This window comes from Balaenoptera musculus, chromosome 9, assembly GCF_009873245.2.
Source record: "Balaenoptera musculus isolate JJ_BM4_2016_0621 chromosome 9, mBalMus1.pri.v3, whole genome shotgun sequence".
NCBI classification, from domain to species: domain Eukaryota; kingdom Metazoa; phylum Chordata; class Mammalia; order Artiodactyla; family Balaenopteridae; genus Balaenoptera; species Balaenoptera musculus.
In genome coordinates, this window is record NC_045793.1 from 76,588,675 (window position 1) to 76,732,853 (window position 144,179).

At 37.1% G+C, this 144,179-nt stretch overlaps 1 protein-coding gene and 1 pseudogene across 3 annotated transcripts; one reads left to right on the forward strand and one right to left on the reverse strand.

Annotated features, from left to right (window-relative positions):
- Positions 1 to 8,114: 8,114 nt before the first annotated feature.
- FAM126A (family with sequence similarity 126 member A) lies at positions 8,115 to 99,748 on the reverse strand. 3 transcript variants are annotated; one of them, XM_036863106.1, is made up of 12 exons: positions 99,491 to 99,748; positions 54,549 to 54,627; positions 49,139 to 49,240; positions 43,131 to 43,310; positions 42,202 to 42,282; positions 41,587 to 41,702; positions 41,118 to 41,213; positions 32,597 to 32,713; positions 29,526 to 29,613; positions 28,669 to 28,828; positions 13,842 to 14,137; positions 8,115 to 13,042 (listed from the first exon to the last, which is right to left on the reverse strand). In XM_036863106.1, the coding sequence occupies exons 2-11, from the start codon at positions 54,597 to 54,599 to the stop codon at positions 13,869 to 13,871; spliced, it is 1,260 nt and encodes a 419-aa protein (XP_036719001.1). In that variant the 5' UTR covers positions 54,600 to 54,627; positions 99,491 to 99,748; the 3' UTR covers positions 8,115 to 13,042; positions 13,842 to 13,868. The 3 variants fall into 3 exon arrangements, with proteins under 3 accessions (XP_036719001.1, XP_036718999.1, XP_036719000.1); XM_036863104.1 differs by lacking the exon at positions 13,842 to 14,137 and having other exon boundaries at positions 99,491 to 99,744; XM_036863105.1 differs by lacking the exons at positions 13,842 to 14,137; positions 41,118 to 41,213 and having other exon boundaries at positions 99,491 to 99,747.
- A 28,504-nt stretch (positions 99,749 to 128,252) lies between these two features.
- Positions 128,253 to 128,886, forward strand: LOC118901119 (annotated as a pseudogene).
- Positions 128,887 to 144,179: the final 15,293 nt, after the last annotated feature.

Genomic DNA, 144,179 nt, shown 5'->3' on the forward strand with positions numbered 1-144,179 from the left:
CAGATCACATTAATCCAATCCATAATTCAGTGGATGTGAAACTAGGTTGTAATTTTTTTTTTTTTTATCATTGGAGAATCCTGCTTTACTTTTTTTTTTTAAATCAGTCATCAATTTTATACACATCAGTGTATATATGTCAATCCCAATCGCCCAATTCAGCACACCACCATCCCCACCCCACCGCGGTTTTCCCCCCTTGATGTCCATACGTTTGTTCTCTACATCTGTGTCTCAACTTCTGCCCTGCAAACCAGTTCATCTGTACCATTTTTCTAGGTTCCACATACATGCATTAATATACGATATTTGTTTTTCTCTTTCTGACTTACTTCACTCTGTATGACAGTCTCTAGATCCATCCACGTCTCAACAAATGACTCAATTTCATTCCTTTTTATGGCTGAGTAATATTCCATTGTATATATGTACCACAACTTCTTTAGCCATTCGTCTGTCAATGGGCATTTAGGTTGCTTCCATGACCTGGCTATTGTAAATAGTGCTGCAATGAACATTGGGGTTGTAATTTTTATAAGGTTGTAATTTTTATAAGCTTTACTCTCTCTCCTGTTCCAATTTTTGTTTCTTAAATACAATGATGAGATAGGTAGATAGATAGATAGATAGATAGAGAGATAGATAGAGAGATAGATAGATAGATAGATAGATAGACAGACAGATAGATAGAAAGAAAGAAAAGATAGACAAATAGATATCTTTGCTTTGGCTTTCAGGTTTCTGCTTTTTTTTTTTTTTTTTAATCTTTCTGCTCTTATCAGTCCCAGAATTCAGCAAATACTCAAGGGGAAAACCAGCAGAGTATCAGGCTCACTTCTCTGAAACTTTCTGCCTTATTGGGACCTTAGGTCTTTCAAGTGTTGGTTGGCTTGATGACCCTAAGCTTTTTGTCTCTCTAGTTCTTTGGAGTTGCTGTAATTTGTTTGCTTCTCTGATTCTTAGCAGAAGTTCTCTTCCTGGGCCTTCTACCCAGATTTGTGTCCCAAACTGGCAAATTCTATAAAGGAAAAAGTAGCTGCACAAGGTTTGCTCACAAGTTCTCGGGTTACCTTCTGTGTTGAGAGTCCACAAGAAAACCCTCAAATTCAGTGATTTAGTAGAACGGCTCACAGGACTCAGCATACAGTCATACTCATGGCTATGATGTACTACAGCAAAACAACGCAAAGCAATATCAGCCAAGGGAAAAAGTGCATGGGGTGAAATCCATAGGAAACCAGGCACAAGCTTCCAAGAATTTTCCCCTGTGGAATCACACAAGATGTGCTTAATTCCACCAGTATTGAATTGTGACAACTTATGTGATATGTTATCTGCCAGGGACACTCTTTAGAGATCTACTGCCCAGGGTTTGTATTAGAAGCTGTTCATGTAGGCACCTTCTGCCTACCATGTATCATAATTACAGATGCCCAGAGGAAAGTAGATGTTCAGCATAAACCATGTTGTTTGTATAATCAGTTTATACATAGTAAACTACCTTATCAGTTAGGAAATGGTGGGAACATTCCTATAATCCAAATTCCCAGGTGCCAGCCAAAGGCCAACATTGCAAGCAGGGCTTTCTAAGGATAGTATGTCAGGCCTGCTCTGTAAACTCTTCCCTGCACACCTTCTTTCTAGGATTTTGGCTCTTGGAGTCCTGTTTGCCTAAAACTTCTTCAATGGTTTCAAACAGAGGTTTTAGATTATTTTATCCAATGTCACTAGTTGTCCTCAGTGAGGGCTGCCCTGCTGTAGTAGTGTCTGGTTATTTCTTCTTCGCTGCTGAACATTTAATTTGAAAAATTATGGAACTTGACACTTGAGATGTTTTTTCTTTCCTCCACAGAGTGTTTGTTACCAGGCACCTAAGGGATTACTTCAGTTCAGTTTCAGGAATTGAGATGATTTGATGCTGTGCTAAATTCCCCGTGAATTTGGAGGGGTGGGGGAGTGTACCTTCAATTCACTTTTCCTTCACTGGTGGAGTTTTTTGGGACCCCAAACCAAAGCATGGGAGTTTTCTAAGCCCCTTCCCATGAGTTGGCATGCACTAGTATCCAATTTTTGTCCTCCTAGCCTTCTGGGGGTAGTAAAAGCACGGCTCATCCCCTTAAGCGCTTCTTCTAGAATCAGCCAATACCTCCAGGTAAGAAGTGGCCGCAATGCTGGGTTTGTCTCTCTAGATTTTTGTGTTTTAAAAAGAATTCGTTCAGATTATCTAGATGTCCATGGAAATCTTGATGTTATTACCCAGTCTGCCATTAATGGAAGTGGAATTCCCCCTCTACCTTGCTTCTTACACTGTAAAGCAAGTTCCTTAGATGCAATATTTTGAGGAAAATCATGATGGTCAATAGGGCACTTAGTGTTGCACACAGAAGCATGACAGGGAAGGCAAATCTAAATCCAGATTAACAGTGTCTACTCTATGAACAAATAGCTGCTTCTCCATGAGAAAAGAGATTTGATATAATTGTTCTGCCACTAGGCAACTATTTGGTTGCCCTACGGCATGAAATCTTAGGGTTTGTCACTCCTGCCGGCAGACTGGGCTCTTAGCAGTGGCAGTAATAAGGGAAGCCTTGACGAAAGGAGGGCCATATTGTTTGTTTGTTATTTTATAAGTTTTTAAAAAATATATTTATTTATTTTTGGCTGCATTCGGTCTTCACCGCTGCACGCGGGCTTTCTCTAGTTGCGGCGAGTGGAGGCTACTCTTCGTTGTGGTGCGTGGGCTTCTCATAGCGGTGGCTTCTCTTGTTGCGGAGCACAGGCTCTAGGCATGCGGGCTTCAGTAGTTGTGGGACGTGGGCTCAGTAGTTGTGGCTCGCGGGCTCCAGAGCACAGGCTCAGTATTTGCGGCGCACAGCTTAGTGCTCCGCAGCATGTGGGATCTTACCAGACCAGGGATTGAACTCGTGTCCCCTGCATTGGCAGGCGGATTCTTTTTTTTTTTTTTTTTAGCATCTTTATCGGAGTGTAATTGCTTTACAATGGTGTATTAGTTTCTGCTCTATAACAAAGTGAATCAGCTATACATGTACATATATCCCCATATCTCCTCCCTCTTGCGTCTCCCGCCCACCCTCCCTATCCCACCCCTCTAGGTGGCCACAAAACACTGAGCTGATCTCCCTGCGCTATGCGGCTGGCAGGAGGATTCTTAACCACTGCGCCACCAGGGAAGTCCAGGAGGGCCATATTGTTGAAGTCCATGTATAGCCCTTCTGCTTCCAGTATTGCCACTTTGTTCATTAGTTGATTGAACAAGAACTGGGATATGAAAGAAAGAGCTACTGACATCCTCAGAATCATCTTGACCATCTGAGTACTTAGCATCTCCTTCAAATGGGGTCTTTGTTTAGTATTTATGTAGAAAACAATTATTCTTACAATCTGAGCCCATTTTGAGAAGTCCAACCATACATTTAGTGTCTGAATTTTATCGCTCATCCTCCAACCTTGTTACTTCCATGTCCTCTACCACCTGGCCAACTATGAGTTATAAAATGGGGCAGATCTGTACCTTGGGATATCTTTACCTTCTGTGCAGAGCAGACAAGAAATACTGCTCAGATTTATTCTCACTGTAAAGAGTTCTTCTCCTAAGTGTCCTCCACCACCATTGCTGAGTGGGGTTGTAGTGCCACAGTTTTTACCTCTAACTACTACCAGCATACTGTGCGGCAGTGCATGTATAACCCAGCTCAATTTTTTCCTGCTTGGCAAACTGTAATATTCTCTCCTATTATAAGTATAGTTCATGGGTTTGCTTGCTTGCTTGTTTTCTCCTTTCAAACATACCTTGCCTCATTAAATTCAACTTGGTGGATGTAAATGAATTGAAACGAGATTCCACACTAGAGTAGAATTAGAATAGAAGAGGAAGTGGTGACATGTTGTTCCAGAGGGTACAAATTAGTAAAAATTAGTAAAAATTATATAGCACAGGGGCAAGACAGAAGTAGAAGCATCTTGGCTAAGTGAAGAGAACACAAGTTTTAAGATAAATGCACTATAGGCCTTCATTAGGTAGTAACGGACCTGGGATACAAAAGTTAAACATACTTGTAGCTTCTATAAAAGGAAGCAAGTGGAGCAAGAAGTGAGAATTTGTAGTGTTGAAGTTAAGTCTTTCCTACTTTATTTTCTAAAGAGTCTAGATATCACTTATGTGTGCCACAGAAATATTGAAGAGAATATGATAGAAAAAAAAAGTCAAACTTAAGCCCAGAAAAATCTTCATGCTATTCATTAGTTTAAGTAAAAAGAAACATGATGTATCATAATTTACTTCTCAAAAAACTTTTATGTAGATACTCGTTAAAGAACCAAAGTGGTAAAGTTTTACAACCTTCACCTTCATCTCTGTACAGATGTACATTAGAGAGTCAAATGAGTTTCACAGACTTCTCTTGAGTGGAAGAGGAAGCGACACAGTGTCCCTATGTTGCCACTTATTTCCTGGATTGGATTTACATTCTATCTAGTAAAACAAATCTTTATTCACTATCATGTATTAGGTATTATACTAAACTCCCATAGGGCAACGGTCTAGTGCGGGAGACAGACATGTGAAAAGAAAATCACAGAACAATGTGATGAGGATTATTATATTACAGCACTTTACAAGTATAAATCAAGTGTGATAAGGGTCAAGAAGCTTCAGAAGAAATCTCTGAGATCTTCTGTAGAACCCTAATAAGTCATTAACGATGTATCAATATGCTGTATTTATAGTATTGACTTATAATCTTTGAATGGGGAGAGATAAACAGACTTGAAACTATCAGTGTCAATATGGCTTAGATAAGACTGTAGGCCCTCTACGTCAATATGAGATAGTTGTTCATTCCAGTAAACCTTTGCCCAGGAAAGATAAGATGGTAAACAAAACAAAACACAAACAGGAACAATCTCTAATTTTTTGTTTTCATAAGGAAGTTCCTATAGGATAGAGACAATGACCTGCTGACCTGGGCAAACAACTGGCTTATCAAGTAACAGTTTACTTATCAAGATTCTTCAAGGTCCTTATTTGCTGTGTCCACCAATCCTAAACCATTTCTTAACTTTGCCAAATCCAATCAGTTCCCTGTCTTGACAGAGATGCCTTAAACCATTTGGGCACAGGTCTCAAAACTCAACAAATAGCTAATTTTCTAGTTCTGAGAGACAGGTAAGCATATCAAGGTGGTGCACTGTCTTACTGCAGTTAACTTTTAGTACTTAATTTTGTTTTATTAGCAGGTCACCAGATGATATTTGAGAGTTAAACAACAGCAAAGGTTTTTTTTTTTTAAGGATTGCTCATTTAATTGGCATGTACTATACAGTAGAATCATTTTTGTGTGTCAGGTCAATTTACCTTTCACTAACAGGTCTATGTTGATGATGTTAATCAATGTTAATTGGCTTTATCTTAGGGGGAGCCCCATTTAGAACACAAGATCTGGTCCAGAAATTTGTCCTTTCTGAAACAACGTTAAGTGTCCATCAATACATGAATGGATAAAGAAAATGTGGTACACACACACACACAGGAATATTATACAGCCATAAAAAAGAAGAAAATCTTGCCATTTGTGATAACATGGATGGACGTTGGGGGCATGATGCTAAGTGAAATAAGTCAGAGGCAGGGGTGGAAAGGTGAGCAAAATAGGTGAAGGGAGTCAAAAGGTACAAACTTCCAGTTATAAAATACATAAGTCATGAGGATTAATATACAGCATGATCACTACAGTTAATAATACTGTATTGCTTATCTGAAAATGGCTAAGAGAGTAAATCTTAAAAGTTACATCATTTTATAACTCTGTATGGTGATGGATATTAACTAGACTTACTGTGGTCATCATTTTGCAATATATGCAAATATTGAACCATTATGTTGTACACCTGAAACTAATATAACATTATGTGTCAACTATACCTCAGTTTAACAATTAATTTTAAAACACATTTGTCTTTCCTAACTACAAACCACTACCAGAGACATAGAGAAAACCAATTCATTGCTGTCCGCTGCTAAACCAAATGTTAAGTTTGTGTAAGAATCAACTGAGAAACTTGTTAGAAATAAAGGTTTCCATGCTTCACTCAGTGATTCTGATTTAGAGGGATCAGCACAAGGCCTAGGAATCTCTATTTTAAAAAGCACCATTTTTTCCCTAATGCAGGCTGTCTTTAGATCATACTTAGAGAAATAATGCTCTCCTCCCCGCATACCAGCAAGCATACATGTGCTGTACATATGTACATAGATGAATATATAAACATATATAAACACATATACACCCATATTAAATGTTCTACCCAAGTCTTGTAAAAATGGGATTGCTCTATGACATGTTTTTTTCAGGGAACATTCTATTAAATAATCTCTCTGAATCACCACATACACATCTGCGTTGTTTTTCACAGCTACATCATATTCCACTATATGTGTGCACCATAATTTATCCAGTCCTCTATTAACGGTCATTTAGATTGTTGCTTTTTTTTTTTTGCTATTACAAGCAATGCTTCAATGAATGCCTTTATACATTATGCTAAAATTTCTGTACAATATAGAGAGTGGAATAAACATGGAAGAGCAGGACTGCTAGGTCAGAAGGTATATGCACTTTAAAGTTTGACAGATCCTGCTGAACTGCTCATCAGTTTAGTTGTACCCATTTAAGTCCTGCCAGTGGCCTCTTAAACTAATGATTTCCCCACACCTGTACTAATACTAGTATCAATCTTTTTAATCCTTATCTATCTGACAGGTAAAAAAATAAACAAAATCTTAATTTATATTTTACTATGCTTTTAATATCAGAATAACTAGCATTCAGTTTACCACTGAAACACAATTACCTAAAGCTCTACAAAATGTACCATAATTTATTTTTGGAAAACTTTTATTTTGACCTTAAAACTTAACTCTGTCACCTATAAGACAGATGGAATGAGTGAATATCAAACACATGTCTGTTATGTAGTATTCACTTAGTATCTTCTTTTACCAAGTGATAGAAAAGTGAGAGTCACAAGACCTATGTTTAAGCTCTAGCTTTCCACCCAGCAGCTAAGTGACCTTGGGCAAGTCACCTGACCTTTTGAGAGCTTCAGTTTCCTTTTTTGTAAAATGGGAATTCTAATCATTTTATAGGACTGTTCTGAAGATTAAATGAGATCATAATTTTAACTACAAATATTAGCTATCTACCACCACAATAACAATGCAAGGGAAATTACCAAGTGACTAGAATTATTTGTAAAAGCCTTTCTTAATAATTATAAAATAATTATATGCTGGTATTACAGATTCTATGAAGTGAGTCAACTATTTATTGGGATTGCTAAAGTCACTAGAAGACTTTGTATTCCATAGGGCTAACATACTGCCTACAAAATCACTTCTCTTGTTTTCTATGAATGCTCCTCTAATAGCAGTCAGAAAATATTTCCTACATTACTTACTTCTTCGGATGAAATGGAATTATCCAAATATATAATCAACTATACAACAGGATTTTTTTTCAAGCTTCTAAGAGGGTTTTGTTTCTAAGCACACACAATAATCCTATTCAAGTAATGTCATGGAGATTTCCTAGAGTCAGTAAATGAAATTTTAAAATTTTACCGTAATACAATACGTTGGAGACCTTATCCTTGATTCTTTCCCAAAACTAACGTCAACCTAACTCACACATTCATTGAATGTCTCAATACCTACCATGCACAAAGTCCTATGCTAGGAACTAGGGGCATATAGTCTCTGCACTCAAGAGATAAAGACCCATATGAAAGATAAAAGGGCAAAGCACTGTTATCTAAATTTGCCTGTACTTCTGGTATGACAAATAATCAGTCACTGGTGCATGACCCATGGAGCTCATCTTCTTCTGGATGGATACTAATGAACTTGTCACACTTCTCATCCTTAGCCATGTAAAACGTAAAGCCAGGAATGAGATGTCACTGTCCTATGGCTTACTCCCAAAAGCTCTCAATGGCTCAACTCACCTAAGTCTTCCTCCTTTAATTTCTTCCTCCACATTGTGACTTTTGCAAAATTTTATGACGATTTTTAAATTAGTAAAGTGATCTGGAAAAAATATTTTTTCAGTTTTTATTTCATTAAAACAAGAGGCAACACTGCTGTATAAAGTATTGCATATGGAGAACATTTACACAAATACACAAATCTTCAAAAAACTAAACTCCAGTTTATTTCCATAGCCTTAAAAAGGTAGAGAGCACATAAAAATATCCAAAGTTGTAATTTATTCTTTAGGAATGTAAACTCTAGGAACACAATTAGAAACAAGTCAATTTACTATGAAAAGATTAGTATCACTACGTGATTAGAAATAAAGATAAGAGGTACACAATAAACTCCACATAAGAGAAAATAACAGTATGTGAAATAGGACCTTGAGTTTACTAGTAGAAACTTCATATCAAGACATAAGTACTCTAGAACTCTATTAAAAAACACAAAAGCATCTTCTAAAACGTTCACTGCTAATCTCTTTAGGTATGCACAAGTTACAAAATACAGAAGACAACATATTTCTGTTCTCTGATGAAGAATTTAACAATATTAAATATAAATGTGAATAACTCAAAGTATTGGGTATAATTTTACTAAGCAATTAATCTAAAAGTATAAATTCATGCTAATTAAAGGACTAGAGAGTTTATTTTTTATCCAAAGATTGGGAAGACACTATTATACATTAACTTCTATCTACAATGATTAATTTAAGTACCCATCAAATTATTTTTTTAAATGGCTTTTTAAAAAATATTTTTTCAGTTACATTATTTAACATATATATTTCCTTGATGTGCTTCCCTTTAATAAAGTGTAGACTTACTGTGCCTATAGACTCAAACGTTAAATAGCCTTACTTTAAATACCTGCTGAAAATTAGGTCTCAGGGTGTATTTTTCTTTACAATTTAAAGGTTTCAACACTTTAATTTTATTCTTCCAAAATAGACAAAATCCCTTAAAAATGGGATCATTTTTCATCTATTTTGGTTTAAAAATTTTATTTCCCTTTATTTTAACTTTCTGTCTTTAAAAGTTAATAATAATTTTTATAATTATTATTGAATAATGTTTGCTAAGCAGTTACTTCATAATTGAAAAGAGCAATGAAATATTGCTTTTTCAAAACACACTGAAATCATTTAAGGACTGAGAATTTCTACTCTTCAAATCTACAGAGCTGCCTTTAAAAGTTCCATGGTGGTATAATAAGGGATTCCAGGGTGCTCACCTGCCCTGGGACACTCCCCTGAAGTCTTTGTTTCTCTCTCCACTTGGATTCTAAAACGGAAAAGCTGGCACTCAGCTTCACTAGAATATCCCAGGTAGTCGGGTATCTGAAGAGTGAGAAGTTGGGTAATTTCAAGAATCTTTTAGAGGTTTAAAATGTGGAATGGGACTACAATGTCTGCGCAGATCCTCTGAGCTATGGGGTGCAAGGCCCCAGTTTTGTGCAGAATCCTTCTTGTGGTAAAAGGTATTACTCTGGATATACAGAAGTTCTGTGACCAAATGGTCACATCAGCATCTTCATAAGAAAATGACCTACAAAAGCCACTCCAACTTTCAAATTTGGGAAAGTGAGTGGGACAAGAAGAGTAGGGATAACTACCATTGTTACCACAGTTAGCATTACCCAGTATTAATAACTGCTATAAAAATTTTCAAGTGTATAATCTTTATTTGAAATAGTATCAAAGGTACTACGAAAGAATTTTACTGTTAACGTAACTCCACATTCCAGAAAATCAACTGGGACAAATTACTTGGAGCAAAAATTCAGAACCACTCCTTTGAGTAAGCCTTCAGGGTTTTTAAAAGAAAAAACACATGCAGATTTGTTGTGCATTGTGTAAAAGGGTGGTACCCCTTTCATACTTAAAATTGTAGGCATCTACAGCTCTGATTCCACTTTCAAATAATAGAAGAATATAAAATGTTAACATTTTTATTGTAAAAATAAATGAGATTCATTAAAAATTTAGAATTAGGGGACTTAAGTCAGTTGACACTCTTAAAAAATTAATTAGCTTTAAAAACAATGAAGATTATAATGATCCAGTATCCAACATATTTGATCTAGGGTTGTGAGACCACTGAGAATTCTAAATATTAGATAAGTGATTTATTTGCACTTTGATACTGTCTTCTCAAACTTTAATGTACATAATAATCACCTGAGATCTTATTAAACGGCAGATTATGATTCAGTAGATCTAAGGTGGCTCTGAAATTCTGCGTTTTTAACAAGATGGCAGGTAATGCCAATGTTCCTTACTGGTCCTCAGACCACAATGATTTATAATAGCAATGATCTAGAATAGTAACAAAATGAGGTTCCATTACAACAGCTGAACATTAAAATCTGATCTCTGATTTGTGCCAGCTAATGTTTCCTCAGACTTATTCTACAATGTTTCCTAAGCACCTTAACTTGCCTCCAATGCCAATCTTTTAAATTAGTTCTTAAGACTATTATTAATATTGTTAGTAGCTATGCCTAGGGGAAATTCTTTGTTAAAGAATTACAAAAAGACAATAGGAAATTCACAGTAATTGTACACAGGATTTAAATTGTACACAGGATTTCTATTAAATTAATACTTTATCAACTTTCACTGTCTGGTTGCTTTGCTTTTTTTTTTTTTCCTACAATGTATGCCAATAGATCTTATTCCATTTCTATCACTGGCACTAAAAAAATCAAATTCACTTATGTTAAAAACCATATTTTATTCAGGGTTACTGAATAAAAACTAGTTCTTGCTTTTTGAAGAACTGGATTTAAAACGATAGCCAAAGCAGTTATGGTCAAAACTCCATTCATAGTGAAAATGCTTTAGCAGTCTTCAAGACATAACAAATTTTTCACATATTTGAGCTCTGCATAAGCAGGTACAAGAGGAAAACTAGCATTTTCTCTGTGTGACCACAGCTAAAGACTGTGAATAAGGAAACCACTGTGTACTAACCACTAACAAGGGGACAGCTCCCTACATCTTCCTCTCCAGTCAACTTACTCTCTCATCCTCAACCCTGCTTTCTCTCTCTTACCCTAGATTATTACTTAAGTATACTTGATTTATAAGGAACCTCAACCATAGCTGAAATGACCACCACTAGCAAACATCAAATTTTTACATCCATCTGGAGGTCACCTGATTCTCTATAGCTACATACAAGTTTGTTTAGCTTCTGCCATATTGCCTTTTTATTTTTATTTTTTGGTTGGGAGCAACTACATTGATTATTCTTTCTATCATAACAAGAACATTTCAAATAGGCCTGTTCACAAAACAAGAAACACACTTAATATTTTTCATACTTAAAATTTTAAATTTAAGAACACAAACATATATAACCCTAAATTAGTCAATATATAAATGTCCTTTGTCCATATTTCACTATTTTTATTTTCTTTCAATGATATTTTATAGATGAAAAATTTACCTAATTTCCTTCATTTGTAGACAAACAATTCAATATGGTAAACACTGGTATCTTGAGAGATGGGTTGCAAAATTCAGTGATTTCCAGGAAGTCTTCAATGATGTGTGCTCTGAATTGTGGGAATCCAAACTAAGTAGGATTTCCGAAGTCCAGCAGCAGGGTAAGTCACTTTTATGGCCTATTACATCTTAGGAACCGAAAGGGATTTTCACCTGCTAAATCCAGATCAAACACTTCAAAACAACACATGTACTAGCAGTCTGATTTCTGATATAAACATGTTCCAAAGATAACAATGGAAACCCCTCTTCCCATCCCCTGGAATCATATAATATTTTAGGTTACAGAGTTACCAGGCATTTTCCAGTGCTTTATATAAACTGTTCTACTAATCTTAAAGATGGTCTGGTTACAAACATTTTTAGCAGGCACTTTTCTTACATATCAGTTTTGTTTTTTCCCATGCCTGTTTTTCAGACTGGCTTGCTGAACAGCCAGCTGTAGAATTCCTGGAGTTGTACCACAGCCTCATCCTTGAAAAAACTGTTCTCATGCAAGGAGATTCCCTCTTACACTGAAGGCCAAACATACAGCTACCAAAATAGGAGTTATTAAAGAAAAAGACCCATAACCTCTCATTAGCTGTAACCAATCTGATCAGACAGCCTGCCAAAATGTATTGTCACACTGACAATCTCAGGGCAACAGAAACAAATAAGAAAGTAAGAAAAAAAAAAAAGACTCAAGCCAAGGGGAAAACAACCAACCAAGAAATAACAAAACCATATTTCAACTTACTGCAACCTAGACATTATTCCCTTCATAAAGTCAAGGTAGCCTTCAGAATTTAAGACATCAGGGCTCCTGTCAGGAACAGGGATGAAAGACGACCCTGGGAACTTTCATGAAGAAGCAAAGTCGTATTTTCTGATTCACTGGTTACGTGAGAAAACCCTTACAAATTAATCTGTGGACAAAGTAATGCTAATACTAGGAGGTCTCTGCTGACCTGTTTGATGCTTCATTGGAAGTTCAGTCCTTTCAGAAACGTAAATAAGCGTTTCTTCTTGCAGACTGCAAGCAGAAAACCTATTGCTATCTGACCCAGTCCCACAGCCAACAGCAGATGATGGGTTATATGGGACTGTGACACCACTAACTTGTTCAAAGGATTTACTGAATACGGTCGCAGCGGTCTTAGCCAAACCATGACTACTAGGTTTAGGCAGAGATTGGCTGGTTGTTAATGTAAGTCTCTTCAAGGAGAGAAGCTCGAGATTCTCACTTTGGGCTCTCTGAGTTTGTTTTCGAGCAAAGTGATCTTTGCAAGACTCCCCTGCAGTTTCTTTTTCTTTTCCTCCAGTTTTGTTTCCTCCTGACCGTCTCTGAGTCTTTCCTACACTTGCCTTGTTACTACAATTTTGACTACTGTTTGATAAACCCGACTGGCTGATACTAGACGCAGCCCTGGAATAAAATCCCTCGTCAACTTCAGATATCTCCATCAGTTCTTCTTGACCTGTTAATTCTGTATTTCCTAAACAAAGAAATAACAAAAATTAATTAACATGAAGCATTTTAAGTAATTGTTTTTTCATGATTCATACCAAATCAAGTATACTTTAAATACATTAAATTTTAGCATAATATGTAAGGCAACAGATTATAGACCAAAATCAAAGGATAATCAAAACATTCTATAAAATGTCAACAATAGTTCATTATAATTAAATAAGAGTAATTTAGAGTGTATTAAACAAAAAGCATGCCATAAACCACACCCCACTGTGTTTTTAGAAAAAGTTCTCTTACTATTCATGCAAAAGATCAGAAACAATTAGGAAAAATACCACACAGTAAAACTAGAGGTAAACTCTCCCCCAGTAGCAAAGCAGTGTAAAATCAAAGATCATACCAAGGAACTTTTTAAAAAATGGTATTAAAATATTTCAAAGATTTTTTTAAAGGTTGCACTCCACATTCTAGATTATTTTACTAAGAGAAAAAGATACAGACCATAAGTATCACAAGCTCAAACTTGTTAAAATTCTTTATACATTCTCCTTCGTATCAAAGATGGCAAAAATACACAGATAAAAAAGTAATTTTAGATCTCAAAACATAAGCAGAAAATTATTTTGGAAGCAGTTTTCTGCCTCATTTTCATAACTATTTACTCAGAGACAGCAGAGCTACGACCATTCCAAAGAGCATTAAGAGTCATTGAGAAACTGTGGTACATAATTCATGCATTTTGATTAGGTGACATGCAAAATTTTTGTGACTGTGCAACTGTTGCTTAAAACATGCAGCAGTGACCCTTTGCCATGAGATACCTTGGAGTGCAGCTATAAAGTGCTCTGCTAAAACTGCACTCTGCCAGGTGAGTTTATTCCATCCTCCATCATTTTTCTTACAGATTTTTGCCTCCTGATCTCTGGCAAGCCTTTGCTCTCAGTTCTAGGATCTGTGGTTGTTTCCTGTACACCCTGTATATGCTGAGCATCAATCTCTCCTAGTGTTCTGCCTTTTTCCCCATTCCCGGTCCTCTCTCCGGCCACATTTGTGACACTAATCTCAGGAATGACAAGGATGCCCAATTCAGTAGTATCATTATTGTTGTCAGGTTGCTCTAGAATTGAAGATGATAAGACAAAATGATGGCTGAAAACAAAACAAAATAAAAATGCAAAACAAGAAAAGCAAAAAGATCCAAAACAAAAATTGGACGAGTGAATGTTAGGTGTTAAGCCAAATATTTGCACTGTAGAAATTCCCATAATTTACCATACTCTGACAGCACTGGAGACAATGGGGTCATGTTCTTTAATTTCAAATGACAATGACAAAACTCAGAGCATCAGTTAATGTTCTGTATTTTTTCACACACATATTTGACATGGACTATGAAACAGAAATTTTTTTATAGTTTAAAATAGAATTTCTATTATTTTTAAGATAATATTGTGACCACTTGAACTTATGTCAAGCTTTAGGCAAATTTTCAAGGATTTACAGCCAAAACTCTAGCTCTTCTTAACATGAGGAACCAAGCCACTTAGGAATTCCCCTTGCACAAGTTTTTTATTAGATTACACTGAGACTGCCTTAATAAACCATGATATTTGAAAAATGCTTATGCACTTATATCATGGTTAGTAATGCTACAGGTATAGTTTTTGTTTCACACACCAATCATCTTGTATATTAGTAAATATTAATGCAGCTGTGACATAATTAAACAGTCTATTCCTTCAGACTCATACTAATTCCATAAATTTAGGCTAATTTGTAACCATTCATTACTAAACTGGAGAAAAATAAAAATGGATTTGGAAAAACAAATTGGCTGTTTGTCCTTTATTCTGAAAATGGTCATTTGGAATTGAAACAAACGAATGAAACTCCTAACGAGTTAATACTTGTAGACATTTTATTGCTTCTCAAATCACAAAGCCATGGTTTATTTAAAGTTGTCAAGGAAATATCCGTAACAGATGGGAAAAAATAACATGAATATGTCTACCATGGACCAGTAATGAAAGTTAAAGTTCAAAACACCATAAGACTATGTAAAACAGTATATACTCTTTTAAAATGTAGAACACAAATCTGTGTGAGGGACATTACTAATCCACTACTTTCAAATATTTTTCATTTCAAGGTCTCCTGAATGGTGCTACAGCATGTGAAACAGTAACAGGTAAAAGATTGGCGGCCAGAACCATATATTTCTGTGGGTGCCCACTTTGCTGTGCATCTTTAAGTACTACGAATGCCTGGCTCTCACCGTATACATTCTGATTTAAATAGTATGAGCTATGACCTGGGCACTGGGATTTTTAAAAGTTCCCACATGACCAATGTGCAGCAAAGTTTACGAACCACTGCTCTATTCTGATTCTTTCAAATTTTGAAAACTTAAAATGAAAGGTATTATGGATGCCCTGGGTACTCCATACCCAGCAGCAATATGCACCTCCAAAGGTCCTCAAAGCTTCATATTGCCCTGCGCTGGTAGGCCAATGTGCTGGTATATTAATTTCCCAATTACCTAGTGCTTCATAAACTTTTTTTTTTTTAATTGGGGTACAGTTGCTTTACAATGTTGTGTTAGTTTCTGCTGTACAACAAAGTGAATCAGCTATATGTATACATATATCCCCTCCCTCTTGGACCTCCCTCCCACCACACACCCCCCCATCCCACCCACCTAGGTCAAAACAGAGCACGGAGCTGAGCTCCCTGCACTATACAGCAGGCTCCCACTAGCTATCTGTTTTACACACGGTAGTGTGTATATGTCAATCCCAATCCCCCAATTCATCCCACACCACCTCCCACACCGCAGGTCCACACGTCCGTTCTCTACATCTGTGTCTCTATTCCTGCCCTGCAAATAGGTTCATCTGTACCATTTTTCTAGATTCCACATATATGCATTAATATACAATATTTGTTTTTCTCTGACTTACTTCACTCTGTACGACAGACTCTAGGTCCATCCACGTCTTTTGACTGAATATACTCTAAATGAAATTTTTATTTCCTAGAGAGACCAAAGCATGTTGATGAGGTAGTATCACATTGCTGCTTCTGCTTCCCTAATAGAGGTTTAATGAGACTAAGAAGTTCCAAACAAGCCCATTCCCCATTGCTAATAGTTGTCTTCAATGTGAGGGCAAGTAACACAACATCGTAAAGCAACTATACTCCAATAAAAATTAATTTTAAAAAAACAAAAAACAAAAACAAAGTGAGGGCAAGTAAAATCTAACTGAGGTAAATGCCAGAGGCCACTGCAACTGAGAGTAAAATCAGCATGGCACAATTGTTGGTGACAACCAAGAATTGTCCATTTACACTGTAGAAGCAGCTTCACAAAAGATCTATTAATGGGGTCTATTAGTCCAAAATAATTATAAACTGTTGAAATTATCCAGACATAACAAAGCCAATGATAACTAAAATTTAACAAAATTTTAAAAGATAAGCATAAGTAGCCTAGCAGAATAGAAAACAATCTACTACATTGATTGGCACTAAATAGTCTTCTTGAGAGTGTTCACATATATTATTCAATTATATTCTCAGAATAATGTGCTGGTGCACCTCTGAAGCAGGCAATTTGACTCCCATTTACAGACAAGGAAACTGAAGTTCAGAAAGAGCTAAAACAACTATTGTATAGGGGATCTAAACAGTATAACATACTATAAATTCTAACTCTTCAATTCATTAAAGTCAACTTGAGTTAAATATTCTCTGATAGACATTTTTCAATTACATTTAACTTACTTGCTTAGATTCCTGGTCATTTCATAGAAAGCAAATGAATTACTTTGGCTGAACACAGAGCAAGAGCAAATAAATCTCTAAGAAAACCTAAGTAAGTCATAACTCTCAAGGTTAATTAATTAATTAATTAATTTTTTTAACATCTTTATTGGAGTATAATTGCTTTACAATGGTGTGCCGGTTTCTGCTTTATAACAAAGTAAATCAGCTACACATACACATATGTTCCCATATCTCTTCCCTCTTTCATCTCCCTCCCTCCCACCCTCCCTATCCCACACCTCTAGGTGGTCACAAAGCACAGAGCTGATCTCCCTGTGCTATGCGGTTGCTTCCCACCAGCTATCTATTTTACGTTTGGTAGTGTATATATGTCAGTGCTATATCACACTTTGTCACATCTTACCCTTTGTCACATCTTACCCTTCCCCCTCCCCATATCTTCAAGTCCATTCTCTAGTAGGTCTGTGTCTTTATTCCCGTCTTGCCACTAGGTTCTTCATGACTTTTTTTTTTTTTTTCCTTAGATTCCATATATATGTGTTAGCATACTGTATTTGTTCTTCTCTTTCTGACTTACTTCAATTTATTTTTTTAATTGGGTTTATTTTTTAAAAGATGTCAATGAAAATTAAAATGGTGCTGCAATGTGAAAATTTAGAATTTTGCAGGAAAACTAGAAAATGACAAGAATATTATATAAAATAGCAATAGGCAATTGGATTGCTAATCACATTCACTGGGATAACGGTAAAGATCTGCAGCCCAAGAAACAATAACATTAATTTTTTTAAATCATGAAATTACCTGGCATGTGGAAAAACAAGATATGTTTTTCCACAAGCAAAAATCTTTAATTCATTTATGTATGTTATCACTCAAAAATGGTAAAAACCACAAAACTTTTAAACTGCTTATTAAAGTAAATTCATAGAAAGAAAAACATGTAATTCTGCACAGAGCTAGAAAGAAAAGAAATATAACTCTCAGGAAAATTACAGGATAAAGAAAGATAATTACATAACAAATATCTGTTATGTTATCTTGCTCTCTTATTATTTCTCCAACTTCTTCCCCTATATAATTCTGTGACCCAATCCCCCTACACACAACTTCTTATTGGTCTTGCTATTCTCTAGGCCTGGAATGCTCTTCCCCACATAGCTACATGGCTCACCTCCTTACTTCCTTCAGGTCTTTTCTCAAAACCTTCTCAGTGAAGTCTTCCCTGATCATCCCATCAAGTTTCAATATTCCCCATATTTCATATGCCCTCTTCCCTACTTTGTTTCTTTTTCTTCTTAGCACTTCATTACTTTCTAACCTACAATTATTTATCTTGTCTACCAGATGTAAGTTCCATGAGGCCAGGGATTTTTATCTGGTCACTGCTGTATACCTAGTTCCTAGGAAAGAAGATTGCATTAAGTACGTGCCTAATAAACATTTGTTTGATAAATTGAATGAATCTCCAGTTATGAGGTGAAATTTTTAAAATAAATGAAGTTGAAAGAACATAAAGAAGGAATGAGAAAGGTAAGCTGGGAATGTGTTACCTGACTTGATAAAATGAAAAAATAATGTATAGCATAAAAGAATTTTTAGGGACTTCCCTGGTGGTCGAGTGGTTAAAACTCTGCACTTCCAATGCAGGGGGTGCGGGTTCAACCCCTGGTAGGGAAACTAAGATCCCACATGCTGCGTTGCGTGGCCAAAAAAAAAAAAGAATTTTTAGATGGCGAAGGAAAGCAAAGGCTTTTTGTTTTAGAGAAGTGTAGTAGCTGCCTCTAAATGTAGGTTTAGTAAAATGCTTATTAACATCAGAAAGACTTTATTTTTAAATCTATAGTTCTTTTATTATGTTATCTAGAGGATAAGAAGAGAAAGTTATTCTTTCTTTAAAAAGACCATAAAGGAGATGTTTTAAGGGAATATAAATGCATAAGAAAATAGAATCTGCTTAAAAGCCCAGAGCTTAAAATTTTATGCAAAATGTGTTATGATTGTTCTATACCTATAAAAAAACAGTACTTACATTTGACTTCAAATAATATGAAAAGTTCAAAAAAGATGCAAAGAGAAACTTCTCAGAGAATATTTTATTTGTATAACCTCTATAAATAGGTAACATTCTCTCCATGTATAGATATGAGGAGAGTTAAAGAATACTTTTAATAGACATTTCCAAATTGGTTCTCAAAGGCACTCAAATCATTTCTCCCTACAAAATTTCTTCTGGCTTTGAGGAAAAAAAAAAAAAAGGTGAAACAAATTGCAAATATCATTAAAACTGATCATGAAAAGTTGTGATTTCTCTCATATGTAATTTTATAATCCCAAATATCTATTCCATTATGTCACTCATGAAACTCTTTATCTTAGCTTTAGCTTCTATTTTTTCACAGCTGCCCTACTTACTAAAAGTGACAATTTAAATAAAGGAACAATTTATTATTCACAGAATTTATACAACTCTGTACTCAGACTGATTCATAAGTCTAAAGGAATCTGGAAAAAAAAAAAGACAATCAAGGTGAATCAAAAAAAAAAAAAAAAAAAGAAAGGAACCTGGTTATGACCTAAGGCACTTGCAAATTCATTTGCAAAATCAATAAAATAAGCTGACATTAAAAAAAATTAATCTGTATTATACAATTTTGACATTAATTATGAAAAGCATTTTAGAGTAGACCCCAGAAGAAAGTCATACATATTCCTTTACAATTTATAAGATATATTTTAAATGTCATAAAATACCTGAACAATTTCATATTACCCAGTTTAATGTTTACAATTCATTCTATTCAATGGAAGACAAATGTTTATATTCATTAAGCTATTCATTGCAGTGTTATCCATAACAGCAAAAAGTTAGAAACAAATTATTTAGCATATTAAGGAAATGGTTAAGTAAATGCTGGAATATAAACTCAATGTGGTATTATATAGCCGTTAAAATAATGGGACTTACTAGGAGAACTTGGGAAAATGTTTGACAGTGTTAACTCAACAAAAGCACAGTATGTAAAAAAAAATTAATTAGAGCATAACTATGAAAAATACATATACATATGGAAAAAAAAAACTGTAAAATGGTAACTCTTTAAGTACCGGGATTATAAGTGAATATTCCTCTACCCAGTTTACTATCATGTTGTTGCACTGTTTTTCAATAAAATAAGGGAAAAAGAAGCAAATTGCTCAGTCTATATTATAAATTTATCATTTATTCACTTATTCATGCATTCAACTATTTCTTGAGCACCTATTACGTGCTAGACATTGTTTTAGACTCTGGGGATACAATGGCCAACCAGACAGACAAAGACACTGCCCTCACAGAACTTAGATTGTAGTATGGTAATTAAGTAAACAAGAGAATTTTAGATAGTGGAAAATGCAATGAAGAAAAGAATAATGGGAAAGAGTAAGCAGGGTAGTGGGGAGAAAGTCTACTTTAGATGGGTGGTCTGGGAAGACCTCTTTGAAGAAAGGATATTTGAACTGAGATCTGAATGATGAAAAAGCACTGGCTACACAACAGTGTGGAGGAAGAGAGTTCAAGCTGGCACTTATTAATAATTCATATCTCAGCTCAAATATCCCCAATTCCTAGTACAAAGTCCCTAAGGCAGAAATGGCTTAGAACGTTGAAGGGTTAGAAGGAAAGGTAAGAGTGGTCTTCAGATGACGTCAAAGTGGTAGGTAAGACATCACCAGGGCCACCTATGCCATAGTACAGAGCTTAGACTTTGTTCTGATTGCAATGGGCAGCCACTGACAAGTACACAGATAAATTATTTGGGTACTTTATTAGCATTCTTTATCGATAGAAGTCACATCTGTATAACACAAAATATTGAGCACAAAGTGTGTCCTGGGTTAGAAAGAACAGCACTGTAACAGTCCACAGCCTGGGTCAGTAATTTGCAAGGCAGATTAGAGTAAAGTAAAGCTGCCATAGAAACACAGAATAAGGTCCTGGCAGTTAAGGGGCTGCACTCTGAGCAAGAACATGAATTACTAAGATTTAGTAATATTAATCCTGAAGCCAGAAGCAGAATCTCCAGGTAAGAAAAGAGCAGCCTGGGTCACAAAGAAAAAACACAGTCTGGACAAGAACAATTTATTTACGGACACACTGGTTAGGAAATATTACCAGATTCCTTAAGTAAGAACAGTCAAGTCTTTAACTTGTGTATATAGTAAATGACACAATTCTCCTTATCGAGGTAAATTCAATTACTTGCAATAACTTCTGTCATCTTTATTAAGTCTCAAGTATAAAAAAAATCTCTTTGAGAACTGCCAACACTGTTGCTGGATCAGGTGAATCCTCCATGATTAAAGATCCTCATGACCAGAGAGACCAAAAACAGGTAAGCAATATCTACTAAAAAACTATCTATAAAAGCTTATTTCTTCCTCCGTGCGCATTGTGCAACAAATGCTCCTTAAAAGGTTGGGGGAAGGGTAAAGCTCAATAATAAATAACAATAAATAATAAGTTCCTTAACTACAGCCAGAATTATATAAGGCATCCTTAGTAAAAAAAAAAAAAAAAATGTAGAACACAGGCATTTACAAACAACTGTTTTTGCCTCATAAAACCAATAATTTTAACTATCTTGCTTCTCTGTAGAGAAAATTACTTTACTTTATTTTACCTAGAAATAAACTAAGATTTTTTTGTTTGCTTCTAAAGTTGGCCAGGAGTCTTAAGACTACTGTCTTCCTCTTTAAGCCTAATGTTCACATGTGTCAATTGTATTTTAGCTCTCTGGTCAATATGTCCTTTTTCTTTGTGTCACCCAATATTTTCTAATATATTATTTTATCTTCCATGAGTAAAAGATCAATATAAAAAATGTCAGTTAAAATTCATGCAATGCTAAGTTTGGTCAGAAGGAAATGCTTATTTTTGGTTCCGATGTTTTATCATCTATATAGGGAAAAGAAAATTTGTTCCTCAAACAGCATTTTAGAATCTAAAAATAATGGAGCTTCTCAAAATGATTTTTTCTAAATTTCTTTAAAAAGCATAAACAACTTTTAAAATAAAAACATAAGCATTATAAATTTCTAATTGCACATGTAGAATTCCAATAGCCAATTCTTTAAAGTTTGCTACTTTTGCGTTTAAAATTACCATTTCTTCATTTTTCAAAACGCTTTTATAACTATCAGCAATTTTGTTTTTCCTCAAATGCTTTACTTACAAAGTCATAAAATCTGATTCACAAAATAAATGTTCCGTGTCAAGATTTACAGCATTTACCTTCTGCAGTATTTAGAAAGACTAGCTTAAACGTTTTGAAATATTTACAAATAATCATTTTTTTAATATTTAACTAAAATATACCTCTTATAATTATTCCGATTTGTTCAACAGTTACAAAGTTATTAATGTCCTATTTTATCAATATGTTATTATATGATAGAAATTTATTAACATTTTCTAAATCAACATCTGTTTTTTTAAATAATCAGTTTTAAATAAACTATTTTCCAACATGAATTGCATCTTTTTATTGTTCCATTTCTTATCTCATCTAATAAGCTAGTCCTAAATCACTGGGCAAACTGAAACAAATCACATTTTTTGTCATTTTTTAAAAACATAATCACAGGTATCTTTGAATTTTATTACAATCATTTAAATTTATTTAACTACCTTGGCATCCTTTAAATAGGAACTTAATGCTGAAAATGCAATAAACAGCTGTAACAACATGAAACTTCACTTTCTTTAGATTCACTCCATGTAAACTATATTTTGTTTCATTTTTCACTTAAACATTCCATATAATTAATTAAATACTCTAAAATTCTCAGGGTACTGATTTGGCATTACTAAGTTAGAAGACTTAAAATATATATAGTACTTATTTTCCATTCTTTTTCACTACTTAAAACTCTGTACTCTTGGATCTCCTAAGTCAAAATAATGAAATGCAATATTATAAAAATAAACCATTTAACATATGCCAGGACCAAAAGCAGGGCAAAATTCAAAGAATCTAGATTACAAATATTGCTTCTATTGTTACACCTACCTGTTGCAAACAGTTGTAACCGTACATAAATGAGAATACAAGTTCAATCTATTCTAGTTACATGTCAATTTGGGATTGAGACAACAAGTATTAAAACAACATTCTAAAAAATCCTGACTGTAATGGTGTTATACATGTCAGATAATAGAGTACTATACCTCAGGGCTTTAGAAATTACAAAAAAATCATTAAACTGATCATTACTATTATATCACATATGTATACTTTTTTGTTTGATATTACACTCAAACTAAACATGTTTGTCTCAAATTGAGGAAAGCCAATGAAAGGGTTAATCAATCACAGGACGATTTGAATAGCAAGCTGGCTAATAAAAGCTTATCAAGAATACAATTATTGAGCAGTTAATAAAACAAAGTAAATAGTTTTAAATTAATAAAAGTCAGCCTTTACATAGTGCTTTAAAGCATACCGAAATGCTTTTCACTGACTTGTCTCATTATCTCACAAATACACAAGTGGAAAAATGGTGGGCAGTAATAAAGAATTAGGATTTCACTAGATAAGACTTTTATCAGATAACTAGTTGGCAAAAATTATAAGCACTCATTATTTGCAACCATAACTTAATTAGGGGACTTTTATGGAATGGGTATTTCAACAACCATTTTAAAAGAAAGGAGGAAAGTTGTTACATTGTTCCAAGTATAGATAATTTTTTAAAAAGTGGAAGAAGAGTGAGTCATAATGGTGGTGGTGGTGAGGAAACAGACAAAGAAAAAAAAATAGCAATTAAATTTGCTCTGGGAGAGGAGAAGGAATGGAAAAGTACAAGGAAATAAATAAGTATAGATTATATAACAGAATCTTGTAGAGAATCATTCAGGGATTTAAGAAAAAGGGCTCTTATAGCTGAAATGGTAGATAATGAAAATGGCTTTAGAAGCAACATTTAAGAATAACTATAGAACAGAAGCATAATTATAAAGAAATACCTTCTGTTTTCCTTTTAGCTCTGTTTATTTTTTAAACGTAATAAATATTTAAGAAAAAAACCCTGCATTTTTATTATTAATTTTAAAAATTGATTATTTCACTGTTTTATTTTTCTTATTGGAATTTTCATTTTGATTCTTGTGACGGTCATCATCTACTCACATTCTTCTCTTAACTTACTTAATGCTTTTTAAAATCTTTATTCAATTATTATCTTTCTCTAATTGCATTTTACTTTCAAATTATGCCTTCTAAATGGCCCTCAATCTGTAGGTGGCTCAAAAATCTAGGTTTAAAAAATACACACTAAGTGAAATACAATATGCTTAAAATAATTAACAAATATATATAAACAAATCTATATAAATATATATAAAGCTATTAATTCTGAAACTATGACCCTTGAAAGTCAAAAGCAGCAACTCTACATTGTAATTTTACTTTCCAAACATATGTATTGACATGGAATTATGAATTCATTAAAACTTTCTCAAAAATTTACACACAAAGTTTAAAAAGTCTGAAAACACAACATTAAGTTAAGCCACGCCACTATAATATTAAAATAATTAATTGAAAAGTGGGGAAAATCAGGCAAACACACTAGTTCTCAAACATGTCTCTCCAAAATAATACTTCAGCTGAAACCAACCTTTCTTTAAAAATCACCCTATTTAGTCACTGTCTGATCAAAATTAAAATTACAGGGCCTTGCGACATCTCCCTGGCTTGGGATGTTGATAGTCAGGGTGGATAAAGCATGTTGATAGAGGGCAGTGGTCAGAGGGTGTATGGGAACTCTGTACTTTCCACTCAATTTTGTTGTGAGCCTAAAACTGCTCTTAAAAATAACTTTTATTAATAATAATAATTTTAAAATTGAACCGTCCAAAATATAATTCTAGAAATTTGGGTTGTTATTTCACAATAATAAGATGATGGCAAGGGATATATGTTCTGAAATGTGTGGAAATGCTAAAGCTAAAGTAATTTTTTACCTTCCAAAAGAACGTTTTCCATTAAAATATAAACTATAGATAAATTGTTAACTTTAAGAATGGCAGATCTGTGAAGCTTCAGAGAATCCTGAAATATTGATACATTCTAAAAGAGCTCAGAAAAAAATTTTTGAATGCAAATGATTAAAATTGTTCAAAATTAATTTCTGAAGGACTAAAACATGAATTGGTTTTGGCTGTAAAAACAAAGAGATTTTTTCAGTTACAAATAAGAAAAAGAATACATGTGATTAACTGCTCCAATTTAATGTATTTATTTGCGTGTGCAATTTTTGGTGACTCAGATGTGCAAACACACTAATGGCTCAATTATCTATATTCCTTAATGAAAAAGGGAGATGGAAAGAAAAAAAGAAAGTTCTGCTTGGCTGCTTCTGTGGGACAACCTCATTTACTCCTGCCCCTCTTCTCTCCAGCTAGGATGGAAAACGGAGAAAACAGGAGAGAGGCAATAAATAAAGACATAAATATGGAAGCAACCTAAATGTCCATTGAGAAATGAATGAACAAGGAAAATGTGGTATATATACAATGGAATATCATTTATCCATAAAAGAAGGAACTCCTGTCACTTGTAACAACATGGATGGACCTTGAGGGCATTATGCTAAGAAATAAGTCAGACAGAGAAAGACAAATACCATATGAGATTCCTTATATGTGGAATCTAAAAAACTCTTAAATACAGAGATCAGAGGTGGGAAGTGGGAGTGGGTGAAATGGGTGAAAGTGATTAACAGGTACAAACTTCCAGTTATAAAAACATAAGTCTTGCGAATGTAATGTACAGCATGGTGACTGTAGTTAATAATAATACTGTATGATGTATTTGAAAGTTGCTTAGAGAGATCTTACAAGTTTTCATCATGAGGGGAAAAAAGGGTAACTATGTGTGGAAATGCATGTTAACTAGACTTATTGTGATCACATTTCACAATATATCCATATATTGAATCATTATGTTGTACACCTGAAACTAATGTTATATGTCAATTATATATCAATTTTTTAAAAAGACACAAATAAAAGAAAAAAGAGAAGAGAAAGGGAAGAGATTCAAGAAAAGAAAAAAAAAGGGCCAATTGCTTTCTTCTTTCCCAGCACTAGCAATAACAAGGAAAAAGACAAGGAGTAAAAAAAAAGAGTATTCCTTAAAGTTCATGTTTCCTGTCCCTTCTCCTTCCCCAACCCTCATCATCACTGCCTTAAAGTTGCATATTCCATATTCCTACCGTATGATACAGTTCAGGGTCTGGGAAGAAATCTCTCCTCCTGGGAGGGTTGGTGTGCGAAGGGAATGGTAGGGATAGAGGTGGAACACAAAACACATTTAGCATTCCATCAAACAAAGAAACTCTAAATGTGTTTTCACACAGTCATAAACTAAGCTTATATTCTACAGTGCTGTGCTTCAGAAACATTATAAGATGATAAGGCTTTTGGTGGACCACCCTGGAATCCACATGCCCTTTAACATTGTTTCTGCAAAAATTAATGTAAAAATAAAATTGTTATAATTTATATATATATAATTCATATGTGAATGTAATATAATAAACATAATTTATATAAACAAATTTAATTTAAAAATCCATTTACAACTTGAGAATGATCTATATATTTAAGAACTATAGTAAAGATACCTATCTTCCCCACAAGAAGCCAGTGTCAGCTAGAGCCCAGAACAATGATAAGGTGTTCAAATAGGAATCAGGACCATGGAGATGGAAAACAGAAAAGCTTTCAATTCAGCAAAACAGGGTAACAATGAAAAATACTGCTCTAGGAAGGAAAGCCAAGACTACTCTAAAAAGGGAGAATGCAACCTACCTGTAGACATAAATAAGGACCTTGGACTAGGAATATTTTAGAGTCCACTGGATAAAGAGAATTCACACTGCAGAAGAGTGGTAAACAAGACTAAGCTACATTCTACATGCGCCTGACTTGCTTTTCATAGTTCACTCTCTTTAAATCCTCATCCTTGACTTTTTTGTTATCATAAACAGGAGTTGCCCAAGTGTTAGAGTTGTTAAGATTGAATAAGTGTAGGGAGACAGGTGACAAGTAAGGTTAAGGCTGTAGCCTTAAGACACTGTGCCAACCCTTCAAGTGGTAGCCAATATAAAATCTGGAAGATATGTAAGAATCTAGTATATATAATATATTCAAGTAGTCTTTTCTCATTTTGGTAATTTACTGCTATACAATATTTCTGGAAAATGATTTCTATTTTACTGCACGGTACACATCTTATTCCATTAAATGCACTTATGGACACATACACAAATCTCTTTCACACATACATACGTGCAAATACAATTAAACTACAATATTTCACATTTTTAACTGCAGGACCTATATTTTTCCCCTAGTTCCCAATATGTCCACCTAAATAGAAAGAAGGGAAAGTGAAAAAGGAATTAAAATTCATTCTTACGTTTCCTGTAGTGGTAATTTTGGAGCAATTATGGCCACAGTGGACTCATATGATCTGGTTCATTGCCTCTGTGTATATTTTCACTTGCTAATGCTTAAACAGAAAACGGATCTCTAGGGTAACATGGTGATATCTAGTTAAATGACTTTCTACCTGTAATCTAGTCCCAAACTGTAGCATAATTTTCACTGAAGAAACTGATGTATGTTTAGACTCTGACTATATGTTTTAAACAGTAGCATAATTTGCCTCGATAATGGCAAATATTTACCACCTCTTTTGTGCCTTCCTAAAGGACTTTTGAGAATTGGTCACATTACTTTAAAAAAGGAAAAGATTGAAAATGATCATTGGTTAAGCTGGAAAATTTCATCATCATTTTTTTTTGGACATACTGTCTCCTAGATTCCCTGAGTAGAAACAATGGCAACTGTTCTCATCATCAACTTTCTATTTCGTAGTGAATAATCTCACTCTTCTCACTTTTGCATTTTCTCTATAGATATCATAGAGACAACTGGAACTATCAAATATACCAAAAGGAGCTACCATTTTCATTGCAGTTTGTAGGGAGGAGAAAACAGACAATCGATTTTGTTTTACTCCAATATATATGTTTGCTTGGAGCAAAGAAATGGCTTTTTGCTTCCCATTCTATGGTTAACTTCTAGGAAGGTGATAGTAATCTCCTTACACTGATTCTTGCCCACTACAACAACTTCTAGGTAGGAGGCGAGTTATAAAAAGAATAAGAAATTAAATAAAAAATAATAAGTTATAAGAGAACGGAGAGAGATGGAAAGCATTAAGAAGGTCATGGTAAATAAAATTCACTTCCAGTAGAATTTTTAAATAATAAAATGAAGCAGTCAAGAAGGGATACTAAAACAAACAATCTTACAAGAAAATTAACTTCTAGAAAATAGAAATGCCTAGAGTTGTATCAATACCATGGGATTCTTTACCAAGACGTCCAGAAGAAAATGTTAAAGTCCCTACTGGTTGTTCCATTTCAATATGCAAGTTTACCTGCTAAAGAGTTGAAAAATCAGAAACATTAAGGAATATTTGCAAATAGTTGTGAATAGAAACCCAAAATGTATTAATAATTGAAAAATGCATTTCCTACTCTCCTACTGTGTTGAAACAAAATTTAAAAGCCAATACAATGTTTAAGTAAATTTTCATCCATATATGTAACACAAGGGGCTCTGTATTCTTATTGCCTGCCATTCATGGATAACAAATGAAATGTTAAAGGTGATCCAACAGCTCTTTATTCCATGCCACTATGATATTATTTACTAAATTTAGAAGTTACAGCACCTTAAGTACAGAGAAGAAGGGGACAGCAATAACAATCCTCTAATTTGAGGAGTGTTTTATTTCTTACCGTGTCTTTTCCACCTATGACCTCTAATTGACATGCTGGTTACTGCATTTCTCGATATTCTGGAAGAAGTTGGTGTGATTTCAACTTGAATACACCTTGTACCCTCCTTACTAGATTTCATGGCACCATGAGGTAACGAAGCCTGTATTGCATTGGCAACCTAAGAAGGAAAAATACAGTTCAAGATTGGCATTAAACAGATGTATTATTATACCCTTAGATAAAACAAGATGCTGAATTCTTTTTTCAATTTTGTTTATTGAAGTAGAGCTGATTGACAATGTTGTGCCAACCTCTGCTGTGCAGCAAACTCGCTCAGTTATCCACAGACAGACACATTCTTTATTTATAGTCTCTTCCATTATGGTTTATCCCAGGATATTGAGTATGTTCCCTGTGCAAGACATTCCTTGTTGTTTATCCCAAGATGCTAAATTTTAACAGATTTTTAAAAAGAATAATTTCTTCAAGATCTTTCATAAGATCCTCTAAAATGAGGAGTAAGAATGCAGAAGGAAACATGGTTAAAAATATATGTGATGAAATTTAAAATTCTAAAATACTAAATTATATTTCCAAATGCCTAATGCTAATTAATAAATGCAGCTTGAGCATGTTAATGAGAATATTCTTAGAAGTGAAAAATGACTATTCATATCAGGCTAAGACGTTAGCCTAATGAAATTTTCAAATTATATATGCTTTTTTCGAGTAACAATTTTTCTACTATAACAGGAACATGAATCACTGAGTATTAATAATGTATTAATGCACTACAAATGGCTACTTCTCAATTTATAGTTCTAAATTGAGAAATTTTAAATTACAAAATTTACATAAATAAGTGAGACACCTACCAGCAATGGCTCTGGATATAATTCTAGCTGGGCTCTGTATATAATATCATCCAATGCTTTCTGAGCTAGATCCCATTCTCCATTATAACTATAAAATTAAATGAAGTACAATTATTTTAAATTAATTCTATATAACTGAACAAGATATAATAAGAAATTGTTTATCTTTAATAAGGAAAATAATAGATCATATTAGCACATTGCTTAGCATTCCACCCTCATTAAATATATATTTCTAAATCTTTGAATTCCTTTCAACTGTATCTGAAAGCCTATTAATAGCAAAGAAAATTGTACAGATGTACATTTCTTCTCTAAAGAACATTTCTATTTATAGAACAGAAGCCAAAAAGCTAGGCAATCTCAAAGCACTTTACGCTTTCAAAACAAGTCAGAGCATAATAAATTATATACCTTAGAATAATGTTCAGAACACTTTATGGTCAAACTACTCTGTAACTCCCATGGTTTTTAATGAAAATCTACAACTACTGTGGCTTGCAGCATCCTAAGTAGTTACTTCTTTGCATTCACATAGTCATTTAGAAGTGTACGTGATATATGCTGCAAATATCACAGAGATAGTGGGAAAAAAGTACATGTGTATATTAATTTTCAAAGATATGGCCAAACTCTTCCTAAAAATTGGCTAAATGATGGAATGGACAGAGAAATAATGGCTTGCTCATCTGACAACAAAATAAAGAAGTGTGAATTACATCAAGCGTGCAAGTGAGGCCTAAAAAATGGAAGCAGCATTGCTCTCACCCTAAAAATATCCAAGATCAAGCCAGGTAATCTACAAAATCATAACTTCTCATGAATCCAACAAGGAGCTAAGGTCACAGGGCAACCAAGTAGCCTGAAACCCAACGGCAGCCAGGTGCCCCTGAAGAGAGTGAGACCACAGTGCAGGTGGGTAAAAAGAATTCAGCTAAACTTTTCAACAAATTTCTAAAAGCCAGGTGTGGGCCAGTACAAGAGTACAAAAACTCCGGAAGCAGATACAAGGGGACGTCACACCCACTCATAAGCTCTTCTCCACAAACCACCTTTAGGCACTCATAAGAAAAACTAAGCGCAAGGCGGGGGACCAGAGAAAGCTGCTCTTGGTAGTGCAGGCCTGAAGGAGGAGAGTGGCCACCAGAGCAGGCAAGGCACCAAGATCCAGCCAGACACTTTCAGTGGAACAAAAGTTTAAAGCCTTTGGGGAAAGAGCAGCAAACCCTTTCACCCCAAGGGCAGAGGTGAAGACCAACTCACTCTCGCTGTGAGGGAGAGAAAAAGAAAAAAAGCCTCTACATGTAGGGGAGGATCAGGAAATCATCCTATGCTGAGAAGAAGGAAGGCCAGAGGTCTCTTACCACTGGAGGAGGGGCAGGACCACAGAGGAACTCCCACCCAGATAAGCAGGGACATAGGGCCTGCTCAGAACTGAGGCCAGACCAGGACAACAGAAAACAACACTTCTCCTCCCTCCCACCCCCAGCCAGGCTAGTACACATCTAGACACATGCAGAAGCACTCTACGGCTGGAGGAGGGGCAAGAACACGGAGAGAGACCCTCTCTGAGGTATAGACACACTGGGAAAGCTAAAAGCTGAGGATGGAGCAAGAGTATTGAGGAAAAACCCTCCAGCAATAAGTACCAGGTAACATAAAAGGAATTTGAAGTAGGTGGTGCAGTATAGGTAATCACAGCAACAACGAATCCAGTCCCAGCTCACTCCTGCCTACACTAACTCTACTGGCATCCTAAAAAAGAGGCATATCCATTTCCAGGCATAAATAATATTTATCTCAATCTTTACTGTCCTACCCATGAACAAAATAATGATCAATCAAATATTACAAAGCACACAAAAAGCAAGAAGAAAACAACCCACTATCAAGAGACAAAAAACAACCGAACCAAATTCAGAGATGACTCAGATGTTGTACTTCTCCAGGAAATTAAAATAACTGAGATTAATATATTAAATGCTCTAGTGGAAAAGAGGGACAACATGTATGAACAGATGGGTAGTTTAGCAGAGAGACAGGAACTATAAGAAAAGCCAAATGAAAAGGCTAAAAATAAACACAGTAACAGAGGTGAAGAACCCCCTCAGTGGGCTCATTAGTAGACTCAGCATAGTCAAGGAAAGAATCAATGAACATGAAGATAGATCAACAGAACTTAATCAGAGACACAAAGCAAAAAGGAGAGAAAATAAAATAGATCAGAGCATCTAAGAGCTGTGGGACAATACTAATGGCCTAACACAGGGGTCAAGAAACTTTTTCTTAAAATGCCAGATAATAAATATTTTGGCTCGTGGGCCATACAGTCTCCACTGCAACTAGTCAACTCTGTCACTGTAGCACAAAAGCAGCCACAGACAATACATAAACAAACAGATAACACTGCTTTTCAATAAAACTTTTTAAAAACCAGGGAGCATGCCAGATTTGGCCCAAAGATCATAAATTCTGCCTTCAGTTAAGAAGCTTATAATCTACTGGGGAAAATTAAGGTATCAAGTGAATATAATATAAAGTATAGTAAGATACGTATAGTAAGAGAAGTACAAAGTAGTAAAAGATAGGGTGCAAAGAAAAATACTAATATCTCAAGTATCAAGTAAGACTGAGCATCAATATTAGAAATGAATAGCAAATTCATAATAAACTTTGATGAAAGAGGCTCTAAGATGTTTCTCAAGAATTAAAATTTCTGGAAATGGAGAAGAGATATTCATTAAGGGAAAAATGCTACTTGGAAATTACAGCAAAAAAAAAAAAAAATGGAGTAATGAAGAAAGAAACTGTAAGTGTATTTAGGTGTCACTAATTTTCATTCTGTCCCTGAATTAAAGAAAGATGATGAAGTGTTTTAGTTGGTTAAAAATTCTTTGGAATATTAAAAGATATGTTTTAAATAATAAAACTGTTATCAAGATATTGATTCATATTTTTTTCACAAAAATATGCTGATTGTTTATTGAGATTATAATATAGTAACAATAAAATAACAGACTATAATTTTCCAAAGAGATCAAAGGTTAACTTTGTATATGAAATAAACTTACAAGGCAAAATAAATTCCTGTTAACATTTGCACCATGAATCCTGAAGAAACCGGTACCCTGCTACTTATACCTTTGTATTTTCTTACATGTTGTCGAGGATATCCACAAACACAGATTCTAGAAAGACCAAAATAAATATATTTGTAAAACTAGCAAAAATTAAGGTAATTTATTTTTTAACATTTATAAGCCAACAATGTACAAGGTATGCTCTCATAACAAACCAAACAGCAATGAAACAAAGAATCTTTCAAAACAGAACACTTGTCTGTAACATTTTACTGAGTAAGTTAGACTGGGAAAAAATGTAGAAAACTGGGGGTATGTTAATATATAGTAAGTGAACCAGATTCTCAGAGTTGGTTCACTAATTTTGATCAGTCATTATTATTGACCAAATTATTAATGATTTTTGGTTATCATAAAACCATAAAACATGAAACTCAGCACTATTCATCATGAATAGATCAGTGGTATGATCCTCCATTCCCAATAAAGTTCTTGACACAAACTGCAGGCTCCAAAAAAGTATTCTAAAATCAGACTCAAACTTCATACAGTATATCTTAATAAATTTCAGATAGACTGAAAATTTTAATGTTAAAATATCATAAGAGGGGACTTCCCTGGTGGCGCAGTGGTTAAGAATCCGGCTGCCAGTGCAGGGGACATGGGTTCGATCCCTGGTCCAGGAAGATCCCACGGCCACGGAGCAACTAAGCCCATGTGCCACAACTACTGAGCCTGCGCTCTAGAGCACGTGAACCACAACTACTGAGCCCATGTGCCACAACTACTGAAGCCCGCGCGCCTGGAGCCCGTGCTCTGCAATGAGAAGCCCACGCACCGCAACAAAGAGTAGCCCCCCGCTAGCCGCAACTAGAGAAAGCCCGCATGCAGCAATGAAGACCCAATGCAGCCAAAAAAAAAAAAAAAGTATCATACTATCATCAGGGAGTGAAAAGGAAAGACTAAGAGGAATGTATAATTATCCCCACATTTATTGGGGGGTTTGGATAGCTGGCTGGCTGGTAGTGCCACTAAATCAATTAGGACAAGTAACACATACTGTTTTGGAAGGTGCTAAGTTTCAGATATGTTTATTTTTAGGTATACAATATAGGGGTCAGTTTTGTCTGTCATGTCCTCTCTCCCACCCCAATGTCTTCCATTAATAGTACCTCTATCCCTCTTACCTTTAGGAACTAGTCTCCCCCTATAAAATTAAGTATAACCATGTGATTATGGTGAGGCTGACAATAAAACTGCCTGTGACAAGAGATCGCTATTCTAAGATCTATTTTTCCCTTCTTCCTTTTAATAACATATATAAAGGTACACTCCCCTCCACACTCCCCAACCAATTTTAACTAGAACTATGGCCACCTGCTAGAGACCATATTTCCTAGGCTTCCTTGCATCTAAGTGTGACCATGTGACTAGTTCTGGACAGTGGTCTGTTAACTGAAGTCGTACGACTTCTAGGCTGTACCCTTAAAAGGCAGCTGCTTGCCTTCCACTCTCTCTTTCTCCCTGCTTTCAAGACAGAAGGCGGATGTAATAGTAGTGATCCATCACCATACAGACAAGAGTAACACCATAGGGAATGGTAGAATCCCAAGAAAGAAGGAGCCTGAATACTTTAGAAACAGAGCCAATCTGCCCTCAGACCATCTATCAGCTTGGACTTTTATGTGAAAGAAAAATAAATAGCCACTTTATTTAAGTTACCGTTATTTCTGTTAGAACAGCCAAACCAATATTTAACCTGATATAGTACTCTTCCAATAATACTACTACGCAACTTGGCCCTACAGGGGTTTGTATAAGCTTCGGACGGCACAATCGAAACTTTTGCTGGATTGTTTTTATAGTGAACCTGGGAGAGATGTTCTTTTTCCTGCGTTCACTGAAAGTAGACAACGTAAGCTTTTAGCTGCCTGTGGTCACTGCTCTTACCACATAGAAGAAGCCTATCTTCAGTAAAAAAAAAAGTACAATGCCAACAGATGAAAATGAGGTAAGAGAGAGAGAGGAGAGAATAGCCTGGTAACAGTTGAGCCTCTGCATCTAGTTGACCCTGAGGCCAGTTCCATCCCTGCTCTTCCCAAGTACTAACAGCCAAAAACTTTCCCTTTGATATTAGGTAGTTTTACGTAGGTATCAGTCAGTTGCAACAGAAAGAGTTCTAACTCTTACAAGGTATCTATGGGACATCTTGATGAAGATGTTTACTGAATTAGATACACAGGTTTAGAAATCAGGAAAGAAGTACAGGGTTTAAGAAAGAGAATATGGTCAGAAAAATGAGTTATTGCTGTTATTACACAATTTTTAAAAAACAACATTGCCATAGCTCTAGGATGGTCAATCAACTTTTAAATTTACTTTAGGTGAGAACTAGAGAGATAGTTCTCTCAATTCACAAAAGAAACAGGATTCCAGGTTCTCTTGTTTTCTCTACTAGCTACCTATAAGGAAATAAGGAGTTATCTGTTAGAGGCTGTATTTACTTCTTTATTCAGAAGTGCAAAGGGTTAGTGTCTTAGTCCGTCTGGGCTGTTATAACAAAATACAACAGACTGAGTAGTTTATAAACAACAGAAATTTATTTCTCATAGTTCTAGACGCTGGAATCACAAGATCATGGTCGGGCGAGGGCCCTCTTCAAGGTTGGAGAGTTCTTGTTATATCTTCACATGGCAGAAGGGGAGAGGGAGATCTGTGGTGTCTCTTGGCTAAGAACACTAATCCCATTCTCAAAGGCCCCACCTCCTAATACCATCACATTGGGCATTAATATTTCAACATAAGAATCTGGGGATGGGGGGAACACGAACATTCAGATCATAGCAGTTAGGGGGGTTTTGTTTGTTTGTTTTTTAGCAGTTAGTTTTTAATAACTACTAAAACTTTACCCAAACTGTAGCAAGTGACTTCAGGAATTTTGCATTTATCAATGAAAGATTTTTAAAAAATAAAAACTTAATTATTTCCTTTAATCATAATTGTACTTAATGGATCACAAATCTGAAGTGGAAGAGATCATCTATCATTCATTCATTGAACAAATAGTTATTAAGTTTTTACTGTATGCCAGGCATTTCTCTTGAACTCTAAGGAGACAGAACTGAAAAAAACACCAAAGTTCCTGACCTCATGATATTCCAGCAGTTGACAGGCTATACCAAGTGAACAAACAAGGTAATAACAGTGTTATAAGTGCTAAAAGGAAATAAACTGGGGTGAGAAGGTGCTACTATAGAAAAGATGATAATGGAAGATCCCTCCAAGGAGGTAACATTGAGCTGAGACCCAAGATAATCTAGTGCTAGCCAGCTGCAGCATAACTCATAATGGCAACTCTTTACCCTCTTTTCTCCAGTCCTTTTTGTTTTTTTTAATTAATTAATTTTTGGCTGCTTTGGTTCTTCGTTGCTGTGCGCGGCTTTCTCTAGTTGCGGTGAGCGGGGGCTACTCTTCGTTGCGGTGCATGGGCTTCTCATTGCGGTGGCTTCTCTTGTTGTGGAGCACGGGCTCTAGGCGCACGGGCTTCAGTAGTTGTGGCACATGGGCTCAGCAGTTATGGCTCGCGGGCTCTAGAGCACAGGCTCAGTAGTTGTGGCACACAGGCTTAGTTGCTCCGTGGCATGTGGGATCTTCCCGGTCCAGGGATCGAACCTGTGTCCCCTGCATTGGCAGGCAGATTCTTAACCACTGCGCCACCAGGGAAGCCCTCTCCAGTCCTTGCTTTTAATAATTAAGAATTCTGATTTACTCATCAGTACTCTGAATGCTCTCTTCAAAGATATTCTTTTCGCATAGATCCTTCACTGAATTTACATGAAATGCAGAACAAAGCAAAAACAATCAACAAAGCTACATGTCACATGAATGCCTGACTCCTCTGTTCATCAGAGGGTATCCTGAAGTTGCCTGACTTCCCTTTACAAATCCAAAACATAAGGACTCGACCTTACGAAAGAGCAGCTGAGTGGCCTAACCTCCTCTGCTGTATTAAACTTACTCTGCGGTCACGTATAGATATCTCTCAAATTCACAAACCATGATAAAATAAAATTCCTTTTAGAAGGCATATTTGTCAGTACATTTCTGGAAGAAGTTCTAAGCATCAATTTGTAAGTGAGGGAAACTACTGCCATGATTCTCATTCTCTGTTGAGAGATACTCTTTCTTAGACTGAGAGAAAACCTGTGAGATTGTTCTCAATATACTGAATTACAAACCACAAAATGATTAGAAAGCCCAATTCCAGTGGGGCTGACTGAAGAGAGTATTTATTTAGAACTTAAAGTAGAAAAGAAAATAGATTAACTACTATCATTAGATCATCAGACCAGTGAGTAGAAACTAGCTAGAAAAAAAGGGAAACAATGATTTTTCTATCTTTTAACTTGAGAAATATCTAAAATTTGGTCCAGTTCTATTTCCTATCCATCTGGATAAAATACATAGACTATGAAATAAAACTAACCAATTTCAAAACCTCTTCCTTTTCTGCTCTGCTTTTTGAATAGTGAGGAGAGGGGAGGTGAGAAGGCCAGGAGAGCAGAAAAAGTGGGGGAATAAGGGAGAAAAGAGAAAATGGAAGAAATTCCTATACAGTAATGAGCACTTTTCTGTTCTCATGCTTCTGCTCTTTGAAATTAGGAGCCTAATAAAGGCTGCATCTTCTATCACTTTCCTCAAGAGAATACCATATACAAATATAGTGCTCGAGTTGCTGGAGAAGAGATTATTTCAGATGGGTTGTAAAGGAAGGATGGAGAAGATTTACAACGGTGGAAAGGTGTACAAAGTAAATAATAAGCAATGAAAAGTCAACTGTAGGTTCTTTCAACAAGGAATTTCCTAGTATAAGATATGCTCTAGAACGGCTGGCAACTGCAAACAGGTGGTAAAAAAGAAAGAGCGGCTGTGGATCTATAGTGAACATGTGTGTTCATCATTGGGGTACTAGCTGTCATTTATTAAATGATAACAAAGTGGCATACACTGTGCTAAGAGCTTGTTCTCTCTCTCTCTCTCTCTCTCTCTCTCTATCATTTTATCAGTCAGGAAAATTAATCCACAAGATGGTTTATTTGCACAAAGCTGTCCCTAATAGACAGAAAACAAGAAGAAATCTGTTCAGTGGTCAGGAAGGCTGATTTAGGAATCAGGAGTGGGTCAGGGTTTCATTACAGATTCACAGGGACAAATACACTGATCAAGAATCCCTAGCAGTACATATTCAAGTCAGTCACCGAGGTGACTCACCAAGTGAACAAAATCAGGACAGTCCCTTAGACAATGGGGGAAAATTTAATTTACAGCTTAGTACAGTTTCATCTTTAATATTTATATTCTACATCAAAAGGCAAGATAAGCCATTTCTTAAACACAATTGTATTAAAAGAGATGCTCAACAGTAAAAAAAAGAAAAAATATTTTCCCAAATTTAGAGGACTTAGGAATATACTAATAAAACTTATTTGTAGTATTGGTGGGTATGTTGCTTTTAGAAGGGCCATACGTAATATTTAGTACTAGCAGAAAATAAAAACTTGTTAACTAAAACTCAGTCTAGCTCTTGCCTCCTTTCAGATCTCTCTTCAAGTGGTCCATGCACAGATGTAGGAGGAAAATACAGGCTATCAAGCTGGCCAGCTATCAAGCTGGCCATCAGTCTGCTTACAGTTAACTGAAGCAAAGCTTATAGTTAACTGAACAGATTTTTGCCCAGTAGAATAGATTTGTATGTATGCGTGGAGGGTGGGAAGTGTCCAGGATTGTTTTCATTCCACAACTCATTACAATCAGAAGGTTAAAAAAAGAACAGAACACATTTGTCACTGAACCTAGCTCAGGTATTCCACGAAATTTTTCTGGTTGTATTTATGTGTCCTTCCTCCTAGATAACCCAGTCAATCATTTTGGCATAATTATCATCAACATCCAAACTAATCAGCAATCTGAAACAACTGCCACGTGGCCAAAACAACTTGATTAGCCATAACACTGTGTGATCACTTTATTTTATTCTTCAGGAAAACCTGCACCAGGACTAAGATCATCAGGCATCTCTTGTACTTTATCATAATCATTTATAACTTACTTATCACCATAGTTCTATAACTAATTTTCCTTCCATAGCTCTGGACTAGGCTTTGCTTGATGAGATACTCGTGCTTTCTAGTTCTTTGCTATACATCTTTAAAGTGTACACCTTAATTAGAATATTTGATAAATGATTAAGGGAATCCAGAGTTAAGAGAAATAACTAGATTTTAAACCATTGAGAATACAGTAATAGGGAATCTAAAACAAAAACAAAAGCAAACTAAAAAAGATGGGAACGATAAATTTGATGGAGTTCCTATTACATCATGTTTTGCGGCTTAAGAGTTAGCATTATTAAATAGTTTAAGTTTTTTGAATTACATAGATCTCTTTCCTCCCTCATTTTCTTATAGCTAGTGGGTATACATGAGTTTTTCTTGTGGCATAGAATTAATGTAATATGTTTCTACTAAAATCTTCCTCGGCCAAAATCCTACAGCTAGTTTTTAAGTAATCGGTGTTTCTATTTGTTTTCAAAACCAGCTCTTACTTGCGTTCTTAAAGGATTATCCAATTCCCTGGTTAGGTAAAATTGATATGTTAGCAATTTTCTACCCAGAACATAAAAGTAATTATATTGAAGATAGTGCACTGGAGTTACACAGGACAGAAACCAGCGACACATGTTCTTTCCTAACTTTGCCATCAGTCATTTCAGGAAAACATCAACAGTGGTTCTTATTTAGGAGGTTGTATTAGAACATCTGTATGTATTAGAACGTTAGAGCTTCAAGCATATTAGAATATTCCTGGGTCCTACCATTTAAAATATTGCTTTAAAGTAGTGTGTTTTAAGTTCTACAGGTGAAAAGTTCCTGCATCGAACTACTCCTTAAGCCAATGTTTCTGAAGTGTTGGTTCTTACACTCATTTTAGTGCATAACAACATGTTCACTGGACCATACTGAAATGAGAAACAAGGAATGCTAAACATCTCACTTTTGACTTATAAACTGTTGTCCTTCCCTTCCATTGTACCCCTTTTGGGTGTTAAAATACTCTCCCCTTTCATTAAATAATGTTGACGGTAGATATTTATAATACAATGACTTGACAAAAGACAAAGTCAGCAACGCCATGTGAATACCCACTTCAGCTTCTTTGAAATTTTACAGATCTGTGAAATTCAAAAACTCTGGGCACCTCTGCCTTTAAAATATTTAAAACAAGAAACATATTAGAAAGAGTAAGTGAGAGAGATGGCAGACTGGTACCATCTTCTAAGGTGCAGCAAATGTACTTATGCTCCAATTCAGGAAATATCTGAATGACTCTCCACTTCTCTATCTTCTCGAATAAGCCCCTTGCCTTGTTACCTCCCTCTCCCTCTGGTCCTGCGTGGTTTTCTATCTTATTCAATAGAATCAATTTAGGTTTTTTGTTTGTTTTGTTTTGACTTGATTTCTAAGTATTGGTCTATGCACCCTCCCTCTTACTAACTCTCCAAAGCTACATTTTCTAAATAAGTTTCCCAAATCTAAATTATTTTATAAGTTCCTTAGTTCTATATTTTCCCTTATTTACTTGAATTACCAAAGGCATTTTCTCTGCCTTGTTTTTTTTTTGTTTTTGTTTTTTTAAAAAAAGGTAACAGGGACTTCCCTGGTGGTCCAGTGGTTAGGACTCCTCGCTTTCACTGCTGAGGGTGCGGGTTCAGTCCCTGGTTGGGGAACTAAGATCCTGCAAGCCATGCAGTGTGGCAAAAAAAAAAAAAAAAAAGGTAACATCTTCAACATAGAAAATGTAGAGAATGACAGAAAATCACACAGGAAAAAAATTAAAATAAACTATAATTCCACCAACTAGACATAACTATTGTTAATATTCTGGTCATATTCAGTCAACGCTGGAATCACACCATATATACTATATCATTAAGTACTCTTTTAAATCAGAATTCTTAAATATTTGCATAGTATACCCAAGGATTACCATAATTTACTTAACCAAGCTCTTGGCTAAATTTTTTTTAACATGAAACGCTTAAAAACCAGTATCTCTTACTTACTTCTTGGTACCAAATTAGAGCACAATAAAAATAACTACCTAGATAGATAGATAGATAGACAGATAAAAAAGCAAACAAAACAGAAACCAACCACATGCCAAAAACTGAAAGGTCATAATAGTTCCATTCTTTTAACTATATAGTATGATCCTTTTCTAATTAAATATTCTATTGAAATGTTATTCAGCTTTACCCGCTTCACTGTGTTTTTTGTGACTTCATTGTGTTTTTAGGGAGCTTTCTGTATGTCGACTAGGTGGAGCTTTATATTAACCTATTTAGTGTTTCAAGCAAATGATTAAACAAAACAAAAATAACTTAGATATGTAACAAACTAGCAATCCTAGATTCATATATTTCAATACTAAAAACATTTGAATTTTAATTTACCTTGAACAAATTTGACACAGTGATTGAAGAGAAACACGGGGCATATAAGTTAGGGCAGCATTGTAACACAACAAAAGGAATGTCAACACTTCAAACCTAAAGATAAACCAAAAGAGTATTTACAAATCTTGAGAATTCTAAGAAGTCAACTGTAATTAAGCAAGCATTGGGGAGGGATATTATGTTACAGAACAGACCTGTACAATATAATCACACCAATAAGAATACAAAACTGAAAGGAAAAAGTAACAGTCATATGAAAATTATCTTAAAAATTCAATGTTCCAGATGACATCTGAAGCAAAGTGTAAGTGACAAATCGGGAAGATGTGTTTTTCTCTTGTACAAAATGACTCAACATTTTAAAAATTGTTACATACAACTCATTAAACATTATTTATAAATCTACTGAAATAATTTCTTAAAAAATCAGCACGGTACAATAGCAGGTTATGTCTCCACAGTATACCTATTCTGTGCTGTCAGCATCTCCCTTTGGGGGTGAGGTCCGCTGTACACAACTTTTGACAAGCCATGCTGGGATAGGGCGCTCTCGGTCAGAGCCATGGACCCAATGCTGGAAGGCTAAAGAAAAGACATGTGAATAAAGAAAAAACTGTTCTGTTGAAGATGTGGTATTTAGAATATATACACCAGTAAGAATGACTGCCATGAACATCATACATCTTAGAAATATTCAGATTGCCTACTAAGTATTCTGCTCAAAGATTAACAAATAATTAAAAACAAACCACAAATAGAAATACAAAATAGTTTAATTTTAAAAATTCTACCCCAGAAAAACATAATTGCCACACATAAAAAATCTAATCTTATCTGTCAGGAGAAGGGGAGAATATTTCAAAATGAATACTTTTAATAGATCTTTTACAGTCAGGTTTTAGTTTTATGATTTTGATTGCCCATTTTTACTTTGGGAATAGCCAATACTTTGTGTGGTGTTTTATACTTTTTAAGGCACTAATAAACTGATCAAATTTTTTGTCTCAATAACCAGACCCTAATTTATAGCAACTTCAAATCTTAGGACCAGTAAACTTACTTTGATAAAAATGTCACTTACCTCATGATATACAGATGGTTTGGATAAAGATGGAATCGTAAAACTCAATACTTTGCTATGTCCCTGTTTGTCAACTATTTCCTACAAAAGTGAAAGAAAATATCTTACAATATTTATTTTTTACACATAAATTTAAAAGCTGAATTTAAACTGTTAGTCTAAAAAAAAAAAAAGAGATGAGAAGAAAGGAATTTTAAATTCAACTAAAATCTTAAACTATGATAATCGATTATTCACAAATACTAGGAGTTAACCTTCTCCTTAAAATATAAATAACACAGTTTTAAGGATGAAATACAGATGTAATGTGGTAATAATCATTGATTTTTTCTCATGTAAAAAGTTCTACTTTCTAAACCAATTAACATAGTTATGAAATACATTATGAAATGACCCTTAATTTTTTTTTCCACTTTAAAAACCTTACGTATGTATCTAGAATATTGTACTATTTAATATACAAACACTATTAGTAATGCAAACTATATATTTTAAATCAATGGTGTGAAGTCTGGAGACAGTCCAGATTTTACAGAATTATTAGTGGTAGATATTAGACTAGATCTTTTCTCCCAAACTTTCTGTGAAGGTCACAACAGACAATTTATAGACAGTGGATTTTAAGTTTAAAAAATTTAAAACTCAACACTGATATTTTCAGATACCTCCATAAAATTATTTAAATGGACTGATTTTTAGTCTCCAATCAAAAAATGTATATTTACATAATTGTATGTATGCCCATATAGCCTTCAACCTCCAGAAAGTTATTTTTGGGAGAATGAGCTATGAGTCATTTGATGTATTAAAAACAAATATTAGCTTTACTAAAATGAAAAATAGTTGCCATTATGTATTCATTTTTGTTGAAAGGGTTATATGCTTGGCTTTTGTCAGAAAACATTTTGTTAACTACATTAAATACAAACCAAATTGTAAACCCCTAGGAGAAGAGCTTCAATGCATCCACTGCTATGCACATTTCTGCTGGCTGAGACGGCAAGGTAGCACCAAATCAGTTCTGGAAGAAACTGCAGTGTAAATCGAAGCAACTGTTCCTCTCCGCTACGATAGAATTCAAAGAGCTGGTGACAGACAGGTTCTAGCAACTGGAAGAAAGACAAAATATTCATTCAAGGACTGGACTGTATTTGAATGACACTGATATATGAAATATAAAAGGTTTTCCCTGATTGGTAATTACTGAAATATACAAATGTTTCCATTTTTTGGAAGCACAAAACTATTCACAGCTAAGCTATTTAGTAATAAACTCCAGTGGAAGGCCAAACTGCAAACTAAGTGTATACGGAAGCACTTTATAAACTCTAAAACATTCTGTAGCTCGAAGGTAGTATTGTTATTAAAACCATATCTTCTAAAATTCCTAAAATAGATAGGTTGTGAGAAGTTTCTTCCTGAATATCCTTGCTTCCAGATAAAACATGTCAATATAAATGACTGGCTACAGGGTTGGAGAAATTGAAAGGAGAGTCCTAGGGAGTTACTGTCTCATTGCCTTCCTGAGTTATAACTAGGCAGCATCGGACAGCAATGACCACTATGTGGAGGGAGAAGCTGAATAATATAAAGCTCCTAGGTCTAGTTTCTTACTGTAACCATGGTTAATTGCCCCTGGATGATCTAAACGTTGCTATCATTTTATTTTAAACGTGATTTGGACTTACTGATAGCCTTTTTTTCCCCCCACCACACTCCCCCAGTTACCCAGTTAACAGAGCTGACTGTATCTTTATAACAGACCTTTTTTTAAAAAATCAGAAAGTCAAGATAAGAGACTCTTATAGGTAAGTATTATCTTAAAGCATATATAATCATCACACACAAGTCATTAACGAATATGTCAGGGCTACTTTTCAAACAAGCAGGCTACTATTATATTTTCAGCGAACAGGAGTTCATTCACTTCACTAACTTAGGCAATAGATTGACGTCAATTTACGAAACAGATTTTCTACTACCAATAATTGGAATGAACAGGAACTAAAGTGGATGTTTTGATTTCAAAAAAGTTCAATATGTAAAGCAAACCGGGTATAATTAAAGTCAGTATTACAGAAAAAGTTATACTTTAATAAATATTGACTAAATCAAACTGGTCTTTCCTATTGAAAAACTATCTTCTGACAGTTAAGGAACATTTTTCCACTCTCAGAATGGTCATCAGAGTGCAACAGGTGTCCACTGTGGCATGGCAAAGGCAACAGGAAACTGGAGGGTCAGAGGCAAAGTAATCCCATTCACAGATAGCAAGAAAAGTTTTTAGGGTAGGAATTTGGAAGAATGGAGAGGGGGATGGTGGAAGAAAGGCTGGTAGGGGAATGTTTAGCTTTCAGGGTGGACTTTTAAAAATTTCTTTGTGGACCAGGGTCGATAATCTTGTATTGTGGTGTAATATCGCTCATCTCTAAATACCAGGGAAAGCTTTGATTAAATCAATTAATATAGTCTAAAAAATATTTGCAAAGTTGTGAAACTTTATGCTGAAAATTTATTCAATAGGCTGCATGAACACATAATCAATTTTAATCAAAACACTCCAAAAGGCCTTTTAAACTGGTTTAAAGTCTAAAATTAAATGGAGTTTTGGTTTATGAAAGCAGAACCAAATGAAGACAGATTCAAAAGGGATGTAGAAGTTATATATTGCAATGAGATTAGATGAAATTATGCATATCAAACCACTAGAGGTAAATACCAGTATCTGTGCAGGATTTTACAGCTTGCAAAGTACGTTCACATTTATGAACCCATTTAATTCCCACAATATTATATGGTACAATGTCATTACCCTCATGTATACTTTCTACACGAGGACATTGAGACAAAGAAGCTATCAACTAAAACCAAAAAAATCACACAGCTCACGAAAGTCAGACTGAAGCCAAGGCTTTCTAACTCCTTTATAAACATACCTGAAAAATGTCGGAAAAGAATAAAACAATACACAATGTGGGAAACACAATCAATGTTTGACTTATCTAACCTGAATATATTTGAGGCAAGCAATGGAGCATTAGAACATGCTGTATTCCTAGTGTCTTGCTTGAATTTTTGAAATATTTTCTCATGAAAACATTGTTATACTTGGTGGGTAGGTTTCATAATACTATTAAGAGAGAACTGCACCTCAAGTACATTTTGATGTGTTAAATGGCCTTTTTATGGTCTAATCATAATGTACCTTCTTTCCATTCTAAAATACAATCTGAATTCTAAAACAACTGAGTTACAAATGAACTTTTACAACAATCTATTCATAAGTAAGAAGCTGTATCTTAAGAGAGAATTTTAATGGTAAAAAATGTATCATAAAAATGCCTTTAAATGACTAAAGCAGGGATAAAAGATGGAAAAGAGCTAAGTTTGGGTAAATTCACAAGAGAATCTTCCAAACCTTTTTTGCATTGAACAATTACTGAGAATACAGGTAGGAAACAGATACAGAAAAGTTGGAGGGCACTACTCTTCAGGTGCCAGTAGCCAATGAACTGACCTCCTCTCACTCTGGGCTTGCTATGCCTAGAACACCAAAAAGATTTTATGTGGCTTCTTCAAAAAAAAACAGCTGGTTTCATAACAGACTTGAGCATTGTTAGCCTCTAATCCTATGCCTATCTTAGTCAATTAAAAGCACTGATTAAGGAAATTTCATTGTATCCATAAACTTCCTCTTTACAGTTTCTTGAGCCTGCCACACACACCACACCTGCCTCAGGGCGTTTGCATTTACTATTCCCTCTCTGGAAAGCTCTTGCCCCAGTTTTATTTTCTTCCTCTAATTCATTCAGACCTTAATTCAACCATCACCTCCACAGTCCCAACACATACTTCCCCTACTCTGCTTTATTTATCGTCACAGTTTTATCACTGACATTTTATTATACATTTAGGTATTTGTTTAATGTTTCTTTCACCTACCAGAATACAAGTTCTAATCTATAAGATAAAGAATTTGTTCTATTTTGTTCACTGCTACATTTCTAAGTGATTTCTGGCACACTATATGTGTTCAATAAATATTTATTAAATGAATTTAACTAAACAATGAAAAAGTACTACTTGTAAAATCCGAATACCAAATTTCCCAGACTTCAAATAACAGCAGAATCAACGTTCCAAATTTCAAAAATGCCAAAAGACAATGACGTCAACTTTTCGGGAATATCTCCACTTTAAGACACAAAATGTTCTAAAGAGCAAAAGGAAGGTTATGATGTTAAAGTAGACACTGCTATATTTTAGAAGCACTTCTAAGTACATTTTTTTTTTTTAATTTTTATTTATGGCTGTGTTGGGTCTTCGTTTCTGTGCGAGGGCTTTCTCTAGTTGTGGCAAGTGGGGGCCACTCTTCATCGCGGTGCGCGGGCCTTTCACTATTGGCCTCTCTTGTTGCGGAGCACAGGCTCCAGACGCGCAGGCTCAGCAATTGTGGCTCACGGGCCTAGTCGCTCCGCGGCATGTGGGATCTTCCCAGACCAGGGCTCGAACCCGTGTCCCCTGCATTGGCAGGCAGATTCTCAACCACTGCGCCACCAGGGAAGCCCCTAAGTACATTTTTAAAGACTGAGTTGTCTTTTCAAGAATACAGAATACACAGTCTTTACCACATTCATCAGGCTAAAAACATAGAACAAACTTACATGCAAAACCTCCTAAACCAGTGCTTCTGAAAGTGTGGTCCATGGACTGAAGACCATCTACAAACTATTACCAGTCCTCAACAATATAAATACAGAAATTGAGAGGAAATATTTTAAAACTTTTATAGCAACTTGATATGGCTGCAATAACCAAGAGGGTGATCAGCAGACTTATTGAACAGAGTATGGATCAGTTAGGGGTTATCAAATTTATGTGGTACCTCGCATGTGGTGTGAGTTGCATCCTTGTCATGCACATTAGGTACACATATTGGTCTGTGAGAGATTGGAAAAAAATTTTAAACTGGTACTTCACCACAAATAGTTTGAGATATACTGCTCTGAGCCATTAGAGCTCACTGTCATCTGAATGAAAGAAATGCTATGAACCAAAGTAGCCTATCAGAAATTTACCTCTATCCAAAGCAGCCTGGTTAAAACACACTGCATTAGAGACATAATTTTTAAGTCTTTCAAAATACTGAGCAGTAAATGATAAATAAGACTTAATTTGTTTAAAAAAAATACTAAAGCACACAGCTATACTTGCTCCATTTGGTAAAATAATTCTCAAATAAACATGGAAAACTGTAAAACAGCTTCTACCCAAATACTTCAAAAACTAAAACCCTTCAAGAAAACAAGCTACTATACAAATTAAGAAGCTTTGGGAAGGAGGAAGGGACAAGCAAAATATGATTGCTCTATTTAGTTATTCCAGTTAAAGTTTCTGTCTTGTCAATATAATCCCTAATCTTTTTTTCAGCACCTAAAATTCATAATCTTTATAATCTTCTTTATGGAATAATCAGTAGAAGCTGGGTTATTCTAGACCCCCTCCAAAAGAGGTTACCTACTCAAATAACAAAAGACTCTAGTTTTGATAGTTTCATCCCAAAGGCATATAGGTCCACATAGGACTAGACGCCAGGGTGTAAGTTGTTTTACCCCTAGATAATAGGATTAGTGGTCTTAGAGCCTATTGTTTCACCTACGAAACTCAAGTATAAAAAGAATGTATACCTCATACTCCTCCTCTCTACTCCACCTCTTTCCATTCCCACTGACACTGCCCTAGTTCAGGTTCTCAACAGCCCTCCTACACTGTTGTCATAGCCTCCTAGTCTTCTTGCTTTCATTTTTTCCATTCTCCAATCTGTCCTCCACATAGCCACCTTCCTAAAACAATCTGGTCAAGTCATCAGCGGGGGGGGGGGGGGGGGGGGGGGGGGGCGTAGTCTAAACTGCTTATGATGGAACTCTAGGCCCGCCATGGTTACAACCTAAACCTATCTTTCCAGCTTCAGTTCCCAACAGTCTTTCATCTCTTGTTAACTACTGCATTAGCCTATTTGCTTTTATCTGAATGCCATGCCTTTTGATTTTCCTCACTATTTCCAATCCTTACCTATTATATTTCTCCTATGAATGGTGGGATTTATAAGCACCAGAATCTGGAGCATAGATCATTTTGTCACCTTCAAACTAAATTTGCTATCTAAAAAAGAAAAGGAAATGCAGGGTGGGGTGGAGGGGCGGGCAGAGAAAAGAAGAAAGGACTGGGAAAAACACCAGCAGGACCAAACTACTTGCTACTCCTCAAATTCCTCACATTTTCTCAGGCCTCCATATACTATCCCTACAGCTTGGAATGTCCTTTTACTTTCCACACCTGGAAAACATGTGCAAATCCATCTAGACTCAGTTAGGCATTACCTTGAAACCATGTATTTACATATTTCCTCCCTTTCCTCTTACGGGATAAAGACCATGTGCTATTATTCATCTTTGATTTTCTGTTGCCTAGAACTGTAGCTGGCTCATAATGGGCACACAAATATTTGCTGAATGAATGAATGAATGCAGTGACCCAGACTTTCCAAGGCTATCTCCAGCAAGACAGATAGATATATAGATAGGTAGACAGACAGATACCTACATACGTAATACATAGGTAGATGAGCAGGAACATGTTCAGAGGTGGCTTTGGAATATGGTAACAATTCTATTTCTTGGCCTGGGTGATGGTACACTGGAGCTCATTTTATTATAATTTTTTTTATTCTGCCATTTTTCTGCACATAAAGTATTCTCCTCTTATCCCTCTATCCACTTCTCAAAAGTAATCAGTTAAACACTCCAGAATATATATTACAATTCTTTAAACTATACTTTTCTTACCCTTTTTAATATATGTGTTATTTTTCACAGTAACAAATTAAAAAATCAATCAAATGAATACTACTAGCACAATAAACTGTTCGAGTACTTACCTCACTTTGTGGCTCCTGGATAACTTTATAGAGAGATGAAACTAAAGAACTCTTGTCTTTCAAATTTGTAGCATAATTTGGTAAAGATGTTTCTGGTAGTGTCTAAACAAATTTTAAAAAATACATTTTATTTTTATGAAATGTCCAGAATAGACAAATCCAAATACAGAAAGCAGATTAGTTGTTGCCAGAGATTGGGGGACGGGGAATTGGGAGAAGAATTGGGAGTGACTAACGAGGTATGGAGTTTCTTTTGGAGGTGATGGAAATGTCCTAGGATTAGATGCTTGTGTTAGTGGCACAACATTGTGAAACCACTAAAAACCACTGTATTTTCACCTTAAAATAGTGAATTTTTCATTATGTGAATTATATCTCAACAAAAAAATTGTAAAAATAAAATAAAAGATATATTTAAACCTCAACATCAACAGGGACATAAATTAACATCAACACTTCATCTTTGATCACAGTTTGGGGTTAGAAATAAGAATACAAATCATTTGTAAAGCCAGAGATACATTTTTTTGTAGCATTATACAGGTTACCAATCTTATTAGCAGTATTTTATCCTGTTTCTTAATAAACATGTTATATAAGGATCTAATGTTTCAAACCTTAAAGCCACAGATCATCTATCAAAGTAACTCCTGAGTTACATGTTGTGACTGTTAAGTAAGACTGTTCTACTTTACAGAATTGGGGGGAAATTTTTTACTCTCAGAACTGGAGAAAAAGATAGCCACACTACCAACAAACTAGTGTTCTTAATGCCATTTAAAATATCAGCAACTAATCACAGAGCCACCCTTTCAGAAAGGACACTATGACCAGAGAGGAATGGGAAGAGATAAAACTCCAGTAGTAAGTCAGACGGTTTAGGATAAAAGTAGTAGGGAAATCTGAAGAAAAACAAAAAACAAAAACCCACTTCATTATAACAAACGATAAAAACCTATCCTTCTAGAGTATACACCTTCCTTAACAACTTCTGTCTCCCAAGTCATTATTTTTTCCTATGAAAATTATTTCTATCAATCAACCAATTAATCAACAATGTTAATCCTGCAGTAGATATAATATCTCAAGATATTGCTAACAGTCATTCCAAGATATACACTATTTCTCACATGTCCCACATCCTAGTATTTCGTGATTTAAAATGGGTTATGGTTAGTGTATATAGGTGTGTGTGTGCATAAATAGACATAGAAAATTAAACAGCATTAATTTTTATAATAAGGACATTTGGTTCATTTTTACCCTACTGTGAACTCCTTGAGGGCAAGAACTATCTTATCTTTCCATCCACAGCATTCAGCACAAAGCCTCGTACTCAAATCTTTGAAGACATTTATATAGATGAACAAAATAAGAAATAAATACTGTCACTGTTTACTCTTCAGTAGATTCTTTAAAAATAGGTCACATTTCACCTTAGGATATATAAGTGAATAGCTTCTTTTTTTAATTTATTAAGATAGTTTTGTTTACCAGAATGGTAAGTAAATGTGAACTATCTGGGAACCTTCCACAATTCTTCCAGGGCGGGGCGGGGGGTGGGGGAAGCGGGGAGTTTCACTGCAGCTGCTTACACAAAGAGGAGATTAGGGCTTTCTTCAGTATTTCAAAAGCATGTAGCAAAAGATTTCCAGGCAACATTCCATTTCCGTTATTTGATCAAGAGTAACCTAATATTGGTGGAACTTATATAAAAGGGAATAATAGTCAAATAAGCAACAGATTTCCAATCACCTGAATGATAACGAACCTAAGTATACATGTAAAACACATTAATATATGTGTGTGTATGTGTACACGTGCACATGCGTGTCTAAACATAAAATTTTAAACCAACTGAATTGAAAAATAAATCTCAAAAAATGATTAGTGAATAGAAAGATTATTACATACACTATCTAGGCTAAAACTGGAAGAGTCATTAAAAATGTGAACTACAATTTTCAGTTTATGTATCAATTAACCCTCATGAGGTAAAATATTTTTTGCGAAACCGCCAAAAGCAAAAGGACAGCTCTTTTCTGAAAAGACAAGTTCTAGAAAATATCCTGGGCCTAGGCTACTACTACTAAATGAGAGGAAGGATCTCCTAAAAATTAGTGTAGTGGACTATTGTATTTTATCACAATTCTGTCATTATTTCATTTTGTGAATGTGGGAAAAGTTACTTTTGTCTATAGAAGGAGAGAAAATACAATTGCTGTGTTTATGAACAGTGCTTTGAAAACCTTAAGATCTAAAAGAGCCTATGGATTTAAATACCATGACAGCAAACCTTTAAATTTTCTTACACTGTACTAGTTCAAAGGTACTGGCCTTCTTAAATACCAGCTAAGCTTTCTCACTTTTCAGAAGGCAGAACTGGAGACAAAAGAAGTTATAATGGGAAATTATGGTAGGAAGTTAGTCTTGGCAAAATTTGAAGAAGACAGATGCTTCATACTAAAGTATCATTTGGCAGATGGCTTTTATAAAATGTAAGGAAGTGATATGGGTTGGGTGGAAGAGAATTAATGAAGATGGACAGATGGGTGGAGAACCAATAAATAAAACAACTCAGACCAACAACATTACACATAAGACTAGATTTTGAGTCACATATTGTGATTCAGTGACTACCAGAAAATCAAAAATCTGGCAGATAAATCTACGTATAACATTAAGAAAAACACAATACAATCTGAAAGATAATATTTTACAAATAAATATTTGAAAAGACAGAGATTGAACTAACTATTCATGAAACCTTAAAATAATGAAGTCTGAGTCTAATTCTCTTTGTTGGTATACTAAGAGAATATTAATGAGGGCCCATAGCTAGAGTAAATACTAGTTTTTCAAAAGGCAAAAAAGAAAAAAGAAAAAAAAATTGCACAAAGCAAACTGCATTGTCTTTGTGCATTTGAGAGAATGTAGAGTGAGGTTATGAGGTTGGGAGTTCAGACTGTACCCATGGAACAGTGCAGAGCTAAAATCATCTTCACAGACCACCTATTTCAGTTTTTCTGGTGAGGATACTGAGACCCAAAGAAGTTATGTGATTTGTCCAACATCATAAAACCACCTAGAGGAACAATTATGATTAGACCAAAGGGTGTCTGACTTCTCAGCCCCATGTACTCTGTACCACTTACTTTATTAATCATGATGACCTTGGCCTTATTAGCACCACAGTTATTAGATTAAACAACCAAGCAGAGGCATAGATAGATAGATAGATAGATGATCCCTAAACTTTATTTCTTAAATATTTTCACCAAAATATACAATTAACATCACAAATCATTTCAAAAGACAAGATATTCAATTTTAAAAGTATACTTGGGAGATTTGTTCTCATGCACTTTCCTATCTTCTGTCACTTTTACTATGCTGCTGATTTTGTCTGGTAACCTTAATCTCTTCATCAAACATAAAACAGAGCTGAATTCAACACACATTAACACAATTCAAAATAGTTTTTAGAAATGCCTACCAAATTAACCAAGGAATAGGAAATATCTTCCCTTATACTTGACAATAATTTAAATCATTTGTTATGTCAAATTGATTGAAAATTGGGTAAATTTAATTTTGGCGGGTTAGGGTAAAGTTAAATAACTTTTTATTTCATGGGGCCCAGGATTTTACTCCCCTCCTCTCAAGGAAAAGTTTCCTTCCCAGGAAGGGAAGGAAATAAACAAAAAGATGGGAAGGGAAGAGAATTAGTCATGATTTTCAGTTATTTGCCTTAATAGTTGATCCTCCCCTAAGCCCCACATCCTTTATCGAGCCCTCTTGACACAACTCCCATAGTAAAGAACGGCTAACTGGCTCTATTTGCTTTTGCAAATTTTACTTCATCATTAATATAAGAATGCCCTAGAAGTGGTATTCAACTGTTAAACTTGACAATTTTAATCAACTTGCCAAAAAAAAAAATCATGGTAATGAACCATATTAAGCACTCTTGAAGCAGGAAAAAAGCTTAAAAACACAAAGACAACATATGTAGGAAAAAAAGGCACACACCAGATTTAATCAAACTATTAAAATATGTATGCTATATACAGTGACCTTTTATAAGTGCATGTATAACTACATCACTTTATGATGAGTTAGGGGATCCACAGAAAGATATTCAATTCATCACTATAAAAGCTGAGAAAATGAAAACCTTTGTCATTCATCAGGATGAGATAATGACAGGTAAGGCCAGCTACAAAATTAACAGGAAACATTGCTTCTCTCAAGGACATACTGCAGCTAAAAAGTGTCATAACAACCTCCATTTTTGAATGACTACTGTATTCTTACTCAGTGAGAAGCCTTGTAATCTAAAATCATAGATATCAAGAACTTTGCCATTTAAACATATATAGGTAAGAATGAAACATCCCACTCTTGGCGGGAGGATCTAAGTCACCTAGACACAGAGAAGCAGGCTTCAGATAAGGGGTTTCTGAACCCAACATTCCACAAAGATGTTAACTTTGTAGTTCCCAAGACAACGTGACCCTGGGTCCACTTCACAGTCCAGGCCAGATTTTAACCCCATTACACATAGCTCTGCTTTGTTTTGAGTCTATCAAAATACTGTTTCATTTAAATTTCACCTCAACTCCACCTTTCCTGAAAATCCTATAACAATTTTATTTTTTCCTTTGTTTGGTGAGATGCCTACAGGGTACCTATTGTATAGTGTCCCTCACTGAAACAAGCCAATAAGTCTGACTTCTGTCCAAGGCCTTGGGCTAACTTGGCTGGAAAAAAAATGACAATTTCAGCCCAAACCCTTCCTTCCTGTGGTTCATGATCAGGAAGCTCACATAATTATGTGTAACAGCAAGACCCAGAGGACAAAAAGAAGTTAGTTAACTGGTTAAAGGAACACTATTTTAACTATCATAAAGAAGAGTTCATGAGACAAGAAAACAGAGTTACATTTTTCTTCATCAACTAACCAAAATTTATAAACCGCTTATACAGGCACTGGGTTAGCCAACCAGAGAAAGATGCACTGATAGAAAGCTGGGCAAATATCTTCCCATCTTCTCCTTATCGTTTATCTGCCCACTCCCAGTGCCCCCCAAATTGGGAGAAACATTTCAACAGTGAATCTTTCATGGTGGTTGGAGAGAGTGACATCAACTTTGAGACTTTAACCATTCTTTGTGGTGCTGCCATAAAAGGGAGAAAACAAACTAAACTACTTGTTGAAAACAGGAGTCAATTTCCTAGGAAAGATTACTATGTGTAAATAATTCCCTAATAAGAGTTTTTGGAAAATTCTTTTGCTTCCACAGATATTTAGCTTTTTAGTCATTAAAAAAAAAAAAGTCACTGGAATTTAAACCCCAGACACAACTTCTTTGGAATATAACTATTATATTAAAACAGTAAATATTACCTTAAACTCTGACAACCATTCCTCCACAACCCCTTTCTCTGAAGTGAACATCTTTCCACATCTGTTCTAAACCTTCAACCTGAAAATTAACATAGAAAAATGTTAAAATTTTGAATATATTTTCTTTATAGTCAGATTACCAAGAATAGAAGTAATCCTATAAAATTTAGCTACTTTGTTACTTGTGAAACTAAAGCAGTTTCAAACATAAATTACTGGGTTCATTTCAAAACCAATGTGCACAAACAAGCATTAAAATGCAAGAATTTTGACAAAAGTATAAATATCATAACATGATGAAATTGGCTCTGCAATTTTTCATTTAGCTTTTAGTAATACCAGCTGCAAAACATACTGGACTTTTTTCCCTAGTTTCAATTAAATAATTCCAAATAGATAATGCATCTTAAGAAAACTGCAGAGGGACTTCCCTCGTGGCGCAGTGGTTAAGAATCTGCTTGCCAATGCAGGGGACACGGGTTCCATCCCTGGTCCAGGAAGATCCCACATGCCGCGGAGCGACTAAGCCCGTGTGCCACAACTACCGCGTGCTCCAACTACTGAAGCCCCCGCGGCTAGAGCTCCTGCTCCGCAATGAGAGAAGCCACCGCAATGAGAAGCCTGCGCACCGCAATGAAGAGTAGCCCCCACTCGCCGCAACCAGAGAAAGCCTGCACACAGCAGCGAAGACCCAACACAGCCAAAAATAAATAAATTAATACATAAATTAAAAAAAAAAAAACTGCAGAAAACATTTTAAAACTGTGAAAATATAAAAAGACATGCATCCAAAACTAACTTTATAGAAAGCATTAATTTAATTTGTTTATATTTCAGTTCTTTACTACAGTAACAATCTATCTAGGTTAAGTTACTTGGTTCCCTGAAAGCTTAATATTCATAAAACAAAGTAAAAGTGGTAATATCCAAGATAATGACCTTAGTCTTAACAACAGATATTCATAAGATTGGAATTTACTTAAGTATAAATAAGAAAAAAGGAAGCTAAAGGAAATGCAAAACAGATTTATCTCAAGCAAAACTTTTGTCAAAGTACAATGTAGTTTTCTTCACCCATCCACCTATAGGAGAATGAACTTAAAAACTGTTTCTTGAGGGGAAACTTTATTAGCTCTAGCTGAATTTCCTAACCTCCTAAGTCAGGCACAAACCCTGCATTATCCTTCTTAATTTTAATCAGCATTATCATGTAGTAGAAACCGGGACAGAATTGACAGAAACTGAATCCTGATTCTATTCTTATTTATAGTATAACCTTGGGCAGGTTATTTGCCTTACTTTTTTCATTCACGAAATAGGGATAACCACAGTACCTACTTTCAATGGATTATTGTGAGGATTAAATGGAAAAATGTAAATAAAAGCACTTATTACAGTACCTTGCAATAAAAGTGTTATTACTGTGCAATATTATTATCGAAGAATATCAACTTGTATAGCCTCTACTCGGCTGTCTATCAAAGTATACAGATACTTCTTAATGAACAACACAGGTTCTTACAAAGAATACATTCTAATGTTTCTGTTGTCTAATTTCCATTAAAAAAAATGGTTAAGAAAAATATATATATTCATTAATTCATTTATTCATACATGAAGAATTACTTGAGAGATATGCATTTTATTTTTTCAGGATAAAAAATAGCCCTTTTTTATTCTAAATTTTATCCTTGGATCAAGCCAGACAATTAGAAAACCACATATTTGTACCATATTATTGATTTTATAGAACTGTCCATTCAAATAAACTGGGCTTTGGAATTATGCCCAAAATGTTACTGAAAACCCTGTTAGATCACGTTCTTCCCTTTAAAATCCAAAGGAGAAAAATCACATCTTCATTTTTCAATACCAGGAAAAACTCTCCTTTAGAGTAAGTGGTTTACTTTTTCTTTTTTTTTTTTAAATTGTAGTAGCTGATTTTTGTTAATTTATTTATTTTTATTTTTATTTTTGGCTGCGTTGGGTCTTCGTTGCCGTGCACGGGCTTTCTCTAGTTGCGGTGAGCAGGGGCTGCTCTTGTTGCAGTGTGCGGGCTTGTCATGGCGGTGGCTTCTCTTGTTGCGGAGCACGGTCTCTAGGTGCACAGGTTTCAGTAGTTGTGGCACGTGGGCTCTGTAGTTGTGGCTCACAGGCTCTAGAGTGCAGGCTCAGTAGCTGTGGCGCACGGGCTCAGTTGCTCCGCGGCATGTGGGATCTTCCTGGACCAGGACTCAAACCCGTGTCCCCTGCATTGGCAGGTGGATTCTTAACCACTGTGCCACCAGGGAAGTCCTGGTTTGCTTTTATATTATGGATACTGTGAATCTCATTACAGATTCTCTTTGCTTTGATTTTAATAAAGTGGGAGTCAAAGTTTCTGCCCTAACTCTGTAAGCAGGCCAAGATTAATTTTATTTATCATTTTATATTATACACTTACCTTTATTTTCTTTCTACCTAGATCTACCTATTTTTATCCTGTTATACATGTTTGTTTGTTTGAAGCAAAATGAAGCAAGGTAAATATAAATGCACATGAGTTTTCTTTTGTATTTATCCACTGTTTATCTAGTAAATTAGGACAGAAAGCAATCACAAATAGAACGACACTACATCAAGTTACACAGAATTGGGGAGGTAAAATTTTTACAAAAATTCAAAATAATTCTCTACTTAAAATTAATTTTTAAAAGGTTAAAAGGAATCAAGAGGCATATGCAAATGGATCAAGAATAGTCAAAGCAATCTTGAAGAACAACAGAGTTGGAGGACTTGGATTTCTAAATATCAAGGCTTACTATAAAACTTACCAAAACCATAGTAATTAAGCCAGTGTGGTATTACTATAAAGTATTATCATATTATCATCATATTATTACCAAAAAAGAAAATGGAACAGTTTAGAGTGACCAGAAACAGACCTACACATACATGATCACCTGATTTATGACCGAAGTGACACTGTAATTCAGTAGGGAAAGGGTAGTCTTTATAAAAAAATGGAACTAGGTCAACTGGACAGCTACATGGGGTACGGGGTGGGGAGAGAATCATAACCTATAGCTCATGCCATATGGAAAAGTCAGTTGCAGCTGGATCACAGATCTAATTTTAAAAAGTAAAACAAAAATTTTAGGAGAAAACATAAGAGAATACTTTCATAACCTTGAGGTAGGCAAACAATTTTTAAATAAGAGGCACAAAAGTACTAATCATAAAGGGGTTTTTATAAATTGAATTCATTAAAAGTAAGAACTTCTGTCTGCCAACAAATGAATGGATAAGAAAATGTGATACACATACACACAAACACACACACAATGGAATATTATTCAGCCTTAAAAAGAAGAAAATCCTGCCATTTGCAACAAGATGGATGAACCTGGGGGACCGTATGCTCAGTTAAATAAGCCAGACAAAAAACACAAACACTGCAAGATCTCACTTGTACGTGGAATCTAAAAAAGTCAAACTCATGGTAACAGAGAGTAAAATGGTGGTTTCCAGGGTGGTGGGGGAAATGGGGAGATGTTGGCCAAAGGGTACAAACTTTCAGTTATAAGATGAATAAGTTCTGGTAACCTAATGTGCAGCATGGTAACCATAGTTAGTAATAATGTATCCTTGAAATTTGCTAACAGAGCAGATCTTAAGTGTTCTCACCACACGCACACACAAAAAAATGGTAACTATGTGAGGTGATAGACTTGTTAATTAGCTTGATTGCCGTATATCAAAACACCACGTACACCTTAAATGTATATAATTTTTATTTGCCAATGATACCTCAATAAAGCTGGGGGTGGGGGGGAAGAGAAGAACTTCTATTCATCAAAAGATACTACTGTGAGAATGAAAAGGCAAAACCAGAGATTGGGAGAAGATACTTACAATTGACATACCTGACTAAAGTCCCATATCCAGAACATATAAAGAACTCATAAATTATTACGAAAAAGGCAGAAAATTCAATAGGAAAAGCAAGCATGTCACTTATCCAAATGGAAACTTAATATAAAAGGTGCTTAAATTTGTTAGTCATCAGGGAACTATCACACACAAACACACACACACACACACACACACACACTTACAAGTATGGATAGAATGAAAGAGATAGTACCAAGTGCTGAAAAAGATATGAAGCAACCAGAATATTTATACACAGCTAGCATGGATGTAAATTAGTACAGTATCTCGGAAAACACTTTGGCAATATCCTCTAGTTGAACACACGCATACTCTATAACAACTCCACACATAAAAATATACCTTACAAGGACTTCCCTGGTGGCCCGGTGGTTAAGAACCCGTCTGCCAATGTAGGGGACACAGGTTCGAGCCCTGGTCCAGGAAGATCCCACATGCCAATGAGCAATAAGCCCGTGTGCCACAACTACTGAGCCTGTGCTCTAAAGCCCGTGAGCCACAACTACAGAGCCCACGTGCCACAACTACTAAAGCCCGTGAGCCTAGAGCCCGTGCTCCGCAACAAAGAGAAGCCACTGCAACGAAAAGTAGCCCCCACTTGCTGCAACTAGAGAAAACCCACGCGCAGCAACGAAGACCCAACACGGCAGAAAATAAATTAATTCATTTTAAATATATATATATATATATATATATATATATATATATATATACACCTTACAGAAATGTAAATATATGTCTCTGAAAGATATGTTCAGGAACATTCACAGCAGCAGTTTTTGTAAACAGTCAAAAACTAGAAAGAGACCAAGTGTCCATCAAGAGTAGGATGGATAAATTATAGTATATCATACATGGAGTTCTACACAACGACAATAAGCAAACTATAACTACATCAATGTCACAATATTGGGAAAAGGAAGGCAAACAAGAGCACTGCTATGCAATTGCATTTATATAAACTTCCAGAACAGGCAAAATTAATCAATTTTGTTAAAAATCAGAAGAGTGGTTGCTCTTGAGGCAGTTAATTCTTGGGTTCTGGTAATATTCTGTTTCTTGATCTAAGTGCTGGTTACACAGGTGTGTTCATTTAGTGAAAATTCATCAAGCTGAACACTTATGTTTTGTGCAGTTTTCTGTATATATATTATACATGAGTAACACCAGACAGCTCCAGGCCTCTTATCATTCACTTGATAGAGATCAAATGGGAGCCCTCAATTGCATAACTGAGTTCACATGAATACTCAGTAAAATTGTCCCTCTCCATACTTCTTTGCCTTCCTCTGCAGAGCTCAAAAGGGAGACCTCAAAACAGCTCCCCCCAGAAACTTTCACAGCCTCGCCACCACTACCTGCCTCCACCAGGACTAAAGTCATTTTCCCTTCCCCCCTGTTGATGTCAGGAACCACAAGAAACTACAGCTCCCAGGTTACACTCAGCCCTTGCACACTGATCTTCGTAACTCTTTGTGGGCCCTCTATTTTACCTTCATCTCCTTTTCCACCCTAATTCTGGAAGGAGGTTCTCTTTCACTGTGCCTTCCGGAATTGACAATCTGTTACCAGCAAAATCCTCTATATCTTCACCAGTTCTCTCACTGTCACTTTCTTCTTGTTCTAACAAGAAGCCTGGCTCTCCTCTGAAGACACTGCTTTCCCTGCAATCTTCTCAAAGAGGACTGCTTTTCCTCTCATAGCCCTGGAAGAAACCACTGGCCCTAGAGGTAATATTACCATTTCAGATCATTCTCCCTCTCTCCCCTCGAACCATCCACCCAACGCTGTTCCGAAACTCAAAGCTGTCATCTATCATTCAATCCCTCCCTTTCGTTTCTAGATGATTTTAGCTCTGGCTCACTGTCATGCTTTGAAACTACTCTGCCTTCTCACTCCCTGAACTCTTAATTCCTAAAAATCTCCTACAACAATACTGTCTTCTTCTCTGCCTCAGGAACTCAATCCTATGATCATAAACTAGACCAAACATTTATACTTTTAAATATTGAGCCAACCTGAAAGAACACCCAGTGGTCAAAGTTGGAACAATTTGAGCAACAGAACAAATAACGTAGTAGTGAATTATTACCCAACGTATAAAATAAATATACATGAGTCCATATTGATATAAATAAATTACTAAATAAATAAATAAATATTAGAGAATAAGAGACAAATCTTTTTTTCAGAAGAATTCCAAATAATATATATAGGTATTTCCCCCTCTAGGAGGAGTTTAGTCTCTGCCTCCCCAGTGAGAATGGGCTGGACATAGTGATTTCCTTCCAAAGAAGAGAGTATGGAAAGAGGAAAACAGTAACTTTATAGTGGAGAAATCTGATAAAAACTACCTTGATCAAGGTTAACATCACCCATGATGTCATGTGAATATCATGTACCCTTGATATGATGAGAAGGGCACCTTACCTCTAAAAAGCCATAAACCCAGTATAATCATGATACAAACATTAGAAGAAACTCAATTTGAGGGATGTTTTACAAAATATCTGACCTATATTCCTCAAAACTAAAAAGTCATGAAAAATAAAAAATGCTGAGACTCACAGACCAGAGAGACTAAGGTGACATAACAACTACATGCAATATGGTCTCCTGGATTGGCTCCTAGAAAAGAAAAGAGAGAGTAATAAAAAAAAAAAAAGTCTGAAATTTAGTTAATAGCAAAGTAATAGTAATGACAAATGTACAATGGCAATATAAGATGACATTAGGAGAAACTGAAACTGGGTTTGGGGTATACAGGAATTCTCTGTACTATCTTTGAAACTTTTCTATAAATCTAAAATTGTTTAAAACATTATTGAGGCTCTGATGCATTTCCGTTCTAGGATCCAATCCAATTGACATTTACTGTATTCAAAAACAAAACAAAATTTAAAAGCACAAGAACACATGAGCACATATTTCATTAGTCATCACTTATCATGTAGCCACTGTCTACTCATAAATGGGAGTGAAAAAGACAAAAGTCCAAGTATTATTATGAAAATAGTTTTGAGCTTGCAGACACCATGAAAGGGTCTTCAGGACCCCGAGAGGTCTCAAGATGATACTTGGAGAACCATTACCCTAGTCCTTGTCATTACCCACTCTGATCGCTCCTCTTATCTTTTCGGCACACACTTTTATGTACTCAGACCCCAAAACGTTTTGACCATACCTGAATCTAATGTCACCTTCCAACCTTCTCCTTTCTCTCCTTACCCATTACAAATTCTTTAGTCAATTATAATCACCATTTTGAATATGCTCCCTCAACTCCTTTGCTCTTACTAGTTTTACTCCTTTAGCAAAAATATAATTTTGGTAAAATCCAACTCTCCACCTAGTCCATGTGAGCACCCATGCAGCTGAACAAGGTGGAGAAAACAACTAAAACAACACCTGAAGCTTATGACCAAGAACCTGACTCGAGCTCTTACTGCTGCCTGGCAATCATGCAGTGTCCTCCTCCCCATAGCCCATTCACTTTGCTACTGTCCCATTTAATTGTTTCGTGCATTCTACCTGATCCTCAAAACCCCAAAACCATCTCCCCATTCCTACTCTCAGCTGATGATTTTAATTCCTACTTCACTGACCAATCAGAAGAGAACTTCCACAAACCTCCAAATGTCTACCAATCTTAAAGCATCTGTATCTTTATACTCCATCTCCCCTTCTGTTAACTATAAATGAACTGTCCATGATCCTATCTGCGGCCAATCCTTTGAATTACACACCACAACCATCCTTTCTTGTCTACCTAAAGAAATTGCTCCGAGTCTCCTTCTTTCCCTAATTAAATTTCTCCCTCTCTACTAACTCACTCCCCCTAAAAAACTCTCAACCTTATTTCCTCTTCAGCTATTTTCACATTTCTCTGCTTCTGTTTTATACTCAAACTTCTCAAAAGAGTTGTATGCTTGTTTTTAATTCCTACCTCCCCTCACAACATTTTTTTTTTTAGTTTTTAGAAATCAACTTTGAGGTATAATTTATACACAATAAAATGTACACATTTTAAGTGTACAGTTCTATGCATACATCCTTTCCTGTCAATCCTTCAACCCCCTATCCCAGTCAACTACTGATTTGATTTCTACCACTATAGATTACTTCAGTCTGTTCAAGAACTTCATATAAATGGAATCATACATTATGTATACTTGCGTCTGGCTTCATTTTCTCAGCATAATGTTTTTGAGATTTATTCATGCTGTTGAGTATAGCAATAGTTTATTCTTTTTTTATTGTATGAATATACCACAATATGTTTACCTATTCACCTGTTGATGGGCACATGGATTACTTCCAGTTTGGAGCTATCATGAACCAAGCTGCTATAAATATTCATGTGGCAGACTATATTGTCTGAGGATGACCACAACATAGTCTTCTTACAAGATGACTTGGACACACCTTTCTTCAAGAAGTAGAATCAATGTAACCTCTCCTTGAATCTAGGCAAGCTTGTTACTATGGCTAGATCATATAAGGTGATATAGCTTCTACCTGATTTTCTGTGGGACCATCATTCTTGGAACCTATCCACTGTATTACGAAAATGCCCAAAGAGTAATATGGGAAGACCACATGTAGGTGTTCTCCAGTGACAATCCTACTGAGTCCCAGCTAACAGTCAGTATCAACCATCAGACTTGGGAGTGAGGGAGTCTTCAGATAATTCTAGCCCCCAGCTGTCAGATTACCCCTAGCCTTTGACACTGCTCAGCTGAGGCCACATTGTGAAAGAGAGAAAAGTCATCTTCATGTGCCTTTTCTGAAAGCCTGACCTACAGAATCCAAGAGCATAATAAAATGACTTTAATTTACGCTATTAAATTTGGGATGGGTATGCAGCAACAGTAACTGGAACGATTTGTATACAAACCTTTTTATTTACCTTGGTAAAACACCTAGGAGTAGAGTTACTAAGTCATATAATAACTACATATTTTAACTTTATACACACACACACACAACAACAGCCAAACTGTTTCCAAAATGGCTACACTATTTTACATTTCCAGCAACAATTTATAAGATTTTCAGTTCCTCTAACCCTCATCAACATTTGTTTGATATTAACACCTTTAAAAATTTTAGTCATTCTAGGGACTTCCCTGGTGGCGCAGTGGTTAAGAATCCACCTGCCAATGAAGGGGACACGGGTGTGAGCCCTGGTCCGGGAAGATCCCACATGCTGTGGAGCAACTAAGCCCGTGCGCCACAGCTACTGAGCCTGTGCTCTAGAGCCCGCGAGCCACAACTACTAAAGCCTGCACACGAGAGCCCGAGCTCTGCAACAAGAGAAGCCACCGCAATGAGAAGCCCGCACACCACAACGAAGAGTAGCCCCCGTTCACCGCAACCAGAGAAAGCCCACGTGCAGCAATGAGGACCCAGTGCAGCCAAAAAATATATTAATTAATTAATTAAAATTTTAGCCATTCTAGTGAGTATATAGTGGCATTTCATCATTTCAATTTACATTTCTATCATAACTAATGTTGAATATCTTTCCATGAACCTATTGGTCATTAACATATCTTCTTTTGTGAAGTGATTCTACAAGTTGTTTGCCCATTTATAATCAGGTTATACGTCTTACTGAGTTTTAAGTGTTTTTATTATATTTTGGATTTAGATTTGTTTTGCAAATATTTTCTCCTGCTTTGTGACGTGCCCCTTTCTTTTCTTTTTTTTTTTTCTTTTTTTTTTTTATACAACGGGTTCTTATTAGTCATCAATTTTATACACATCAGTGTATACATGTCAATCCCAATCTCCAATTCACCACACCACCACCACCACCCCCACCCGCCGCTTTCCCCGCTTGGTGTCCATACATTTGTTCTCTACATCTGTGTCTCTATTTCTGTCCTGCAAACTGGTTCATCTGTACCATTTTTCTAGGTTACACATAAATGCGTTAATATACGATATTTGTTTTTCTCTTTCTGACTCACTTCACTCTGTATGACAGTCTCTAGATCCAACCACATCTCAACAAATGACCCAATTTCGTTCCTTTTTATGGCTGAGTAATATTCCATTGTATATATGTACCACCTCTTCTTTATCCATTCGTCTGTCGATGGGCATTTAGGTTGCTTCCATGACCTGGCTATTGTAAAGAGTGCTGCAATGAACATTAGGGTGCATGTGTCTTTTTGAATTATGGTTTGCTCTGGGTATATGCCCAGTAGTGGGATTGCTGGATCATACGGTAATTTTACTTTTAGTTTTTTAAGGAACCTCCATACTGTTCTCCATAGTGGTTGTATCACTTTACATTCCCACCAACAGTGCAAGAGGGTTCCGTTTTCTCCACATCTTCTCCAGCATTTGTTTGTAGATTTTCTGATGATGCCCATTCTAACTGGTGTGAGGTGATACCTCATTGTAGTTTTGATTTGCATTTGTCTAATAATTAGTGATGCTGAGCAGCTTTTCATGTGCTTCGTGGCCATCTGTAGATCTTCTTTGGAGAAATGTCTATTTAGGTCTTCTGCCCATTTTTGGATTGGGTTGTTTGTTTCTTTAATATTGAGCTGCATGAGCTGTTTATACATTTTGGACATTAATCCTTTGTCTGTTGATTCGAGAGCAAATATTTTCTCCCATTCTGAGGGTTGTCGTTTCGTCTTGTTTATGGTTTCCTTTGCTGTGCAAAAAGCTTTGAAGTTTCATTAGGTCCCATTTGTTTATTTTTGTTTTTATTTCCATTACTCTAGGAGGTGGATCAAAAAAGATCTTGCTGTGATTTATGTCAAAGAGTGTTCCTCCTATGTTTTCTTTTCCTCTAAGAGTTTTATAGTGTCCGGTCTTACATTTAGGTCTCTAATCCATTTTGAGTTTATTTTTGTGTGTGGTGTTAGGGAGTGTTCTAATTTCATTCTTTTACATGTAGCTGTCCAATTCTCCCAGCACCACTTACTGAAGAGACTGTCTTTTCTCCATTGTATATCCTTGCCTCCTTTGTCATAGATTAGTTGACCATAGGTGTGTGGGTTTATCTCTGGGCTTTCTATCTTGTTTCATGGATCTATGTTTCTGTTTTTGTGCCAGTACCATATTGTCTTGATTACTGTAGCTTTGTAGTATAGTCTGAAGTCAGGGAGTCTGATTCCTCCAGCTCCGTTTTTTTCCCTCAAGAGTGCTTTGGCTATTCGGGGTCTTTTGTGTCTCCATACAAATTTTAAGATTTTTTGTTCTAGTTCTGTAAAAAAAGCCATTGGTAATTTGATAGGGATTGCACTGAATCTGTAGATTGCTTTGGGTAGTACAGTCATTTTCACAATATTGATTCTTCCAATCCGAGAACATGGTATATCTCTCCATCTGTTCGTATCCTCTTTAATTTCTTTAAGCAGTCTCTTATAGTTTTCTGCATACAGGTCTTTTGTCTCCCTAGGTAGGTTTATTCCTAGGTATTTTATTCTTTTTGTTGCAATGGTAAATGGAAGTGTTTCCTTCTCTTTCAGATATTTCATCATTAGTGTATAGGAATGCAAGAGATTTCTATGCATTAATTTTGTATCCTGCAACTTTACCAAATTCATTGACTAGCTCTAGTAGTTTTCTGGTGGCATCTTTAGGATTCTCTATGTATAGGATCATGTCATCTGCAAACAGTGACAGTTTTACTTCTTCTTTTCCAATTTGTATTCCTTTTATTTCTTTTTCTTCTCTGATTGCCGTGGCTAGGACTTCCAAAACTATGTTGAATAATAGTGGCGAGAGTGGACATGTTGTCTTGTTCCTGATCTTAGAGAAAATGCTCTCAGTTTTTCACCATTGAGAATGATGTTTGCTGTGGGTTTATCATATATGGCCTTTATTATGTTGAGGTAGGTTCCCTCTATGCCCACTTTCTGGAGAGTTTTTATCAGAAATGGGTGTTGAATTTTGTCAAAAGCTTTTTCTGCCTCTATTGAGATGATCATATGGTTTTTCTTCTTAAATTTGTTAATATGGTGTATCACATTGATTGATTTGCATATATTGAAGAATCCTTTTATCCCTGGGATAAATCCCACTTGATCAAGGTGTATGATCTTTTTAGTGTGCTGTTGGATTCTGTTTGCTAGAATTCTGTTGAAGATTTTTGCATCATATTCATCAGTGATATTGGTCTGTAATTTTCTTTTTTTGTAGTATCTTTGTCTGGTTTTGGTATCAGGGTGATGGTGGCCTCATAGAATGAGTTTGGGAGTGTTCCTTCCTCCACAATTTTTTGGAAGAGTTTGAGAAGGATGGATGTTAGCTCTTCTCTAAATGTTTGATAGAATTCACCTGTGAAGCCATCGGGTCCTGGACTTTTGTTTGTTGGAAGATTTTTAATCACAGTTTCAATTGCATTACTTGTGATTGGTCTGTTCATATTTTCTATTTCTTTCTGGTTCAGTCTTGGAAGATTATACCTAAGAATTTGTCCATTTCTTCCAGGTTGTCCATTTTATTTGCACAGAGTTGATTGTAGTAGTCTCTTAGGATGCTTTGTATTTCTCTGTTGTCTGTTGTAACTTCTTTTTCATTTCTAATTTTATTGATTTGAGTCCTCTCCCTCTTTTTCTTGATGAGTCTGGTTAATGGTTTATCAATTCTGTTTATCTTCTCAAAGAACCAGCTTTTAGTTTTATTGATCTTTGCTATTGTTTTCTTTGTTTCTATTTCATTTATTTCTGCTCTGATCTTTATGATTTCTTTCCTTCTGCTAACTTTGGGTTTTGTTTGTTCTTCTTTCTCTAGTTCCTTCAGGTGTAAGGTTAGATTGTTTATTTGAGATTTTTCTTGTTTCTTGAAGTAGGCTTGTATAGCTATAAACTTCCCTCTTAGAACTAATTTTGCTGCATCCCATAGGTTTTGGATCGTCGTGTTTTCATTGTCATTTGTCTCTAGGTATTTTTGATTTCCTTTTTGATTTCTTCAGTGATCTCTTGGTTATTTAGTAACGTATTGTTTAGCCTCCATGTGTTTGTGTTTTTTATGTTTTTTTCCCTGTAATTCATTTCTAATCTCATAGCATTGTGGTCAGAAAAGATGCTTGATATGATTTCAATCTTCTTAAATTTACTGAGGCTTGATTTGTGACCCAAGATGTGATCTATCCTGGAGAATGTTCCCTGCGCACTTGAGAAGAAAGTGTAATCTGCTTTTTTGGATGGAATGTCCTATAAATATCAATTAAATCTATCTGGTCTATTGTGTCATTTAAAGCTTCTGTTTCCTTATTTATTTTCATTTTGGATGATCTGTCCATTGGTGTAAGTGAGGTGTTAAAGTCCCCCACTATGATTGTGTTACTGTCAATTTCCTCTTTCATAGCTGTTAGCAGTTGCCCTAGGTATTGAGGTGCTCCTATGTTGGGTGCATATATAATTATAATTGTTATATCTTCTTCTTGGATTGATCCCTTGATCATTATGTAGTGTCCTTCCTTGTCTCCTGTAACATTCTTTATTTTAAAGTCTATTTTATCTGATATGAGTATTGCTACTCCAGCTTTCTTTTGATTTCCATTTGCATGGAATATCTTTTTCCATCCCCTCACTTTCAGTCTGTATGTGTCCCTAGGTCTGAAGTGGGTCTCTTGTAAACAGCATATATATGGGTCTTGTTTTTGTATCCATACAGCAAGCCTGTGTCTTTTGTTTGGAACATTTAATCCATTCACGTTTAAGGTAATTATTGATATGTATGTTCCTATGACCATTTTCTTAATTGTTTTGGGTTTGTTTTTGTAGGTCCTTTTCTTCTCTTGTGTTTCCCACTTAGAGAAGTTCCTTTAGCATTTGTTGTAGAGCTGGTTTGGTGGTGCTGAATTCTCTTAGCTTTTGCTTGTCTGTAAAGCTTTTGATTTCTCCATCAAATCTGAATGAGATCCTTGCCGGGTAGAATAATCTTGGTTGTAGGTTCTCCCCTTTCATCACTTTAAGTATATCATGCCACTCCCTTCTGGCTTGTAGAGTTTCTGCTGAGAAATCAGCTGTTAACCTTATGGGAGTTCCCTTGTATGGTATTTGTTGTTTTTCCCTTGCTGCTTTCAATAGTTCTTCTTTGTCTTTTTAATTTTTGCCAATTTGATTACTACGTGTCTCGGCATGTATCTCCTTGGGTTTATCCTGCCTGGGACTCTCTGCGTTTCCTGGACTTGGGTGGCTATTTCCTTTCCCATGTTAGGGAAGTTTTCAACTATAATCTCTTCAAATATTTTCTCGGGTCCTTTCTCTCTCTCTTCTCCTTCTGGGACCCCTATAATGCGAATGTTGTTGCGTTTAATGTTGTCCCAGAGGTCTCTTAGGCTGTCTACATTTCTTTTCATTCTTTTTTCTTTATTCCGTTCCGCAGCAGTGAATTCCACCATTCTGTCTTCCAGGTCACTTATCCATTCTTCTGCCTCAGTTATTCTGCTCTTGATCCCTTCTATTGTGTTTTTCATTTCAGTTATTGTATTGTTCATCTGTTTGTTTGTTCTTTAATTCTCCTAGGTCTTTGTTAAACATTTCTTGCATCTTCTCAATCTTTGCCTTCATTCTTTTTCCAAGGTCCTGGATCATCTTCACTATCATTATTCTGAATTCTTTTTCTGGAAGGTTGCCTATCTCCACTTCATTTAGTTGTTTTTCTGGGGTTTTATCTTGTTCCTTCATCCGGTACATAGCTCTCTGCCTTTTCATCTTGTCTATCTTTCTGTGAATGTGGTTTTTGTTCCACAGGCTGCAGGACTGTAGTTCTTCTTGCTTCTGCTGTCTGCCCTATGGTGGATGTGGCTATCTAAGAGGCTTGTGCAAGTTTCCTGATGGCAGGGACTGGTGGTGGGTAGAGCTGACTGTTGCTCTGTTGGGCACAGCTCAGTGAAACTTTAATCCGCTTGACTGCTCATGGGTGGGGCTGCGTTCCCTCCCTGTTGTTTGGCCCAAGGCAACCCAACACTGGAGCCTACCTGGCCTCTTTGGTGGGGCTAATGGCGGACTCTGGGAGGGCTCACACAGCAAGGAGTACTTCCCGGAACTTCTGCTGCCAGTGTTTTTGTCCCCACGGTGAGTCACAGCTGTCCCCCACCTCTGCAGGAGACCCTCTAACACTAGCAGGTAGGTCTGGTTCAGTCTCCTATGGGGTCACTGCTCCTTCCCCTAGGTCCCGATGCACACACTACTTTGTGTGTGCCCTCCAAGAGTGGAGTCTCTGTTCCCCCAGTCCTGTCGAAGTCCTGCAATCAAATCCCGCTAGCCTTCAAAGTCTGATTCTCCAGGAATTCCTCCTCCCGTTGCTGGACCTCCAGGTTGGGAAGCCTGACGTGGGGCTCAGAACCTTCACTCCAGTGGGTGGACTTCTGTGGTATAAGTGTTCTCCAGTCTGTGAGTCATCCACCCAGCAGTTATGGGATTTGATTTTACTATGATTGCGCCCCTCCTACCGTCTCATTGTGGCTTCTCCTTTGTCTTTGGATGGGGGGTATCTTTTTTGGTGAGTTCCAGTGTCCTCCTGTCGATGATTGTCCAGCAGCTAGTTGTGATTCTGGTGTTCTCGCAAGAGGGAGTGAGAGCACATCCTTCTACTCTGCCATCTTGGTTCCTTAATGGTATTTTTTAAATAACAGAAGGTTTTAATTTTGATGAAGTCCAATTTATCATTTTTTCTTTCATGAGTAGTATTTTCTGTGCCCCATTTAAGAAATTATTGCCTACCCAAAGAATTCAATTTCTCTAACAGATGTAGAGCTATTAAAATTCTTCTATTTCTTTTCACGTCAGCTTTAGTGAGTTGGTCAGTAATACTTTGCGTGTGTTGCTGCAGTTCACTGCAGGAGAAAAAGTGTGTCCCATGTGATCACTATGAGGGAGGACTTTGAAAGCTTGTGTCTGGTTTCCTCCTGACTCTACCTGATGCATCTTTTTCCTTTACTGATTCAGCTTTATATGCTTTCACTGTAATAAAGCATCTGAGTATAACTGCCTGAATCCTGTGAGTTCTTCTAGTGAATCATCTAAGGTATGCGTGCCATGAGATATCTGAAATAAGCTTATATGAAGCCTAAATTTTCTTATATGAAGTTTTCTCTTCATTTTTGGTTTTCAGCAGCCTATGATAAATCTAGGTGTGTTTTTCTTTGAATTTATCCTGCTTAGGGTTAGTTGAGCTTCTTGTATCAGTAAATCAAGTCTCACAGAAAGAGCTCATATTATGCTTGGAGTCAGCTAAATCCAAACACTTATCTCATACAAACTGCTTCCAAACCAGGTTACTCCTATCTTGTACTTATTATCTAATTTATTATTTAAAATCTAAGTTACAATTTAGCCCTTTAAAATTGACTCACACATAATAGATACACAAACATTTGCCCAGTGAATGAGTAAGTGAACAAACCTTGGAATCTTTGCTAGTTTGGGCCCTGAATTCCATTCTGTGTTTTTAATATAACATTCGCCTTATTAATTAGCCCTCCATGGTAGCTGACATCATAGCATGCAATAAAAGTGATCCTGAAAGCAAGGAATTTTGTACTAGAGAAAAAGTAAGGAATCAGAACTAGAGATACGTTGTAAAACTATCCATGAATAAGCAGTAATGTAGAAAGACACCAGCCACTGTGGACAGCAGATCCGAAATGAAATTAGTACAAACATTTCTAATTTTTAAAGGTAAATTTATTTTACCGTATATAAAGTAATGTAGTATATTATCTGACACAAGTGTAATCTGAAAGCACCTTCCAACAGTGGGATTAAGATCACTTCAAAGATATTCATGTCTTCTGATAACATTCTATACCATTCTTCATTAAAGCTTCGATTTCAGTAACTTTCATAATACTTGGTTACACAAGGGCTTCTTAACCCTAAGGGGCAAATTCTTTTCCATTATAACTTATTCTCTGCACTAACTGAGGTGACAAAGAGACTAATTTCTAAAGAGATTTCTTATCTAGTTGTTTTAAGTTAAAAAAGGAAAATAATTACAGTACTGAATTATAAACATGAATGAAAATTCAAATCATTAGTTGACTTATCATTAGTTGTGTTTTCTTTAGGAACAGTAATATACTCAAGCATTTTAGTTGTCTTTACATGGAGTCAAAAATCTTCACTACAATGTAGAAATATTTTTAATTAAATGTATAATTTCAGAGAAATATTAAACTATACCATAAAATTATGAAGTGAAAATTTCAACTGGCATTCATGTAATTTTAAATTACCAAGTCAAGCCAGTTCAAAACAAACCTAAATATGGTAAAACTTTAAAATTCTCTCAGATGACAAGTTTTTATAAACTTCAAAAAAGGAAAAGTATCTTAAGAGAAATAGAAAGTGTATAAAGATTAAAAATGGGACCTGATATATTAATGCATTATATGAGAAAGAGGTTAATGGAATTTTATAAAATGTAGTACAAGTAGCTAGAGAAATAGAAGATGAAAAACCAATAGTGTGTGTCAGTTTACAGAAGTTTTTCTTTGTCCTTACCACACATTGTGACACTGTAAAAAAATTTTCTTTCCATTAGACCTGGCTTCCATGGTAAGTTATGACTATAGGTACCACTAAAGACTAGGGAGGACAAGAAGCAAAATGACCACAAAATTGAAACAGCGATTTAAAACCTTTCTCTCTCCACCAGTACGCAGCAAGAGGTTCTCTACAGTTGCTATCCCACCCCCACATTTCATATCTAATATGTAATCTTTTAACATTTATGGCAATGTCTTGATTACATAACTTTAAAGCTTTATAAACTTAATTAGATCTCTCAAGCAATATTCAACATATACTCTCACATTAAAAAAATCTTTATTCTTCTCAAAGGCAAAAGGAACAAAATTAAAATAGGTATTTCCTGCTGTGTATCTAACTTCCTATTTTTCTCAAATATATCTTGGAACAGAGTACTTAAAATTATATTAGAAAGCTCGCTAGGATTCTATGCAGTATTTCACAAGCAGAGTTAGTAATGTGTGAAATTAATTTTTTATATTTTCAGTATGCAATAAAACCTTTCTAAATCTAATGTCTTTTTCTTCAATCCCCCACATTATATTTTAATTTTAACACTAATAATGATTACTGAATTCCTCAAGGAGCTTTCCAGAAAGCATATCATAAAAATGTTGTCACAAAAGACATATAACTTATTATAAATGTTTTACTCTTATCCAATAGGAAGAACATAAAAAGAAAAAAAATGTACTTATAACTTTCACAGTAAAACTCTAAAAAATATTTTTACTATTATTTCACATCATCCCTTGCATCATGAAGTATTAACTATAAATTACTACTGAATCTTTTAAAACCATTTGCTTTATATGTCATGAAAATCAAGTTTCTATAAGTCTAAAGAACAAATTTCTATAAATGGATTGTGACACATCACAAAGTTTTAAACTTCTGTCCTACAAAATGGGGCCATTGCAGTAAATTAAGTGCCACCAGAAGATTATCAAGATTTCTAGCTGAGTTTCAGGAAAACAGAGCAGAAGGAAATGTTCAGATTATGTTACAGAATAAAATTAATTTAAAATAGTGATTTTACTGCTTAGAAAATGACCAGTCAACTGGAGAGCCCTATGAAACAGGAGGGTACCTGTGCTGGTGCTTCAAAAGAAGTGCTGCTGATTGCCTCATTGCCTACTCGACTCCTCAAGTGAATAAAGTTTCCTCTCAGGGCACAGGGAGAAGGAATATAATTTATAGGCCAGTAGAAGAGGTGTGAGAAGTCTTTCCAAAGACCCATAACTTGGGCCTATTTTCCCCATAATCACAGACAAGTATCTGGTTATTAAAAATAGAGCAGAGATTTTTACTACATGAAATGTTTTTTGCATTCAACATCTTTTGCCTACCCCAAGGACAAATAAAATCATGTTGGGATACCAATGTATTATGGCAACCAGGCCAGTGTGTTTCTTTTGGAAAAGGGAGGACAATTCGAAGAAAGGTAGCAATCCCTCTTCTCATTTCTCATTTCTATCTTTCTATTCTTTTCAAATCCTCCAGGACTTCAGAAGAACCTTTTGTCCAGGGAACGGATATCTGATTTGAATTTAAATAATAGAAGTGAGGAAAAAAAACACTTTGCTATCTGGACTAGCCCCATGTGCTGCTTTCACCAAAAGAATGCAGTGAACACAGTGCTGTGAAACTTCTGAGGCCAGGCCTTAGGAAATCTGCAGCTTCCACTTTCATGTGTTTAGAATCCAAACACCATACTGTAAGAAGCCCACACCATCATGAAAGGTTGCATGGAAAAGAACTGAGGCCCCGGCTGAGCTACCAACTGAGAGTCAGTACCAAGTACCAGCCACGAGACTGAGCCATTTTGGATATTCTAACCAAGCCAAGCCTCCAGATGACTGTAGCTTCAGCTGACAACATGAAGCAGATCTGCCATTCTAAATCTAGTCAGCCTCAGATCTGTGAGAGATCAAAAATATTTGCTGTTTGAAGCCACTAAGTTTGGGAATGGTTTGTTAGGCATCAATAGATAACCAGAACACCTATCTTTTTTTTTTTTTTTTTTTAAACTAAGCTTATTTATTTATTTATTTTTATTTTTGGCTGTGTTGGGTCTTCGTTTCTGTGCGAGGGCTCTCTCTAGTTGTGGCAACCGGGGGTCACTCTTCATCGCAGTGCGCGGGCCTCTCACTATCGCGGCCTCTTTGTTGCGGAGCATAGGCTCCAGACGCGCAGGCTCAGCAGTTGTGGCTCACGGGCCTAGCTGCTCCGTGGCATGTGGGATCTTCCCAGACCAGGGCCCGAACCCGTGTCCCCTGCATTAGCAGGCAGATTCTCAACCACTGCGCCACCAGGGAAGCCCAGAACACCTATCTTAATCAAACATGTAGGACATAACTTTTTAGTGCAAGGCACTGTGCTAACTCCTATCAGAGAATATTAGATTTTTCAAGACATGATCCCTGCCATCAAGGAATTAGATTTTTCTCTGAAAACTTGTAGTTAAACCTATTATAAATAGGATATAATCTATGAATGTCTAATAAATGTGTTTACATTCTGCTGATGTATATATAGTTTTTGCCTGATCCTACTGTTAATAACGGCAGACATTGTGATACGGTTGGCTAGAATTCAAAGTCTGGAGAAGTCCATAGCCACAAAGCAAAACAAAACTCACTGACTAATAATCATCCTATCTTAAATGCTATGTTTAATCAACGGAGCCAACTTATCACAGTAACCGTCACAGTTCTCACTATATTATATAAAAGTTGCTTTTAATAGCACAGGGAGATCAGCTCGTGCTTTGTGACCACCTAGAGGGGTGGGACAGAGAGGGTGGGAGACGCAAGAGGGAGGGGATATGGAGATGTATGTATACATATAGCTGATTCACTTTGTTATATAGCAGCAACTAACACAACAATGTAAACAATTATACTCCAATAAAGATGTTTAAAAAAAAAAGTTGTTTTTATTCATTAGGTATAAACAATCTTAGTTTGTACATATCCTGAGGCCAGCACCTCAGAATTTTCCTGAGATGTCAAATGATTTCATTTAAATTTTCAGTTTAAAAAAATTTCACCTTGATATTCTTCTTTATAGTATAGATCTTTGCAATTTTGAAACTAATAAAAAATTTTAATTTAAATGATACAATAAGGGATTCAGGTTTGATAAAATAATTAATAACCCTTATTATTGGAAACCTCAATATAAAATAGGCTACTGAGAGAAAACATACAATTTCCAAAATTCTTTAAGATTATGATAGATTTTTCATCTGTCCAGGATTTTATAAGTAAAATCTCATGAAAATTGAGAGATAATCTAGAAAACTCTTAAAATCCCTGCTCATCCTACATCCATATATAAAAATTAATTATTCAAAAGAAAGTTTAGTAAACTGTTACAACAATGTACCATCTTAATGTTACAGAAAGGGATATATGCAGAAGACCACAAAAGCCGTATGTCCAGTTCCCACATCTCAAAGCATAGGATGAATATATGTTGCTTTCATAGTGTTGATGTTCCATTCTTCATTTGCTGAATGGCTTTCTAACTTACTCATCCTGCCTATGTCCCATTATGGCTATTCTAGTCCTAATTATCACGACCTTTCTGCTCCAGACACACACTCTCCTCTGCATCAAATCTGCATTTCTCAATTTCCCAAACCTAAATTCTTCAAATAAATCTGATTGTACCAGTTCCTTATTTTGATCATGACCACAACTCAACTAGCCACTCTGGAAATTGGCCAGCCTGAAGACTGCCCATCCTTGGACAGATATCTCCCCTTGGTCCTACAGTTGAAATCAAAGATACAGACGAATATAGATGCAGGTTTATTTCGAAGGGGCTTTGCGTGAGCAGGAATGGTAAACGATCTACGATCTACTATAGATATAATATCCTAGGAGAAATCTAACAAGCTGAATACAAGGACACAACATTTCAATCAGGGAAACCTAAATTTTTTTTTTACTTTCCTTTGTAATCAAGTCTCACAGAAAGAGATGATATTATGCTTGCAGTAAGCTAAACCCCAAGACTTTTTTCGTACAAACTGCTTCCAAACTAGGTCACTCCTATCTTATACTTATCTAATCAATTCTTAAAAATCTAAGTTACAATTTAGCCTTTTTAAACTGACTCACACATAATAGATACATAAACATTTGCTCAGTGAATGAAAAAGTGAGCAAACCTTTGAACCTTTGCTAGCTTGGGCCCTGAATTCCATTCTGTGTTTTTAATATAACATTTACCTTGTTAATTAGCCCTCCATGGTAGCTGACATCATAGCATGCAATAAAAAGTGATCCTGAAAGCAAGGAATTTTGTACTAGAGAAAAAGTAAGGAAACAAAGCTAGAGATGTGTCGTAAGCTATCCATGTATAAGCAATTATTAGTGCAATGACAATAAATGACTTTTCCCAAAGTGGACACAGGTTAAGTACAGGAGGCCCCAAACTAAGTAAGTATCCATGATAAAAATCCATTTTCAATGTTTATTTTTTTAACATCTTTATTGGAGTATAATTGCTTTACAATGTTGTGTTAGTTTCTGCTGTATAACAAAGTGAATCAGCTATATGTATACATATATCCCCATATCCCCTCCCTCTTGCGCCTCCCTCCCACCCTCCCTATCCCACCCCTCTAGGTGGTCACAAAGCACAGAGCTGATCTCCCTGTGCCATGCAGCTGCTTCCCACTAGCTATCTATTTTACACATGGTAGTGTATGTATGTCAATGCTATTCTCTCACTTCGTCCCAGCTTACCCTTCCCCGCCCCCATGTCCTCAAGTCCATTCTCTACGTCTGCGTCTTTATTCCTGTCCTGCCCCTAGGTTCTTCAGAACCATTTTTTTTTAGATTCCATATATATGTGTTAGCATACGGTATTTGTTTTTCTCTTTCTGACTTACTTCACTCTGTATGACAGACTCTAGGTCCATCCACCTCACTACAAATAACTCAATTTTGTTTCTTTTTATGGCTGAGTAATATTTAATTGTATATATGTGCCACATCTTCTTTATCCATTCATCTGTCGATGGACACTTAGGTTGCTTCCATGTCCTGGCTATTGTAAACAGTGCGTTGCAATGAACATTGTGGTACATGTCTCTTTCTGAATTATGGTTTTCTCAGGGTATATGCCCAGTAGTTGTATTGCTGGGCATTTTCAATGTTTAGAATGAAGAAAGAATAGGGGCCTATGCTGAGGAAGGTTCCAGATCAGCCAATGAAATAGAAATCTCTGAAATAGATAACAGGAGAAATATCAAGGAAAAAATTAATAAAAGTATACAAGAATTACAACAATGAATCTTATGACTGTCCAGGAAGACAACACAGAAAACAAAATATTAGTTCCAACAGAATGAAAGCATTAAAAGCCAGGGCTTTCATTGGGATCTAATAGGGAAAAAAAAAAAGCAATGCTATAGGCAGTATATTTACAGTTATGACAGTAAGAAGAAAAAATTACTTTTGCTTGTTGTCAATGAAGACAATACCATTAAAATTGAAATTTTCCAGTCTTTCTCATCAACACACTAAGGTATAAATTATTTATAACATGAAGATTTACCTCCATTGCCTCACTCTGCCCTCATACTTATATTCCAACATGCAAATTATTATGTGTTATCAACATTACTTAAGGAAAATCTTTATCTTGTAAGAATGATTAATGTGGCTTTTTGAGTGGATTCATACCTACTTTTGTTATTGGCTTTAACCAGAGAAAATGACCATGAAATTAAAGTACTTTTCAGTTTGTTTTAAACCAACAACCTATTTTAAGCATTGCTTGATGTAGAAATCATACTAACAAGATGCTAAAAGTATGGCACAAAGTGATAGTTGGCATTATAAGACTGTAATGAAAAGACTTTTTTATGCACTAGAACATCCTTTTTTGGGGGGCGCGGGGGGGCCGCACTGCTTGGCTTGTGGGATCTTAGTTCCCCGACCAGGAACTGAACCCCTTGAACCCGGGCCCTCAACAGTGAAAGCTCGGTGTCCTAACCACTGGACCACCAGGGAATTCCATGCGCTATAACATTCTTAATCGTTCACAAATATAAATGCAAGCTTTCTTAAAAAATAAAGCCCTCTGTTTAAGAACTTCCATTTGCTTGCCAGAGGATTTCTTATATGTATAATTAAGTAGCTGGTTTCAATTTGTTAATCAAATAAAGTTCAAATTATTTTGGAAGATTAAGAAGTGTTTGCTCTTCATTTTAGAAAGGTCTAGAAGATTAACTATTTTTAAAATTACAAATCACCAGAAAAGAGAATAGTAAAAACTTCACCACCGGTGTACATAATTTTAAAGTTTAAAATTGTATTGTAATTATAGGCAAAGTTCAGTCCAGATATTAGAAGCATAAATATATACAGTCAAGTATTTAATAAATATTTGTTGAGTAAAGGAATAAATTTCATTCTTCATAATGCCTGTCAAATTTGCCAACTGCTCTCCATCTCTACAGCTACACCCTCATTCTGGGTCTTTATTGCCTCTGCAGGCTCAGTTCACACAGCCTTCCTGCTTCTGTTTCTTCTCCAGGACACCATATGCATTACTGCCAAACTAATCTTCCTGAAACACTGCTTTTCTCCTGAAACATACTATGACACTTTTCCACATCATACCTATCAGATCTTCTACCTCAAGCTCCCCTTATAATACAGCCATAATTTACCTATCTAAATTTTACTTACTGCTATTCTCCAAAATGCATCATGCCACTCCAACCTCCAAGTCTGTATGCTTTTCTTCTCTACTATATCTTCCTTTTACTCCTGTTTTTTACAACCTACCCAAGAAAAACTCAGAGCCTAGGCTGATGAAGTATATGGGTGGCAAGGAAAACTGTCAGCAGAGAACTATGGCACTGCATCTATCAGCCACAACAGCATCACCTGATTGACTGGTTTAAAGACTGATTGATTGACCTTGACTTAGAAAATATTACTAGAATTTTACAAGAATTCTAAAGAGTTGACTAACGTAAGTTATGCATTTCTTTAAAAACAGAAGTATCAGAAATTGAGTTATTTCAAATTTAATATTGGGTATAAATCTACAAGAGCAATTATTGGCTGAAATAAGATTTTCCAAAATGTATGTAGCGTCTTTTATAAAATATAATTACAGTATATACTGAATGATTCAAGTATTACTTCAGTAAATCAAAGTCCATGAAACCATGATAACTAAGACACAAATTGTAAAGTTTATGTTGACAGATTATAAAAGTTTCAAACTACAGAAATTACCTCAATACCATTCATTGACATGATTATTGTATAAGTAATAAGTAAGTAGTATAGTGATCAGTACTGCTTTTTACATATTCACTAGACCAGGACCTCAAGTTGATACAAATTAGTTATACATCTCCTGTCTAGCTCATACAATTTACCCAGACTGTAGGGCAGGCAGGGTCAGAGTGGGAACAAAAAAAGAGAACAAGACTAGGCAAAAACAGACATAGGATGAGATCGATCATGTGTATAACTCACTCAATATTTTTATACATGCAAAAAATCAATATTACTATATATTCAAATTGCAACGTTAATAATTCAACAAGCCCTTGAGTGCCTACTGAGTATAATACAAAGTGTTTCTATTACTTTGTACTGTTAGCAAAAGAACAGTAAAATATGATCTGTGTCCACAGGAGGCTGTAATCCAGATGGCAAAGGAAGGGAGAAGCATAGCTGAGGGGGAAAATGAATCAAGACAGCACCCTATATTTTCTACAGGAATAATTACAAGTACTAGAATCATGATAAAATTATGTGAAATACACAAAATCAACAATGTAGAGTGTAAAACAGGGTTCTGCTTATTAAGAAACTACAAAAAAATTACAAAATTTCCATTAAGAAAGAAAACAAACCAAAAAACTATAAACACTTTCACAGAACATTAATCGCCCATCTCCACTAATATTTTTCTTTATTGGATTTTTCTTTCATTGCTACACTTAAATCTTTTCCACATAATTAAAAGAAATGTTCATCCATCTCACTGTTGCTATCCCACTCTTCAAAGGAAAGCACTGTTGTACTATTTTGTATTATTTCAAACTTTTTTCTATGCATATACCATCAATATATAATCAACAGTTCTCAAAACTCCTTACTCTTAAAAATTATTGAGAACCCCAAAGAGCTTTTGTTTATGGTGGATATATTTACTGACATTTATTATATTTGAAATTTTTAATGATAAAATTTTAAATTTTATTACAATAATAAACCTATTATATATCGACATATTTTTATTTTTAATAATCTCCAAACAAAAAATTATTGAGAAGAGTGGTTCTGTTTCACATTTTTGCAAATTTCTTTAATGTCTTGGCTTAACAGAACATAATTGGATCTTTATAACTGCTTCTGCATTCCAACTGATATGATATGATGGTCAATTTGTGTTTTGATTTCCCCTCTCCCCCCTAAAATGGAATCACTCTCCACAGAGACTTGATCTTTTTCCATCTAATATATCCTGGACATTTTTCTTCATGTGAGGTAGACTATTACTATTATATTTATGGCCTTCAACAAACAACCCTTCCTACCATTTTACACCTTTGTGTAGTCCTCTCCCACACTGATGCTGGGCTTGGCAATGTGACCTGTTTTGACCAGTGGCCTTTACCAAACATGATGCCAGCAGAGGCTTAATAGAAGTTTGCACCTCAGGCATGTCCTCTTGAAATACCCTTTTAGAAGGTAGCCACCATACTGTAAAAGCTCAGGGATAGACATGTGAATGAGAAGCCATGTGAAGAAAGGCCTTGGAGGATGAGAGGCCATCTTGGGGATTTCAGACACAGCCAAGCTCCCACATGAATGCAGCTGCACAGTGGTTTCAGCTAGACTGCTTTTAGCCATGCAAAGGCAAAACTGCCAGCTGAACCCAGTCAACCCATAAAATCATGAGAAAAATACATCTTTGTTATTTTTAAGCCACTTGGTTTTGGGGTAATTTGTTACACAGTTACAGATAACTAAAACACCATAGGACACATTCAGAGAAATTAGGTTTTTGTGGGGGGAAAAAAACCTGACTATTACAATTTTAGCTAAATCTATTAAGTTACAGGTATTTCCCTTTTTTGAAATTTTTTCCAGCCCTTTAAAATGGTTTTTTCCAATTTTTCTATTTGAACAATGCTGTGACAAATTTTCTTGTATTTCTGCAAGTATTTCTATAGGATAGACTCAAGAAAGCATTGCTGGGTCTAAGGTTACTTGTGCATTTTGTTATCTAATAGGGTTTAATTTATACTGCTATTATAAATGAGCTCTTTTTATTACACCTTACATTTTTTCTTTTTAATTGTAACTGCTTACCTCAAGTATCTAGGAAAGCCATTGTTTTTCTATGCATTCCGTTTATTTTATTTCTAATAATCCTACTGAAATATATATCCAAAGTTCCAATAATTCTTCAGTCTATTATCTGAAATACTCTAGATAGACAATCATATTAATTATAAATAACTGTCCCACATGACAGTTAAATTTTTTATTCTACCTCAATGTTAATCTCCAATTTAATTTTACCTATATGAATTTTGCCATTCAGTAGGCAAATCATATTTTACATTTCAAACATTTTAAACGTACAAGTATTAAAGTTTGCTGCTATGGATATGATATGAAGAGATGTTGGCAATGCAGGTGAGATGAAAAAAGTTTCATAAAATGTTATTTTATGAAAAGATTCCTGAATGTTTCAAAAATAAATAATCCAATCAGAAAAATATTAACCTTTATAGCTAATAAAACCATTTGCTTGTTTAGTTCATAATTAAATGAAAACTATCACTACCACAGACAACCTACACCAATTCCTTCTCAGCCCTCACACACTCACAAACAGGCACAAACATTTTAGTATGCTAACACCTATACGAAGGACAGTCTTGTGACAGCTTAGTATCACGCATTTAATCTCAAAAGGTAAAGCTGAATGGAAATTAAATGAAGACCATATAGTTGAATCTAAAACATGAACTGGACAAACAAGGATGGGGGAAACATGACTATGTACAGAAATTTAGGTGCTTAAAAAAACAGTAAGAGGATTTTTAAAACACCAGACTACATTAATAGGAAATATTTAGGACAAGGAATTTGAATGAGTGGCACAACAGAAGACAATATTCTAAGGATGCTGAAGAACAGCATAGGGAAAAATTAGAACAGCAGCTGGGGCCAGAGTTCTGTTTCCACCAACTACTCCAAGGTGACCAGGCAAACATGGAAACCAAGGCTCAGAAAGTTTATTTGACTGTTAAGTGACACTGAAATGAAAAAAATAATAGCTGCCCTACCTACCACACATAACAGAAAAATAAAGAAAATAAAGCATGTGAAAACACTCTAAATTACAGAATGATAAATGAATAAATGAATATAAGGTATCATTACTAGTACTGGTTTAGGGAAATGCTATTTGACAAATGATCTCTATTTTTTTTTAGAGGGGTGTGGTTTTTTTTTAATTGAAGTACACTTAATTTACAAGGTTGTGTTAGTTTCTGGTGCACAGCAAAGTGATTCAGTTATATATATATATTCAGTTTTATACATATATTCAGTTTTATATATATATATATATGCTTTTTCATATTCTTTTCCATTATGGTTTATCACAGGATATTGACTATAGTTCCATGTGCTACACAGTATGATCTTGACCTTGTTGTTTATCTATTTTATATATAGTAGTTTGTATCTGCTAATCCCAAGCTCCTAATTCATCCCTCCCCCACACCCTTTCCTATTTGGTAACCATAAGTTTGTTTCCTATGTCTGTGAGTCTGTTTCTGTTTCGTAAATAAGTTCACTTGTATCATTTGGTTCCACATATAAGTGATATCATAATGGTATCTGTCTTTCTCTTTCTGACTTACTTCACTTAGTATGATAATCTCTAGGTCCATCCATGTTTCTGCAAATGGCATTATTTCATTCTTTTTTATGGCTGAGTAGTATTCCATTGTATGTATGTACCACATCCTCTTTATCTATTCCTCTGTCGATGGACATTTAGGTTGCTTCCATGTCTTGGCTATTGTAAATAGTGCTGCTATGAACATTGGGGTGCATGTATCTTTTTGAATTAGAGTTTTCTCCGAATACATGCCCAGGAGTGGGATTGCTGGATCACATGGCAATTCTTACTTTTTTGAGGAACCTCCATACTATTTTCCATAGTGACTACACCCATTTACATTCCCACCAACAGTGTAGGAGGGTTTCCTTTTCCCCACACCCTCTCCAGCATTTATTATTTACAGACTTTTTAATGATGGCCATTCTGACTGGCCTGATGTGATACCTCATTGTAGTTTTGATTTGCATTTCTCTAATAATTAACAAAGCTGAACATCTTTTCATGTGCTTATTGGCCATCTGTATGTCTTCTTTGGAGAAATGTCTATTTAGGTCTTCTGCCCATTTTTTGATTGGACTTGTTTTTTTGTTGTTGAGTTGTATGAACTCTCTGTGTATTTTGGAAATTAAGCCCTTGTCATTCGCATCGTTTGCAAATATTTTCTCCCAGTCCGTAGGTTGTCTTTTCGTTTTGTTTATGGTTTCCTTTGCTGTGCAAAAGCTTATAAGTTTGATTAGGTCCCATTTGTTTGTTTTTGCTTTTATTTCTATTGCCTTGGGAGATTGACCTAAGAAAACACTGCTACAATTTATGTCAGAAAATATTTTGCCTATGTTCTCTTCTAGGAGTTTTATGGTGTCGTGTCTTATATTTAAGTCTTTAAGCCATTTTGAGTTTATTTTTGTGTATGGTATGACTGTGTGTTCTAACTTTATTGATTGACATGCGGCTGTCCAGCTTTCCCAAAACCACTTGCTGAAGAGACTGTCTTTTCTCCATTGTTTATTCTTGCCTACTTTGTTGAAGATGAATTGACCACAGGTGTGTGGGTTTATTTCCAGGCTCTTCATTCTATTCCATTAATCCATATGTCTGTTTTTGTGCCAATACCACGCTGTTTTGATTACTATAGATTTGTAGTATTGTCTGAAATCTGGAAGGGTTATGCCTTCAGCTTTGTTCTCTTTCCTCAGGATTGCTTTGGCATTTTATGGTTCTATATCAATTTTAGGATTATTTGTTCTAGTTCTGTGAAAAATGTCATGGTTAATTTGATAGGGATCATATTAAACCTGTAGATTTCTTTGTATAGTATGGCCATTTTAACAATATTAATTCTTCCAATCCAAGAGCATGGGATATCTTTTCATTTCTTTGAATCATCTTCAGTTTCCCTTATCAATGTTTTATAGTTCTCATCATATAAATCTTTCACCTCCTTGGTCAGGTTTATTCCTAAGTTTTTTTGTTTTTTTTTTTTAGTGCAATTTTAAAATGAATTTTTTTTTAACTTTCCCTTTCTGATATTTCATTGTTAGTGTAAAGAAATGCAACAGATTCCTGTATGTTAAAAATGATCTCTATTTGAGGATAGATTTTATTATTTTTTATTTAAGTTAGGCTGCAAACATCAGAATGTGACAAACTAATCTAAATTAAGTATGTTAAAAAAAAAAAAACCCAAACCTCAACTTCTTAACCATATACAGAATGTGAACTTGTCAAGGAATTATTTTTAACCAGATTTCTCAAAGCTTCTGTAGTTTTGTTAGTGGCTATTTCTATAATGAATTTGATATCAGGGACTTGATCACGAACATAGCTCTTATTCCTATAACTTATTTGCAAGGCTGGTTGTATGACAGTTGGTACTAAGGCTGAAAAAAAGTCAAATCTAATAGGCAAGTTATTTCAATGACAAATCTTTCATATAACCAGCTGTTTACAGTCATTTTCCTCATTTATTTTGTTACTTTTAAAAGGCACATATACAGGCTAAATACAAGATCACTCTCCTAGGTAGTTACAGAAATTCTACTAGAATCCCAAACTCCTGGCTCCTTCCAACTATACATCATATTGTTATTGTAGAGTACAAATAATTGGGGAAAATAAAAAGATCACTATCCTTATTAATTCACTAAACCAGGTAAACACAGTATAAATAGTTTAGGCAGTGCTTCCTAAACTATTGTTAGAACTGTTCTAGGACTTCCCTGGTGGCGCAGTGGTTAAGAATCCGCCTGCCAATGCAGGGGACACAGGTTCGATCCCTGATCCGGGAAGATCCCACATGCAGTGGAGCCACTAAGCCCGTGCACCACAACTACTGAAGCCCGTGTGCCTAGAGCCCATGCTCTGCAACAAAAGGCAACACAATGAGAAGCCTGTGCACCTCAATGATGAGTAGACCCCGCTCGCTGCAACTAGAGAAAGCCCGCGTGCAGCAACGAAGACCCAACACAGCCAAAAAAAACACCAAACAAACAAAAACAAACCGTTCTAAAAGATATTAACAGTTGTACCAAAGAAGAAAAGGCTTTCCCTATTAAAATTTAACTATTCAAGAAAGTTAGAGTTTTCTTTCTTTTTAATCAAAGGACTCGTCGGAGCCTTTTAATATGCTATATCTGTGTTAATGAATCTCCAAGAAAGCTATTTAGAATGAAATATTTTCCCAAGTGTATTTGCCCATTAGATCCTTTATGGTCCAGACACAACTGGCATCATTGGGAATACAGTCTAGAAAACAGTGTGAGTCAAATGTGTCAACAACAGATGTCCAGGGATGATATTGTGATAACGATTAACATTTCTCAAGCACTTATGTGTCTGGCACTTTGTTAAGTGCTTTATGGGAATTTTCATTTAATCCTCACAGACTTCCTAAATGGTAAATTAATATAATCTCCATTTCACAAAAAAAAGGAAGCTGAAGCTTAAAGAAATAACTTGTCCAAGGTCACACACCAGTAAGTAGTTGAGTCAGATTTAGAACCCAAGCAGCCCAACTCTAGAGTCCCCATTCTCAATCACTCTTCATGCTATCAACAATCCCTACCCACAGCACACAACAGTTCAAAGTTTATAGTATACTGTTTCATGAATAATTTACTCTTTTATTCTTTCCTTCTTAATATTTTCATTCTAAACAGAAAACTAGAATATTTTCATCTCAAAATAAATTGGTAGGGGAAAATAAATTACATGGGTGATTCTGTTTGGCAGCCAAGTTGAGAACTACAGGGTCATAGAAAAACATGGTAGGGTAACACAGCAAAAGTCTTCAATTTACAATGAGACCCAGCTCTGCCACTTGTTAGCAAGTGACTTTGAGAAAATTCTTGGTTTCAGTATTTTTCTCAACAACTGGAATGAAGGAAAAGAAAGGGGATGAAAAAGTGTAACGCTGGTATTTACCACAGTAACTACAGGCTGTTAACAAGGGTACTACAGGCTGTTAACAAGGGTGCTCCAGACTGTGTGGATGTGACTGAAGCTTAAATGCCAAAATTAGGTTAAAATTCTTACTGCCCATAAATTGGAGGGTTTTGTTGTTTGTTTTGTTTTGCTTTATGGCAAACAATTTTTTTTTTAACTCTAGGACTGAGAGGTTTATTCAGTTTGCTAGTTAATTTAGTTTACCCTATTCTCAGTACTCTGGTAAACTACTTCCAAATGATGATAGAGCAAGTGTTCTTGTTTTGTACACGTCCAAAATTTTCTCTTTCAACGAAGTGTCTCAAAACACTATAAAAGACACATTGTTCTGCCCTGTTGATTATAACACAGGCAAAGTAATGTTGCTGAGATTATGCGCAAGCAATTAGTTCAAATTAACATCACAATAACTATTTTATTCAGTCTTCCTCTTCCATCTCCATACTTTGAAAAAGCAACCAGGTTTAGCGGCAGCTCTTGAACACTTAAACACAAATAACTCATAAACACTTCCTCCATGCCAAACCAAACAAATTCAGTTAAACTAGAGAATTAGCTAGCTGCTTGCCATTGACTGTATTGGTAGGAAAGTGGAAGGAGACAAATAGTTATTGTTTATTTTTTTTTAATTTATTTATTTATTTATTTGAGATGTGTAGTTATTACTTTCTCCCTTAAGCCATACAAATTTCTCTTTCCCCTGTCTTGCCTGGGGGAAGAGTAAAAAGTTCTAAGGTTTTGACATTAAGTGTAGCAAGTTGTTCCTTGGAAATAGGCAAATTAAGGGTATCAGATTTTGTTATAGCCAAGCATACAAGCCAGCTGTATTAGTTCATTAGGGTTGCTGTAACAAAGTACCACAGAATGGGTGGCTTAAACAATAGACATTATTTTCTCACAGTTCCAGAGGTTAGAAGTTTAATAATCAAGGTGTCAGCAGGGTTGATTTCTGCTGAGAGCCATTAAGGAAAGGTTCTGTTCCAGGCCTTTCTCCTTGGTTTGCAGCCATCTTCTCCCTGTGCCTTCACATTATCTTCCATCTGTAAAGTCATATCCAAATTTCCTCTTCTTATAAAGACACCAGTCACACTGGATTAGAAGCTACCCTAATTACCTCATTTTAAGTTAACTTGTACCTCTACAAAGACCTTATCTCCAAACATGGTTACATTCTGAGGTACTGGGGATTAGGAATGGGGTGGGGGGACAGACACAATTCAGTCCATTAATGCCATCAAAGCTGCATGCAATTAACTAGGATTGCAGCAATTAACCTCTCTTCTCTTGTACAGAGGCGCTTAAATATCATCCATTTAGTTATGAACTATTAAATGTCTTCTATGTCCTAGATTCTAGATTTACAAAAATGAGTATGACATAGTCGCTGACTTGAGGGATTCACAGTCTATTAGGGGAAACAAGTACACCTAAAACACAGCAGAAATGAGTGTCCTTTAATCCCTTTTGAAACAAATCAAGGCAAATCAGGGTATGAGCAAATAAAAACAAACGCTATGAGGAAAATGAGGAGGAATGTTGAAGAAAGTCCAATGTAAATATTATCTTGCAATCATTTTGCTATCATTCATCTCTCTTTCCTCTCTCTTTCCCCAAAACGATAGCATATAGAATACACTTTTTAAAGCACAGCTCTATTTTAATTCCTTTAAAGATTTTTGCATTCTTAAGCGGCAGTTTTCCCTTCTCTAATGTTGGAGACAAAAGAAGAGAGAAATGTTAGTAGAACCAAATTCCAAGTGACTCATGGGTTGGGTTGATGTCTTAAGGTGAGTCACTGCCCTTTCAAAAATTGGAATGAGATGCTCAACCATTAATGACATCTGCCAACAGAAGTTCAGATGTTCAATTAGAAAATGTGCAGACAAAGGGAGGGTACAATGAAAAAATACAAGTAAACAGTTAATGGTGGTAATGTAATAGAGCCAAAATAATCCAGCCATAATAATAAAAGCAACATAATAATAAAATAGAGCCATAATAACAAAAGCAACAAATCTTAACTACACTACAAAATTCTATTTGATTTGTCTCAATCAGAAACTCAGTGGATCTTATTAACATAGTTGTTTTTCTTGGTTTAAAAAATTATAGTAACCAAAGATGAAATAAATAGTTCCGTATGATCATGGTTTTTTGGGTTTTTTTTTAATTTATTTATTTATTTATTTTTGGCTGCACTGGGTCTTTGTTGCTGCTCGTGGGCTTTCTCTAGTTGCCGGAGAGCAGGGGCTACTCTGTTGCGGTGCGTAGGTTTCTCATTGTGGTGGCTTCTCTTGCTGTGGAGCAAGGACTCTAGGCGTGCAGGCTTCAGTAGTTGCAGCACGTGGGCTCAGTAGTTGCGGCTCACGGGCTGTAGAGAGTAGGTTCAGTAGCTGTGGCGCACAGGCTTATTTGCTCCGTGGCATGTGGGATCTTCCCGGACCAGGAATCGAACCCATGACCCCTGCATTGGCAGGCGGATTCTTAACCACTGCACCACCAGGGAAGTCCCAGTATGATCATTGATTCATACTAACTGGGGTCACAGTCAATTTGTTTTAGCAGAGGCTGAATTATAAAATTATTTTTTAAATAAAGTTTTGTTTTGTTTTGTTGGCTGCGTTGGGTCTTCGTTGCTGCGCGCGGACTTTCTCTAGTTATGGCAAGCGGGGGTTACTCTTCGTTGTGGTGCTCGGGCTTCTCACTGTAGTGGCTTCTCTTGCTGTGGAGCACAAGCTCTAGGCGCGCAGGCTTCAGTAGTTGTGGCTTACAGGCTCTAAAGCTCAGGCTCAGTAGTTGTGGTGCACGGGCTTAGTTGCTCCATAGCATGTGGGGTCTTCCCGGACCAGGGATCGAACCTGTGTCCCCTGCATTTGCAGGCGGATTCTTAACCACTGTGCCACCAGGGAAATCCTCTAAATAAAGTTTTTAATAATATTAAGTCTTATACTAGTATAGCAAAATGTAACTTAGATGTTGCTTTGCAGCTGAATGTGAAACTAAAATTAGTACAGCAAAAATTTCTATGTTGGTTCCTCTCAAAGTTCTTGAAAGTCCTGTAAGAATGTTTAATCCCTAAAGTAGTTTAAGTATTTCTTTTCAATTATGCATTCTTTCCAAAGAAAGGGTTTATAACAGAAAATTAAACATGTGTTTAGACTCTGTCACCAATAACCAATTCCTGACTGATGGAATCCAAATTCAATAAATCACATTATACTACAATAAACTCTGAAGCTTTATAATCTGGTGTCATGAAAAATATCTGCCCTGATTACCATCTTGTGACAAGCTCAGTATGATTTCCATGAAGAAACTAGACTTTCTGAGGTGCTACCAAAAATTGTATAACATACTTGTAGCTCTCACAGTGAAAAGAACTATTCGTACACTACCTTTTTTTTTTTCTTTCTCCCTTTGGCTGCGCCACGCAACTTGTGGGATCTTCGTTCCCCAACCAGAGACTGAACCTGCACCCTCGGCAGTGACAGAGTGGAGTCCTAACCTCTGGAATACCAGAGAATTCTCATATCCTGACTTTTCTTGACATCATCTTTCTTGGACTGTACCTCCTTTCCCCTCAACCAATCATTATCATGGATAAAAAGAACATTTCATCTCTAGATAAAATGTTTAAAATTTAAGTATTAAACATATGGCAGAGGAGCTTACTGAAAGGAATCCTTTTATAAAACATTTTAAATAGAAAATACAGTCAACACAAATTACAGCAAACATAACTAAAATTTCTCTTCCACTCCTTTCTATAAGGAGAGGAATCATACCTTGTATTCCTTTTACAACCACCCCTTCCCCAAGTGTTTTTTTTAAATTAATTTTATAGGAGTATGGTTTCTTTACAATGTCCCCAAGTGTTTTAACACAGCTCAATAAACAGAAGAAGCATGGCATAATGAAGAGTCCAAAAAAACCATGCCCACTTTCCAGCAAGTTACTTAAACTTTCTCAGTTTCGTCCACTGTGAAAAGTAGGTGATAACATCTGTATTACAGGAATGTTTCAGGGATTAAAAATAATACAACTAAAAAAAAATAAAAATAAAAAAATACAACTAAAGCACTGGCACACCACAGATGCTCAATGATAGTTCAAATTATCACTAACAAAATATTTTCAATTGGACAATTTGCACTTCATTCAGTTGGACAAAATGCTTTTCAGGATCTGTGGGGAGGGGGTGGGGGAGGGACAGAACTGGGAGAGAAGCTTCATTAGCTTCTAATGCCCTCCAGTTACTTTCATCCTTATTTTTCACTGATTAGCTTTCTGATTTAGTAGCCTTATCTACTGCCACTGCCTCCAATTATTTCACCACCAATTTATTCCTTAACCCCCTTTACAGTATATATTTGGTTCTCATCATATACTCTGCATGACCTCAAAAATGACAATTCTATTGGTTCTCTCGATACTCATTCCTTCTCTTTAACATTGCCACAAGCATCTTCCTTTCTGAAACTCTACTGAGAAGACTTCACTGACTTCAATATTCTGCTTCAATCACCCACGTAACCCATTCTTCTGATTTTCCATACTTCTCTAACAGTCTATTGGATTTGCACATTTCTACCTTTCATACTTAGTTGATGCATCTCCCCCCACCCATTTCTAAAATACTTCCACCTTCCTCTACATTCCTTTATCCAGACCCACTCAAAGTTTCATAATTTCCCAAAACAGTCTCTCCCTCTTCTCAACTACTAAAGTGTGCACTGCTTTGAGGACCATGTGGTCACTCCGTCCACCACAATAATATCTATGGATTAACAAATCAACAGGAACTTTGACATTTAGATCCAAAGAGCATGTTATGTGCCAGGTCAGACTGGCAGCTTCTTCTGCCCCCCATTAGTGGAGGTGGGGAGTACGGTCTGTGTATGTTGATTAGAACCAATATCCTAATTGAATTAATTAAATGTTACTTACATCTAAAAGGGGAAAAAAAACCAGAGGAGCTCAAAAAGATAGAAACAGAGTTTACAATTGCTTGCCCAATTTAAGCACTTTTAAGGCTTACATTATTCTCTTTAATTTCCAAGCCTGTAAGTTCCTCTACAGAAGAGGAATGTATATCTTCCAATACCTGAAACCTCAAATAATTTTCATTGCACAGTTCAAGAACTCACATATAATGTTTTCATTAGGTCTAGTGCAAACAACTGAATGAATGCTTATGCATTTATATGAGAAAGCAACTAATGTTCATCCGCTAATCAAAAGACTCTTTGTTCCAGAAAGCACACACCAAACAAATATCATTTAACATTTACTACTAAAAGCCTACCCTGAGGCAAGCTTCAACAATGACAAATATTTAAACTAGAATGGAAAAGTACTATTTCCAAAGCTCCTTGACGTGTTGCGCTTAACATTCCTTACAAGGTAAAAACAGGATTCAGGAATGCAAGTTGATCTTGAACACCTGACAAATTAAAACATGAATTATATAAAGTGCATTAAATAAATATCATCCCATTCCCATTCCAGTATCTTCTGTCATAACCATACTGGGCTGTATTTGTTAAAACAGCAGAAGATACAATATCAAAACAGAACAAACCAGTAATAATTAAGATAGGGTTACCAAAAACTGAAATTAATTGGGCAAAGATGAAAACACTTAATAAGACACTCAAATAAAATAATTAAGTTTACTTCTCAGTAATAGAGAATAAGGAAAGAGTCCTGATAAGGAAAAAATTAGGGTACTGATTAAAAATCATGAATCATGGCATCAGATAGGAATTGAGTTTAAACTCTCTCTACCACTAACTAGCTGTTGCTCTTGAACAAGTATCTTAATCTCTCTGAGTCTCAGTTTATCTGCAGAATAAGGATAATACTTATCTTGCAAAGCTGTGCACAGATAAATGAAATTAATTATGCAAAGTACTTAAGAAAGTAGCAGATATTAAAATCTCAACAAGTTGTATTTAATCCAAAAAGACCTAGACATTTTTATAGCTAAACTATTTCAGACCATCAAAGAAGAGATTGCCAGAGCTTATAAAAAGATGGAACACTTCTCTCTCTCTCTCTCTCTCTCTCTCTATTTTACAAAGCTAGCATATTCAGAAACCAAAACCTCAAAAAGGTAATACAAAAAGAACACTAGAGATCTTACAGAGCAACCAAATGTAGCTTTAAAGAGGTATGCTATTATCAAGTTGCCTTTATTCCAAAGAGACAAAATTGGTGAAATCCACTAGGAAATCTTCTAATATAATTCATCAACCAATAGGTAAAAGAAGAAAAACCATATAATTATCTCAATATACATTATGAGAGTATGTGATCAAATTTAATATATTTTTCCAATTTAACCTCAACTCCAAAAAAGGGGAATAGAAGACTATTTCCTTAACATCCTAAAAAAAATTGTCAAAAAGAATACACAACTGTGAAACCCTAAAGGCATTCATTCAAATGAGAAATGAGCCAAATATGCTCACTATTCACTACTATAATTTAACAATCTTCTAGACATTCCGATCAGTGTAATTTTTTAAAAAAGAAAGGGTTAAATATTGGCAAGAAAACAAAATTATCATCATTTACAAAGGCTATAACTGCCTTATTACAAAATCCAATAAAAACTATTAGAACTAAGAATTTTGTAAAATAACCAGTTAGAAAACAGTATACACAAGTCACCAACTTTTCTATGTTCCACCAGGAAGATGCAATCCTCTTTAAAATACAATGAAAAAATATTCCACTCACAATAGCAACAAGTTTTAAAATACCAAAAATCAACTTTAAAAATAGGCAGAACCACATGAAGAAAACTACAAAACACTGAGTCATAAAAGATGACTAGAAGGAATGACAAAAATATTGTAAAGATATCACAGCTATCTCCAAAACATTAGTTTAGAAATTCCAATTGGGTTCTTTCAGGGTCTTAATAAACTGAATTAGAGGCAATCTGAAAAAAATATATGAGAAACACTGAAAATGTTTTGAAAAAGATAATAGGAATTCACACAACCTTATAGTAAGATACATTAAAAAGTTATAATAATTAGAACTGTTTGGAGTTACTGGAGCAAAAAATATAGCCCAATGAAGCAGAATAGAAAACCTAGAAAAAAAATCATGAATTGGTATATAAAAAAGAAAGCATTTAAAACCTCTGGGAAAAGATAATTATTCAGTAAATAGTATTAAAATAATTGACTTGCCACTCTACCTCAAAATACATTCCAAATAGATTAAAGATGTAAATGTTTTTTAAAACTCTGAAAGTAATATAAGGAAATAGAGGTAATTACTTACATAATTTGGGAATGCAAGAAGGCTTTCCTAAGCAGGCAGATACCATAAAAGAAAAATTTGATAGATTTAACTACACTAAATGTTAAAAATCTGTTTAAAAAGAAAAAATTCACGCCAAAAACAAAATTAGGATGCAAATGACAAACTGGAGAAATTATTTGCATTGTAATTTGACCAATGTCTAATAGTTTTATATACAAAGAGCTCTCATAACTCAGTTTTTAAAAGTCTCCATATCATATCTTTATATCATAATAAACAAAGTACAGTAATAGATAATTCACAAAAAATACAAATATTTAAAGTAACTAATAACCAATGAAACAAAAAAATTTATAGAAGATATAACTCTTCATATCAAAATGGCAGATTTTTAATATGGAGAGGTTGCTGACATTCTCAAGCACAATTAACAAAAATGAATATTAATTAAAACTTTCTGGAAGGCAGTCTATTAATATCTATCAAAAATAATTAAAATATGATACCTTTTGATTTCAGAATTTGTCTTAAGTAAATAGAGATACTGGCAATGATTAATCCATCAAGAAGCTAACTGCTACATGATTCATTCAAAATTATTGGAAAGAGCTTAAATTTTTAACAATTGAAATGCTGGTTAAATAAATAATGGTAAATCCATATGCTGGAATATTCGCCACACATTTAAAATGATGTTATGTTGTAAAAAAATAATGTTTTATTGACTCGGATAACTATTCATTCAATTATGTAAAAGTAAGCTAGAAACAGAACAGCATGAACAACAACAGAAAAAGGGTAGTTACAATATGGGGGGGTTTTTTGTTAAAAAAAAAAAAAGAGTAAATCCCATTTAAAAAGACGTATAAGGATATTTACCAAAGTATTAATAATGATTATCAATGGGTGAAGGTATTATGTTATTTATCATTTATGCTTTCCTGAATTTTCCAAATTTCCTACAATTATTACGTATTACATTAGGAATTAAGAAAATACAGAATGTTTACAATATTGCTTTGACTATAGTAACAATAGTATCCAAAATCATGTTAACATTGATAGTCCCACTCTTTTAGGCTGCACCAAAACTAGGGATGCCTACCCTCTCTAGGTCTGATCATACTTTTATACTTTAATCACAATGAAAGAAATTTTCAGAACTCTAGGAAACAATCAGACAAAATTTTTCACCCCACCTTTAGTTATGCTCAAGTGCAATGTCAAATAATATTTAGATATTAACCATTTACTTTCAGCCCCCTGCCAAAGGTAAGAAACAAGAGTGAAGAACAAACCCTGGACCTCAGAACCAGTGGGGCTCAGCTTTCACCTACATCCAAAACCTGAGCCGGAAATTTAAAAAAAAAGAAAAAGAAAAAGTGGAATGGGGGAGTGGGGTAGGATGGGGGGGTAGAATTACCTTTCTCAGGATACAAAGTGTGGGCCTTTTTTTTTTTTAAATATTTATTTATTTGGTTGCACCGGGTCTTAGTTGTGGCAGGTGGGCTCCTTAGCTGAGGCTCACCAGCTCCTTAGTTGCAGCACGTGGGCTCCTTAGTTGTGGCATGAGAACTCTGAGTTGCGGCATGCATGTGGGATCCAGTTCTCTGACCAGGGATCAAACCCGGGCCCCCTGCATTGCGAGTGTGGAGTCTTATCCACTGTGCCACCAGGGAAGTCCCAAAGTGTGGGCCTTTGACAACTTCTAATCACAACTCTTCTCTGTCTCATTTGGGACACAGAAGAAGGATTTTCTTCTCCAATGTATTTAAAAGGCATATATCCAAAGGGCAAGCAAGCAGGATTTCTTCTGAACAAAAATACTTTAAACAGGAGATTTGTAAATGTTAAATGTTCTCTTTCCACAGTGCAGATATACAGCCTAACTCTGAGAGGGCCAAAAAGATTCTAGCAGTACTTGGCTCTTAACAATAAGCAATAGTCAAACTGTTAATTCCATCTGCTCCCCTCCAAAAAAATGACAAAGCATTACATGGTGGTGCCAGGGGTCTCAGGCTGCATTTAAGGGGTTTTTCTGAGGGGCATTCATTTTCATAATATTAAGATGCTAATTGTTTTTGAGTATTTCAGAGAACTAATCTTGATATTACATGATGACAACTTTGATGCTGATAACAACAACAACAAAAAATACTATCTTTAATATCATATTCTTTGTTAGAGATGTTGCTTCCAGAATTGTCTTCCTTTCTTACCAGTCAAAGCTCTAAATTCCATCTACTTCTATGTCCTCAGGGACTTAGTTCCAATAGATAACTTTCCTAATCTCTTACTTCTCACTTTCCTTATGCATATAAAAAAATCAAGCACAATATCTCTTCAACCCATATCCCTCTGCAGCAGTTTCAACTATGCCTACAGAATTACCTAGGGAGCTTTAAAATATCTATGCAACTAGTCTATAGTAACAAAAAGTAGATCAGTGGTTTCAGGGGATGAGAGAGAGAGATTACAAAGGGGCACTAGGAAACTTTTGGAGGTGATTTTGATTGTGATGATGGTTTAATGAGTATAAACACTTGTTAAACATTGAACTGCACACTTTAACTATGTATAGTTTATTATTTGCCAATTATACTTCAATAAAGCTATTGAAATAAATACTGATGTCTGGGTCCTGTCCCACTCCCCAAATTGGTACAAGAGTTCCCCCTTGAAATCGGGATTCTTAAAAGCTCCCCCAGAAGATTGTAAATGTGTAGGTAAGATTGAGAACCACTGCTCTATAGCTGTCATTCTCTCCCTTCCTCAGTTTTCTTAAAATGCCTCAGGCAAGCATGTCTACTTTATCATCATCCATTCTTTCTCAATCTTCTGAAGACTAGTTTCTGAACCACCACTCAGCTAAATCTGTACTTGTCAAAGTCACCTACGGACTCCTGACAAATTCACTGGTCCCTGAAGTCTCTCCTTATTTGACACCTCTTTAAAGAATTCGAAATTGTTGACCCATTCCCCCTCTATCTGAAAATTTCTCCTCCCTTGGCATCCCACTTGAAGTTCTTCCTACCTTTCTAACTACTACTCTTCTCTCTTTCACACTATTCTTCCACCTATCTGCTTTTTATTTGTCTGTTCTCTGACTGCTGCTTTCATTATGCTAAAGACTCCCAATCTGAGTCATTCCAACATACCCAAGTCAACACAGCTTCTTCAATTCAACCTCCACTCTTCCCTCTATTCCTGATTTCCCTTACAAGTTTCACATCCTAGATCCAAACATCTATCTACAGCTTCACCTGAACATTCCACAGCTTCCTCAAATCCAAAAGTATCCAAAATAGAATGTATCATCTTCCCTCCATCTATGTGTTCCTCATTTCCAATCAATGGAACCAAATCAAATCCTCAGTCTTGATTCCTCCGCCTTTCTTTCCCGAGGTGACAGCATCTATCAGATTCTACCTCACTCTGCCAGAGTGAGGATCCAAAACACAGATCCATTAAGCAGTTTCTTACCCATCACTTTCAACGCAACCCCCTTAGCCAAGGATACAAGGCCCTGGTCTGGCCCTCTACCACCCTCGCTGTTCTCATCTTCCACCATTTCCCCATCTCACCCCTGCATTCAAGTCACGTCAACGTTACTGACTTCGGACTTGTCACTGACAAATGACTTCTCTAAACTACCAGGGTTTCTCATGCCTCCTTGCTTTCTCACTGACTATATTTATATTCTCTTCTTGGAAAGTTATTCACTTACGTCCTGCACTTGGCAAAATTATGTCATAGTTTAAAACTCTACTGTGTGCCCCCGACTTTATATACATCCAAGCTGAGTTAGCCATCTCCTACTCTGCTCCCTTACTATACTAGGCATATCTCTACTCACACTTATCAGAGGGTATTATAATTGTTACTTTACTTATCTGTCTTGCATATTACACAGTAAATTCCTTGATGACAAGAGTTATGACATTCATTTCTGTATCCCTAGCACCTATTCAGCCTGGGATAGTGCAAATTTTATGTTTGACATAATTTCCATTATTTACAAAATGTAAACTTGATACCCCCCAAAATGGTCTTGATACTAACATTTTTTTAAAGATTTCTTAATATTCATTATAAAATAAATATCAGGCAACAGGATCCTGAGTAAAATAGTTGACTACGAGATATATTTAAACTCCGACTGTCAAAACAACACCACTCTAAAAATGCAACCAAGAGCAGATTTCATAAAATAGGAATACAACAAAGAAAGGAAGCATAGCAGGGATAACACACTGACCTAGCCAATGCCTCATCTGGCTATCCATATCCTGTTAATGCTGATAACTAAGAGGGTTTATAATCCCTCTATGGTTACAAGTATAGTAAATCAAAAAAGGCTAAATACACCAAATCCAGAGTTTATTTTCTAAAATAGGTGATGATTTTCTCCCTTGCCACTTTGTTGAAATGAATTATTAGAATAACTGACTTTGAAGCTACTATTGGCCAATCAAGCATATCCTACAGGTATTTTTTTTCTTTCTTTCTTGCCTGCACTTCAAAAATATGGTGCTTTGGACTTAAAATGTATTAACCTAAAGAAAAAAATGCTTAGAAATTGGGGGCCGGGGGCGGGGCGGTGACCTATGGATGTTAGGAGAATGTTCTTATGGAAAACAAGCCTCCCAGGACTATCACATTGACTCAAGGTTAGACCAATATTTATGACTTTATGCAGATAAGATTTTAAAAGCTGAAAATTTCAAACTGTAAAATGATACACGAACCAAAGAGGTGTCATACCTGCCCCCAAAACTACCGGGTGACCCAAAGGACAAACAATTTGCCAAAGGACAGCCTGGCCCTCCTGCCGGTAGTACGGTCTCTGAGATACGTAGAAGCTGCCAGCGGAATAAACTCCCCCTACCTGAAGAGCCGAGCGGCTGCCAGGCGTGTGATAGTGTATTTATCAGAGAACCGATTCTGCAGAGTACGAAAACACCAGGGCAAAATTAAAAATTATCAGGACTGTCTAAACTCTGAGGGTACAACGCACACATGTGCACACCGAAGGGCGGATACGCAGTTTTGCCAAAGCGTGCAAACTTCAGCGGGTCTTTCAATGCAACAATTTTCAGACAAAACCCTGACGATTCTCGAGTATGTTAGAATCATCCTAAGGAGAGGACTAACTCTTAGAAAGAAGAGGGCAAGGGCTGCAGAAGAGACCTCCGGTGTAAATAACCAAGGAAGGAATCGTGGCTGCTTTGTGAATCTGTCCGACTTGGGGCGGGAGGGGGGGGGGAACCGAGGCGAATGCAGCTTTCAAAGACGAGGGGGACGACAGTGACCGTTTTGGCCATTAGACTGAACGGATAGCGGCAGCCTCGCTGAAGTGGCAAGCAGGAGTAGGAGGGGTGGGAGGGGTAGGAGAGGTCAGGCCGGAGCATCAGCCGCGGCGGGGGTGGCGGGGTGCCACCCCAGGCCAACCCCGCCGAGGGGCGGCGGGTCGGGCCGAGGCGGCTGCACTCCGGTCACGCCCGGAGGTCGGAGGGCTCCTGGCCGGGGAAGGAGAAAGACCCGAGTCCGCGCGCACAAAGCTGCCACCGCCGCCCAGGCAGCAGGCGGGCTGCGCCCAACTTCTGGGCGAGAAGCCGCCGGCCGCAGCCCACCATCCGGTCCCGCTCCCCAGACCTCCGGACGCCCCAGGCGCCCAGCACCGTCTCACGCCCAACCACGGCGCCTCGCGCGGGAGCCGTTACCTCCAACGAAGCCGCCGCCCCGGGGACAAAGTCCCGGTGCCCTCCCCGCCGCCGCCTCGCCCCGGCTCCTCCCTGACAAAAAAGTTATCGGTCGCCGGCCGCCCTAGGGGCCCGGCGCGGTTCGCTCGGCCGGACTCACCAGAACGGCTCTCCAGGCTCCACCTCCAGAACCTCGACTTGTCTGGCTCGCAGCGACAGCGACGGCGGCTGCTCTGCTTTCTCCCGAGTAAGCAGCACCACCTGCCCCCCTTCTTCCTAGCAGAACGGGTCCCCGCGAGCCATCTTCCCCCTCCGCTCACGGACTGACAACCCAGTGCCGAGAGCCGCCCCGGCCGCCAGCTACCCTGACGGGCAAGACCAGGGACCCGTCCCCAGGCAGCCAACCGCCACCGCCCCACGCCAGCTCGGCCTATCGCCGCTCGCCGGGGCGGGACCAGAGCAACTTCTCCACCAATGAGAATCTTCCTCTGCTAGGCCTGGGGCGGAGCCATGAGGTGGGAGGGAGGGCGACTTGGTGGGCGTGGTCTGAGCAATAGGCGTGGTCGGGGCACCCAAGGGGAGATGATTGATTGTTAAGATTGCGGCAACAACTAGGCGATAGTGATCAGAGAAGGTCTCTTGGACTCAGGCATTAGGATTTACAGCCCTCCCAGAAGAAAATAAGCCTTTCGAAATGCTGTTAACCGTAATCACAGAAGAGAAACTAATTGATATCTTAATTTCTTGGTCAGGAGGATTTACTTCCCAGTAATTCGAGTCACCAGAATTTCTCAAAATTTTATCAAATCCTCGGAGGGGAGAAAAAAATGTACGTTTTGCAAAATGGTAATAAAAACTCTTCTCACCTTATATCATTGCTTTTGGCCTTAGTCCGGAAAAAGTCAAACAATTCCACAATATCCGTTCCATGAGCTGTTTTGTTTTGTTTTGTTTTTCTTCATCTTCCCTCCCTACTCTTCTCCCAAATACACACTAAATATTTTATGTAACGACTGGAACCTGAGCACATCTGAACTATTTCCTACATATAGTTCCTCTGTTTCGACCTTGCCGAATCCTCCTACCACGTCCCTCGCAAGTCCAATCAGAATTGATTAGAAGAAAAATGAACCTTCAACCTGGAAGACAGGAAGCCACTTTAGTTTTATAAGAAAGGGGAAGGACTTCTCCTAAAGCACCAAGATCTTTTCAAACATGGCACACACATAAATAACAAGCAAAAAGTAAGAAAATATATTACTTGATATTGAAAGGGCATCAAGCAAACAACTTCAGCTAATCATTAGGGTAGATCTATAGAACAATCAGGATCCCCCATCCAAGAGTATAGACAGATTTATAAGTAAATAGTAACAAAATATGGTGATAAGGGCAACAGAGCTAGGTTCAATGAGCCAGAGGAACACAGAAGAAGAAATTATTGTGTTTAGGAGAGTCAGGGAACTTCACAAGGAAGGTGATATTTGAGTTGGATCTTAAAAGGTAGATAGGAGTTTGCCAGAGAAGGAAGTCAAAGGGCATTTCAGGAAGCGGGAACAGCAAGTTCAAAGGCGTGAAGTGTGAAAGGGCACTGATTGGCTGCAGAACACTGAGAAAGTGGGTGGGGCTGAAAGGTATGTAGCAGCCAAAAATTAAGCTAGAGCAAAACACTGAGATGAGATTATAAAGGCCATATGAACTGCACTAAGGTATGTAGATGAGCACTGTCCAACACCGCTTTCTTCAAGGATGAAAATGTTCTATATTTGCGTTGTCCAATATGATAGCCACTAGCCACAAGTGGCTATCCAGCGCTTGAAATATGGCATAGTGGAGGAACTCAATTTTTTATTTGAATTTTAATAACTCCCATATTGGACATCTCAGGTTTAGACTTTATTCTACAGGCAATGAAGGACCCATAGAAGCTTTTAATCACGTGGACAATCTTAAAGACAGTGTAGAGAGTGCCTGTTCTGTTTGATGAGAATCTTGACAGATCAGACCAGGGTACTGGTGGAGGATTGCAGGATAACTGAGGTCAGCTGGGCCAGAGCCTGGACAGGGGAAGTGTTTACCTGAAGGAATAGAAATAGGAAGATCCAGAGAGTGTGTTGTACTCTAACATCTCAAAGAATGCAAGCAGTCAAAACCCAAGAAACTGAATTCTGCCATCAAGTCCTGACAGAATAGGGAGTAGGAGAGTGAGGGGTCAGAGAGGGAAAGAAAGCCAAAAGGTCAGCTGATCAGAAAATAGGGAGCGAGCAAGGGTGAGCAGAGGAGTACACACACAATCAGTTTTACTGACAATTAGCCATGTGGGCCGCTGATGTGTTGGCCTGATTTAAAGAGCCAGAGAGTCTGTTGGCAAGAAGGTCCACTAGGACCAGGGCAAGACCCCAGCAGACATGAAGGGCCAAACCACACCTTTGTAAATGGGAGGAAGGGGCAAATACTTATTGACTTCCTGCGCTACACAAGGCACTCAGCTTGTCAAGGATACAAAGGCATGCCAGAAGCTCACAGTGTGGGTCCCTGGGTAACAGGTGAAAAGTAAAGCAAAGTTTAATCATTTATCACAACAGTAGAAGAGATAACACAAAGCAGTACATGATTGATTCATCGTTCAGATGATTTTCTAGGCAATAACTGCTGTGTGAGTTCAGAAGAGGGAGCAAGCCCTCCAGTCAAGGATGGTCAGGGAAGGCATCATGGGAGAGGTAAAAACTGGGCCAAGTCTTGAAAAATGGGCAGAAATTTGAATCCGAAAAAAAACATGTGAGAAGGAAACTCTTGGTATGCCTGGAAAAGAAACAGAAGAGGGGAAGTATAAGCAATGTACAGAGGACATGGGGAGCCGTTTGAGCTGGCCAGACCCTGGCAAGCTAGGTTGGAGATGGATAATAGAGTGCCGTAAAAGCAAACTCAAATGTTCAGGTTCTGTCTGCTTGCCTAGTAGCTTCCTGTCTGTTCCTGAGAGTTACTTGGGATGACTTTCAAAAATATAAATGCCGAAAGCATACCCACGTCAAATAAATCAGAAAATTGGGGGATGGATATAGGGTTTATTTCACAAGCTTCCCAAGTGAATCTAACATACACTCAGGGTTGAGACCAGGGGAATGACATCATAACATTTTACTAATGCTAATTCAAGACTGTACATAGGATGGATTGAGTGGCGAGAGACTGAAGGCTGCCTATTTATATTCGTATATTTGTTTCCTTTCTGCAAGAAGACAGAAAGCAATTTATTGCCTGACCACTTCCTGTTTTGAAGTGGTGAGATGATATAGAAGGCAATTTGAGTCATCTTCCCTCTAAGTCAGAGTAAAACCAAAACACAAATTTATGTTCGCGGTCCACTCTCCTTTCGATCACAATTTGTGCATATAAAAGTAATTTCCAACAATAACAGCCTGCAGTTAACAGTTACACATAACCATTTGTATCTGAGCAGCAAAGCACCAGGAAAATGCCTGAGAACATTGTTTCACAAGGGAAATGCTTTTAACCTACTTTATGAAAGTCAGCATACTCCAGACCTTAACTACCCAACTTTGCCAGTCTCCAATATCTGTACGCATAATTCTACATTAACTATTAAAATGCATTTACCTTCTTGCAAATAAATTGAACATTTTAAAGCGTGAACATTTTCCCTATGATATTAAATTTCAGAAACCTAAGAAAAATTTAACTCAAATATATTTCTATTAAATTAACCGTAAAACAGCTAGGTAACATGACTATTTTCTTCCAGGTTTATTGAGATAAAATTGACATATAGCATTGTGTAAGTTTAAGGTGTACAATTTGACCATTTGATATACAGACTGTGAAATAATTACCACAGTAAGATTAGTTAATACATCCATCACTTCACATGGTTAACTTTTTTCCTTTTTTCTTTCTTTCTTTCTTTTTTTTTTGGCTATTGTTGTGAGAATGTCTAGGATCTACTCTCTTAGCAACTTTCAAGTATACAATATAGTATTGTTAACTGCAGTCAGCACGCCGTACATTACATCCCCAGAACTTATTCATTTTATAACCGGAAATTTGTACCAACATCTCCCCATTTCCCCCCACCTGCAACCCTTGGCAAACACCAATCTATTCTTTGTTTCTATGTACCATGACTATTTTAAATGACAGAGTCAGGAGAATTTTATCTTGAAAACAACATGAAGAATATGTTACTTTAGTGGCAAGTATGTTAAAACATATTTTTTTTTAAAAAATTAAAACAAAAAGAGTGTGCCTAAGAGGTCATTCTGTCTTGCTGTGCCAGATTCCCCTTCTAAGAGAGCCACTCCAGCCAGTGGCGCCAGCAGAGGCAACAACCATGATCTGTGCCATACAATCCCCTTCCTAGAACCATACAGGCCAAGGGAAGCCAGGCCTAATGATGTGAACACTCCATCCAAACAGGGATGGTGGTAATTACCTAAACCCATTCTCTTTCAAGAATGTGAACAGGAAATGGGAAGAGAAAATCACTCACGTGGTGGGTGCAGAAGCTAAAAAGTCAGGCACTAGAAGGAAGCCCTGAGAAGCCCCAAGAGGGGCAAGTTATGAGGAAACTGAAGCCATTAGGCAGTGAACAGAGATAATAAGTAGAGGATGAAGTAATTGGTCACAAAGGAGCAGTAGAAGTAGAGACAGAGTAGAATGAGTCACCGTAATAAAGATGGGGATCAATGAAATCCTGCTGTTGAGGGGACAATGAAATAATCCATTTCCTACAGCTGCACTGAATCACACCAGTTTCCAGTGTTTGCGTTCAACATCTGTGAGATCCAACTGCAATTGTTTCCAGAGTCCTATAAGATTCCCATCTGCATCACCTAAGATATTCTAAGTAAATTGTTGTACCTTTCATGCCTATATAAAACAATAAGTAGACTCCCAGAATCATGCACCAAGTGAAAGAAGCTGGATCAATTGCATTTTGCAAAGTGAATTTTATCCTTCAAGGTTGGTTCCAGGTTTTTCTAGGAATAACATCCTAGAAAGAAGACAACATTCTCTACATCTTAAAAAAAAAATTCATAAGTTAAAATTAAAATTTCAATATCTTTATAACAAATATTTTAAGGGAAAAAATCTTTTTTTCTCTTAACTTTTAACAGCAGAGCCAATCTTGTTCATATTTATAAAAAGCCATATAGATAGGGGTGGAAAGCCTAATGACTACCAGCTACCCTCAAGTCATTAGAAATGAAAAATATCCACATATATCTTCTAAGGCATTTTATTAACCAGTGTTTTCTAGAAGAATTATTGTTGGGAGAGTCTTGTTCTGCAGGTTTTATAAATCATGTTTTTGAAAAATATTTTATGACATAGGAAAAAGATGAAAAATGGGTACAAAACTGCATATGTGGGACTTCCCTGGTGACGCAGTGGTTAAGAATCTGCCTGCCAATGCAGGGCACACAGGTTCAAGCCCTGGTCCAGGGAGATCCCACATGCAGCAGAGCAACTAAGGCCATGTGCCATAACAAGAGAAGCCACCGCAATGAGAAGCCCACGCACCGCAATGAAGAGTAGCCCCCGCTCGCCGCAACTAGAGAAAGCCTGCGCAGCAACGAAGACCCAACACAGCCAAAAATAAAATAAGTTTAAAAAATAAGTACTTTTTTTAAAAAAGCAGTAATCTTTAAAAAAAGAGAGAGAGAGAGAGAGAGAGGCAGGAAGAGGCACACCCGCAAAGAGTTTTGCCAACCCATTCACTCTGGTTTGTTACTCTTGGGTTAAGAGAGTCCAATGTATGAATAATACTATTTTTTAATTTTGTTCTCATCTACTTAGTCACCATCACCACACCCTGATATTTATGCAAAAAAAAAAAAGTTCCAGTGAGCAAATTCAACATCATCACCAATGTTCAGTAAGGACAAGCCCGTCACCCATTTCCTCCACCGCCATGTTGAAATGACTCAGTCCTCCATTAAGCTGGTCTTTCTTGATACCCATTATGTCAGCAGAACCAAGGAACACCTTCTGTAGACTTCTCTGTTTACCTGAGGCAAGTCCCCAGCACAGGCATGGGACACATGTCCAGGCTCAGCTCCCCTGTGTCCTTTAAATGGTGTCATTCCCCAAAAAACCACTACCTCTATGGGCTGAACCATGGTACTAATCTTTAAAGTCATTCTCGAAGATTTTTTTCAAATTTGAAATACACCAGGAAGAAAAGAAGTCACATTGGTCATCAAAAAATTAGCAGAGATCAGGAATTCCCTGGCCGTCCAGTGGTTAGGACTCTGCACGCTCACTGTCAATGGTTGGGTTCCATCCCCGGTCAGGGAACTAAGATCCCGAAAGCCTCAGAGCTCGGCCAAAAAAAAAAAAAAAAAATCAGCAGAGATTAATTGATCATATCTCTAAGACAGAGCAGGGCTTTAGGAAAGACAATGGGGAGGACGGATGCAAGAAATGTAGACATTTGAGCCTGGGACAGTAACTAGGGAGCTCTTTCCCTCTGGAGACCATGGGCAGTAAGATGCTATGGGGAGCTGAGAAGAATCAGGGGGACACTTGAAGGAAATAAGATATGCTGAAGGGGTCAAGGAGGGGCAGGCTATTTTGACTTGGACCAGTCCTGCCAGCTCTGCAATTGTAATTTTGTTTTAACAGAGGTATAACATACATACAGAAAAATAGAGAAAACAAAAATGCGATGACCTCAGTGGATTGTCACAGGTGAACACTGCAACCACTGATTCATGTCAAGAAAAATAAAAATTGACAACAATTCAGAAGCTCCCTTGGGCCTGCTGCCAATCACCACTTGCTCCTTCCTTCCCAAAGATAACCTCTGTTTTGACTCCTATTGCTTTAATGTAGCTATACTTAGGAAATTTGATGTAAGTGGAATCATACAGAATATATACTCAAGTCGTTTTTTTCTCTACATATTGTTTGTGGATTCCATCCATGTTTCTTGTACTTATAGTTTATTCATTCTCATTGCTATATGGTATTCTACTATATGAATATGTTACAATGTATCTGACAATACTACAGCTGATGGACATTTGGGTAGTTGTCAGAGAAAGACTATTACAAATAATGCTGCTGTAAGCCTTCTTGTACTACATTGCTCTCAGTGTACATGTATGTGTACTTTTGTGGTGTATATCCAGGAGGGGAATTTCTGGTTATAGGGTCAGCTTATGCTCTCCTTTACATGATACTGTCAAATCATTTTCCTAAGTAATTGTATCATTTACGTAGCTATCAGTGGAATATGAGAGTTCCAGTTGCTCCACATCCTTGTCAATATTTGTATTACCAGCCCTTTAAATTCTAGCTATTCTAGTGGATAGGTAATGGTATCTCATTGTGGTTTTAATTTGCATTTTCCAGATGACTAATGCAGACCTTTCCATGTTCAGCAATTTTAAAGGATCTCTGCATGTCTGTTTCATTGCAAATCACTGCTAAGTCACATTTTGATTCAGAATCAACAGCCTTTTTTTAATTGAAATATATTTGACATATAACGTAAATTTAAGGTGTATAACATGTTGATCTGATACATTTTTATACTATAATATGATTACCATCATAGCTATAGTTAGCACTTCTATCATGTCACATAATTATCATTTCTTTTTTGTGGTTGGAAAAATTAAGATCTAGACTTAGCAAGTTGGATGATTATAATACAATATTATTGTCTATATTCACCATACTGTGCATCTCCAGGACCTCCAGGACCTATTTGTCTACTAGTTGCAAGATCAACAATCATTCATTAAGTCCCTACTGTGAATCTGAGACTACATGTGTTAGTTGCCTCCAATTACATGGCCTGAAGATGGTGGTGAGAGATTTTTCTGGACTAGGTGATTTCTGGTCAGACCTGCTGGTTTAGCTCCAGTATATTTTCACTGACATTGCAGGCAGAACACTACTGGGAGAAGAATATGCCAGCAGGGGCAGGGAAAGAGGAAAGGAGTTGAGTATAAAGAGTGAAAACCAGCTGCGTTTCCAAACTTTACAGCTTGAAAATAGTTGGTGACGGTTTCCACAAGGAAGTAATTTAACCTGTCGGCCATAAAATAGGATGATTGTTAATACTGATACAAATAATACTAATCCTCGTAAGCAAGGGAAAAGTGAACTTCGACAGGTGTTTGACGGTATTGTGAAATAAACATCTCCTAGAAACATCTTTCTTTGAATGACTCATAGCACAGCTTCTCTAAAAATGTGGGTAAACCTCTGGGAACAGGAGGTTCTCTGAAGGCCAAAGAAAAGTTTACTTGGCCTCAAATCCCACCTGGCAGTTTTTTCCAGAGCTGGCCATAGGGGCTGATGAGAAGCTCTTTTCTGTTCCAGAAAAAGAGGCTGCAAATTATCTTCCTCTGCACCTCAATCAAGAGGTGGTGCTAGATGACCTTCCCCCCTGCTGCCTGTCACAGGTTGACTGGAGTGTATGAATATTCCTCCATAGGGTCTATTTATCAGACTGAGGTGCTGTCAATGTACAGACAGTGGAGAGGAATGTGGGGAGAGTATTTGGCAAGGGTAACACATTAACAGGCTACTTAACAACCTCGAACAGTCAGACACACCTTTGTTTAGCAGATCTGCTGAAGTCTCATTGAAAAGGAAACCCTAAAGGACAGTAGGCCTTGACTGAGGAGAGGGCCAAGACAGTCTGAAACTCTGGGCACGTTCAAGGGGATAGGAAGATCAGCTCCTGCCTAAGGCGGGAACTAGCTCTTGGTGACCGGGAGTGAAGGGGAGGAAGAAACCCGGGAAGGAGTGAGCATAAGGCAACTGAAGGCAAAGGTCAACCATTTCCCAATTTTCCCTAAGGCTGACCCTGAAGTATTGAAACCTAAGTGACCTGAATTCCCTGCAGTGAACCTAATAACAGACCCAGCATTTTGGCCACCTTAATTACCCATTCACATCGCCCCAGAACACAGCTGTGGTGCATTTGGAAGGACAAGTTGACCTCTCCTGGTGAGCCAGGTCTTTCTGGTCCACCCAGCTTGCCCAAAGGGCTGTAGTTGAGCTTTCATATAATCACATTTTCATTTCTACGCAACTCGCACCTTATTCAGATGAACAGTCTACTGTTGGTGGCATATGTCTGCCCAGAGATGAAATCTTCATCTCTCTTTTCCTTCTCTAGAAGACACAGGAGAACTGAGAAACTGAATTTTGAGGGAGAAGTAAGATAATGAATAGACCCAGAGGGTCTAAAAGATGAAGATTAGCCGCGTGGAAAAGACGCATTGTGGAACTAGAAGGCAGCATTGGGCTGACACCTCACAGCGACCTTGTGTGACTTTAACCAAGCTCTGTGGATCTCAGTTTTCTCATCTGTAAGGTGAGTGGATTGGACTCTGAGCTGAAAGTAAAATGTTCTTTTATTTGACATACTGGAGTTTTGCTCAAAGTTTTTACCCAGAAGGTAGATTGTGGAAAGAGAGGCCTAATTATTCTCCATTTTCTCCCCAGAGCCTTGTGTGCTCTGGTTCCAGAGAGGCTCTCACTTACTCACATTGCATCTCCTGGGCTCTTTTGCTCTCTGCTTCTATCTGAGTTTGGCTAGTAGGAGATACCTGTAGGAGAAGGGAGAACTGAATGAGAGAAAGAGAGAGATTTCTTTCCTGCTTCCTTCCTGCTTTGATGTGCTGCGTCCACAAGTCCAGCTTCTATGGGATGGCCCTTCCTCCAGCTGGAAACACCTTTACTCTCTTTGCCCCCTCAGACCTACTAGCGGTAATAGCTTCCCACTGTCGACAGTCCCTGGGTACCTTAACATCTTTGCTGGCTCCCTGGACCTTGCCCTCATCTCTGTAAATAGTCCCTTTAGTAAAACCTCTTCCACTGAACTATTTTGAGTGGAGAATTCAGTTTCCTACCAGGACCCTGGTTAATACAAACATTTTCTCTTCAAAGAGAAAACTATGAATTACAGAACTTCCTGAGTCCCCCCTCTCCCCACTTGATGCTAGCTATTACTCTTTTTCCCTTTTCCAGAGAATGATGAGGTCTGATGGGAATATTTACTTGGAGGAGGGAAAGGAACACAGAGTTAAGAGGTCTCCTTCTTTTTATTACTTACACTATTGTTTTCCTTTTTTTATTGAACGGTGGTTGGTTTACAATACTGTGTTAGTTTCAGGTGTACAGCGAAGTGATTCAGTTATACGTACATATATATATTCTTTTTCAGATTCTTTTCCATTATAGGTTTTTACAAACACTATTGTTTTTCAAGTGGACTTCATCAGTGCAGCAACTCACAACAACGTGCAGGTACACACTTCACGTGAAAGAAATCCAGGTTGGGAAATGGTTAAGTTATTTGGCTAACACAAATGCCGAATTACATGATCCAAGCTCCAAAGACCATTTCCTCCCTCTCCACACCTCCTCCAACAAGAATTATTGGACTTGACTTTGAAACATGATGAAATTAAGCAGGCGGTTTCCAAGTTTTCCCTTTCACTTTGCATCCAGGATAAACATAATCCATGACTTTAATTTTTATACATTTTCGTTTCAGTCAGGAGTTGGCAGTTTTTCAGCAGGGCTGCACCAAGTTTCATCTGTGTACTGAAATTTACATTTTTTACCCTTTCTGGTTATAACCTTTCTCCCTATGTCCTCTTCTTCCCTCCTTCCCCAGTCGTTGTGGATCGAGGACACTATATCATCCAGGGATGAAGGGATATGAGAGGCTAAATGTCTTTTATAGACATATCCAACTTGACTAGAAGTCTCTGTGAGGTGTGAAAACTAGACATGCTGAAGACACGTTAAGATCGTCAGGGAGGTGGGGAGTTTGCAGTTGTGGAGAATAAAACCCAGAGCTTTTAGAGCACTAGAGAGATTTGAAGTAAAAGGAGGAAATGAAAAAACTTGTAAAAGCAAAAATAGCTTGGATAAGTCTCTCCTGAAGTGTGTGCCATGGAGCCCTAACACTGTACCTCCTGTGCGGGGTGCAAGTTGGGGGGAGATTATGATCAAATATGTTTGGGAAATAATACAAAATGTGGCACCTCCTTGGAGAGCCCCAAAGCCTACTAAAGGTACTGAGAACTCCTGTAGTAAAGCATTGTGTTTAATGGTTGAGTCCCCACGTTTCCCCGCAAAATTCTTAGTCGTGGAACTTTTAGAATAACATCTATTTTCATTCTCTCGTGGAAATATCAAGGAACAAACTTTGAAAAACATAGTCTATCATACTGGGAGGAGAAACTCAGGGAATAAAAACAGAAAAACCTGATTTGTATCTTCTCTATCTCTTTCTTACTTCCAGGGCAATAGGGCTCTCGCACTAGGATTCAAAGTCAAACTGCTGCTCTTTTCCACCCTGATGAATATTCTAGCTGAAAACGGTCTATATAGTATATAATACCAGACTGGCAAATGTTAAGTGTTCTGCAAATGTCTGTTGAATGAATTCATGATTGAATAAAATGAGTTAGTCCCTGTAAACCATGCACAATGCCTGACACAGAATAAATAGCAACAAATGCTATTATTACTATTCATCATGATCTCTGGTTTAGAGGAAACAGAAAAACTCAAAACTTGTTACTGTCCCCCCCTTCAAAATGACTTAAAGACTTAGATGGCCTCTGTCATCAGGTAACATACATTTTCTGAAGGAGAACCAAATGATTAAGCCACAATAAAATGACCTTTCACACAGTAGTCTTACATGGAAATATACCAGAATCACAGACAAAAAATTCTGTTTGCTTAGAGTCATAATGAATGGCATGTTTCTACAAGGAAGAAATGAACTGGGTAAAATAAATACATATATACATACCTACATATATATATTATATTCCAATTCTGTGATGCCAGAAGGAGGAGCTAATTTGTTGAGAGTTTTGTTTTTTATTTTTAATATCCTTACCATAGTTGCCATTACTTACAATAACAACATAAAACATGAAGGAGGTGAAGTAACTTGCTTCACTTCTGCTCCTACCTCGACTTATAAACAGAATGGAGGCTCTAACAAACTGCAATTGTTAAGATTATGTGGATCAGCTTCCTTAGAAGGAATTTATCTTGTCTAAGAATCTCAAGCGTTTCCTAAGTTAGTAATGTACCAGAGTTTGTTTCTCGCTGACAACTATTAACTAATCACAACAAATCTTTTGAAAGAGAATTGTCTTTTCTGCCCACAGTATATCATGAAAACATTAAGAATAGGGTCGTGCTTTTATGAGCACTTTCTGTGATTTTAAAGCATAGAAATAGATTTGTATTTATATATGCATTATCTCATTAATGAAAGATAAAGTTGTCAGTTACTTGGAAGAGGAAAAGCTCCAATAAATAAAAATATTACTTATTTCAAATGCATTTATTTTCATTTTATTGAGCTTTAGGAATTTATGTAACATTAAGTGTTACAGTTAAGCATGGCCAAAGTAAAAGAAGCTCTGATTTGAAGTTGCTTAAGTAAGGAAATTTTCATAACCTCACATACCAGGAGGTACAGAGGAAGATCAAGTCTCTGGCTTGAGTGATTCAGTGTCTCAATGATTTCATCAAAAGCTTGGGCCCTGTCCCTCCCTCTGCTCTGCCATCTACCCCACTGGCTGTTTACTGAGGCTGGTTCTCTCCTCATGATAAAATGGGTGCCAGCAACAAATAATCATTCATTATTCATCTACAACAGGAGAGAGCAAATCTTCCAACCAAGGAATATACACCTTTGCCTCTAGTCTGATTGGGTCAAGTTATTACACTAGCTGAAAACGGTCTATATAGTATATAATACCAGACTGGCAATGTGACACAATGCTAGGAAATCCTACGGCCATTTATCTTGCGTCTTCATGAGGAGAAAAGAACATAAAATTGAGAAAATATCCAAAAATGTCATTACTGGTAGTCATTCTTAATAATTTAACTCTATAATTATACCAGGTTTCCTTATAAAATTTTTATATATAACACACATTTATTTTACATATATGCATATTTCTATAGTACATAAGTGCTTTAAAGCTACATAAAGGATATATGTTTTTAATTATTAGACACCAGAACTGGGTTAACAAACAAGGATCTTCAGACTCTATGGGGTAAAACCAGGCACTATTATTTTTTTTAATACCCCCCCAGGTGATGACAATGTGCAAGCAGAGTTAAGAAACACTCATCCAAAATATTCTACCAACCACACATGAACATGAACACATATATTTTCTTAACTTCACTGGGAACACCTACTACTAGCAATAGAGTCTCATAGAACAGACAAGTTCAGGGGCATGCCTGCTCCCTTTCCCCATTATCCTTCATTAACTTTTCCTTGAGCAAAATATCCAAGAGATTGGTTTGCCCTTTTGTGTGTGTGTGTGTATAGTAGCATCAGTAGTAGAAGAAGTAGCAAAGTTCTTTGTTCTTTTTCCAAATGATTTTTCCTGCAGACTCAACAAACAATACTGAATAAAGCATAATGTACAGAACAAAAGTGGAATGCCTCAAGCCCCTTCTGCCCTCCTACCCCTTTCTCTATCATCATCAGGATCCCAGGGGTCCCCAGAGCACCATTCTAAAATCTGTCTCTCAGACCCTAGAGAACTTGGCTATCTCACTTAGTGGCTGCTGGAAGAAGACTCATCTCAAGTGTGACAGGAAGGGCCCCAGGACAATCTGCTGAATTGTACAATAAGCAACTCCACCCAGGCAGTCCTGGATCAACCACTGCTTGCCCTTGGCCATGCTATGAAACACCAATAACTGTGGATATTTAGAAGGTTGTTCTCTTCTAGTTCCTGGTATGAATAGTTCTAGGCAGGGCCCTTACTCATGGGTGGTGGAATGAAGCAAATAATACCTTGTGCTCCCCTCCCTTCTCTCCCCCTTCCTCCAAATCAGAGAACATCCCGAGGGACCCAGAAAAGGACTGCCAGTCATGAAAAGGCAATATATAGCCTAAAAGGGGTGTGTAGAGTTAGGGAGGGCAGTTTTTCCCACTCTGTTTTGGTGATTTGGGGAAGTAGTTGTGGGCAGTTGGCATATGAGTTTGGTCTCTGTTAAAAACAAAATAAAACAAAACACAGAAAGCCTGGTTGACAGCATGTTCTCTCTCTGGCCACCTCTGAGTCTCTACCACTAGTCTTTGTAAACACTGATCCCCTGTCCAGGGCCTGGGACCTGGACTAATCTTTTTGATTCATCACACAAAAGAGAGCTTGGTTGAAGATGCTACCTGAAAGTAATAGGGTGCAAAAATGTTTTGTGCCTGCCAATAACCCAGTGGTTAATCTTAAAACCAATGCTTAGAGAAGTTAGCCAACTTGGCCAAGGTCACAGAGTGGTGGAGATGGGATTCCACTCCATGTCTGCCTGATTCCAAAGCCCACAGTCTTTCTACTACATTTGCTTGTCCTTGAGGAAAGAGGTTTTGATTGGAGGATGAGGTAAAAGATGGGTAATTTTAGACAGCAGGTGAAATTGGGTTCCGACCAGGCCTAAGTAAGTGCTTTATTAGGGGTCTCTAGGAAGACACAGGAAACATAGACCCACAAGGCAGTTGGGGAAGAAAGACAAAGAAAGGGAGGGCACTGGAGACAAACATCACCTAATGCAAAAACTTGAACACTGTGAAGCAAATCCTGATACCTGGGCATTACTAGATGTGTAGAAACGAAATCTGTACAGCTCTTAAAATTTTTATTGTGTGACATTTTAATCTGATAGAAGATATACATTCAAATTCTATACTAATTTAATTCTTCATCTTGTTTCTGAGGCAGTTAGCAAAGGAATACAAGATACTCTGATTTGTCCTAGGCAGTCAAACATTGTGAAACTTTTTACATTGGTTAAGGTGCCAAAGTGATGATTCATTTCACACAGATCACCAGTGGGATTGACTTCTGATCATGTCTATCTTGGTCTATATCAGAAACAGGTAAAGGGGGTCAAAAGGTACAAACTTCCAGTTATAAAATAAGCAAGTCCTGGGAATGTAATATACAGCATGGTGACTATTGTTGATAATACTATATTGTATGTTTGAAAGTTGCTAAGAAAGTAGATATCAAAAGTTCTCACCACAAGAAAAAAAAATTTTAACCATATGTAGTGATGGGTGTTAACTAGACTTATTGTGGCGATCACTTTGCAATATATACAAATATAAAACCATTATATTGTACACTTGAAACTAATATAATGCTATATGTCAATTATATCTCAATATAAAGAAGAAAGAGAGAGAGCGACCCACAGGTCACTCACTGACTCAGTAGTTCACTTACAATTTGCCATGAAGTTCCTCCTAGCTCCTATGTATGTGGATGTGATGATAGACTGGCCAAAATGAGGCGGTATTTTGGCTAGTTTAAACAATGTGCCTCAAGTAAAATTTAGCTCCAATCATCCTAATTCAAACAACCAACTGTTAAAAAGCAATATATAAGACAATCAGGGAAATATGAACACTGACTGTATATTTGATGATGTTAAGGAATTTATTGCCTACTTCTTTTGGTGTAATAATGATATTGTGGTTAGTTTTCATTGTTGTTGTTTCAGAATATTTCTCTTTTAAAGCTACATACAAAAATATTTACAGATGAAATGATATGATTCCTGGGATTTGCTACAAAACAATTCAGTGGTAGAGGGAGGGAGTGAAGAAAAAGTAGATGGGTAAAGATGAAACAAGATTGGCTATAAATTAATAATTGGAGAAGCTGGGTGAAAAGTAAATGGAAGTTCATTATACTATCCCCTATCCTTTTGTTTATGTTTAAAATTTTCCATTAAAACGTTTTGCTTTTCTATATATAGACCTAATCAGTGTGACATAATGGAAATTTCAAAGGATTTGGAGCCAGGTAAACCAGAGTGCAAATACTGGCTCTTTTCACTAACCAGTTAGTGAAAAGATTGTTAAACTCATGGAGTTTCTTTTTCATCTTTAAAATAATTAATTTGTACCTTATAAGAATATTGAGAATTAAAAGAAATAATATCTCTAATGCACCTGGCACGGTGCCTGATACATAGTAGACACTCAGTAACTATTGTTATAATTGTACAAGATATTGAAGACGTAGGCATTTCAAAGAAACTTGGAACATGTTTTGAGATTTCAATGGAAATCTCAAAGCCGAATGAAGAGAACTAACGAAACAAAAGGTGGTACCCTTTCACAGAGAGCCAGAGATCAGAACTTTTCCTAGGCAAGAAGACAATTATCCAAAGCACAAAAAGAAACAACTTTCTATTTATCTCATTTCTAAGGTAACCATTGTATCACTAGTAAAATAGTTCAGGAATAAATTGAACATGATTTGTAAGGTCTTAAATTCCATTCTGCTTCAGTATTTGAATGAGAAGGGGCAAAGAAAAATGTCCTTGGCTGGGAATAGGGGAATAGGATCCAGAATTTTTTTTATTGACATCTTTCTCTAGTTTAAATTTGTACTTAAATTTAATTTATTTAATTATGTGTATTCAACTCACATAGCTCTCCTATGTGAAAAAATTATTCTCATTAGACAATTATGTTTATAACTTGCTCCTTCTTCTATAACAACCCAGTTAATGGCTTCAGCATTCAGCTACTCAAACCAGAGCACTGGTAGATATACTCAATTCCCTTTTCTCCCTCACCACTTCTCTTCCCACACACTTTCAAGTGATTGCCAAGTCCATCAGTTTTATCTCTCAGATGCCTTAGGCCAAGTCCTCAGCATCCCTCAATTAATTTCTGCAGCAATTGTCAAACTGGTTTCTTTATCTCTAGTTTCTTCTTTATTCAAATTATATTGCAAAATACTGCAAAGTGGCATTTTAACATTCAAATCTGATCATTTCATTACTCTGGGTGAAATATTTCAGTAGGGGCTTCCCTGGTGGCGCAGTGGTTGAGAGTCTGCCTGCCAATGCAGGGGACACGGGTTCGAGCCCTGGTCTGGGAGGATCCCACATGCCGCGGAGCAGCTGGGCCCGTGAGCCACAATTACTGAGCCTGCGCGTCTGGAGCCTGTGCTCCGCAATAAGAGAGGCCGCGATAGTGAGAGGCCCGCGCACCGCGATGAAGAGTAGCCTCCGCTTGCTACAACTAGAGAAAGCCCTCGCACAAAAACGAAGACCCAACACAGCCATAAATAAAATAAATAAATTAAAAAAAAAAATTTCAGTAGCTCTCAACTGTCTACAGAAGACGTTCAAATGCCTTAGCTTGGCAATGACCCTTGTCCACGTTTCTAACCATATCAGCTCTTCAGGTAGACATTCAAATGCACCCTGTCCCTTGCTCTCTAGCCTTACTAAATGACTTGCCATTTTCTCCAAGTACCATGTTCTCTTCAGCTGCTGTGTTTTTGCACATGCTATTCCCTCTGCATTGCAAGATATTCGTTCTGTCTATTTGACAAACCTTGCTCAAACTTCAACTCTCAGCTTGCATATTCTTTTGGTTGTTTACTCTTTCACTGCCGGTTGCTCACAGCCACCATGTTGAGTTAGACCCTCTATTCTCTGAGCAACTTGCACATGCATGCACATATCCCTATTTAAAAATCTTATACTAGTAAGTTGTGTGTGTGTGCCCATGAGCTCCTAGAGAACAGAAATCTCAGCTTATTTATCTTTAACTCCTTAAAGGTTACCTAGTATCTGGCACAAAGTAGGTGCTCAGGAATATGTGGAATAAGTGAAGGGAACAAATTAAGCAAGAGAAAAGTTTAAAAGCGCAATACAATGAATAACTGTTCTTCAATCTTTCAAAAATATAATACCTATCTTTCCTAGAATACACCTTACCCCCTCAAGTCTTAGTTGATGAGATTGTTCTTTCTGTCTAGAATGCTCTTCTCTTCAATTTTATCCTTGGCTCATCCTTCAAGAAGCTACTTAAGAGGTGACATCATTATCTCTACTAGGCTTGTCCTGAGCCTCGAGGGAGAGTTACCAACCTCCTCCCTTGTATGCTCATAAGTCTCTTATGTGAAAAATAGATTCTTATCAGCTTCTTGTACTTTATAGTATATACCAGAGCCCCTTGATATTTGTAAGGTATATGTCCTGAGACCTCACAGATCCAAAAGTTTGACTATGGAAATGTTTATATGGGTTTCTGGATTTCTTCTAAATTAAATTTCTAGCTTACTGCACTCTAGAGCCTGCAAGCCACAACTACTGAGCCCACGTGCCACAACTACTGAAGCCTGCACGCCTAGAGCCCGTGCTCCACAGCAAGAGAAGCCACTGCAGTGAGAATCCCGTGCACCGCAACAAAGAGTAGCCCCCGCTCGCCGCAACTAAAGAAAGCCCTTGTGCAGCAACGAAGACCCAACGCAGCCAAAAATAAATAAATAAATAAATAAATAAATAAATAAATAAAAAAGAATTGGTGTTAAATTTCTAGCTTGAATCCTGGATTTCCTCCCAGCACAAGACAGTCAGCTTTTTGACTTTCACTCAAAATCGTTCTTCTACTTGATGGCCATTTTGAAAAGTCATATTTATTGGAATATGATTTACGGAGAGTAAAATTCACTTTTTTTTTTTTTTTTGGCCACTCCCCGCGGCTGAAAGAACAGAGTCCTAACCACTGGACCACCAGGAAATACCCAAAATTCACCTTTTTAGATGTATGATTTTATGAATTCTGACAAATACATCCGGTCACATAACCACCACCCCAATTTAAGATAGGGTACATTTCTACTACCCCAAAAAGTTCCCTGGTGCCCCTTTGCGATCACTCCCCAGCCTACAGCTGTGCCTATGGTTTTAACTTTTCCAGAGTGTCACATAGATTAAAACAAATAGCATGTGGCCTTATAAGTTTGGCTTCTTTCGGTTAGCATAACGCATTTGAGATCTGTCCCTTGTGTTGCTGAGTAGTATTCCATAGTATGGAATTCCACCGTATGCAACGTATCACAGTACGTGTGCACACATCGTGGATGTTCTGTAGTTTACTCATCCCTTCTCGTATAACGAACATATGTGTTGTTTGTATCTTTTCTGGTAGTTATGAATAAGGCTTCTATAAACATTTATGTACAAGTCTTTTGTAAACAAATATTTTTATTTCTTTTGGGTAAAAACCTAGAAGATGAGTTAGGTCATGTAGTAAGTACATGTTTAACTTCATAAAAAACTGCCACGCTGTTTTTTCAAAGTGGCTGCACCGTTTTTCATCTTACCCGCCACGTATGAGAGTTCCCGTGGCGCAGCATCCTCGCTGACACTAAGAGACCTGTAATGATATCTCATTGTGGTTTTAATTTGCATTTCCCTAATGGCTAATGATCTTTTCAGTGTTTATTAGCCCTCTGTATCTCTTGTTGTATGAAATGTCTGTTCAAATGTTTTGTCCATTTTTTTTTTAATGAGATTGTCTGTTTGTAAATTATTGAGCTGTCAGGGTTCTTTACACATTAATGAAATCAGTCTTTTATTAGATAGTGTTTTGTAAATATTTATTTCCAGTCTGTGGCTTCTCTTTCATTCTCTCAACATTGTTTCTTTGTTTTTTTTTTTCTGTTTTGTTCATTTTTATTTTTGGCTGCATTGGGTCTTCATTGTTGCGTGGACTTTTCTCTAGCTGCAGTGAGCGGGGGCTACCCTTTGTTGCGGTGCATGGGCTTCTCAGTGCGGCGGCTTCTCTTGTTGCAGAGCACGGGCTCTAGATGCGCAGGCTTCAGTAGTTGTGGCGCATGGGCTTAGTTGCTCCGTGGCATGTGGAATCTTCCCGGAACAGGACTCAGACCCGTGTGCCCTGAATTGGCAGGTAGATTCTTAACCACTGTGCCACCAGGCGAGTCCTTAACACTGCTTTTTGAAGACTGGCTGTTTTTAATTTTGATCAAGCCCAATTTATCAACATTTTCTTTTCTGGTTTGCATTTTTTGGATGCTCTTTACAAAACTTTTGCCTAACCCACGTTCACAAAGATTTTCACCTATTGTCTTCTAGAAATGTTATACTTTAGGTTTTACACTTAGGTCTATGATCTATTTTGAGTTAAATTTTTAATACAATTTGAGGTATAAGTCAAGGTTCACATTTTTGCACATATACGTCCAGCATCTATTGTTGCAACAGCACATATTGAAAGTCTATCCTTTCTCCATTGCATGTTTGCACGTTCTCCTCAGCATGTTTGCCAAAAATCAATTGACCATATATGAGTTGTTTTATGCCTGGATTCTATTCTAGGAGTTGGCCAACTTTTCCTGTAAAGGGAAGGATAAGAAAGATTTTAGGCTCAAAGGCCCTACAGTCTCTGCTGTAACTAATCAACTCTGTCATTACAGCATAGTAGCAGCTGTAATAGACAATATGTAAATAAATAAGCCTGGCTATTTTTTTGTATCAACAAAACTTAATTTACAAAACAGACAGCAGGCCAGATTAGGCTTTTAGGTTGTAGTTTGACAACACTTGCTCTAGTCTGTTTCATTGTTTTGTGTCTGTCCTTTTGCCAGTACCACCCTGTCTTGATTACTCTGGCTTGCAAGTTTTGAAATCAGGTAGTAGTGTGATTCTTCCAACTTTTATCTTTTTTTCAAAATTGTTTCACCATTCATTTAGCCATTCTTCTGCAGAATTGTATTGACTATACTTTTTGCTTTCCTATTTAAGTTTAGGATATGCTTGCCAGTTTCTAGAAAAGAAAAAAATCTGCTGGAATTTTTATTAGGATCACACTGAATCTATAACAATTAGGGAATAATAGGAATTTTAACAATATTGAGTCTTCCAATCCATGAACTCAGATACTTCTTTCTTCAGAGATATATATTTTATAGTTCTCAGCATACAAAACTTACACATATTTTGTTAGGTTTATACATAAGTATTTAATGGTTTTAGTCCTATTGTGCAGTGATATTTTTTATTTCACCTTCCAACTTTTGCATATATACATATATATATATATATATATATATATATATATATATATAAATGATTTTTGTGTATTGAGCATGTATCCCGCAAACTTGCTAAATTCACGTATTAGTTACAGTAGCTATTTTGTCGATTCTTTGAGATTTCTTATATAGACAGTCATGTCACCTGTAAATACAAACAGTTTTATTTCTTCCTCTTCAATCTCTTTGCATTTTTTTCTTTCTTTATTGCACTGTCTACAACCTCCAGTAAGATGGTGAATAGCAATGGTAAGAGTATACAATCCTCCCTTGTTCCTGATCATAGGGGAAAGCATTTGGTCTTTCACCATTAAGTATAATGTTAGCTCTAAGCTTTTCATAGATGTCCTTTATTAAGTTGAGGAAGTTTCTTTCTATTTCTAGCATGCTTAGAGTTTATATCATGAATGGATACTGAATTTTGTTTAATGCTTTTTCTGCATCCATTGAGATGATCACATATAATTTTCTTCTTTAGTCTACTGATATGATGAATTACATTGATTTTGTTTCAATATTATGCCAGCTTACCATCCTGGGATGAACTCCCTTGATCATGATGTATTATCCTTTTTATATATTGTTGGATTTGATTTGACAATACTCTGTTGGGAATTTGTTTATGCAGGTTTTCTTTTCTTATAATGGTTTTGTCTGGTTTCAGTATCAGGATAATGCTGGCCTCATCAAATGAGTTTCCTGGGACTTCCCTGGTGGCGCAGTGCTTAAGACTCCATGCTCCCAATGCAGGGGGCCCGGATTTGAGCCCTGGTTGGGAAACTAGATCCCACATGCATGCTGCAACTAAGAGTTCGCATGCCACAACTAAGACCCAGCACAGCCAAATAAATAAATAAATATTTTTAAAAACATAATGAGTTTCTTATGTCAACACTCTCAGTACAATTTTCACCCACTTACTTGAAGAACAAAAGAGCCTCTTCAAAATGGCTCCCTATATGAAAAATAGTGTGTATCAACAAAGCCTCTTTAGGATATGGATGACAAGCAGTAAGGTAGACATACTCATTGGTTCGGTAACTGAATCCAGAACCCCAGCCCCTCAGTATTAAAGAAAAAACTCTAAGCCTTGGCACAGTTGTATATTAGTGTACCTCATTGGTCTCTTCCTGGCTTGGGACTAGCCAAAAAACACATGTTAATTCCAACTGAGTCTTCATCTATGCAATTGCTATCCTAATTTTTGTTTCAAAAAAACAAAAAACAAAAGAAAATCCAAATTCTCTCTCACTAGAATATAATCTCCTTATGGACAGGGCATATAATTTATTTATTTTTGTATTTGCAATACTAGTACAAGGCTTGAAAATTCTTGGGCATTAGCATACTTTATTTATTTTTTTTTTATTTTTATTTTTTTTTTAATTTTATAGCTACTTTTATTTTTATTTATTTATTTTATTTTTGGCTGTGCTGGGTCTTCGGTTCGTGCTAGGGCTTTCTCCAGCTGCAGCAAGCGGGGGCCACTCCTCATCGCGGTGCGCGGGCCCCTCACCATCGCGGCCCCTCCCGTTGTGGGGCACAGGCTCCAGACGCGCAGGCTCAGCAGCTGCGGCTCACGGGCCCAGCCGCTCCACGGCATGTGGGATCCTCCCAGACCAGGGCCCGAACCCGTGTCCCCCGCATTAGCAGGCAGATTCTCAACCACTGCGCCACCAGGGAAGCCCAGCATACTTTATTTAATGAATGAATGAGCACTTTAAAAAGCTACTTTGTACAGCTTTTCCTTGTACAAAATTCTTATTTCCGAACAGAATAATACTCTCTGAAACAACATATGTCATAAACACTAAAATTTAAATCTTTCACTGCTACTGTATTCACTGTATTCAATTTGTCTTTGGGTTTTACAGGAGAAAAGCAAGATGGTATTAAATATAAGTAATGGTAATTGTTGCTTGTTTAAATGGAAGCTTTAATAAACCTCAAGATCATGTTGAAAGCTTAATAGTCTCAAGTTGCAAGCTACATTATATATTATAGACTTATAATATTACTGGTTATGTATATTCTTTTTGCAGAAATATTTTTTACTTAGGCTTCAAAATCTCCTTTAACTTTCAAAATAACCACAATTTTATACTTATGGTGGCTCTATGTCTTTGTCAATAAGAGAAAAAAAAATCTACATGATGTCTTTTTAACATGTATGTGCATCATGCATCAAGGGGAAAAAAAGACATTTCTGAATTCCTTGTCTTTGGGGTAGCTGATCAGTTAGCTGGCCTACACGACAATGACATCTACTGGCACAACCTGGACTGAGCATCCAGAGGTAATTGTGAATGTGACACAGCAGTCTTTGAGTCTTCCTGATAATATGAGTTACACCAGCCTGAATTTCTTAAGAACAGAGATCATGTTTTTTGTTTTGTTTTGTTTTTTAATATTTATTTATTTCGCTGTGCCCAGTCTTAGATGTGGCACGTGGGATCTTCCTTGCAGCATGAGGGATCTTTTAGTTGCAGCATGTGGACTCTTAGTTGCAGCATGCGTGCGGGATCTAGTTCCCTGACCAGGGATCAAACCCGGGCCCCCTGCATTGGGAGCGTAGAGTCTTAACCACTGGACCACCAGGGAAGTCCCAGAGATCATGTGTTTTTGAGCTTTGACTCTGTGGTGCCTGATACTATGCTTGGCACATTAAAGATGTTCTACAAATGTGTTGGACGATCATGAACGTAATTGCCTGTAGTCTAACCTTTTAAAAAGCATAGGACTTTCCTGGTGGTACAGTTGTTAAGAATCCGCCTGCCAATGCAGGGGACACGAGTTCCAGCCCTGTTCGGGGAAGATCCCACATGCCATGGCAACTAAGCCAGTGCGCCACAACTACTGAGTCTGAACTCTAGAGCCGCGAGCCACAACTACTGAAGCCCGTGTGCCTAGAGCCCGTGCTATGCAACAAGAGAAGCCACCTCAGTGAGAAGCCTGTGCACCGCAACGAAGAGTAGCCCCCGCTCACTGCAACTAGAGAAAGCCCGCGTGCAGCAACAAAGACCCAACATAGACAAAAATAAATAAATCAATATATTTAAAACGCATGGAATCTGATAATATTGTAACAGTGATTTACATTTTTTTAAAAATGATAAAATACTCTAAAATGATGGCTCTTCATGTTTGTGATTGAGAAATCTCTTATAAAGTCTAAAAATAAAAGTAAGTCCCACGTTCCAGAAAAATCACACACAATTTTACACACCATTTCACAAAGGGGTTAAATCCCATCTCTCAACTCCAGGTTAAGAACCCCAGATCAGGAGGGAGCAATATGTTTTGAGACATTTCAAAATGCATGTGGACAAATTAAAACAACAATGAGATATCATTCTATACCTATTAGAAACGCTAAAATCCAGGGCTTCCCTGGTGGCGCAGTGGTTGAGAGTCTGCCTGCCAATGCAGGGGACACGGGTTCGAGCCCTGGTCTGGGAAGATTCCACATGACGCGGAGCAACTAGGCCCGTGAGCCACAATTACTGAGCCTGCGCGTCTGGAGCCTGTGCTCCGCAATAAGAGAGGCCGCGATAGTGAGAGGCCCGCGCACCGCGATGAGGAGTAGCCTCCGCTTGCCACAACTAGAGAAAGCCCTCGCACAAAAACGAAGACCCAACACAACCATAAATAAATAAATAAAGTGGTTAAGATGAAAAATTAAAAAAAAAAAAAAGAAACGCTAAAATCCAAAACATTGGCAACACCAAATGCTAGCAAATATGTGAAGCAACAGGAACTCTCATTCATTGTTGGTAGGAATGTAAAATGTTACAGTCACTTTGGAGGACAGTTTTGCAGTTCCTTATAAAACTAAACATACCTTCATGTATGAACAAGCACTCATGCTCCTTGGTATTTACCCAACTGGGGTAAAAACATGTTCACACAAAAATCTGCATATAAATTTTTATAACAAATTGATTCATAACTACCAAAAGCAACAAAGATGTCCTTTAGTAAGTGAATGGATAAACAAATTGTTGTAATCCATGCAATGAAATATTATTTAGCAATAAAAATAAACTGTTAAGTCACGCAAAGACTTGGATGAAACTTAAGGAGGAAGAAATTTTCCTCTACTCTTCTAGGTTCTTCTGGCTGGTCTAAGAATTAAATTGACATGAGGGAGATTAATAGGAGAGAATCATACAAAAGTTTAATAACATGTGTACATGGGAGAGACCCAGGAAAACTGAGTAACCCACCAAAATGGCTGAAACCCTCACCTTAAATGCCCTCTTCAGCTAAAGACAAAAGAGGGTGTTTCATGTAGTAGTTTGGGACTTCAAAGCAGAGGAAGGCAATTCACATGAAGTTGGAAAAGCAAATGTTTGGTAAACAAATGTTTTCTGGGCCACTCAAAGGCAATGGGACACAGAGCGGACTCTGATCTCCAGGCCCTGCCAAGTTTCCCCCACCACACCTGGCCCGTGTTCTTTCCATATATCCCTGCTGACAGCTCTGTTCCGGGAACAGGGCCTTTAAATGCTTTGGGCAGCTAAGAGAGAGGTCAAAGTTTCTTCCTGAGTCTTTCGGGCCTTGATTGTTTTCCGTTCGAAATAAACCACAAGCCAAAGAGACATTTTGGGAGGGCCAATTTTGCTCTCCTACAAATGCATATTGCTAAGTGAAAGAAACCAGTGAGAAGAGGCTACATACTGTACAATGCCAACTATATGACATTCTGGAAAAGATAAAACTATGGAGATAGAAAAAGTTCAGTGGTTGCCAGGGGTCAGGGGGAGGAAGGGAATAAATAGATGAACAGGGATCTTTGGGACAGTGAAACTATTCTGTATGATACTGGAATGGTGGATACGACATACATTATACATTTGTTTAAACCCAGAGAATGGACAACACAGAGAGTGAATCCTATTGTAAACTAAGTACTTTAGTCAATAATAATGGATCAGTATAGGCTCAGGTGCAACACGTGAACTACACTAATGCAAGATGTTAATAATAGGAGAAACTCTGGGGCGTGGGGGAGGCAGTGGAGGAAGTGTGTAGGAACTCTGTACTTCCTAATCAATTTTTCTATAAACTTAAAATTACTCTAAAAAAGAGTCTGTTCATTTAAAAAATGAAAAGAAATAAACTTCTATCATATTGATATATTATAGGATCTATTTGTTATGGTAAAAAAAAATGCATGTGGTCTTATAAGGAATGAATTGAACAGGTTTACCTTCTAATGTTATTCTCTGCTACAATTTTAAATGACACATAATCTATGCCAGAAGTTTATTTTATAAGGGCTCATGTAATCAAGTCTCTCTAACAGAAGGCTACTTTGCTATTATAAACCCTACAGAGAAAAAGACTTTTTACTTAATTCTTGGGTTGATGAAATTAAACACTTCATTTGGTGTGCTTTTCACTTTGATGTCCCTGAGGACTGAGAATTGCCTTTCTCAGAAAGCACTATAAATCAACTGTGAATGGCTGGTGTGATAGAGGGAAGAAGGACAAGTTTATTATAGCTTCTGCCGAGAGCTCTAGGCACATCTAGCTAGCGGCTGCCAAGAAATGCTTATTGGTGTGGTAGGGAGTTCTACTCCCTGGATCCTTGTGAAAAACTGAAAATTGCTTTTGGCCTGTCAGTTGCATTGTAAAAAGTCTTCGGCTTAAAAATTCATCACCATTTTATCTCAGAAAGCAGAATGGCAGTCCAGCAAATCATGATTCCCGTAAGTCCTCATCTGAACCCCTGGCGCTTACCAAAGTGGAAATATTTTTAGCCTATCTCCATAAAGTTTAAAGGTAGGTGGACATTTGGGCCATAGCTTGAGCAATTTCAGGACAGCAGTTTGTCTTCTGGCCTGAGTTATTTGGAGTTTGGGTCTCTCATAATAAAAAATTTTACAAAATAACAACTTCACCACGGGGCAGACTTAACCTTAGGTAACAGAAAAAAAATAAATAATTGTAAGATAAAATTATAGCTATAACTGTTCATATTATTCAGGTTAAAAGATATTTTGGTGTGACTGAATGTGCTTGGCTTGTGTCCAGGGAAAAGACCCTGCCCCAAATGAAGAGATAAAACCAAAGGAAGTGAATCTCTACAGCCCCACTGGAGTCCTACCTTGCTCTTAGCTTGCTTGGGGTGTAAACTGGTGCATATACTGAAGTCTAGTCCACCGGGGCCAATGGAAGCTTTTTGATGGAAAGCAGACCACGTGAGACGGGAGGAGCCTTAGAGAGTCTCCCACTCTAACATCTCTACCCACCCAGACTCTTGTTAGAAATGCATGTATCTAATTTTGTAAGTTGCAGTTCTTTCTGGTCACTCACTGTAAACTGCAGTTATACCGGTCACTAACACCCTTGAGTGAATTCATTTGTCAGATTTCACTCTTATGTAGCATCTGGCCCAAAACAGGGCTCTAAAGAAACCATATACTCTAAAAAAATCTATTTAAGATAGGGAGGAGGAATGATTTTGGAAGAAGAAAGTATTGGGACACTCGGGGGACTGCCCAAAACTGTAGCAATAGCAGCAGCACTTCTGCTTAAAGGTATTTATTACAAGCAGCAACAGCAACTAGGCACATATGTTTGCCTCCTACTCAGTATCCAGATTCCTTTGCTGAGAAATTCAGAGGATGAAATACCTAGTGTATAACTGTTATCACCTTTACTAACATTTCCCCCTCCATTCAGTACTAATTGTTTCACTTGTGAAAATCCTTTGGCCAGACATTAATTTGAGATAATATACTGAGGTCTACTTATCTTTAAGGTAGAGGAATCTGAGCTGCTATACTCAAAGCAGCATCAACCTGATTTTCATAAGCATTAATAATCAGCATTAACCTGATTGTTATCAATCAGACCTATCAAAATAGGAAGAAATGATTGTAGGGGAAGGGGTAATGCTGTAGTGCTAAAACAGGTCCTATTCTTAAAACCTGTTTATTAACACAAGTCATACATTAGGTACACAGAGTCTAACATTTTGGTCCAGGTCACATGGTTGCTAAGTAGCTGAGTCAGGATTTAAACCCAAGCTCATCTGACTCACATTATTTCCCCCATTATTTCAACATCCTATCAATGACATAAAATTTCAGCCATGGTCTTAAGTGCTTTATGTCCATTAACTCATTTAATCTTCCCTGTAGTTCTATGGAGTAGGACTATTATTATCTCTATTTACACATGAAGACCCGGAGACAGTGACAGCAGAAATAATCTGTCCCAGGCTAGGCAGCTAGAAAATGGTAAAGCTTGTATTTGACCCCAGATAGCCTTGACAATACAATAATGTTTCTCTAAAACTCTAACTTGAGATTTGTCTTCTTACAAATGAATTTTGAAATCCTCCCCCATGGTGATCAGTTTCAGCCTTTAGAAGACATCTCTCTTCCCACTCCCTTTGCACACCCTTGTTCTTCATCTGTAGCAGGTGAGGTCATGAGCTCAGTGACAGCAGCACACCACAGACATTCAGCAGGCTTGCTCTGAATCAGTGGACAGGATTCAAAGCTTAACTCCCAGCTGTGTAAAATTGGACAAGTCCCATAACCTCCCCCTTAGTTCTCTTGTGTATAGAATGGGGATATTCAACCCTATCTCATGTCATTGTTATGAGGATTAAAAAGGTATGTGTGGGGACTTCCCGGGTGGCGCAGTGGGTAAAAATCCACCTGCCAATGCGGGGGACACGGGTTCAAGCCCTGGTTGGGGAAGATCCCACATGCCGCGGAGCAGCTAAGCCCATGCACCACACCTACTGAGCCTGCGTGCCACAACTAGTGAAGCCCGCGCGCCTAGAGCCTGTGCTCCGCAACAAGAGAGGTCACCGCAGTGAGAAGCCCGAGCACCGCAATGAGGAGTAGCCCCCGCTCGCCGCAACTAGAGAAAGCCCGCACCCAGCAACGAAGACCCAACACAGCCAAAAATAAAATACAAAATAAATAAATAAATTTATTTTTTTTTAATGTATGTGTGGCTCTTTTCATGCCTGGCGCAGCCATGGCTCATGGTCCCAAGAAGCACCTGAAGCACATAGCGGCTCCAGAGCATTGGATGCTGGATAAACTGACTGGTGTGTTTGTTCCTCGTCCACCTAGAGGACCCCACAGGCTGAGGGGATGTCTCCCCCTCATCATTTTCCTAAGGAACAGACTTAAGTATGCCCTAACAGGAGATGAAGTAAAGAAGATCTGCATGCAGCGTTTCATTTAGATTGATGGCAATATCCACACTGATATAACCTACTCTGCTGGTTTTATATATGTCATCAGCATTGACAAGACTGGAGAGAATTTTCGTCTCACCTATGAAACCAAGGGTCGCTTTGCTGTTCATCGTATTACACCAGAGGAGGCCAAGTATAAGTTGTGCAAAATGAGAAAGATCTTTGTGGGGACAAAAGGCATCCTTCATCTGGTGACCCACTATGCTCACACCATCCGCTACCCTGATCCCCTCATCAAGATGAATGACACTATTCAAATTGATTTGGAGACTGACAATATTACTGACTTCATCAAATCTGACAATGGGCAACAAACCATGGATCTCTCTTCCCCGTGGAAAGTGTATCCACCTTACCATTGCTGAGGAGAGAGGCAAGAGACTGGCGGCCAAACAGAGCAGTGGATAAAATGATCTCTAAGTGACATGACTTGTACTTAAAGATAACAGTACATTAAAAAAAAATGTATGTGTGTATGCACCCCAGTGTTCACAGCAGCACTGTTTATAATAGCCAAGACATGGAAGCAACCTAAGTAAGTATCCATCAACAGATGAATGGATAAAGATGTGGTACATATATACAATGGAATACTACTCAGCCATAAGAAAGAATGAAATGACGCCATTTGCAGCAACACAGATGGACCTAGAAAATATCATAATACTAAGTGAAATTATTCAGACAGAGAAGACAAATACCATATGATGTCACTTATATGTGGAATCTAAAAAATAATACAAATGAATTTATTTACAAAACAGAAACAGACTCACAGACATAGAAAACAAACTTATGGTTACCAAGGGGGAAAGGGCAGGGGGGAGGAGTACGAGATTAACAGAAACACACACCACTATATATAAAACAGATAAGCAACAAGGATTTACTGAACAGCACAGAGAACTATATTCAATATCTTATAATAATCTAAATGGAAAATAATCTGAAAAAATATATATATGTATAACTAAATCACTTTGCTGTACATCTGAAACTAACACAGTATTGTAAATCAACTCTACTTCAATTAAAAAAAAGAAAAGAAAAAAATAAATGTGTGTATAAATATTCTCAGCCCAGTGGTTGGCACCATTCAATAAATGGTAGCTATCATTATTATTAATTATTACTATTATGACTATATTACTGTGTTACTGTTATACCAGGAACACAAATTGCTAATGAGAGTGCTTGCCATTTTCAGTTACATATTTGTGTGCTGTTTCCAAAGGGAGGTACTCACATTTCCAATCCTGGGAAAGATGACTCATATTGTTCTTTCTTCAAAAATATTTGAAGCAAAGTAGTAAGAATTTGGAACAATAATATGCTTTATGGAAAACACCATGTACCAAAGAATGATGGTTATTTATCACAAGTGTAAAGTCAGAAACTTGAACCTAACTTTTTGCATTAAGCCACCTGGCAGGGATGACAGAGAGGCAGTAGTTATTAAGGAGTGTCCCCTCCAACCCATAAGAAGCAGTGACTCAGCACAGTGACCTTGCCCAGGCAGGTCCATTGTTATGAGGCTTTCACTGTTATAAGCCTTTGGCATAGAACCCTGTAGCAGACACTGTGGATCCAACTACTTTTCTTCCTTTCTCCAACACTACTAGAATGCCAAACTCTTTCAAGCATCAGGCAGCAAAATGTTCAGGGAAGGTCAATTCTGCCTCTGGGAGTAAATCATAATTGGCCTAAGCCAGTCCTGGTAATCTCATTTCCCTTTATTTCATTGGCTTAAGTATAAAAGTGTGATACATTGGGGGTCAATTAATTATAAGGGAAAGTCAGCTGGAGGTTATTTTTTAAATTCCCTGATGAAAGAGAGAGTCATATGAGAAGAAAATCCTTTCCTATTGCTGATATTGTCTGATGAGGGCATAATGTTTAGAATGGTAGCAATTATTTTGTGACCATGAGGAGAAAAACAATAAAATTGCAGTCTAGCTGACCAAGAGCTTAAGCATCATTAAACATTCTGGAACTTCTCACATCTAGATTTCGTTTTATATAAGATAATAGACTCCCATTGTTTAGCCATGTTTAGTCAGATATTCTGCTACTTGCAACCAAAAGCCTCCTAATTAATTCAAACCATAATTCACTTGGTTCTAAACTAAAATTGATGTGTGAAGTTAGGCAAGTTCCTAAAGCTCTCTGTAAAAGGGATATATTATGGGGAAATAAGCAGTACACAGTTCAACTTGGCTTATAATAAATATCCCAAACATCCCTCGTACATTAGGATGAAAAAAGAATGAAAAGAAAACAAGTTTTAGGATGAGACAGGTATGGACCTGAATCTTGGCTCTGCCACTTAACAGCAGTGTGATCTTAAACAAATTATTTAACATCTCTGAGCCTCACTTTTGAAATTTGTCAGGTGGGAAGAACAATACTTACCTGACAGCATTTGTGATAAGGATCATATAGAAACACATAGAAAGCTTTGTCTTAGTTTCTCTTTTGACTATGCAGGTCCTGACACATAGGAGGGCCTTAATTTGGTGATTGTATAATTTGTTGTTTAAACTGACACTGATCCAGGCAACCAAGACATATGGTCATCTTAGGCTTAATAGGTGCCTTAATAAATGCCTTCCCTGCCCCCAACTCCCCCTTCCCTCTCTCTCTCTCTCTGCCTCTTCCTCTTCCCCTCCCTCCCTCACCAATTTAAGGATATCTTATTTAAATTAGTCATTTCAAATCTTGACCATACCCAACATCCAAGTCCTCAGTAGGACTTACCTTCTCTCCCAAATGTGGCAGACAGAATCTCTAGGATGCCCTCATGAACCCCAATTCCCATCATTCATGCCCTTGTATAATTCCCTCCTGTTGAGTGTGGACAAGACCTGTGACATGTTTCTAATCAATAGAATGAGGCCAAGGTGATGGGATGTCACTTCTGTGATCATGTTACCTTATGTAAGACCCTGGCTTGCTAGCACACTCCCTCTAGAGGCTTTCCTTGCTGTCTTGATGAAGTAAGCAGCCATATCATGAGGTCCACAAGGCAAGGAACTGTGGGCAGCTTCTATGAACTGTATGGTCTCTAGGAGTGGAGGACAGCTTCTAGATGTAGCAAGAAGCTGGGACCCTCAGTCCTACCACTAAAAGGAAATGAATTCTGCTCACAATCTAAGTGAGCTTGGAAGCAGTTCTTCCCCCACTCAGTCCTCCAGATGAGACCACATCTTGTTTGTGGTTGGGTGAGACCCTAATCAGAGGACCCAGCTAAGCTGTACCCAAACTCCTGACCCACAGAAATTGTGAGACAATAAATGTGTGCTATTTTAAGCTGCTAAGTTTGTAGTGATTTTCTACACAGCAATAGACAATACATCAACTATCTAGCACAGTGTTCTTCCAAGACAAGATGGTTCTCTCCTGAAGAGAAATTTTGCTTAAAACCTATTATAATATTAAAATAATAACAATTTCCCTACATTATGATATGCAAATCGAGAAACAGGCTCAGAAGGATTTACTGACTATATTAAGAGGGGTAATTAAGGAGAATTTAATAAAGGGTCTGTTTATAATAAAGCTGTGGCCAGGTCTTAGGAAAAGCAACAGAGCCAGAATCAGTGGGAAAGTTTTACCATCATGTCTGAAGGAGAAAGAAGCAGTTACTAAAACCAGGGGCACTGTATGGGAAGGGATCTGGGTAGGTGGGAGCTAGAGGACTAAATACCCTGACCTCACTCTCCTCACTCCTACTCCAGCCAGTGTACTACTTTTGCTGAATTCAACCAAAGCCAGAAGGAAAGAGGCCCCACTGATGCAGTTCATTCAGGCTAGCCTCGCAGGGCAAGGAGCAAGGTGGAAGAGAGTGGAAAGTAAATCTGTAGGGGACATTCAAAGAAATCTGGTACAGGGGCTTACCCAAGATCTCACAGGGAGTTGGTGACAGACATGGGACCAGGACCTATGCCTCTGACCTCCAGACCTATCTTCTCTGGCCCAAAGTAGGTCAGAGACAATGGGGATGATGGGGTGTCCAGAGGAAGAAAAATTCACCATTTGTAGAAGGTTTTCCTTCTCCTAAGTAGTGTCTGGTATACAGTACATCTTCAATACAATTTTACCAAATGAAGAATATAAGTGATTAATGAAAGAAGTTTGACCAACTCACCTTCTACAGGGATTCAGCCAGGCATGCTCACACAGACCCCTCTGCCCTCCATAGGCATGAGCTTCCCTAACACAATTCCACCCACCCTGAGTGAGCCAAGCAGTTTTGGGTGATGCCAGGTCACTAAGTCACAGGCTACTTCAGTTCTCTCTCTCCACCTGGCAGTACTTGACAGATGACCCCAGCATCTACCAAACCATGTTTGTCCTCAGGTATCCTATGGTCCTAAAACAACCTTCTGGTCACCAGAAATGCAGAAGAACATTAAGGGCTGCAGCCAGATCCTCTTCTACATAAATTCTATATAAGTTGTGTGTCCAGACACTGGTGAGCAGGAAGAACACTGGACTAGAAGTAGGCTGAGCTGGGTCCCAGTGTCTTCTCTGTCCCTGGTTCATACATTCATTTATTCATTCAACAAACCTCTATTGAGAACCTCTCCTGTATCAAGCACTGTGCCATGTGCTGAATTACTATGATTTTTAAGACCCTGTATCTACCTTCAAGGAGTTTATACTAACCAGCTGGTCAATTCGGGACAACTCACTTGACTTTAGCTTTCTCATCTGAAAAATATGGATAATAACACCCACTATACTTCACTTCCTTTTTAATAGCATCAGTTTATAGATGGATTTCACATAGTTGTTAGGGAGCAAAATAAAATGACTTATAGGAAAGTGTTCTGAAGAGAAGATAAAATTCTATGCAAACACACTCTTCCATGCAGAGAATTAAAAGACGGCCCTTTCCGGGACTTCCCTTGTGGTCCAGTGGTAAAGAATCCACCCTGAAATGCAGGGGACGTGGATTTGATCCCTGGTCAGGGAATTAAGATCCCAAGTGCCGCGAGGCAACTAAGCCTGCGTGCCACAACTGCTGAACCCACACGCCTCAACAAGAGAGCCCACCTGCTGCAAACTACAGAGCCATGTGTTCTGGAGCCCACGCACCACAACTAGAGAGAGAAAACCCGCACGCCACAACTAGAGAGAAGCCCGCGCGCGGCAATGAAGAGCACTCATGCCACGACCAAGATCCTGTGTGCTGCAACTAAGAGCTGACACAGCCAAAAATAAAAAATTAAATAATAAAATAAACAAACAAAAACGAAATGTTTAAAAAAAAAGACAGTCCTTTCCTTTGAGCACCTGCCTAAATGGGAAACATTCTTTGACTTGAGATAAAAGGCAAAAAATTTATACCTATATTACCATTATCATTACTATTATTATTATCATTATCATTATTCTTTATTCTTTCCTATCCCCAGATTATCATTATCATCCCCAAATACCAGCAGCTTAGAGCTGAATTATTTTTTGTTTGTTTTAAACATATGACCCCTCCTGAGTATATCCAGAAAAAATTAAAACACTAATTCTAAAAGATACATGCACTCCAGTGTTCATAGTAGCACTATTTACAAGAGCCAAGACATGGAAGCAATCCAAGTGCCCATCAACAGACGAATGGATAAAGAAGATGTGGTGTATATATACAATGGAGTATTACTCAACCATAAAAAAGAATGAAATTCTGCCATTTACAGCAACATGGATGGACCTAGAGAATATTATGCTCAGTGAAATGTCAAAGACAAATACTGTATGATACATGGAATCTAGAAAATAATACAAATGAATGTACATGCAGAACAGAAACAGATTCACAGATATAGAAAACAAACTTGTGGTACCAAAGGGGAGAGGGAAGAGGGGAGGGACAAATTAGGAGTATGGGATTAACAGATATAAACTACTATGTATAAAATAGATAAGGAACAAAGATATATAGTATAGCACAGGGAATATTATATATTTGTGTTACATTTTCTCTATATAAGGAGGGTGTTTAATGATTCACTATATCACACCCCCTTTAATATACATAAGTATCTCAACCCTTTCTGTAGTTTGTTTTAGAAAAAATATATAAAAATTTAAAATTATAACCAGTGTATTGAATAATCCAGACTCCACAGGGTGCAAGCAAAAGCAATGTAGTTTTTTCTCCCCGCTGCCCTTGCAAATCCTCTCTGATTGTTATTTTCTGTCCCTTGGCTGAAATCTTTGGCAGATCTCATAGCTTTTCTTGCCATTCTCGGTAATAAAAGAATGTTCTCCTTGTTTTCAGATCTTAAATAATCCAGTTCAGTGAAACATCAAAACTCTAAACTCTCATGGGATTGAAAATGTCTCTCCTCCCTCCTTTCTGCTCAGATGAAATCAAGATCTGCAGGGGTGATGCCTCAGTTTCTTCTCTCTGTCTCTTGTTATCGTTTCCCCCACCTGCTGGCTGCAGTTTAGAAGCCTTTATAGGTTTGGAGCAGGGGTGAAGGAGAAGCATAAGGGGCAGGAACAGTCCTTGATGAGTACAGTTTTAATCTGGGTGTGCCAGTTTCCAAATGCATCCTCTTTCCTTCTGGGGAACCATTTTGGGTTCTCTGGTGAAGCCCCACCCTTACCCCCTCTGTACCCTCCTGCCTCTGGGATCAGCTGTCTCCACTTCCTTTGATGTAGGTGATGCCTCCTTAGGGGACCCAGACTCTGCTTCTGCATCTGAAGGTTCATCTGTAGCTTATTCCCGCTGTGGTCCCCTCACCCTTATCAGAAGGCCCTCTTGGGCATGGCCAATTTCAAGACAACAACCCATGCCCAGGTTTAATCTGCAGGGTCCACTCTAGCCCAGGAGAAATATGCTTGTGTTCTTGACCTGCTGAAGCACTTTCTACCCTGTCAAATCCAGGTGCAACCCCTCAACTTCAGACTTTTCAGGTGTGAGTTCAGTGTCAAGCTCTATGTCCCCCCAACTCCAGGGATGTATGTCAAGTTCTCCAAGTGGTTCCATTGAAGCCTATTGCACCTGGCTTCAGATGAAGGTTCAGTCTCTCCCTTCCGCATCCCTCCTTCTTGGAGGCAAGAAGAAGAAATGCACAGCACCCTGCCCTCCTCCCAAGTCTCTTTCAAACTTGAATGCCCCGTATTTTCTCAGACAGTCTGGAAGTGGGTCATGGGCAATGGCAGCAAGATGGGGCCATCCTGAGGTAGCCTCACATTTCCCTGAAACTGAAGGGATTTAGCCTTCAGTTTCAAAATGTGCCTCCCCAGAATGTGCCAGTTTGGTCAATGGATTATTTTGAGTTGAAGACAACAGAGGCTCAAAAGACTTAGGAAGAGCTTTTCCCCTCCCCCTCAACTGCCTAAAAGAATTTATTTTTTAAATTAATTTTTATTGGAGTATAGTTCCATTACAATGTTGTATTAGTTTCTACTGGACAGTAAAATGAATCACCTATACATACACATACATCCCTTCTTTTTTGGATTTCTTTCCCATTTAGGTCACCACACTGTATTAAGTAGAGTTCCCTGTGCTATACAGTATGTTCTCATTAGTTACTTATTTTATACATAGTATCGATAGTGTATATGTGTCAATCCCAATTTCCCAGTTCCTCCCACCTTTCCCCCTTGTCCAGCTGGTATCCACACATTTGTTCTCTACATCTGTGTCTCTATTTCTGCTCTGCAAATAAGATCATCTCTACTATTTTTCTAGATTCCACATGTATGCGTTAATATACGATATTTGTTTTTCTCTTTCTGACTTACTTCAATCTGTATGACACTCTCTAGGTCCATCCATGTCTCTACACATGATCCAATTTCGTTCCTTTTTATGGCTGAATAATATTCCATTGTATATATGTACCACATCTTCTTTATCCATTCCTCTGTTGATGGACATTTAGGTTGCTTCCATGTCCTGGCTATTGTAAATAGAGCTGCAATGAACATTGGGGTGCATGTGTCTTTTTGAATTATGGTTTTCTCTGGGTATATGCCCAGTAGTGGGATTGCTGGGTCATGTGGTAATTCTATTTTTAGTTTTTTAAGGACCTCCATACTGTTTTCCACAGTGGCTGTATCAATTTACATTCCCACCAACAGTGCATGAGGGTTCCCTTTTCTCCACACCCTCTCCAGCATTTATTGTTTGTAGATTTTTTGATGATGGCCATTCTGACAGGTGTGAGGTGATACCTCATTGTAGTTTTGATTTGCATTTCTCTAATAATTAGTGATAGTGAGCATTTTTTCATGTGTTTGTTGGCCACCTGTATGTTTTCTTTGAAAAAATGTCTATTTAGGTCTTCTGCACATTTTTGGATTGTGTTGTTTGTTTTTTTGATATTGCGCTGCATGAGCTTCTTGTATATTTTGGAGATTAATCCTTTGTCACTTGCTTCATTTGCAAATATTTTCTCCCATTCTAAGGGTTGTCTTTTCATCTTGTTAATGGTTTCCTTTGCTGTGCAAAAATTTTTAAGTTTAATTAGGTACCATTTATTTATTTTTGTTTTTATTTTCATTACTCTAGGAGGTAGGTCAAAAGAGATCTTGCTGTGATTTATGTCAAAGAGTGTTCTGCCTATGTTTTCCTCTAAGAGTTTTATAGTGTCTGGCCTTACATTTAGATCTTTAATCCATAGATAAAGGGCCTGGTCCAGGAAGAATGCTATCACCAGAGATGACTACAGAGAATATGGGCTAAGTGTGATGGGCTGGGGGGAACTGGGCAGGGCCTGTTTATTCAAAGTCCTCTCTGTCTCCCACTGTCTCTACATGGCAAGGCAAACATTTGTTTACCAAACTTTTGCTCTTGCCATCTTCTTGAGAATTGTTTTCTTTCCCTTAGAAGCCCCAGGACCCTACCCCCTTCTTCTTAGCTCAGAAAGGCATCTAAGCCTCAATTATCTGTCAGGAACCTCTCATTGGCTTTGTGGGGCTCCTATACATACGTAATTAAATTTGTTTATCTCCTATTAATCTCTCTTATGGTAACTTAACTAATAGAGCAGCCAGAAGAACCTAGAAGGGTAGAGGAAAAGTTTTCTCCCTTACAAAGCTTCTGCTGAAACTTTGAGATAACAGGAAAAGTTCACTTAATATCCAATTCCCAAGGTATATTATAATATTAAATAAACTTTAAAAATGAATATTTTCTCTCAGAGATTCTCAAATACTCCTTCCAGGGGCAGTGCCCATCCCCCATGTAGTTGAGGAAGATCACTGTTCGTTTTTGTTTTTGTTTTAGCTGTGCCGAGGCATGTGGTATCTTAGTTCCCCGACCGGGGATAGAACCCCTGCTCTCTGCACTGAAGCGTGGAGTCTTAACCACTGGACTGCCAGGGAAGTCCAGACCACTGTTTTATGCATAAAAAATATTAAATCTTCTTGAGCTTTTTCTTGGGGCCCCAGGCATCTTTGAATCCACCCAAATTTGGTACCTGGGATCAAGGATCTGTAGGGACCTCTGCCCAGATATAATATCTAACTTCGGTGAGTTGTAACTGGTGGTTGCATTTGACAAGGTTTACAGCAAAAACTGAAAATGCTGAGACTCTTCGGCCATGCTACAGTTACAGTTCCCTAGGTCGTTAGAACAGGAAAGGCTCTGTCTGTCTAAGGGGTCAGTAAGACCTGAGCTTTGAGACATCGTTTCAGCCACTTGTTTGCTTTCCTTATGATCAGGAGCAGCTTGGGGTTGGAATGCTCATATAAGGCCACGAAGTAGAGTCAAAATGACTGTACCCTGGAGACCTGAACATACAACTCTAGCCTCACTGGCCTCATTCTCATGGCAACTGAGCTCACATTGCAGAGAGCAGTGAGTAATACAGTAGCTGTCCCTAGAATGCTGTTTCTCCCTTTGCCGAGAATGGTTCTAAAATATTTGCAGCTCTCCTCTTGACTAGATAATCAATCTAAGAGTCTGGATTTTCCCATAAAGTCTATATCAATATGATTCTGAGTTTTAAAAGGATTTTAAAGGCCCAAGGAGATATATAAAGGAGAAAATATTCTACCAAGAAGGCTGTAACTCTCAGAGTACCACTCCACAGGACACGATGCTATCAAAGTGTTTTGTTACCAGGGTATCTCTGCTAACCCCAGGTGCCAGCCCAGTAATAGAATAGACACAGTAGATGTGGCATTTCCTCATTGGAGGAATCAGTTCATTTCCCAGATCCTAACAAGTCCTGATGGATTTGGGAATTGGTTTGAAATCTCCTCTAGGAGTTTCTACAAAACTCTACTCTGGATAGGAGTAAGTATGAAGTGGTTTCTATTTCTTAAAAGCCCTGAAGATCAGGAGCAGCATTAATTCAGTGAGTTATGGCTCCTATGAGAGCAGTGCTCTTAATCTTCCCAGGTGGTTGTCAACCAGGAGAAGAGGTAGTATCTCCTTCTGAGATGCTAAATGCCACAGTGCAGCAACTCATTGTCCTAAGGTTGTACGTCCCAGAGTCTGGCCACAGAGAGGGGGCACAGGATTCATGACAATGCAAATAAGACTTCTTTTGATCAGAGGTTAAGGGTGGGTGATAAATGAAAATGATTCCTATTGCCTAGCTTGTAATGATAAGTAATTTGGAGATGATTAATCTATTTTTCTTTCCTGTTCTTAGATAAGTCTCATCATTCCTGGCTGCCCACTCCCAACCCCCAAAACACACACACACACACACAAACACACACACACAAAGTTAATGGCTGTTTACAAGTGAATGTCAACCTCAGGTCATGTATGTCCTAGTTTGTGCTCCACCATGCTGCCTACGAAGATAATAGACCTAAGAGTGGAAGCAAATCTGATTGTCTGAAGTATTATTCAACTTGAGCCCTGACAAGTACAGAGTGTCAGTGTAACAGCAGCTGAACTTGGAAAAATTCACGTTTTTCTCTTTTGCTTTTCCTAGAAGTCATGACCTTCTCTTTAAAGAGTTAAAGCACCCATCTTTGGGGAAGGGTAGTAATTAGGAATGAAAGAAGTAACAGGCAGTTTCTGACACGTAAACTAGGATTTTGCAATGAGAAACAGTCAAGGGGAAGGAGATTTATTTTCTACATCTCTCTGGCTCCTACTTAACATGTTAGGAGCTAGACTTGGCAAACAAAATCATAGAGCTTTTCCTCTTTCACTTAAACACTATGCCAAGAAACTTCCTACTCTGTAGGTGTGTAGAAAGAGGATGGATGGAGAAGAAGTAAAAGAAATCCTTCCTCTGTGGTCCCTGGGATGGTGAGAAGGAAAAGAGGGATCAGAGGAAGGGAAAGTAGACAATGAGAAACTCATGCCCCAAGGTGGTCATCTTGTCCTTGTGGGATTCCGGGAGACTTATGCTGAGTGGCTTCACTTCACCATGTAATGCCCCAGTATGATGAGAAGACTGCAGTGCTGAGGTCCCTCCCTGAGAGAAAGAGAGAGAGAACTTAATTTGCACCCCAAAGCCTACCTTGCTACCCATGTAACATGGACACAGAATTGGCAGCCAGAAGCTTGCCATGGGACCTGTTGTGGCAATGGAAGAGATGATCCTGCTGTGTTTTCAGGATGGACAGCCTGGCCGGGGGCTGGATGGGGGAGAGAACCAGAGGGTCTGCAGCCAGAGAGAGTTGAAGGAGGGCCAAGCAAACAAGGAAGGCATGACCAAGCCCTGATTAAAGCAGGAAAAAATAGACAACTTTAGGAGCAACTGAAGTCTGTAGCCAAAACTTGGATGAACTGACCAGTGCACAATCAAAAGCCAGGACAGGACAAGTCCATACGGACCCCCTCTCCCAACCGCATACCATAAGAATACAATAAACTATACCCTTCCCCATGTATTTTCAGATAGGAGGGCAGTGAGAAGTGAAAATGTGGGAAATCTCAGAACCTGAGAAATATCTAATGAGGTGGTTTAAATTACTGAATCGGAATACATTGAAACCAGATCAAATCAAGTTAGTTTTGTTTTGTTTTTTCTTTCCCACTACCTACCAGGTCATAAGACCAGATCAGCTATAGACAAAATAAAGAAACTAAATTTTTTCTAAGTTTCTGTTATCATGAGTAATTTTGCAATCCTGCTACAAAAACACTGAGATCAAATAATAAGTTCACATCATACTGCATTTGACCCCACAAAAATAGTCTTTTATTCCTCAGAACTTTGTTACTGATAAAGGTTTTTCTTTACGAGAGGCTTTTGTGCATGAAGAATGATCACTACTATTTGTGCTTTGGTTATTATCCAATATTTTAATCTCGTGGATGTATTACATGTGGTAGACTACATTATCTGCCCACAATTCTTCCTTCCCTCCCCTCTTCGCCATGGTTCACTGCAGGCAGACCATTCTTCCTTACCTCTTTGATGTTGGCCTTGGCCATGTGACATGCTTTAGACAATGGAATATGGGTAGAAAAGAGAGCTTGTCAGTTTTGAGCCAAGGTATTAAGGTAGTTACCTGTTTCTACTCTTCTCTTGCACTTCTGCCATCGAGCTTGAAAAGATCCTTGAGTAGCCACTGGTCCTACAATAGAAGCACTTGGAACATACCTAAACTCAACACACAACCTGAAAGATATACTCACCAGCCCCCAACTACAGGCTGTGAACATGAAATAAGCAATTTGGGTGTTACACTTTACACATCAATATTGCAGAAGAAACCTGACTGATGCATTAAGCAATTCGCAATTCTTTAAATAGTAAACAATCAACATTATCCTAAATATTCATATAACATTCATACTGCTGATAAATCAAATCACAGATTTATAAGTCAAATTTCTCAGATATTCAAACATTGATTATAAACTTATTTAATTATACTCTCTAGATAATGACTTAGGAACTTCCCTGGCAGTCCAGTGGTTAAGACTCCGCGCTTCCAATGCAGGGGGCGCAGGTTCGATCCCTGGCCAGGAAACTAAGATCCTACATGCCGTGCAAACAAAAAATTTAAAAATAAAAATAAAATAAAATAAATAATGACTTTAAATCACAAGTTAACATAGGTTCTTATAAACGTTTTAAACAACTTATAATAAAGACAAAACACACACACACAGTATTATACTGATTACTAGCACTAAAGGGTTTGGGTAGACAAATGACTGCTTCTCAGTTGGATTTGGAATCCAATCACACAGTTCTACCCCAAACCACTGGTTACTAAATTAAACCTCTATTATAGTCAACACTGACTTTTACTTTTAATTAATTGCCTTTCTTATAGATTTTAATTTTTTGACACATGGTTTCTCTCTACAAAATGATATGTTCTTTCATGTTTTCTATGTCTGGCAGTATATAACCAAATAGCTTACCACTCTGACTTAATAGTCTAACCTGAAGGTTTAATTGACAACTTCTGTTTCATGAGTACCTCATTATAATTAGCAGAATATCTAGATCAGGGTTTTGTAAACTTTAAGGTACATGCAAATCACCTGCGAATCTTGTTAAACTACAGACTTTGGTTCAGTAGGTTTGGAATAGGACCTGTGGTTCTGCATTTCTAACAAGCTCCCAAGTGATGCTGAGGCTACTGGCCCTTGAAACATACTTTGCATAACAAAGATATAGAGATGTCTTCTCCTGGGTGGTTAAGGATTATGTCTATGTAGCCCATTCTCTTCTTTGGGATAACTGGCTCTTTTATTTTCTTGGAATACATTATCTTCTTGCACGGCTATTGTATGTGCTGAATAGTTGTCAAACCCCCATTCTATTGGTTACTTCATGTGGCTGCTGGTGCTGAAGAGTTTCTTGGAACAATATCTACTTCTTCTGCTGTTCCCTGTGTATATTCTTTCCTGTATACAGACATAAAAATAAGGACATTTATATACCTCATAAACAGACTGTGAGGAAAAATTGTGAAAGACTTTGAAATCAGAAAAAAAAAAATTATTAACTCTCCTGTCTAGCACAATTTTCCACAGTTCATTGATGGGGTTCAGGACACACTACCACAAAATATGGCACCTTGGCATATTGAATATATTAAGCTGAAAAAATTTGAGAGATGGCGTGTGCAGGAAGGACTTTCTGACCTTACTCTGAAGCAGTTTATGAAACCCTTATGTGAGAAGTGCCCTCCCTGTACCTGGAGGAAAAGAACATCCTTATCTCCAAGACTCCGAGAGGAATCTGAACAGGCCTTGCTGTTTACCCCAGTTTTCTATACTTAGCTCATATCACTTTTTTGTCCTATCACATTTTTCCGCCACTCTCTACTCTTCATCAAACCTAGCATTAAAACACTCAGGTATGGGACTTCCCTGGTGGCGCAGTGGTTGGGAATCCACCTGCCAATGCAGGGGACACACATTCGAGCCCTGGTCCGGGAAGATCCCACATGCCCTGGAACAACTAAGCTCGTGTGCCACGACTACCAAGCCTGTGCTCTAGAGCCCGCGAGCCACAGCTACTGAGCCCGTGTGCCACAACTACTGAAGCCTGCTTCCCTAGAGCCCGTGCTCTGCAACAAGAGAAGCCACCGCCATGAGAAGCCTGCGCTCCACAACGAACAGTAGCCCCTGCTCACCACAACTAGAGAAAGCCCACGCGCAGAAATGAAGACTTAATGCAGCCAAAAAATTAATTAATTAATTAATTTTTTAAAAAAAACAAGCACTCAGGTGTAAACACTTCAGGTCTTCATTTTCTTATGAAGTGTCTTGTGTCACATAGAACTTATATTAAACAAATTCATATGCTTTTCTGTTGTGAATCTGTCTTGTTCTTGTCCCAGCCAAGAACTTAGAAAGGTAGAAGAAAACAATATTTTTCCTCCACTGTAAACTATTTTACAACTCTGTAAGCTGTAGTGAACTAATAATAGTACAAAGGATTTTTGTCTATAGAAATGCAAATTAACAGTCGAATGCAATTTATTATTGCCTGTGGATATACGCATTTTCATCTATTTGTAAATTTATTTTGGCATTCCTTATTGCCTGTATATATACGTGGTTTTTTTAATTCTCCTTTGACCAAGTAGTAACAAAGGGCTGGTACCCTCATTAATTAATGAGTCACGTGGATTTATTTTCTACATAAGAATGTCATATAGAAATCATGCCCGCTTTTAAAAATTATCCTTTAGCAAGACATAGAAATTGAAAAGAAAAAACTACTTACTGTCTTATTCACTATTTAATATCATTAATAAGTAAAAATTAAACAAAGCTATTCATCTTCACCATTCTTTTGTCTTATAGCCACCTTTTTTCTTACATTTTATTATTTTAACTTTTTTCTTTTGAGTATTATTGTGAACTTAGAAAATAAAAATAATGATTTGATTCTTAATTTTTCAAAATTTAGAATATGGGAACGCCTTTAATTTACACCTACGCCCTTTCAGCACTGACTCTAATGTTTTTTTAAAGTATCTTTGTCTTCTGTCAATAGAAGGATATTTCCTGACCCGTTTCCATTTTTTTTCCTGTCATCTGGGAAACTGCTACCGTCCAAGGAGTCCAGGCTCCTTTTGGTGGAGAAAAGTATCAAAGACCCAAATATGGGCATTATAAGTACACATGAGAGTTGGTGGTGAGTGAATGCTAATGCTCTTGAGGCACTGGAGAAGTCACAAAGTTGGAAAATATAAGTCTTTTTGGAGTCTTGAGTTCATACTCATTTTCCCAAGTATATTAAATTGCTATGTCCTACTTTTCTCATAGGCTGGGGTTTTACTGACCTCTGAGA

Bases quoted from the DNA above. Each gene is read 5' to 3' on its own strand.
- FAM126A (XM_036863104.1), bottom strand. From the start codon at position 54,599: ATGTTCACTTCAGAGAAAGGGGTTGTGGAGGAATGGTTGTCAGAGTTT. The intron at 42,283-43,130 runs GTTTGTATTTAA...TCACTTTTGTAG, and splicing joins TCCTAGGGGTTTACAATTTG to GAAATAGTTGACAAACAGGG. The intron at 28,829-29,525 runs GTAGGTGTCTCA...TTTCCTTCTTAG, and splicing joins TATATCCAGAGCCATTGCTG to GTTGCCAATGCAATACAGGC.